This window comes from Rattus norvegicus, chromosome 2 (assembly GCF_036323735.1).
Source record: "Rattus norvegicus strain BN/NHsdMcwi chromosome 2, GRCr8, whole genome shotgun sequence".
Lineage (NCBI taxonomy): Eukaryota > Metazoa > Chordata > Mammalia > Rodentia > Muridae > Rattus > Rattus norvegicus.
In genome coordinates this window covers 127,153,947-127,298,125 of record NC_086020.1, presented here as the reverse complement: position 1 = coordinate 127,298,125, position 144,179 = coordinate 127,153,947, and the positions used below count along the sequence as shown (strand labels likewise).

Here is a 144,179-nt window from a genome sequence, read left to right as displayed (position 1 = left end):
TGCTTTTTAAAGCCTTAAAATTGGATTAAAAAATACAGAGACAGATGAGACTAGTATTGGGCTCCATGTCTCTCCAACCTTTTACATTTACAAAGCTGAGGTTAGTCCCACAGAGAAAAAAAACTTTAGGATAGTGTTCAGAGAGCTAAAATGTCATAAAAGGTAGTTCCACATACATAGAAGAAATGATGAACAACACGAATGCTGTTAGATATAAAGACCAATGGAACTGCAACAGGTAGATTGCATTGGGGACACAAAGAGTCATTTCTCTCTAAACCATTGAGTGGTCTATGAAGCAGGTAGAATTGAAAAATCTATCACAAACTGTATTAAAATTGTCTATTGGGAAGAACATCAGAGATGAGACTAGAGTTGAAAAGTGAATGGTTAAAGGAATTTGTTTAGTATTGACTTTTAATATGAAATGACACAGATAATGATTATTTTCCTCTGAACTTAAACCCAGAATTTCCCAATTGACTTAACCAAACTTTCACGTATAAACTGGTTTATGAACACGAGTGATCACCTGCAGGATTAGCTGGTCATAATGCTAATGTCTGGCTGTATTTCAATGCCTGGAGTATATTTGTTTTATTCATTCATCCAGTTATATATCCAGTTCTTATTGGTTTCTTCTGATTAAACAGAATAGTACTCACACAGAAGACAGAGTTAAGAGTATAGTCAAGATCCCTACTTTTACCCAAGCCTACAGTCTGCCATAGAATGACAGGAAATAAGACAATGTTCTATTACTTATGAAATAGATGCACAGAGACTTCGATAGCACTGAGCCATGTCAGCAAGCAACAGTTTACCTTCGATGCAATAAAGACCTTATTGGAGGGTCAGAGCCCTGAACATGAACTAATAGCAATGAGGTGAGTATAGAGAGTCATTCTCTACATCTAAGAAAAAGAACAACAGAAGACATAGATGTTTAAGCATAATGGAGACGAAGAACATCCAATGCAAAACAAATACATTGAAAAAGGTCTAGAGAGGGCTGGAGAGATGGCTCAGTGGTTAAAGAGCACCGACTGCTCTTCCCGAGGTCCTGAGTTCAAATCCCAGCAACCACATGGTGGCTCACAACCATCTGTAATGAGATCTGATGCCCTCTTCTCGTGTGTCTGAAGACAGCTACAGTGTACTCATATATAATAAATAAATAAAATATTAAAAAAAAAGAAAAAGGTCTAGAGAGAGATGGAGCCAGGAGGTAAGGTGTGGAAGGTATGGGGTCCTGAAGAGCAACATTAGGTAATTAGCAAATGCAGACAGCTTTCTGTTTTTATGGGCCTCTGAAACTACTCTTCTCCCTCAATACTTCGAACTTTATTGCCCACTCTAATGAGTCTTAAACACCCATTCATCAGTTTTCACATACCTGATTTTAATATTACCGTCCTTGAGGTTTGACTTTCAATCCCCTGAAAATCTAATATCAGGTCCCCACTACTCTTTCTCAGGTAATCTTTCGAAACAGCACAGCATGTTGTATATAGCTTGCTGTCTTTGCCGTCCTCTTCCTTTTCAAACTTCAACCCAATGGAGTCAGACATGAGATTCTTTGGTTAACTTCCATATTCTAAGTGCCTGACACATATCCAAAGACTCCTACAAACAAGGATAAGAGCATTTGTTGAAAGTAACTGTAAAAGGGAAAAAGCATTCAAGGTTTTCCCTAACTTTCTGATTTGAGTACTAGGAAAGATGTAATTACCTGTGATAAAGCAGGTTTTACAATAAATATGATGCACTGATATTCATATTGAATTTGGAGGAGCTAAAAAAGAAACAAATAGAATTTCACTATATCATTTCTGGTATATTTAGAAATATGGTCCCAACATCAGAATACCATTGGTTTGGAAAACTGACAGCATGAGAAGAACAGGAGAACCTAATCTGAAGGATGCATGAGAAGAGAATTTGGTGAAATTTGCCAGGTATTAGTCAAAAGTGAAAAAGGAAACTTGAAAAATGTGGGAAGATGGTACCTTAGTGATAAATGTTATGACATTGAAACAAAGGCTGCAGAATCCCTCGTATTTGACTATGACACTGTCTTGTGGTGTTGGGGACAGCTAAGAAGCAGAGGCAAAGTGCATAAGCAGGGCAAAGTGCATGATTGACAACTGCCATTAATATCGATTCTCTGGCATTTGGAAGATTTCAAGAGTGAAGGAAGTCTGGTGGCTCATGAATCAGAACTTTGTGAGGGAATATCTCTCTCTCTCTCTCTCTCTCTCTCTCTCTCTCTCTGTCTCTCTCTCTCTCTGGCTAGAGACAATAAAGTACAAGTGTATTCGTGAATTCTGTTCAGAATAGTGTTTAAAAGAAGAAAATGGTGAGAGCTCACAATTCCCCATGCTCACAAATAGTCACTACTTAATGTCTTTTAATTTTTCTATAAAATAAGTTGGTATAAGTATTTGTTAAAACGTTTACTTCTTATAGAAGTCCTTCCTGTCTCCATGCTGGTCACCCTGCATCTCAGACCTCAGCCTCTCTTTAATCTCTAAGTTGTCTATAGATCTGCTTATGTTGCTCTTTTACTTCAGACCTCACCTCCCACATGCACTTAGTGTTTATCATCCTTTTATCTAAACTTATATTGCCCTTACTGAATTGTATCATTAGCTACCCTTATTTTGAGGGATAGTACCTTATTAAATTACCATTTTGGTGTCTCATGGAGTACATAAGACATTGATGCTCGATAGACATTTCTTGACTTTATTAAGCAATAGTAAGTAAATGCTTTAAAAAAAACAGGTTCAACCCAGTAAACATGATTGTTGGGGGGAGGGTGGTAATGGGGGGAGGATGGGGAGGGGAAGACCATATAGAAGGGGAGGAGGAGGGGTTAGGGGGATGTTGGCCTGGAAACTGGGAAGGGGAATAACAATCGAAATGTAAATAAGAAATACTCAATTTAATAAAGATAAAAAAGAAAAAAAACAAAAAAAGGTTCAGAAAACATGTTTTTGTTTGTTTGTTTGTAGGGTTTATAGATTTGTTTGTTACTACTGTCACTTACTTCCGACTGCTGAAATGACAAGTACATATCACCATGCCAGGATTATGATGTTTAGGGATTGATCCAAGGCTTTCATGCAGCAAAACAAAATACTCTACCACCTCATCTACATTCCAAGCTAGATACTTTTAACTTGGTGAATAGGTAAATAAGGCCATATTCTTAACTTTTGTAAAATATTTTTACTAAATTTTCTAGATTTTAAATGACATATTAGATAAACAGACATAAAGTTTGCCTTTATCACATAGAAAATGCTTGAAGAGTTATCCAGATGCACCTTAATAGATTAGGAAGATAGTGTCTATTTATGCTGTGAAATATCTAGGTCAAGCAAGCTTGCTAAGGTCTAAGATTGTCTATGAGATCCAGTGGTAACACCGACATCTAGTGGCTATTATTCAATTTTGGTTAGCTACCTTGATCTTTCAGAGGATAAACTTATTTTTAAAATTTTCAAATGCTATATAACTACTAGTTTACACATCACAGACACTGACAGTAAATTTTAAAAAAAATTGAATGAAGTAAAAGCTAAGTAGTCTGTAAAACATGAATCTAGAATGTGAAGTGGTCCATGGCTGATAAAGCATGGCATTCTCTGGAGTCTGTTCTTTTTGTTTGTTTGTTTGTTTGTTTGTTTGTTTGTTTTTCTTTCTTTCTTTCTTTCTTTCTTTATTTCTTTTTTATTGTAGAATGCTCAGTCTATGAGGACCTCAAAAGTGAGCAAAATAAGGCTTTAAAGGTAAAGTAAACATTCTCCATTTTTATTTCCCTGCACATTCTTTCAAATTCCTGTATTTAATCCAACCACATTTTCCAGGAGCTGACAGAACATTATAAACTTTTTTCTTTAATGTCTCTATCTCCCTCTGAAGTATAGGTTTCACATTGGCAGGAATTTTATATAGTATGTATGGTTCTAAAGTTAAAAAAAGGAAAAATGAATTGTATATTGGAAACCATGAAATATTTGTGATAGAATAAAATGGATGTTGAATTGCTAAGTTAGACAAATTAGAACAAAAGGACTTAACCTATATGTGGGTATAAGGACAAATATTTAGAATGTAGTTATAATTATGCTGGTTTAGTAAAGTAGTGTCTGGAGGTTCTGCTCCAATATCCATAACAGCAGAAGCCTTGGGTAATTGGCTAGGTTTCGAGAATGAAACATGGCTTACCTGTTGTTCAATGGGCCCTAAGAAAAAGCTATATTTTCTATGTATATGTGTCACTAGTGTACCCATAGTATCAAAGCATACTGGTTATTGTTTTGGTTCATGAGCATCATAGCTGGGTATGACTATTGATTGTTTCTTTTCTTTGGAAGCTTGCATGGTATCTTTTGGTGCCATAAAAAATAGTCCTCAGGGAGAAAGTATTCATGTCAGTTCCAACTCAAAGGTTCTCTGGGACCTGCAAAAATATCTGACTGAGGTTTGTCATTCAGATATTTATGAAACTCCAAGTTCAGGGAGTAAGATGGTGAGCAAGGGAGAGAGTCACTTGATCACTTGATTCTGATCTCTGATTTCTACATGTACACACACACACACACACACACGCGCGCGCGCGCGCGCGCGTGCGCACATGCCTTCATGTAAATTCATACACATGAAAATGTCACACATACACTAACACTTTTCCCCATCCAAAGTACAGATTAATAGAAATGAGTTATTAGAAGGATGGATCCACACGAATATGCAGCTTTGTCATTTGCTATGATTATTGAGCTATAAACCAAGATTGAAAGCTTTAGCATCATCAGCATCAGTGATGTAAGTCCTAGACTGAATCTAAAGTCCCAAGAATGAGAAGTACTAAGTTGATACCCTAAGACAAAACAAAATGTATGCCTCAGTTCAAGAGCAAAAGATTCCATGTTTTGCCAACTTGAGGTGTTGGTTTGGCTTTTGGTGAGTTGGGTGATGTCAACCTCCACAAGTGACAGCAATTATCTTCCCACTTACTAAATCATATGTCAGTATTTTCTGGAGACACTTTCATGAACATACCCAAAATTGCATTTGCAATCAATCAGATATTTATTAACCCAATCAAGATGACACCAAATATTGGTGACTGGATCCCAATTTGTAGTCATTTTTTATTCTATCCACTATTGAGTTTTACCAGTCATCTGCTGAAAACTGGATTTTTGGTCTTTAATATTCAGTCGTCTTTAGACTAATGTCATGCCATTACCACTAATAACTGTCAATAATTTAGTGGCATGAAGATTATTAACTATTACTGGTTGCTTACTTAATGGTCCAAAGCATTATTCAGGAAGGATATAAATATCCAATTTAACCTTCTCTTATAAATTCCCCAAGATTGACAGAAGTGATAAGTGGTAGTGTTATTTAAGTTTAATTTAATCCCTTGCAGGAAATCCAGTGTTCTCTTTTACAACAGACTTCCAGCTCTGTTCATCCTCTCAACAGCAAAGAACTTTAGACAATTTCAAAGGAAGCTTTTATAGCTGTCATTTTATAATCCTGAAAAGAATATAGGGCCTGAATTACAATTCACATCTAACAGATGAGAATACAGGTCAAAGAGGCTACATAAATTGGGCAGGCAAAATAACCAGTCAGTAAACGACCTGGGGTTCAACCTAGGTGTTCTGAAATCTAATCTAGCAATCTTGTCTGCTCCATGAGGACACACTGCCACATACTTAGCTATAGTGAGAGTACTAGGAAGGAGTTGAATTGATTTTGGTTAGTTTTTAGCAAAGAACTGTGAGTTAATATGGGACTGATTATGATTATAAGCCCTGAAAACAAAGCAGACATGTCTCACAATTTTCTGCATTCTTTTGTTTTTGTAATTACTTTAAAATAATTTTCATTTTAAAGAAGAGTGTTAAATATATAGTACTTATAACAGTAAGGGAAAGTCTGTGACTAGCTCAGCATGTGAAAAGATGACAGGCAATTTAGTTTTGCTGTGCAGACTCTAGTTCTATCTTGTAATGGATAGTACGACCTTAGTTTTATGCTGGATTTCTCTGTGTTTCTAAGGATTTAACAAAGTGTGAATGACCTGTTCTCCCCATGAAAGATGACAAGCATGCTGTGATGACAATACCATGCAATCAGTTTTCAGAAAGGATTTTCTCTATTCCCCATGCAGCTACTAAAATAAGAATGGCTTAAAACAGAAAGGGCTTGGCTAAGGTAAAATGGGACTGCGATGTTAGAGGTCATGATCTACCATTAAATACTTTTGCAATCATCATCCCTAAAATTTTACAAAGAACTTTTGCTGCTTTAAATGAAATGAAATGATTTGTCTTTCTTTTGTATCATGACCATGGTTTCTCTGATGAAAGAGCAATTATTTTGCCTTCTGATTCAATTCAACTTTATTTCTCTGCATGAGAAGTCCTATCTTTTATTTCCAATGCAATTTAAACTTCCATTTGATAATCCTTGAGGTCAAAAGGAAAAAGTATGAGATGCAAATCATTTGAATGTAATCTATCATACGCCATTCAAAGGAGTATTTCTCATTTTCTATCCATATCGCTTCACTCAGTATCAAGCATATAATTTGTTACCTGTATTTTCATTAAAGTATATTCTAAGCATTACATAGTATGTTAATTTTACATATGAGTATTACTGTGAGTGAATTTAAATAATGGGTTAAATCAGAGTTATTTCCAGGGCACACTCTATATAACATATCTTTTATACTCTAAAGACAGTGGACAGGAGGGAATAATATTTTGGAAGGCTATAATAATTACTTTTAGATGATGTACACTGGCATACTAATAGCTCCATTTATTCTAAAGGTAGGTATTTCTTCTTTATTATTTTCCTTATTTTTGGAAACACTTCAAACGCCTGTATACTCCTCCATGCTCTTTCAAACACATAGTTTATTTTTCATTAATTGTTTTCACATGCACGTGTGTGTGTGTGTGTGTCTGTGTGTGTGTAATGTACATATTCCTAAATATAACCATATAACCATGTAGTCTATATAATGTTACTCATATATATGAGAGCATTTTTATGTACTCACACTCACATGCAAACACATGCATATATGTATACACACACATACACATACATACATATATGTGTGTATAAATAGCTGACTATTTGCTTTTGTATAACCAAATTGTGTGACCTTCCCTTGTAACCATTTCTTAGTTATATATTTCCTTTTGTAGAATTGAGGAGTTCTGGTCTTTACTCTATCCATCTAGGCATGTCTGTTGTTATTGTATTGTTCAGCTCATGTTAGTGAGATTTAATAGATGCTACTAAGACAGTCTTAAGGGACACAGTCTCACAACAAACACCCTGATCCTCTAGCTCTTGCAATCTTTCTACCTTCTGTCCTACATTATTCCCTGAACTTCAGGTGCAGTTTTAAAGATGTATCTATTGGGACTGGACTCCCAAACTCTGTATTTTGATTGGTTACAGTTTTCTCTAATAGTCTCTTTTATTTATGAAAAGACATTTCTGTGATGAAAGGCAAGATTTTGAGTAAATATGCATATATAGTTTAATTAAATTTTTCTTATTTGTCTAGGAGTGCTCCCTCAAAGAGTCAACAAACATTAAAAAAACAAGCCTGATACCAGGTTTGAGATGAGATGCTCTCTTTTAAATTGTTGGTTAGATTTTCAACAAGATTCGTAAGACACTGAACCTCGTACTATTGCCTTGATTGTTCCCAAGAGGTATAAGTAAGTTGCTGAAGACCCTGTTTCCCCCACACTGGTATTACAGCTGTGCATCACTACATCTAATGATAAGTCTATACATTATATCCTGCACCTAGATTTTTTTTTAGAAGAAACCTTGCTAATACAAGCTCAAATACTACTTATTTTCTGACTGTATCTTGTTTTATTCACCTTGTTGCTTTTACAGAAACAGTTCTATCACCTATTACCATCTCTCCTCCTTTCATACTAATTTTATTTAAAGGGAACATTATTCATCTCTTATGATTTGATACACATTTGAGGATATTCACTTTTCTTACTCTGCTTATGTTTTTGTTGTTTTTGTTATTGTTGATGATGATGATGATGCTGTTTTGGGTGGTTGTTAGGGGGTTGTTTTGTTTTGTTTTCAGATTACGCCTGTTGGCCTCAGCCTTTTGCAATTATGTTGCTTCATAGAAATATAAATGTTGCCTCCTGAGGTACTCTACCTTTACACATTCATACCTGATTCTCTGTCATGGAGAGATGTTTCTCTCAGCTGTCTTGACTTTAGCATTATGCTTGTCTTCTACACTTGGCACATATGCAACACACCTTGAACATTGGTTCTTTTCACAAGGATGCAGCAGAAAAAGGAAAATCACTTTACATTTTCTCCACTTTTTTCCAAGTGACATGGAGTTCTAGATGAGAGTGACTAGGCTTGAGAATGAGGATGTAAATAAACCTACAATGGAGACATAGATATAAGAATAATCACAAGGGTACTTCTGGTAAGCCTGTTCAAGTTACATTGGATAAGAGAGTGGTAACTATTGACCTTGCTAAGGTCACCACCATTAATCACAATCTATCCCACAAATGAAAAGTAATAGCAATAACATTGAATATGAGTACTTAGTGATGTTTTTCTTTCTAGATTTTAGTTTAGATTGAGTGTGTGTGCTCATGCTGTGTGTGTTTGTGTGTGTGTGTGTGTGTGTGTGTGTGTGTGTTGTGCATGTTTTTGATGATGATTTGGTCAAAAAAGTGTCAGATCTCTAGAGTTTTGAACTGAAAAACTTGGGTGTTGGGAATTGAACTCCAGGCCTCTGAAAAAACAGAACAACTGCTAGATCAAGGCTTCATAGCCGTCCCCCCTTCCTCCAGTGTCTTCTTATCCTCGTGAAGAATTTTTTTAAAAAGGTACCCACTTAAAGTTCTTGCTAAATTTAGTGATAAATTAACAGAATTAAATGACTTTTTTAAATCATTATGCTTACTATGCAAAAGGAACTTCAAAACGTGATTTTTCTGGATTTCTGTCATCCACACACACTCCTACAGCTCTTTCTAATGTAAGTATTAATTCTGAAGATCCCTGTTGATACAGAACTAGCTATGTCAATGACCTTCAGCTTTGACCAAGAGCTGAGGTAGCCCTTTGCTTTGTACAGTAGTAGGAAGGTGTCTGGGGTGTGATACGTGGAGGGTGGATGTAACTCCACCTGCCCTTGAGGACAAGGAACAATTAGAAAAGCCATCAAGTTGCCCCTCGGTGGCATGGCCATGCCAACTCTAAATCACAGAAGAAGAGAAACAGATCAATCCTTGGGGCCCCAGGTACATTTTGTATAAAAGAGTATAGGGTTTTTTCCCCAAAATATAACCATTGATGTATTAAAAGCTCAGTGAGTATAGTCACTTTTTATCTTTCCCTTTAAATCTGAATGATTGTACTGGGCTTTTAAGGTCTGTGCCAACTAACTAGGGCATTTTAGTAATCTATTTTTAATATGTACCAACTTCTGTTCTTTTAGTTCTGCCTTAAGACATACTTTTATCTTTACTGGTATGCAGAGATCATCAAAAAATATAAGTTCTCTATTACATGACAACTCATAATGAGTCTTAATGAAGCCAGAGAACAGCTGTTTAAAACTCCCGTTGAATAGCTTCCTAAGCAACATTCACTTATGATAGCCTTTCTGCAGCAACATTGCCTGAGTCTCAGAACTCACCATACATATAATGAGAAGGGTGAGCATGAAATTTTCCTCCAGTTCCATTAGTTGCTTTCTTTTAATCAGAATGCTAACACACCATTATGAATTAGTGCATCCTAGACTGTCAGCTCAATGACTTTCACCTTTTTAATTATATTTCTTCCTAGAGCAGAAAAGAGAGTAAATGTTATGATGCAAATTTTTAGAAGACTTCATGTCCTGAAAGAAAATGAAGAAGGGAGTAGAGAACACAGGAAAAAAAAAACCTTATTTTTAATTATATTGGAAACATGTTATAGCAGTGAAATGTGGGGAATTAAGCTAAGCCCAGAAGATTTCAAGGAAGATCCACAATCTTAAATTGAAAAGAATTTTAGCTTCACTATGCAGGCTAATATGTGTGAAGAACAACTAAAACACACTCCAATGTGAACTTAATCACATCTTTATTCATTTGCACTTTCAAATACACTTGTCTAACTTGCTTAATTTTTCACTATACATGTCAAGAGTTTAAAAAGAAAATGTAATAGTTGTAATAGTTTCACAATCTCATTAATCCACATGGTCCTTATTACTTCAGAAAGCCAGGAACTCAGTAGATTGGAATTTTCTTTTTATTTCCCACTCTCATTCACTTTCTATTAGTTACATCTCTAGCTGAATCTTGTAGGTAGAATGTAAATTATCCATTTGGTGTTAAAGTTAGAAAAAAGTTTTCACCTAGGGTAGAGCCTTACCTGGAGTAAGTACTGGGGGGCTTTAAATTACTGAAAAGTATCTTTATCCACAATCTTTAAAAATTAAAGTCCTTCACATAGTTCTTATGTTATCCATATGGTTGCTTACATCATTATGTGGAGCTTAATTAGTCAAGCAGAGAAGACACCAGTGGATTTCCATGGACTGCAATCACTGTAACACTGTGTGCTGGTTAGAGATTTATGAGGCTGCCTTGTGAGAATTTACTGTTCATTCACAGCAATGACATTATATTTCTTTCATGTTTACTATTTCATTTTACTATTTTTATTTCTAAAATGTTCCCTGGCAACATATTCCAACATAAAGACCTACTCATTTTTTTAAAAGAGGGTATTTTGTTTTTGAGCATAAGAAATGGTGTGTTTTCTTCTTCTCTTCTTCTCTTTTGAACAGTCCTGTAAATATAATTAGAACAAGGAATTCCCGAGGCTCAAGTTTGCTCGCGGGGTGCTGCCCATGAGCTCTCTGCAGCGGCAGCAACCAGGAAGATCTGCGCCGCCGTTTCCGGGAGCTTCAGTGCACCAGGGTTCCAGATGGCATTTGGTGTTTTCCTCTGGCGTCCAAGATGTGTGTGCAGAGTGCAGTCTCTTCTGGTTTCACAGGCATGTCTGCTTCTCTGAAGGTTTAGCTCTCCCTCCCCAAGGAATAGATATCCAATATCTAACTTTGTGGAATGAGATGCCATCAAGTCAGATCTATAAATGTAAATTAAGGGCTAGCTGAATAGTATTGGTGAAAGAGAACAGTGGAAGCCAGAACTCAGTGCAAGAAGAGCACATGCCAGGGCTACAGGCTTCAGGGGAAAGCAACAAAATCCAATTCTGCAAAACAGAAACAGAACTTCTGAAGGAAAGGAAAAATCTCTCTCTGGCAGAAATGGCACATGTCTGGTAGCAAGACATTTTCTCAAGCAAATGTAACATTGCCTGCAGAAGTGGGAATATAAAATTAAGGAAGCTATCTCCTCCTCCTCCTCCTCCTCCTCCTCCTCCTCCTCCTCCTCCTCCTCCTCCTGCTGCTGCTGCTGCTGCTGCTGCTTCTGCTGCTGCTGCTCGTCTTGTTCCTTCTTCTCCCCTTCCTGTGCCTCCTCCTCCTCTTTTCTAAAATTACAGATACACACACACACACACACACATACACACCACATGCATACTCATTTGAAGCAAGCAGACTAGATCTCAAGTGATCTGTAGGAAAAAGATTGGTTGAGGCCAGAGGTTCTTTGCAATACTAAGCTCTGTAAGCACAGGCTACAAAACCCACTAGCACATTATTTCAGTTCACAGGGAGAGCTGGTGATAGAATAAGTCCTGACAAAATTTCCTGCAAAGAACTGGAAAGTGCTACAAAACACCAAGCTGACTCCTAACAGTGGGATCAGGTAGGTTTCTCTCTTACTTGTTTTTTGGATTCTTTTATTCTTATTGGGTTGCCTTGACAAGTCTCAATATGAATCCTTTTGCCTTTGCTTATTGTAGTTTGTTTTGTTATGTTTAGTTGTTGTGTCTTGGAGTCCAGCTCTTTTTTGAAAGCAAAAGGAGGGAGTTGCTTCTGCTGAAACAAAAATGTGGGGAAGGGCCAGGAGGAGTGTAGGAGGGAAACTGGAAATGGGATGTATTGTGAGAAAAGAAGCTATTTCCAATATAAAATAAAAACTGAAGCAAATGTTTTAAGCTTTGTAAGTCTCATGGTGACTCTGTAACTGCTGTCTTCATCTCATTTTTGATCATTTTAAAATGTAAAACAAATTCATATGTTGTAAAGAGGCCTTAAGCTATGTTAGAAATACAGGCTGATATGTCAGTCTAAGTTAGCATATGTATTCATTCATATTCATTCACTTGTATATCTACCTATTTATCTATGTACACATTTTACTTCTTTGTTTATTTATTTATTTATTTATTTATTTCACCAGGAAAAGATAGCATGGAACTGTAAATAACTAGATAAGGAAGAATTCGTTGCATTTGAAGATGAGCAATGTGTGCTGGAGGCATGAATTGGTGTTTAAGAGCACTCCCTACTCTTGCAGAGGACTCAGCAACCACTATCCACACTGGGCAGTTCACAAGAATACAAAAGATCCCTGGCTTTTACAGACACCCATATATACATGCACACACACACACATACACACACACACACACACACACACACACACACAGTCAAAATTTCTTTTAAAAAATTAACTATAAGAGGATATATAATAAATGCTCCTATATACTTATACCACCAACCAAAAACCAAAAATAAAAAAAGGAGTTAAAGAAACAAATTTTATCTAAAGTGGAAAACACATGTTACAAATAAATAGTACAGCTTAATTTGTTGAAAAATGTTTTTATTCAGATAAAATTTAGGGAGAAAGTTTAGAATCTAAGTGAAGTACCCATTGGCATAAAACAAGATCAAAGCAGAAACATAAAAGCATACTCTCTCAGGTCCTTCCCCTTTCTGTACTCCATTACCATTCCCTAGAGTGATCCTGTACATTGCAAGTGCTAACAAACATTACTTCTTGAACTAGTAAATGATGTGTCAGTGGTGAAGAGTGGTTAAGAATCTCACTGCTCTTCTAGAATGCCTGGTTTAGTTCCTAGCACCCACATGGTGGCCCAAAACTATTTGTACCTCTAGTTCTACAATATCTGAAACACTTGTATGATGGACACAAGCTCGTGTAGACATGGTACTCAAACATACACTCAGTAACTCACACATATCATAAAATAATTAATTGGTTTTATTTTTTAAAATATACTAGCAAGCAGAATTTAGAACAGAAAAGAAAAATTAAACTTATCACAAGATTGAAGGCTACTTTGGAGACAGCAGACAGTTGTGAAATCTATATAAAAGGAAGCAAAATGGAAAATGAGTAATTAAATTAAAAATTAATTTAGATAATGAACATTTAAAATTTAGAAAAATAAAATATATGTCAAATTTGTATAGCTGAAATATCTAACAAATGTAATAAGTGATATTGAAGACCACATTTATAGAAAACATTCAGAAACATGTCTGGAAGCAAGTAAGATTTTAAACTTACAATCTCAAAAATTCATACTGCTTTTTTATAAAGCAAGGAATTGTTAAAAATCAAAGCAAAGGCACACAGATTTGTTAGACATCAAAAATAATGAAATAATCTTTGTGCATCAAAATGAAATATCAATTTGTTATGGGCAAATGGAATGCCCTGAGACTCCTCTATTACAATGTTCAATAATAAAATCCTGTGTAGCAATTAGATCTTCAAAAAGTTTGACAGAGCATGTTCTGAAAATTGAACTACCCCCATGCTGTTGTTCAAGTGTAAAGGTAACATGTGGAACTAAAACTGTCCGTTGCTTTACACATTGGTGAAATCAAATGCCTGACTAAAAATAACGAAAGGGAGGAGAGGTTTATTTGGCCTCATATTGGAAGGTGGCAGGGTACATAATGAGGAAAGAGGGCTCATGATGGCAGGAGTTAAGTCAGAGACTTGTTGCCTCTCCACAAACAAGGAAGGAAATGGAAGAAAGGAAACAGGACTGATGCATGACCCTCTAATGGTTGGTCCACAGACACTCATTTCTTCTAGCTAAACCTCACCTTCTAAAAGGTTGAAAACTATTAAAATGGCACCACTATTTGGGGACCAAGTGCTTAATCACAGAGTTTGTAAGGGACATTTTACATCAGAACCCAAAAACTGAATGTGAACAGTTTCACATATTTTTAAACATTTTTATTGGTCCTTTTATTTATTCACACTTCAAATGTTATCCCACTTCAAGTTTCCACTCTGAATACCCACTATTCTGCTCCTTTCTCGCTGCTCCTATGAGGGTGGTCCCCCACTCACCACCCACTCCCACCTCACCACCCTAGCATGCTCCTATGCTGGTGCATTAAGTCTTCACCGGACCAAGAACCTCCCCTCCTGTTGATATCAGCACTTTTTGAAGGAGGCATTAAGAACCAACTTCAGCTAACTGAGGGGTTAGGGGACAAGCAGTGGCAGGGATGTCTTTTTAAGAGTAAACTTATTTAAATGTAAATATAAAACTAGAAATTGTACAGATTATTATTATAAAAATAATGTAAATGCAATCAATCCTATCATGGAAACATTCTAAATACCAAAATCTGAAAGAAAAAGAGAAAAGTTAAGAAGCACCTAATATAAATGAAATTTCTAATATCATAGCTTGAAGTACAAAAGCCACGAAGCACATGTACAAGGATATTCATTGGTGCATTATTTTAATGCAGATTATTACCAAGAACAATAAGAAATCCATAAACAATTTAAATATACCAACACAAGAGAATACTATATGCATTTAATCACACACATTATAAGCTGATGAGGAACAGCTTCTAAATATATGTTAGGCTAAACAGAAGTAAGATCAAGACCAGTCTTTACAAATCATCATCATAGCTAGGAAGACAGACAGATGATAGAAAATAGATAATAGCTCTATATTATAAACATATAATAGCTATGCTATATATATATATCAAAGATGATTTATGATTGGTAAATAGATGTAGGTAGATAGATGATCAATACATAATACATAAATAGATGGATAGATAATACATGACTCATAGAGAATAGATAGGCAGAAAATATGATTGATAGACAGATGATAGATAATACATGATTGATAGATGATTGATAAATAGAAGATAGATGATAGATAGGTGACAGATACAATAAATGATAGGTAGATGATAGGTAAATAGAAAAACAGATAAACAGATGATACAAAGATAATTTGATAGATAATAGATATATAATAGAAACAGCTTCAGAATTTTATATGTGAAGTTAAGACAATGGCATATAATTCTACAACATAAATTGTCTTTGTAAAGTACATACATCTGGATTATGGAAATATGATAAATACACATGTTCTGTATATGCCTCTTTGTGCTTTGTGAAATTTGCTCATTGTGCATGAAATGTCTAGGCAAAAAAATGAATGAAATAAATTTGTTAGTCAAGGTTCTCCATAGACCCATGAGCAGGGAAGGCCTCAGTATGCAGAAAGACACTGCCGGCGAGTTTGTGGACCTATATGTGCCACAGAAATGCATCATGAGCAACCCCATCATTGCTGCCAAGGACCACGGGTCCATCCCAATGAATGTGGCCAAGGTTGACAGGAGCATAGGCCAGTTTAATGGCCAGTATAAAACCTACAGCATCTGCGGGGCCATTCACAGGATGGGCGAGTCAGATGATACTATTCTCTGATTGGTTGAGGCTGATGGAATTGTCTCAAAGAACTTTTGAGCAGAAGAAATCAGGAATAATTTGTCATAAATAAAAATGATAATAAGTAAAAAGAAATGTTAGCCAAACATGGCAGACACTTCATGCTATTATTTCATCTATTTTATTAGATGAACGAACTCAAAGGAAATATATACAGTGGTTATGAATGAAAAGAAAAGATTCAAGGGGACTCCAGAATTGGTGAAATGACATGATGAAAATAAAGAAGTGTGAGCCAATATGGGTGCCTATGTCAGGTAAATATGATTAATATCAAGTAAAAATGTGAGAGAAAAATTCATCAAAAGCCAAAATAAGTTTAAAAATAGAAAAGCAATTAAAGAATTCTAAATATGGGTAAATACATGAATATTCAGTTTGACCCTTTATTGGGTCTCTAAACACAAGGCACAGGTAAGGAGCTGAACAGATTGAGACAAACCAAATATGTGGTAAGTTCCCTTGGTAGTTAACATGAGTCCCCTCTCTTACTCTTTCATATTTTATCCTAAAAATGTATTAAGGAAACCATAAAAGGCAATTTGATTTCAAAAAGTCAAGGTCAAAATCAAGTTTATTTCAATATGTTGACTGTGCTTTTCTATTTACACAGGAACCATAATTATGGAGTACAGGAGTCTGCCTGCCCTACAAGATTTTTATGAATGAAAATTTGATCAAAATTTTATTTATCTTTCTTTTAACTATTAATCATTACATTCTTTTACATCTCAAATAATATCCCACTCCCATGGTACCACTCCAACAACCACCCATTCCACATCTGCCCTTCACCCTCCCCTTTGCATGTACGAGTATGCTACCCCACCCATCAACTCTCTCCTGCTACACCACTCCAGCATACCACTATACTAGGGCATCAAATCTCTGCCATCCCCCACCCCAGGAACAAAGGTCTTCCTTCCCATTGCTTCAGGCAAGACGACCCTCTGCTACATGTATATATGGAGCTTTGGATCCCTCCAAATACAATCCTTGGTTGGTAGTCTAGACTCTGGGAGAACTGGATGATCATGCCAACCCATGTTGTTCTTCCAATGGGGTTACAGTCCCCCTCCGCTTCTCCAGTTTTTCTGCCAGCTCCCCAGCCCAGTTCCCTGAGCTCAGAATTATGGTTGTCCACAAGCATCGACATCTACACTGGTCAGTTGCTGGCTAGACCTCCTCAGGAACCACAGGAAGCTCCACACTAGGTTCCTGTCAGCAAGGGCCTCTTGACCACAGCAACAGTGTTGGGTTTTGTGTCTACAGATAAGATAGATCCATAGGTGGGGGGCTCTGTTCCACTTTTTGTCCACTTTTTGGACAGAAACAATTTGAGATGGGTGGGTGGCCCCATCCCTCCACCAAGGGCTGTGCCTATCTACTGGAGGTAGTCTCAGCAAGTTCTATATCTAATTTCTCTGCACATTTCAGCTGAAGTCATCTTCATTGGGTCCTTGGATACTTACATTTCTCTGGTGTCTGGGAACCTCAAGTGACTATCCCCATTTCCTTCTACCTCCATTCCCCACAATCTTCCTGATACCCCCTCAATGCAAGACTAAAGCATCCACATCCTGGTCCTCTTTCTATGCTCCATATGGGCATTGTGAGCACTTTGGTTAATGATGACTTATTAGTGAATACATACAATGTGTGTTCTTTTGTGTCTGGGTTACCTCACTCAAGGTGATATATTTTTTTTAACTTGAGTATTTCTTATTTACATTTCGAATGTTGTTCCCTTTCCCGGTTTCCGGGCAAAAATCCCCCTAATCCCCCCTCCCCTTCTTTATGGGTGTTCCCCTCCCCAACCTCCCCCCATTGCCGCCCTCCCCCCAACGATCACGTTCACTGGGGGTTAAGTCTTAGCAGGACCAAGGGCTTCCCCTTCCACTGGTGATCTTACTAGGATATTCATTGCTACCTATGAGGTCAGAGACCAGGGTCAGTCCATGTATAGTCTTTGGGTAGTGGCTTAGTCCCTGGAAACTCTAGTTGCTTGGCATTGTTGTTCATAAGGGGTCACGAGCCCCTTCAAGCTCATCCAATTCTTTCTCTGATTCCTTCAACGGGGGTCCTATTCTCAGTTCAGTGGTTTACTGCTGGCATTCGCCTCTGTATTTGCTGTATTCTGGCTGTGTCTCTCAGGAGAGATTTACAACTGGCTCCTGTATGCCTGCACGTCTTTGCTTCATCCATCTTGTCTAATTGGGTGGCTGTATATGTATGGGCCACATGTGGAGCAGGCTCTCAATGGGTGTTCCTTCTGTCTCTGTTTTAATCTTTGCCTCTCTATTCCCTACAAAGGATATTCTTGTTCGCCTTTTAAAGAAGGAGTGAAGCATTCACGTTTTGATCATCCGTCTTGAGTTTCATGTGTTCTGTGCATCTAGTGTAATTCAAGCATACCATGTGTGTTTTTCTGTGATTGGGTTAACTCACTCAGGATGATATTTTCCAGTTCCAACCATTTGTCTATGAATTTCATAAAGTCATTGTTTTTATATCTGAGTAATATTCCATTGTGTAGATGTACCACATTCTCTGTATCCATTCCTCTGTTGAAGGGCATCTGGGTTCATTCCAGGTCCTGGCTATTATAAATAAGGCTGCTATGAACATAGTGGAGCACGTGTCTTTTTTATATGTTGGGGCATCTTTCGGGTATATGCCCCAGAGAGGTATAGCTGGATCCTCAGGTAGTTCAATGTCCAATTTTCTGAGGAACCTCCAGACTGATTTCTAGAATAGTTTTACCAGTCTGCAATCCCACCAAAATGGAGGAGTGTTCCTCTTTCTCCACATCCTCCCCAGCATTTGTTGTCACCTGAGTTTTTGATCTTAGCCATTCTCACTGGTGTGAGGTGAAATCTCAGGGTTGTTTTGATTTGCATTTCCCCTATGATTAAAGATGTTGAACATTTCTTTAGGTGTTTCTCAGCCATTCGGCATTCCTTAGCTGTGAATTCTTTGTTTAGTTCTGAACCCCATTTTTTACTAGGGTTATTTGTTTCCCTGCGGTCTAACTTCTTGAGTTCTTTGTATATTTTGGATATAAGGCCTCTATCTGTTGTAGGATTGGTAAAGATCTTTTCCCAATCTGTTGGTTGCCGTTTTGTCCTAACCACAGTGTCCTTTGCCTTAGAGAAGCTTTGCAGTTTTATGAGATCCCATTTGTCGACTCTTGATCTTAGAGCATAAGCCATTGGTGTTTTGTTCAGGAAATTTTTTCCAGTGCCCATGTGTTCCAGATGCTGCCCTAGTTTTCTTTCTATTAGTTTAAGTGTATCTGGTTTGATGTGGAGGTCCTTAATCCACTTGGACTTAAGCTTTCTACAGGGTGATAAGCATGGATCGATTTGCATTCTTCTACATGTTGACCTCCAGTTGAACCAGCACCATTTGCTGAAAATGCTATCTTTTTTCCATTGGATGGTTTTGGCTCCGTTGTCAAAAATCAAGTGCCCATAGGTGTGTGGGTTCATTTCTGGGTCTTCAATTCTGTTCCATTGGTCTATCTGTCTATCTCTGTACCAATACCATGCAGTTTTTATAACTATTGCTCTGTAATATTGCTTGAGTTCATGGATAGTGATTCCCCCCGAAGTCCTTTTATTGTTGAGGATAGTTTTAGCTATCCTGGGTCTTTTGTTATTCCAGATGAATTTGCAAATTGTTCTGTCTAACTCTTTGAAGAATTGGATTGGTATTTTGATGGGGATTGCATTGAATCTGTAGATTGCTTTTGGTAAAATGGCCATTTTTACTATATTAATCCTGCCAATCCATGAGCATGGGAGATCTTTCCATCTTCTGAGGTCTTCTTCAATTTCTTTCTTCAGAGTCTTGAAGTTCTTATTGTACAGATCTTTTACTTGCTTGGTTAAAGTCACCCCGAGGTACTTTATATTGTTTGGGTCTATTATGAAGGGTGTCGTTTCCCTAGTTTCTTTTTTTTTTTTTATTAACTTGAGTATTTCTTATATACATTTCAAGTGTTATTCCCTTTCCTGGTTTCCGGGCAAAAATCCCCCTCCCCCCACCCCCTCCCCTTCCTTATGGGTATTCCCCTCCCAACCCTCCCCCCATTGCTGCCCTCCCCCCAACAGTCTAGTTCACTGGGGGTTCAGTCTTAGCAGGACCCAGGGCTTCCCCTTCCACTGGTGCTCTTACTAAGATGTTCATTGTTGCCTATGTGGTCAGAGTCCAGTGTCAGTCCGTGTATAGTCTTTAGGTAGTGGCTTAGTCCCTGGAAGCTCTCGTTGCTTGGCATTGTTGTACATATGGGGTCTCAAGCCCCTTCAAGCTCTTCCAGTTCTTTCTGTGATTCCTTCAATGGGGGTTCTATTCTCAGTTCAGTGGTTTGCTGCTGGAATTCGCCTCTGTATTTGCTGTATTCTGGCTGTGTCTCTCAGGAGCGATCTACATCCGGCACCTGTCGGTCTGCACTTCTTTGCTTCATCAATCTTGTCTAATTGGGTGGCTGTATATGTATGGGCCACATGTGGGGCAGGCTCTGAATGGGTGTTACTTCAGTTTCTGTATTGATCTTTGCCTCTCTCTTCCCTGCTAAGGGTATTCTTGGTGCCCTTTTAAAGAAGGCATGAAACATTCACATTTTGATCATACGTCTAGAGTTTCATTTGTTCTAGGCATCTAGGATAATTCAAGCATTTGGGCTAATAGCCACTTATCAATGAGTGCATACCATGTATGTCTTTCTGTGATTGGGTTAGCTCACTCAGAATGATATTTTCCAGTTCCAACCATTTGCCTGCGAATTTCATAAACTCGTTGTTTTTGATAGCTGAGTAATATTCCATTGTGTAGATGTACCACATTTTCTGTATCCATTCCTCTGTTGAAGGGCATCTGGGTTCTTTCCAGCTTCTGGCTATTATAAATAAGGCTGCGATTAACATAGTAGAGCACGTGTCTTCTTTATATTTTGGGGCATCTTTTGGGTATATGCCCAAGAGAGGTATAGCTGGATCCTCAGGCAGTTCAATGTCCAATTTTCTGAGGAACCTCCAGACTGATTTCCAGAATGGTTGTACCAGTCTGCAATCCCACCAACAATGGAAGAGTGTTCCTCTTTCTCTGCATCCTCGCCAGCATCTGCTGTCACCTGAGTTTTTGATCTTAGCCATTCTCACTGGTGTGAGGTGAAATCTCAGGGTTGTTTTGATTTGCATTTCCCTTATGACTAAATATGTTGAACATTTCTTTAGGTGTTTCTCAGCCATTCGGCATTCCTCAGCTGTGAATTGTTTGTTTAGCTCTGAACCCCATTTTTTAATAGGGTTATTTGTCTCCCTGCGGTCTAACTTCTTGAGTTCTTTGTATATTTTGGATATAAGGCCTCTATCTGTTGTAGGATTGGTAAAGATCTTTTCCCAATCTGTTGGTTGTCGTTTTGTCCTAACCACAGTGTCCTCTGCCTTACAGAAGCTTTGCAGTTTTATGAGATCCCATTTGTTCATTCATGGTCTTAGAGCATAAGCCATTGGTGTTTTGTTCAGGAAATTTTTTCCAGTGCCCATGTGTTCCAGATGCTTCCCTAGTTTTTCTTCTATTAGTTTGAGTGTGTCTGGTTTGATGTGGAGGTCCTTGATCCACTTGGACTTAAGCTTTGTACAGGGTGATAAGCATAGATCGATCTGCATTCTTCTACATATTGACCTCCAGGTGAACCAGCACCATTTGATGAAAATGCTATCTTTTTTCCATTGGATGGTTTTGGCTCCTTTGTCAAAAATCAAGTGACCATAGGTGTGTGGGTTCATTTCTGGGTCTTCAATTCTATTCCATTGGTCTATCTGTCTGTCTCTGTACCAATACCATGCAGTTTTTTATCACTATTGCTCTGTAATGCTGCTTGAGTTCAGGGATAGTGATTCCCCCTGAAGTCCTTTTATTGTTGAGGATAGTTTTAGCTATCCTTGTTTTTTTGTTATTCCAGATGAATTTGCAAATTTTTCTGTCTAACTCTTTGAAGAATTGGATTGATATTTTGATGGGGATTGCATTGAATCTGTAGATCGCTTTTGGTAAAATGGCCATTTTTACTATATTGATCCTGCCAATCCATGAGCATGGGAGATCTTTCCATCTTCTAAGGTCTTCTTCAATTTCTTTCTTCAGTGTCTTGAAGTTCTCATTGTACAGATCTTTTACTTGCTTGGTTAAAGTCACCCCGAGATACTTTATATTATTTGGGTCTATTATGAAGGGTGTCGTTTCCCTAATTTCTTTCACGGCTTGTTTCTCTTTTGTGTAGAGGAAGGCTACTGATTTATTTGAGTTAATTTTATACCCAGCCATTTTGCTGAAGTTGTTTATCAGCTTTAGTAGTTCTCTGGTGGAACTTTTGGGATCACTTAAATATACTATCATATCATCTGCAAATAGTGATATTTTGACTTCTTCTTTTCCGATCTGTATCCCCTTGACCTCCTTTTGTTCTCTGATTGGTCTGGCTAGAACTTCAAGAACTATATTGAATAAATAGGGAGAGAGTGGGCAGCCTTGTCTAGTCCCTGATTTTAGTGGGATTGCTTCAAGTTTCTCTCCATTTAATTTAATGTTAGCAACTGGTTTGCTGTATATGGCTTTTACTATGTTTAAGTATGGGACTTGAATTCCTATTCTTTCCAGGACTTTTATCAAGAAGGGGTGTTGAATTTTGTCAAATGCTTTCTCAGCATCTAATGAAATGATCATGTGGTTTTGTTCTTTCAGTTTGTTTATATAATGGATCACGTTGATGGTTTTCTGTATATTAAACCATCCCTGCATGCCTGGGATGAAGCCTACTTGATTATGGTGGATGAGTGTTTTGATGTGTTCTTGAATTCGGTTTGCCAGAATTTTATTGAGTATTTTTGCGTCGATATTCATAAGGGAAATTGGTCTGAAGTTCTCTTTCTTTGTTGGGTCTTTGTATGGTTTAGGTGTAAGAGTAATTGTGGCTTCATAGAAGGAATTCGGTGGTGCTCCATCTGTTCCAATTTTGTGGAATAGTTTGGATAGTAGTGGTTTGAGGTCTTCTATGAAGGTCTGATAGAATTCCGCACTAAACCTGTCTGGACCTGGGCTCTTTTTGGTTGGGAGACCTTTAATGACTGCTTCTATTTCCTTAGTAGTTATGGGGTTGTTTAACTGGTTTATCTGATCCTGATTTAACTTCGGTACCTGGTATCTGTCTAGGAAATTGTCCATTTCCTGAAGATTTTCAAGTTTTGTTGAATATAGGCTTTTATAGTAAGATCTGATGATTTTTTGAATTTCCCTTGAATCTGTAGTTATGTCTCCCTTTTCATTTCTGATTTTGTTGATTTGGATACACTCTCAGTGTCCTCTCGTTAGTCTGGCTAAGGGTTTATCTATCTTGTTGATTTTCTCAAAGAACCAACTTTTGGTTCTGTTGATTCTTTCGATGGTCCTTTTTGTTTCTACTTGGTTGATTTCAGCTCTGAGTTTGATTATTTCCTGCCTTCTACTCCTCCTGGGTGTATTTGCTTCTTTTTGTTCTAGAGCTTTTAGGTGTGCTGTCAAGCTGCTGACATATGCTCTTTCCTGTTTCTTTCTGCAGGCACTCAGCGCTATGAGTTTTCCTCTTAGCACAGCTTTCATTGTGTCCCATAAGTTTGGGTATGTTGTATCTTCATTTTCATTAAATTCTAAAAAGTTTTTAATTTCTTTCTTTATTTCTTCCTTGACCAGGTTATCATTGAATAGAGCATTTTTCAATTTCCACGTATATGTGGGCATTCTTCCCTTATTGTTATTGAAGACCAGTTTTAGGCCGTGGTGGTCCGATAGCACGCATGGGATTATTTCTATCTTTCTGTACCTGTTGAGGCCCGTTTTTTGACCAATTATATGGTCAGTTTTGGAGAAAGTACCATGAGGAGCTGAGAAGAAGGTATATCCGTTTGCTTTAGGATAGAATGTTCTATAAATATCCGTTAAGTCCATTTGGCTCATGACTTCTCTTAGTCTGTCGACATCACTGTTTAATTTCTGTTTCCATGATCTGTCCATTGATGAGAGTGGTGTATTGAAATCTCCCACTATTATTGTGTGAGGTGCAATGTGTGCTTTGAGCTTTAGTAAGGTTTCTTTTACGTATGTAGGTGCCCTTGTATTTGGGGCATAGATATTTAGGATTGAGAGTTCATCTTGGTGGATTTTTCCTTTGATGAATATGAAGTGTCCTTCCTTATCTTTTTGATGAATTTTAGTTGAAAATTGATGTTATTTGATATTAGAATGGCTACTCCAGCTTGCTTCTTCTGACCATTAGCTTGGAAAGTTGTTTTCCAGCCTTTTACTCTGAGGTAGTGTCTGTCTTTGTCTCTTAGGTGTGTTTCCTGTAGGCAGCAGAATGCAGGGTCCTCATTGCATATCTTGTTTGTTAATCTATGTCTTTTTATTGGGGAGTTGAGACCATTGATGTTGAGAGATATTAAGGAATAGTGATTATTGCTTCCTGTTATATTCATATTTGGATGTGAAATTATGTTTTTGTGCTTTTCTTCTCTTTGTTTTGTTGTCAAGATGATTAGTTTCTTGCTTTTTTTAGGGTGAAACTTGCTCCTTATGTTGGGCTTTACCATTTATTATCCTTCGTAGTGCTGGATTTGTAGAAAGATATTGTGTAAATTTGGTTTTGTCATGGAATATCTTGGTTTCTCCATCTATGTTAATTGAGAGTTTTGCAGGATACAGTAACCTGGGCTGGCATTTGTGTTCTCTTAGGGTCTGTATGACATCTGTCCAGGATCTTCTCGCTTTCATAGTTTCTGGCGAAAAGTCTGGTGTGATTCTGATAGGTCTGCCTTTATATGTTAGTTGACCTTTTTCCCTTACTGCTTTTAATATTCTTTCTTCATTTTGTGCATTTGGTGTTTTGACTATTATGTGGTGGGAGGTGTTTCTTTTCTGGTCCAATCTATTTGGAGTTCTGTAGGCTTCTTGTATGCCTATGGGTATCTCTTTCTTTAGGTTAAGGAAGTTTTCTTCTATGATTTTGTTGAAGATATTTTCTGGTCCTTTGAGCTGGAAGTCTTCACTCTCTTCTATACCTATTATCCTTACGTTTGATCTTCTCATTGAGTCCTGGATTTCCTGTACATTTTGGACCAGTAGCTTTTTCCACTTTACATTATCTTTGACAGTTGAGTCGATGATTTCTATGGAATCTTCTGCTCCTGAGATTCTCTCTTCTATCTCTTGTATTCTGTTGGTGATGCTTGTATCTACGGCTCCTTGTTGTCTCTTCCTTTAGTTTTCTATATCCAGGGTTGTTTCCATGTGTTCTTTCTTGATTCCTTCTATTTCCATTTTTAATTCCTTCAATTGTTTGATTGTGCTTTCCTGGAATTCTTTCAGGGATTTTTGTGATTCCTCTCTATAGGCTTCTACTTGTTTATTTATGTTTTCATGGAATTCTTTCAGGGATTTTTGTGATTCCTCTCTGTAGGCTTCTATTTGTTTATTTATGTTTTCCTGTGTTTCTCTAAGGGAGTTCTTCATGCCTTTCTTGAAGTCCTCCAGCATCATGAACAGATATGATTTTGAAACTAGATCTTGCTTTTCTGGTGTGTTTGGATATTCCATGTTTGCTTTGGTGGGAGAATTGGGCTCCGATGATGCCATGTAGTCTTGGTTTCTGTTGCTTGGGTTCCTGCACTTGCCTCTTGCCATCAGATTATCTCTAGTGTTACTTTGTTTACTTTGTTCTGCTATTTCTGACAGTGGCTAGACTGTCCTATAAGCCTGTGTGTCAGGAGTGCTGTAGATCTGTTTTCTTGTTTTCTTTCAGCCATTTATGGGGACAGAGTGTTCTGCTTTCAGGCGTGTAGTTTTTCCTATCTACAGGTCTTCAGCTGTTCCTGTGGGCCTGTGTCTTGAGTTCACCAAGCAGGTCACTTGGAGCTTGAAGGTTTGTCTTACCTGTGGTCTCGAGGCTCAGGTTTGCTCATGGGGTGTTGCTTATGAGCTCTCTGCGGCGGCAGCAAGCAGGAACATCTGTGCCACCCTTCCGGGAGCCTCTGTGCACCAGGGTTCTAGATGGTGTTTGGTGTTTTCCTCTGGAGTCAGAGATGTGGGCAGAGTGTAGTCTCCTCTGGTTTTCCAAGCGTGTCTGCCTCTCTGAAGGTTTAGCTCTCCCTCCCACGGGATTTGGGTGCAGAGAACTGTTTACCAGGTCGGTTCCTTCAGGTTCCGGCGGTGTCTCAGACGCAGCAGATTTCCTGCTCCTGTGCCCTTATCCAAGGGAACCCAAAGGCCGTATACCATTTCCTCTTGGGCCAGGGATGTGGGCAGGGGTGGGCAGTGTTGGTGGTCTCCTCTGCTCTGCTGTGTCAGGAGTGCCTACCTGTCTTGGCGGTGAGCTCTCTCTCCCATGTGATCTGGGAGCAGTGAGCTGGAGGCAGGGAGCGCGAGATTGGGACTCCTGCTAAAAACCGGAAGTGTCCGGTCCCAGAGGAACCTTGCCTCTGTGTATCTGGAGGCCACCAGTCAGGTCGCCTGCAACAGAAAAGTTGGTCCTACCTGTGGTCCCAAGGCTCAATTCTGCTCGTTGGATGTTGCTTATGAGCTCTCTGCTGGGGCAACAAGCAGGAAGATCTGCACCGCCTTTCCGGGAGCCTCCTTGCACCAGGGTTCTAGATGGTGTTTGGTGTTTTCCTCTGGAGTCAGAGATGTGGGCAGAGTGTAGTCTCCTCTGGTTTCCCAGGCGTGTCTGCCTCTCTGAAGGTTTAGCTCTCCCTCCCACAGGATTTGGGTGCAGAGAACTGTTTATCAGGTTGGTCCCTTCAGGTTCTGGCGGTGTCTCAAACACAGGGGATTTCCTGTTCCTGTGCCCTTATCCAAGGGAACCCAGAGGCCGTATACAATTTCCTCTTGGGCCAGGGATGTGGGCAGGGGTGGGCAGTGTCAGTAGTCTCCTCCGCTCTGCAGTATCAGGAGTGCCCACCTGTCTTGGTGGTGAGCTCTCTCTCCCATGGGGTCTGGGAGCCAAGGTGATATTTTCTAGTTTCATCCATTTGCCTATGAATTTCATGAAGTCATTGCTTTTAATAGCTGAGTAGTACTCCATCGCGCAGATGTACCAAATTTTCTGTATCCATTCTTCTGTTGAGGGGCATCTAGGATCTTTCCAGTTTCTGGATATTATTAATAAGATTTCTATGAACATAGTGGAGCATGTGTTCTTTTTTATTAATTTTTTTATTAACTTGAGTATTTCTTATTTACATTTCGAGTGTTATTCCCTTTCCTGGTTTCCAGGCCAACATCTTCCTAACCCCTCCCCCTCCCCTTCTTTATGGGTGTTCCCCTCCCCATCCTTCCCCCATTACCGCCCTCCCCCCAACAATCACGTTCATTGGGGGTTCAGTTTTAGCAGGACCAAGTGCTTCCCCTTCCACTGGTGATCTTACTAGGATATTCATTGCTACCTATGAGGTCAGAGTCCAGGGTCAGTCCATGTATAGTCTTTAGGTAGTGGCTTAGTCCCTGGAAGCTCTGGTTGCTTGGCATTGTTGTTCATATGGGGTCTCGAGCTAGTGCATCTTTTGGGTGTATGCCCAGGAATGTTATAGCTGGGTCCACAGGTAGAACAATTTCCAATTTTCTGAGCAATCACCAACTGATTTCCAAAAGTGGTTTTACTAGCTTGCAGTCCCATCAACAATGGAGGAGTGTTCCTCTTTCTCCACATCCTTGTCAGCATCTATTATCACCTGAGTTTTTATCTTAGTCATTCTGACTGGTGTGATATGGAATTTCAGGGTTCTTTTGATTTACATTTCCCTGATAAATAAGGATGTTGAACATTTCTTTAGGTGCTTCGCAGCCATTTGATAGTCCTCACTTTAGAATTCTTTGTTTAGCTCTGTACCAATTTTAATAGGGCTATTTGATTCTCTAGAGTCTAACTTCTTGAGTTCTGATGGTTCTATATATGGGAATCTGTCAACATAATCTACTATATAGACAAACTCAAAGAAAAAAATTATATGATCATCTCATTACAAGAGATTTGCATTTGACAAAATTCAATACCCCTTCACTTTTTAATGGGGTTATTTGGTTCTCTGGAGTCTACTTTCTTGAGTTCTTTATATATTTTGGACATTAACCCTCTTTCAGGTGTAGGGTTGGTAAATATCTTTTCCCAATCTGTGGACTGACATTTTGTCCTATTGACAATGTTCTCAGCTTTACAGAAGCTTTTCAATTTTATGATGTCCCATTGTTAATTGTAGCTCAGAAAGCATAAACCATTGGTGTTCTGCTCAGGAAGTATTCCCCTGTGCCTATGTGTTCGAGGATCTTCTTCAATTTCTCTTTTGTTAGATGAAGCTTATATGATTTTACGTGGAGGTTCTTGATCCACTTGGACCTGAGCTTTGTATAAGAAGATAAGAATGGATAAAGTACCATCCTTCTACATGCTGACCACCAGTTGAACCAGCAACATTTGTTGAAAATGCTGTTCTTTTTTGATTCAATGATTTTAGCTTCTTGTCAAAGATCAAATGACCATACATGTGTGGGCTCATTTATTGTTGAGAATAGTTTTTGCTATGGTAGGCTGTTTTGTTAATTGAAATGAATTTGAAAATTGTTCTAACTCTATGAGGAATTGAGCTGGAATTTTGATTGTGATTGCATAGGATCTGTAGATTGCTTTCAGCAAGATAACCATTTTTATTACTTTAATCCTACCAATCCATGAACATAGGAGATCTTTCCATCTCCTGAGTTCTTCAATTTATTGAAGTTCTTGTCATACAGATCTTTCACTTGCTTGGATAGAATCATACCATGATAATTTATATTATTTGTGACAATTATGAAGGGTTCTCCAATTTCTTTCTCAGCCTTTTTATCCTTTGAGTAGAGGAAGGCTACTGATTTGTTTGAGTTAATTTTATATACAGCCACCTTGTTGAAGTTGTTTATCAGCTATGGGATCTCTCTGGTAGAATTTTATGGGTCGCTTAGGTATACTATCATATCATCTGCAAATTGTGATACCTTGACTTCCTCCCCCCCACCAATTTGTATCCTTTTGACCTCTTGTTGTCTAATTGCTCTAGCTAGAACTTTAAGTACTATATTTAATAGGTAGTGAGAGTGTGCATCCTTGGCTTGTCTCTAATTTTAATGGGAATGCTTTGAATTTCTCTCCATTTAGTTTGATATTAACTTTTTCTTTGCTGTATATTGATTTTATTTAAGTATGCAACTTTAATTCCTTATCTCTCAAATACTTTTAACAAGATTGGGTGTTGTATTGTGTCAAAGACTTTTTCAGCATCTAATGAGATGATCATGTGGGTTTTTTTTCTTTGAATTTGTTTACATCAATGGATTACATTGATGGATTTCTATATATTGAATCATTCCTGCATTCCTTGGATAGTGATCATTTGGATGTGTTCTTGGATTTGGTTTTTGAGAATTGAGTATTTTGGTATTGATATACATAAGGGAAATTGGTCTGTAGTTCTCTTTCTTTGTTGTGTCTTTTTGCAGTTTAGATATCAGTGTAATTTTGGCTTCATAGAAAAAATTGGGTAGTGTTCATTCTGTTTCTATTTCATGGAATAATTTGAGGAGTATTGGTATTTGATCTTCTTTGAAAGTCTGATAGAATTCTGCTCTAAAACCCTCTGGCCCTGGGCTTTTTTTTTTTTTTTTTTTTTTTTTTTTGATTGTGAAAGTTCTAATGACTGCATCTATTTCTTTAGGGGTTGTGTGGCTGTTTTGATAGTTTATGTGATCCTGATTTAACTTTGGCACCTGGTATCTGTCTAGAAAAATCATCCATTTCATTTCCAGTTGAGCATATACTTTTATAGTAGGAGCTGAACATTTTTTTTTTAGTTTCCTCAGTTTCTGTTGTTATATATACCCCATTTCATTCCTTGTTTTGTTAATTTGGATACTGTTTCTCTGCCCTCTGGCTAGTCTGGCTAAGGGTTTATCTATCTTGTTAATTTTCTCAAAGAACCAGATTCTAGTTTTGTTTACTCTTTGTGTAGGTGTTTTTGTTTCTACTTTGTTGATTTAAGCCTTGAATCTGATTATTTCCTGACATCTACTCCCCTGTGTGTGTTTGCTTTATTTTGTTCTAGAGCTTTCAGATGAGCCATTGAGCTGCTAGTGTATGATTTCTCCAATTTCTATATGGAAGCACTCAGAACTGTAAGTTTTCCTCTCAGCATTGCTTTCTTTGTGTCCCATTAGTTTGGATATGTTGTGCCTTCATTTTCATTGAATACTAAAAAGTCTTTAGTTTCTTTATTTCTTTCCTGACCAAGTTATCATTGAATAAATAGATATTCAGCTTCCACATGTTTCTGGACTTTCTGTTGTTTTGTTGCTATTGACAAATAGTCTTAGTCCATAGTGGTCTGAGAGGATGCATGGGATCAATTCAATGTTTTTGTACCTGATAGGGTCTGTTTTGTATTAGAGTACATGGTCAGTTTTTGAGAAGGTACCATGAGGTGCTGAGCAGAACATGTATTCTGTTGTTTTGGGGTGAAATGTTCTGTAGATAGATAGCTGTTAAATCCATTTGGTTCATAAGTTATTTTAGTTTCACTTTGTCTCTGTTTAGTTTCTGTTTCCATGATCTGCCCATTGGTGAGAGTGGGTTGTTGAAATTTTGTGAGGTTCAATATGTGCTTTGAGTTTTAGTAACATTTCTTTTACAAATATGTATGTCCTTTCATTTGGGACATAGATGTTCAGAATTGAGAGTTCATCTTGGTGTTTTCCTTTGTCCCCGATCTTTTGGATAACTTTTGGTCGAAAGTCTATTTTGTAGGATATTAGAATGGCTACTCTAGCTGGTTTATTGGGACCATTTGCTTGGAAAAATTTTCCCATCCTTTTACATTGAGATAATGTCTGTGTTTGACTCTAAGGTGTGTTTCCTGTATGCAGCAAAGTGCTGGATTCTATTTATGTATCCAGTCTCTTTGCCTATGTCTTTTTATTGGGGAATTAAGTTCATTGATGTTGAGAGATATTAAGAAATAGTAATTGTTGTTTCCTGTTATTTTTGTTCTTAGGTCTGGAATTGTTTGTGTGTTTCTCTTATTTTAAGTTTGTGGTAAAAAAATAATTTCTTGTGTTTCCATGGGTGTAGTTTCCCTCCTGTGTTGGACTTTTCCTTCTATTATCCTCTGTAGTGCTGGATTTATGGAAAGATATTGTTTAAATTTGGTTTTATTTTGGAATATCTTGGTTTCTCCATCTATGGTAATTGCAAATTTTGTTGGCCATAGTAACCTGGGCTGAGTTTCTTTAATGTCTCTATTTTCATTTTTAGGTCCTAGATGGTTTTGTTCAATTCCTTTACCTGTTTGATTGTGTTCTCCTGTATTTGTTTAAGGGATTTATACATTCCCTCTTTAAGGCTTCTTCTTGTTTACTTGTATTTTCCTGTATTTCTTTAAGGGAATTGTTTATGTCCTTCTTTAGATGTGAATCTTGTTTCATAGGTGTTGGGGTATCCAGGACTTGCTGTGGTGGGAGATTTAGGTTCTGATGTTACCGAATCAAATTGGTTTCTGTTGCTTATGTTCTTACACTTGCCTCTTGCCATCTGGTTATCTCTGGTGCTATATTGCCTCCCTGTCTCTGACTGGAACCTGTCCGTCCTGTGAGTCTTAGATCCTATGATCCTGTGATCCTGTGATTCTAGATGTGTCAGAATACATGGAGAGTCAAGTTGCAACTGGGATGTTGGCTGTATGGGTTCAGGTCCAGTGCTGGATCTGTTCTCTTAACAGGTGAAAACTGGAAGACACATGGGATGTATCTGACTGAGTGGGTATCTGAGTCTCAGGGATCCCAGTATGTTGGGTATTGAGGCAGGGTTTAGGGTTTCACCTGTGAAAGTGGATGTGTCAGAATACTTGGGGAGTTGACCTGCACCTGTGTGAAATCGGGTCCAAAATTTTATTTCAATCAATAAATACATTTTTCTTAAGATTTCAGTGTCAAATAGTTAAATGGCAACCTCCATCATCTAGAAAGAAACAATAAATGAAATTAAATGCTAAGAACTCTTCTCTTAGTAATTGAGATTTAATTCAGATTTGTTAAAAATTGCTACAGATTTGTGGGGCCATTGACCATCCACAGAGCCACAGGTTTTTACTAACTGACTAACTCTTGGAGATGCTGAGAATTGAAATCAGGTTTTGTATATATTAAACAAGTGATCTACCAGCACTATAGCTCTATGATTTCAAGACAGCTAATAGACTCGTGGATTTAGGAAGTATTAGAAATAACTGAAGTCCCCCTGCACAAAAAAGCATTGTTTAAAGTAATTGATCATTGAATAGTTACATAAAACTAAATATAAAAAGTATGGCATCGTAAAATAACTACCTCTATTCATAGAGACATGAAAAAACTTATTCTAGTAAAGAACGGCCTTGGTTTGAGTTGGTCTTCATTCTTCAGCTTAAACTAAGCTTTTGTTCACATTTTTTCTATGCTGCCTTGATCTACATTACTGTGTCATTTTCTTGTACTGAAAACGTATTGCTTTAAAAAAAATCCCCTTTAAAAAGATAATTGCTTATATCTCACTTTAGATTCTGGGGCTTTTGTCAATTGTATCTTCAAGGAGATTTTGGTTTCTTTCTTTCTTCTCTCAAATGTAGCTGCTTCTGTGACCTATGCTGGCTTCTCTTCAGCATTGTGACCTGTGTCCTTCCAAGTCTTTATAGAATATCCTGTATTACCATCCTTCATCATTTAACAAAATGCATGTTATTTATTTTTCCTCACACAGGGAGATAGGGATTTTAATTCTGGGTCCAAACTTGAAACATTTTCCTCTCAGGGAGGAATCATGAATTTCATTGATAAACAAACTATAATGAATTTATAAATGGCCAATGTTGCCATATTGCTTCAGTAATTAAATTTCTCTGTTCTTAAATCTTTTAGTTTAATATCTCCACATTTCCTAGCTGTCCATTTTATCCTATATATTAGTCAATCCTGTTCAAGACTCTAACATATTTTTGCTATGAAATGTTTAATCTAAAACTAGCATTTGTATAAAATATTCATTAGATTGACTATATGATGGTAAAATATTTAGGAAGCGTAACCAGGAAACTCATTTCAATTTTTTATCATCAATAACTTGCTACCATTACAATTTTACTTAAGTGTGGAAAAATGGAAATTTGGGATGTGGATAGAAAACTCTCCATTAAGTGCCGTTATTAAGCTGCCACACTTCAACCTCCACTTCAGAAAACACATCACGGAAATTACTCTTTCCATCTTCCCATCTTCCATCTTCTAGCTACAGGGCATTTTTTAAATGGTGGTGAACTTTTTAAAAGAAGGAAACATGTTCAGGCCTGGATGCAATTTAAAATATCCTCTCATATTTAAAATGAGTAAATTACTTCTGGGATAAAAACATAGAATGATTCCTGAATAACAAGTTCAGTCTCATTGTAACTTCTTAATATAAATCACACATTTTAATGGGTTAGCTTATATTTCCATGTTTTCTTTCATTCATTTTTGGTTGTTTTACAAAGCATCTGGAAAACATTTAGCGGCAATTCGTTTATTTTAGTATAATATATGGAAATGATTATTTTTGCTAATTTGAGATTTAGGGTGTAGATATACAAAATAATACATATATACTTGTAATATATAATGTAATATTGCATGTAAGATACTATGTAACATGTATAAAATATCTAATATAAATTTAATATATAAATATATAATATAAAATGTATAAAATTTAAAATAATGTGAATTAATGCACAGAATAATAGCAATTAGTACAGAAAAATGCAAAAATAACTTTTTAGCTCTGTAAAGAAAATATATCTTACATAACTTCTGCTACAAAAACACATTCTCTTCCAAATACCTCTTACTTACTTATTTATTTATTTATTTAGACATTCATTCACTTATCTATTGTCTGAGTGTGCTGCTTGCATGCACATTATATGTTTGCAGTGATGGTAAGGGAGAGGGAAGGTGGCATAGGGTCCCTCTGAACTGCAGTTACAGACAATTGTGAGCCAACATGTGGGTTCTGGGAACACTGGATCTCTGCAAAATCATCAAGCACTCTTAACTGCTTCATAAAATCTATCCATTCTTGGTAGAATCATTTATATTCATGTTATGCTATAAACAGCATCTCATGCACAGTAGGTAGAATGTTTTTAATTGAATTAAATATAAATTACTAGAGTCTTAGAGTAGTCATTAAGGCAATGTGGGGACAATCAACACTTTCCCTGTTCCAAAACCAGCTGTGTATCCTATTGAGAGCAGAGAACAGAAAGATAATGATAAATATAAAATCATTGATATAAATGATCTAGATGGCCCAGTGACAACATATGTATTGTAAGAACACATTAATAAGAATCAGCTTAAAATTAGAAAGTTCCATATGTAGCAGATGAGCAGTTTGGTCTTCATGTGGGTCTCCCAGCAATTGGAGCTGTGGCTATTCCTGAGCCTGTAGCCTCCCTAACTATGAATCAGTGCCTTGTCTGGCCTCAGTGGGAGAGGATGTGCCTAGTCTGCAGTGACTTTCTATGCTGTGGCTAGAGAGGAAGGGATGGGGTGACACCTAAAGAAAGGATTTCCCTTCTCTTTTGAGAAAAGAAAGATAGAATGTGGAAGTGGACTTGTATGATGTACTTGCACAAGAGGAAAACTGATATCAGCTTGTAAAGTGAACAAAAAATAAATAAATTTTATAAAGAGAAAAAATCAGGAAATCAGGTTCAAAATAAGAACATTTCAAAATTACTGATTATTTGCTTTTATTTTACATGATCAAAATATATTGTGTGAAGGATGTTTTATATTTGGGCTCATAATGTCAGATATCTCAGCTCATGATGTCAAATGTCTTAACCCATGATTTCATGGAAGCATGGAAGAGAAATTTACATCATAAAGAGCCAAAAAGGAGAGGAGTGCAGAATGAGATTGGGTCAATGCACACCTCCAAGCACACCTTCATGTTTTGCTGCTCTCAAGATTTTATCTCTACTCACCACATCCTAACAATGTAATAAGGCATTGAATGCATCATTATTTCATTAAGTCAGAGCTTTCATGATCTAATTGACCCTGAAAATGACCTCTCAGACACAGCCATGAGTGGGCTCTACTGATCCATATAATATCTCTTAATCCAATTAAGATGATAGCCAAGGTAAACGTAATAAAATGGGATAGTAGCATTATAATGACTGTTTGCTATGCACACTGACAGATGATTACAGATAGTTCATGAGGCAAGGTGAAGATAATTTCTATTACAAAATAACTGTTCATAGGTTGAAGGGAAAAAAAAACAAAAGTCAAAGTAATGCTACTAAGGAAACCAAGAATTCAGTACCTGGGCATTTCTGCAATTTCATCACAGGCAATACAAAATAGACATGTATGAGACACCAACTTATATCCCAGACTTTTTATAAAAAGGACCTACATGGGAGAAATGGTGCTTTAAGGTATAGATTTAACAAAAACATTAGGAATATTCCTAATGTAGATGTCAGTCATATTGAGGATCAGTGGGAAAATTAGACTGAACAAGGAACTACTCCTTCTCATATGCCATAATCATCAAATCAATAGAGACATTGCTATCAGGAAAGCCTTAAAAGGTATTTGGAACTCATTTCTCTGCCTGTTTCCTGCATTCTCTTCCTAGTGCTTTTTGTGCTCCCCAATATAAGCTTTTCTTCCAAGCCATCATGATCATGGGAGAACCAAAGAACTAAGTCCAGTTTTAATCTGGGTTGCCTTTATGTCACTTTGTAGTATGAAAGTCACCTCTTTAGTTACCATCCATGTGGAAAGGAAGATCCTAGGCCACAGGGACTCCCCACTTTTCTCATTATACAAATTTGACTATACAAAATTTGATGATGTGAAAATTACAGGAATCATCCAAGAAACATGATTAGTATAATCTGTCTAGGTGACCTGGGTGAATATGACCCCTTTTTCTAAATAGAATTGCACTTGTCCATTTTAGTTATGGTATCCTGTCTAATAATTCCAGTAGACAATATGAGACATGAACAATTCCTATTCCCCCACCCCCATCTGAGGGTTGAAGCACCTGCCATGCCTTTCATAGTCAAGAATATTTGTCCTTTTAGAAGATCTAAAAATATACTTCTTATGTGATAAAAAAAGCCATGATTACATCTCTCCAAATTGGCTTATTGCAAAAATGAACATCTTTCTACATTAGCCATGAGTTATATAACCCATTTGTCAAAGACTAAGAAATAGCTGCTACCTTCCTGGTATTGAGTTCATTTCTGTGTCACCTCTCTTGCTGAAGTGATCAAATTCCTCAAAAAAATTTACTTCAGAGAAGAAGAATTTGATTTGGGCTTAAAGTGGGGGGAAGGCTATAATGGTAACAGAGGTATGAAACAACTGGTCACATTTTAGCTGTATTAATTTAGTATATATTTAGTCAGGAAGCAGAGAACAGAAAGAAAGCCTATGAAATGAAAAGGGTGATCCCTAACAGGCTTTCTTCCAGTGAGTCCCAACACCATCAACTGAAGATCACATGCTCAAATATATGAATCTATGCGGGAAATGTCACAGCCAAAACAATGACAATGAGTGGAGAAATGTAATCACATTATAACCATGTGTGTGTGTGTGTGTGTGTGTGTGTGTGTGTGTGTGTGTGTGTGTGTGTGTGTGTCTGTGTGTGTGTCTGTGTGTGTGTCTGTGTGTATATGGAGAAATAAAAAATGTAAGCAAATTATGATCTTGTGTGTGTGTGTGAATGTATGCATGCTGTTTTACCACAACACATATGACTACTTGATATTATTTGATTCAGTGGTAGATGTTAGTATTACAGCAATACAGATAGAATGCATTTGGTATTTTTATTTTTATATAATTTCCTCTTATCTCTCTAGTTGTTTTTATCTTTATTCACTGAGCATCTCCTAGGTTCTAAATTTTGATGGAAAAAATTGAAGTAATTTAAAGTCCTTACTCTGCTTTGGGCCCAGAAATGTCTAATGGTGCTTTTAACTATGCCTACAAGATAAATCATACTCTATGAATGTTCTTTGAATAAGTTCATAAGTAGCCACAATGAGAGCAGCTCACTATCTTTGACTCTGAGGACATCCACTGAAACAACAACCTTATCCCAGAGCACTTGCTATCTCTCCTATCCCTTGTCTCCAGGTGAGTTATCTGCACTTTCTGCTTCCTGGACTAAAGAAGCCAGTCCACTACTGAGCCACTAGAAAAGGCATTTACTCCAAGTCTATTGTCCCATACCCTGTAGCACTTTCCCAGAAGCATGTACTATGGGTTTTCTGGACTGTGGAGATCACTAAGTCATTCTCAGACAACTTTTCCATGGTGCCTCTGCCTTTCACATGTGAATATAATGGAAGATTCATTGTCAAATATACCTCTAAAGCTTTGTGTGGCTTTCTCTGTCCTTCTTGAGTTTGCTGGAAATAATTGGAGTGCAGAAACACACAAGCCCCTACAGAATTCTCAGCAGTAATTGACATTCTTGGGTTTTATCTTATCATCATGGAGATAAAAATGTAAACTGAATGATCACACAAAGTATTCTAGTCTACTTCCCTTTTGCTCCAGTTGTTGTTTTTGTTTATATATCTATCAATGCTTATGTAAATGCATATTCCTCAAATTTTGTTTTCGTTATAATTACATCATCACCTTTCCCTTCCCTTCTTCCATTCCTTCCCATGAATACTCTTGCCTCCTCCCTGGAAATCACGTTCTCTTTTTCTTTCCTTTTCTCTTCTTATATTTGTTTACAGTTCAGTCATTACTCCCCTCCCTGTCTTCCCTTGCACAGTTCCTCATCCCATCCCTACTTCCCTTTGTCCACTTTCTTAAATAATGCATGGACTTCTAACTGAAAGAGATCCACTCACCCTAAGGGAACCTCATGCCTCAGAAAATTGTGCTGTTGTTCTTACTGTTTGAGTGTCTCAGTGTAAGAGTTGGATTTATTAAAACTTAAAAGATAAGTAAGGTGAGATGGCAAAAGAAAGACATCTTAGTTCCTAATTTTTCTTACTGTACTTTCTTTCCATAGCACCTTCCTTGAAGGCGGAAATGCTTACAGGATGGAACATAGTGACTGCAGGAAAGCACAGAAGCCATCTATATACCCTACATTGTTCACAATCTATTTCCCTACATAAAGAGGTCTGTGTTAGATATTATAGTTCCCATGGGAGTTTGCATGGTTAGCTTTTATATTAACAGTCTTTAATTTGCAATTAAACAGTGTTGTGGCTATAGGTAATAATTACATACTATTTAATTTTAAAAGCTGGGAAAATGATTTTGAATACTTCTATCATAAGGAAGCAATAAATGCTTAGATATATGAACATGTTTAACCTATTTTAAAAATTATACAAGGATATCAAATATTAGTTACCATGCTAATAACACATTTTAATATTTTGTATTATTTTTAAATATTTATTCAAAAAATTTAAAGTACCTAATAAATAATATAAATAAGATAAGCATTGGAAAGTACTGAGGGAAGGTTAAAATTATAAAATCTTTGACTGCTGTGACTGGACTATGCTACGGGATCCAGAATGGGGTTTCATCTGCCAGAGTGGAGAAGGAGACAAAGCAGGAGTTTCATGGCAGTTCTGAGGAAAGCTACAGAGTACCTGTCTGGGGTGAGGTTATGGGCCACAATACAGCCTGAGATGGTTATTCTTGGTTGTCAACTTGACTATATGTGGAACTATGTAAAAGTCAAGTGCCTAGGTACACCTATGAAAGACTTTCTTCTTAATTTATTGATTTGAAGTAGCAAGACACACTTCTAATCCAGATCGTTGTGGTGGGAAGATTCTTTTTAAAACTGAGCCATGCCTTCTGCTTTGCATGCTTGCTCTCATCCTCACTGGCAAATGCATCTCTTCACTGGCATTAGAGTACTTCTTTGGGATTCCAATATATACTTAAGAGCAGCTCAAACATCCTTATGGAAGTCTACTTAATTTTTGATATTTCTGTTGGTAGACATTGTTGGTCTAGATGGAGCACAGCCTGTAAGCCTTTCAAATAAACCACCAGATAGATTTGTAGTTAGATAGGTAGATAGGTAGGTAGGAAGGTAGATAGATAGATAGATAGATAGATAGATAGATAGATAGATAGATAGATAGATAGATAGATGATAGATGATTGATAGATGAATATATCTACTATACAATCTGTTCCTCTAAAGAACCCTGACTGATACTCCACAGAAAGGCAACACCCAAGTCCTTTCTCATTTCTGGGCATATAAAAAGATGCCTGTAGGTGGTTATGCTGATGACACAATTCCTGTCTTAATGCCTTTCTCCTGCTTACTCAATATATCCAATAAGAAACATCACTTCACATTTCCCAACACCAAACACTTAGTATATACTCTAAAAAGAGATTACTATAATGTCATTGTATGTATTTATAATAAACCTACAGAAACATAATAACATAACAATTTTACAATAATAAAAATAAATTTATTTGATAAAATTTTATATTTTAATTAAGTCTGGTTTTTGAGGCTATACTAGTATTTGCATTCTACTCTAACTTTGCATTAAATTTTTACAGCAATTCTCATCAAAAGGCATATATTAAGAATGAGCTGATTCTACATTTAAAATATTGTTAATGCTCCACTATGTTCATAGCAGCCTTATTTATAATAGCCAGAAGCTGGAAAGAACCCATAAACCCTTCAACAGAGGAATGGATGCAGAAATGTGGTACATCTACACAATGGAATATTACTCAGATATCAAAAACAATGACTTTATGAAATTCATAGGCAAATGGATGTAACTGGAAAATATCATCCTGAGTGAGCTAACCCAATCACAGAAAAACACACATGGTATGCACTCATTGATAAGTGGATATTAGCCCAAATGCTTGAATTACCCTAGAAGCACAGTACACATGAAACTCAAGAAGGATGACCAAAGTGTGAATGCTTCACTCCTTCTTTAAAAGGGGAACAAGAATACCCTTGGGCAGGGAATAGGGAGGCAAAGTGTAGAACAGAGGCAGAAGGAACACCCACTCAGAACCTGCCCCACTTGTGGCCCATACATACACAGACAAACTAGATAAGATGGATGAAGCAAAGAAGTGCAGGCCAACAGGAATTGAACGTAGATCTCTCCTGAGAGACACAGCCAAAATACAGCAAATACAGAGGCGAATGCCATCATTAAACCACTGAACTGAGAATGGGACCCCCGTTGAAGGAAACTTAGAAAGAACTAAAAGAGCTTGAAGGGGTTTGAGACCCCATATGAACAACAATGCCAAACAACCAGAGCTTCCAGGGACTAAATCACTACCTAAAGATTATACATGGACTGACCCTGGTCTCCAACCTCATCGGTAGCAATGAATAGCCTAGTAAGAGCACCAGTGGAAGGGGAAGCCCTTGGTCCTGCCAAGACTGAACCCCAGTGAACGTGATTGTTGGGTGGAGGGCGGTAATGGGGGGAGGATGGGGAGGGGAACACCCATATCCAAGGGGAGGGGGAGTGGTTAGGGGGATGTTGGCCCAGAAACCGGGAAAGGGAATAACAATCGAAATGTAAATAAGAAATACCCAAGTTGCACTGGAGAAAATTTCCTGAACTAAACACCAATGGCTTATGCTCTAAGATCAAGAATCAACAAATGGGATCTCATAAAACTGCAAAGCTTCTGTAAGGCAAAGGACACTGTGGTTAGGACAAAACGACAACCAACAGATTGGGAAAAGATCTTTACCAACCCTACAACAGATAGAGGCCTTATATCCAAAATATACAAAGAACTCAAGAAGTTAGACCGCAGGGAGACAAATAACCCTATTAAAAAATGGGGTTCAGAGCTAAACAAAGAATTCACAGCTGAGAAACACCTAAAGAAATGTTCAACATCTTTAGTCATAAGGGAAATGCAAATCAAAACAACCCTGAGATTTCACCTCACACCAGTGAGAATGGCTAAGATCAAAAACTCCAGCAACAGCAGATGCTGGTGAGGATATGGAGAAAGAGGAACATTCCTCCATTGTTCATTTCCTGCAGTCACCTCCTTTAACTGTTTCTAAAATGGGCATTATAAATTTAACCCAAATCACTGAGGAGGACCCTGGCCAAAGCCACACTGGTGCATTCATGTCAGTTAAACTAGGCCAGTCGTGGAGTAAACTACATACTCTGGACCAGAGGACTATCTACTGACCTCATGATGACCCATGATGACTGGCAAAGTTCCAAACAATTTAACACCTAGGCTCTAAGGACTTTTTTGTGTGTTTGTTTATTTGCTTTAATTTTGGTTGTTTTGGATATTTTATGTATTTACATCTCAAATGCTATCCCCTTTTCCCACTCTCAAATAGCCCCTCCTCCTCCCATTGCTTCTATGATGATGATCCAACTCTCACTCACTCCCACATCAATGCTCTGGCATTCCCCTACATTGTGGAAACAAGCCTTCACAGGACCAAGAGATTTTCATCATATTGATGCCAGACAATGCCATTCTTTGCTACATATGCTGCTGGAGCCATGGGTCCCTCCATGTGTACTCATTGGTTGGAGGTTTAGACACTGGGAGCTCCGGGGGGAGTGGTCTGGTTGGTGGGTATTATCGTTCTTCCTATGGGGATGCAAACCATTTCAACTCCTTCAGTCCTTTCTCTAACTCCTCCATTGGGACCCCCATGTTCATTCCAATGGTTAGCTACAAGCATTCTCATCTGTGTCAGTAAAGCTCTGGCAGAACCTCTCAGGAGCCATCAATATTTGACTCCTGTCAGCAAGTACTTCTTGGCATCAGCAATAGTGACTGCATTTGGTAGCTGCATATGTGATGGGTCCCCATGGGGCAGTCCATGAATGACCTTTTCTACAGTCCCTGCTCTACTCTTTGTCTCTGTATTTCCTCACATAAGTATTTTGTTTTCCCTTCTAAGAAGTACCAAAACATCCACATATTGGTCTTTCTTGAGGTTCATATGATCTGTGAATTGTTTCTGGGTATTCTGAGATTTAGGGTTAATATCCACTTGTCAGTGCGTACATACCAAGTGTGTTCTTTTGTGACTGGGTTACCTCACTCAGTATGACATTTTCTGGTTCCATCCATTAGACTAAGAATTCCATGTCGTCATGGATTTTAATTTCTGAGTAGTATTCCACAGGGTAAAAGTATCATATCTTCTGTATCCATTCTTCTGTTGAAGGACATCTGGGTTCTTTCCAAACCCTTGCTATTATAATAAGGCTGCTATGAACATAGTGGAGCATGTGTCTATGCTGTATGTTGGAACAACTTCTGGGTGTAAATCCAAGAGTGGTACAACTGGGTCCTCAGGTAGTACTATGTCCAATTTTCTGAGGAACTGGAAGACTGATTTACTTAGGGGTTGTACCAGTTTGCAATCCTACCAACAATGGAGCAGTGTTTCTATTTTTTCACATCCTCGCGAGCATCTGTTGTCACCTGAGTTTTTGATCTAACCTATTCTGACTGGTGTGAAGTAGAATCTCAGGATTGTTTCGACTTGCATTTCCTTGATGACTAAGGATGTTGAACATTTCTTTAGGTGATCTCAGCCATTTGGTATTCCTCAGTTGAAAATTTCTTATTTAGCTCTGTACACCATTTTTAATAGGGCTATTTGGTTCTCTAGAGTCTAAATTCTTGAGTTCTTTGTATATTTGATATTAGCCATCTATCAGATTTAGGATTTGTAAAACTTATTCCCCAATCTGTTCATTGCAATTTTGTTCTATTGACAGTGTCCTTCACCTTACAGAAGATTTGCAATTTTATGAGTTCCCACTTATCAATTATCTTAGAGCCTAAGACATTGGTGTTCTGTTAAGGAAATTTTCCTCTGTGCCTATATGTTCGAGGCTCTTCCCCACTTTTTCTTCCAGTCGATTCAGATTATCTGGTTTTATGTGTGAGTCTTTGATCTACTTGGACTTGAGCTTTGTACAAGGAGATGAGAATGAGTCAATGCCCATTCTTCTGCATGCTGACATCCAGTTGAACCAGCAACATTTATTGAAAATGCTGTCCTTTTCCCCATTGAATAGTTTTAGCTCCTTTGTCAAAAATCAAGTGACCACAGGAGTATGTGTTCATTTTTTGAGTCTTCAATTCTATTTCATTGATCTACCTGCCTGTCTCTGTACCAATACCATGTAGTTTTATCACTATTGCTCTGTAATACTGATTGAGGTCAGGATGGTGACTCCTCTAGAAATTCTTTTATTGTTGAGAATAGTTTTGGCTATCCTGAGTATTTTGTTATTCCAAATGAATTTGTAAATTGCTCTTTCTAGCTCTGTGAAGAATTGAGTTGGAATTTTCATGGAGATTGCATTGAATCTGTAGATTACTTTTGGCAGAATGGCCATTTTCCAATATTAATCCTGCCATCCATGAGCATGGGAGATCTTTCCATCTTCTGAGATCTTTGATTTCTTTCTTCTCAGACTTGAAGTTCTTGTCATAAAGATTGGTTAGAGTCAAACCAAAGTAATTTATATTATTTGTGGCTACTGTGAAGGGTGTCTTTTCCCTAATTTTCAACCTGCTTATCCTTTAAGTAAAGGAATGGTACTGATTTGTTTGAGTTATTTTTATATCCAGCAAGTTTGTTGAAGTTGTTTACCAGGTTTAGGAGTTCTCTGGTGGAAATTTTGGGGTCACTTAAGTATACTATTATATCATATGCAAATAGTGATATTTTGACTTCTTCCTTTTCAATTTGTACCCGTTTGATCTCTTTTTGTTGTCTAATTGTTCTGGCTAGGACTTCAAGTACTATATTGAATAGGTAGGGAGAAAGTGGCTAGCCTTGTCTAGTCCCTGATTTTAGTGGGAATGCTTCAAGTTTCTCTCCATTTACCTTGATGTTGGCTATTGGTTTGCTGCATATTGCTTTTACTATGTTTAGGTATGGGCCTTGAATTCCTGATCTTTTCAAGGTTTTTATCATGAAGGGGTGTGGAATTTTGTCAAATGCTTTCTCAGCATCTAATGAGATAATCATGTGTTTTTTTTCCTCTGAGTTTGTTTACATAATGGATTATGTTGATGGATTTCCTTATATTGAACTGTCTTTGCATCCCTTGAATGAAGCCTATTTAATCATGATGAATGATCATTTGATGTGTTCTTGGATTCGGTTTACAAGAATTTTATTGAGTACTTTTGTGATGATATTCCTGAGGGAATATGGTCTGAAGTTCTCTTTCTTTGTAGGGTCTTTGTATAGTTTAGGTATAAGCATAATTGTGGATTCAAATGATGAATTGGGTAGTGTTCCAGTTTTGTTGAGTATAGATTTTTGTCTTAGTATCTGATAATTTTTTTTAATTTTCTCAGTTTCTGTTGTTATTTCTCCCTTTTCATTTCTGATTCTGTTAATTTGGATACTGTCTTTCTGCCCTCTGGTTAGTCTGGCTAAGGGTTGATCTATTGTGTTGATTTTTCAAGGAACCAGCTCCTGGTTTTGTTGATTCTTTGTATAGTTCTCTTCTTTCCTACTTTGTTGATTTCAGGTCTGAGTTTGATTATTTCCTGCCATTTACACCTCGTGGGTGAATTTGCTGCTTTTTGTTCTAGAGCTTTCAGGTATGCTTTCTCCATAGTTTTTTGTTTGTTTGTTGCTTGGTTGGTTTTTGTTTGTTTGTTTGTTTGTTTGTTTGTTTTTTGGAGGCACTCAGAGCTACTAGTTTTCTTCTTAGCACTGCTTTCATTACATCCCACAAGATTGGGCATGTTGTGCCTTCATTTTCATTAAAATTTAAAAAGTCTTTAATTTCTTTCTTTATTTCAGCCTTGACAAAGTTATCATTGAGTAGAGCATTGTTCAGCTTCCATGTGTATTTGAGCTTTCGGTTGTTTTTTTGTTTTGTTTGGTTTGTTATTGACAGCCAGCTTTAGTCCATGGTGATCTGATAGGGTGCATGGTATTAATTCAATCCTCCTATATAGATATACATATATTGTGGCCTGTTTTATGACCAATTATAGGGTTAATTTTTGAGAAGGTACCATGAGGTGCTGAGAAGAAGTTATATTCTTTTGTTTTAGGGTGAAATTGTCTATAGATATCTGTTATATTCATTTGATTTATAACTTTTGTTAGTTTCATTGTGTCTCTCTTTAGTTTCTGTTTACATGATCTGCCCATTGATGAGTGTATAATGTTGAAGTCTCCCATTATTATTGTGTGAGGTGCAATGTTTTTTGAGCTTTAGTAACGTTTCTCTTATGAATGTGGATGCCATTGTATTTGGAGGATAGATGTTCAGAATTCTGAGTTCATCTTCTTAGATTTTTCCTTTGATAAGTATGAAGTGTCCTTCCTTATCTTTTTGGATAACTTTTGGTTGAAAGTCAATTTTATTTGCTATTAGCATGGCTACTCCAGCTTGTTTCTTGGGACCATTTGCTTGGAAAATATTTTTCCAGTCTTTTACTGTGAGGTAGTGTCTGTCTTTGTCATTGACGTGTTTTTCCTTTATGCAGCAAAATGCTTGATCCTGTTTATGCATCCAGTCTGTTAGTCTATATATTTTTATTAGGAAATTTATTCCATTAATTTTAAGGGATATTACTAAATAGTGATTGCTATTTCCTGTTATGTTTGTTGCTAGAGTTGGAAGTATGTTTGTGCTATCTTCTTTTGGGTTTGTTGCAGGAGGATTACATTCTTGCTTTTTCTAATGTGTAGTTTCCCTCCTTGTGTTGGAGTTTTCCATTTGTTATTCTTTGTAGGGCTGGATTTGTGGAAAGATATTGTATAAATTTAGTTTTTTCATGGAGTATCTTGGTTTCTCCATCTATGGTAATTGAGAGCTTTACTCAATATAGTAGCCTGGGCTGGCAATTGTGTTCTGTTAGGGTCTATATGACATCTGTCCATGATCTTCTAGCTTTCATAGTTTCTGTTGAGAAGTCTGGTGTAATTCTGATAGGTCTGCCTTTGTGACCTTTTCCCCTTATTACTTTTAAAATTCTTTGTTTTCTGTGTTTGGTATTTTGACTTATATGTGACAGGAGGAATTTCTTTCTGGTCCAATTTGTTCGGTATTCTGTAGGCTTCTTGTATGTTCATGGACATCTTTCTTTATGATAAGGAAGTTTTCTTCTATAATGTTGTTGAAGATATTTTCTGGCCCTTTAAGTTGGGAATCATCTATACCTATTATTCTTAGCTTTGGTCTTCTCATTGTGTCCTGGATTTCCTCAATTATTTGGGTTAGGAGCTTTTTGCATTTTGCATTTTCTTTGACTATTTTCTCAATGTTTTCTATGGAATCTTCTGCCCCTGAAATTCTCTCTTCAATCTCTTGTATTCTGTTGGTGATGCCTGAGTCTATGACTCCTAATTTCTTTCCCAGTTTTTCTATCTCCAGGTTGTCTCCCTTTGTGATTTTTTTATTGTTTCTATTTTCATTTTTAGATCCTGGATGGTTTTGTAGAATTCCTTATCTGTTTGGTTGTATTTTCCTTAACTCTTTAAGGGATTTTGTGTTTCCTCTTTAAGGGCTTCTACTTGTTTACCTGTGTTGTCCTGTATTTCTTTAAGGGAGTTACTTATGTCCTCCTTAAAGTCCTCTATTGTCATCATGAGATGTGATTTTAAGTCCAAATCTTCCTTTTCTGGTGTGTTGGGATATCCAGTATTTGCTATAATGGAGAACTGGGTACTGATGTTGCCATGTTGCCAAGTATTCATAGTTTCTATTGCTTAGGTCTTGCACATACCTCTCTCCATCTGGTTATCCCTGATGTTTGTTGGTTTTGCTGTCTCTAACTAGAGCTTGTCCCTTCTGTGGGTCTGTGAGCCTGTGATCTTAGGAGTGAGAACGCTCCTGGCAGACCAGCTCTCTCCAGGCAGGTTTTGGACTGTGGGACTGCCCCAGTTCTAGGTGCAGATAACCCAGATTTTCTGTGGTTCCTGTGCCCTGTGTGCTCTGGGCAGGTCTCTCTTCAGACAGTCAATTGAGAGAAAGTAGGGTCCCATGTTTGGGCTTAGTAGTGAAAATGCTCCTGCAGACCAGCTCTCTGCAGGCATGTTTTGAGTCCGAAGGGCTGTAGAACAACCCCAGATCTGGGTGCAGATGGAGATGGGAAGCTATAAAGACTTTGTTAGAAGAGGTTTTGTTCACATATTCTTTCCCCAGAACGTCTATAGTCCTATGACTTTATGTCTTCTATGCTGCTAAATAAAACTATTGAATGCAATCTGCTAAGCAATCAAAACAAATTTTCTTTTCTTTTATTGAAAGAGAGAAAAGTACAGAGAAAGAATATAAGGTTGAGTAGCTAATGGGATGGATGAATTGGGAGGAGTTGGGGAAGACAGAAAAACTTATCAAAATATACTATATAAAAACATTTTAAAGAAAAAAATTAATTCTCAGATTTTTATTTATAATGTAATAGTTCCATTTGCTTTTGGCAAGGACTTTAAACAATTGCTTCAGATAACTCAGTTAAAAAAAAAAAACAAGAACTCATTTGTGCCTGTGAGTTACACACATCAAATCACAAATAAGAGTTCTGATAATCAACCAGTTATTGAGGAGAAGTCAAAATCCAGTCTACTTGGCATACAGAAAAGTTGCTATATCGTAATTCACTTGCCTATTCCAAATAATTCTATAGCAATTGTAGAAAAATGTCTATTTTTTGAATGCTAGCATGTATTGGGGGAAATCCAGAATGACTAAGTCTTTGGGCATGTATTTTAGCTATTACAGTTGTTTGCAGTATGTATGTGCTACATCTATATTTGAAATCTCTGCAGTTGCGTTCACCATCTGCCCAAAGATGGGTGAAAATTCCTATTTTTTTTGTTCATTGCTTATGAAACTGCACATAGCAATTTGCCAAACCTGTATCATTTTCTTCTGTCACCCCTTTCAAGTGTCTAAGCAATATTGTAGAGATGTTAGACAGAAAACTTTAAGGTTCCTAAAGCCACAAGCTTACATTGATCCTGAATGTATAGGATATCTCCCTTTAATTTGACTACCAAATTGTCACTAACTAGTATTATTAACTCCTATCTGGTTATCCAGAAAACTGACTTCTATATATAAGAATCCCCTAGAATACAGTGGAGAAAAAATAAAAAACAGCATCACAGGTTTCCAAGACACAAGCACATCTCTTTGGGGTAAACAAAGTTTTCTTGTTAAACTCCCTTGTTTTGCTCCTCTAGTACACTGACTTAAGTAAGGATATTATTTTAAAGGGAAACAATGAAACAACTAAAAGAGAATACAAGATTAGAAAGGAATGTAGATAACCCATAATCAGCTCTCAAATATGGAGACAATAGGCTGAGGACCACAATTGTGATGATAATCCAGTCTATCTCCATGGAAGAGAGGCACAGCACTCTTTCTTAGTCTTCACTAAATCTCATATTCAGTGGTCCTTTACATGAAAATTATTTCTATTTAAAACTATTTCCATATCAGGCATTGAGATGGCTTGGTGGACAAAAACTCATGCCACCATGCCTGCGTACAATTTCTGAGCCCCACGTGATATAAAAGAAGAAAACTTAGTTCTGTTAGCTGTCCACCAACCTCCACAAGACCCTGGAACACCACACACACACACACACACACACACACACACACACACACCAATAAACATAACTTCAAAAATTAAATATAACATCAAAATCACTTAAGATTTATAAAATTGGTAATTTGCAGATTATGATAGAAGATATTATAGATAGATGACAAGATACTTGATAGATGACAAGGATTTTAAGTCCCTAAGGTAACTCAGGACTTGTTACAGGTGTTATAAAAAGGTCACACTAAGGAAATTTACAGCTAATTCTATATAATTTACACTTAATTCTACAATTTCATGCATAATCATATAGATATATCACAGCATTAGATTCTTAATTTTAAGCTATATAGTTTGAATTTGAGTTTAAATTGCTACTATAAATGATTAGTATTTAAACAATCACCAGACATTTCCCATGTGCAACTAAGTTTCATTCACAGAGAGGGGTCTCAGTCAAATGAGTACAATTAAAATTTTAAAAGATCAAATTTTGTATCACCCTTACTTGTGCCTCTGTGATATTGCTTGTGGATGAATGACCTGACACAGCTCAGCAACATCCCAGCTCTATCTGAATCTTCGTATTAGATATCATTCAGGGTGTGATCCCTTGAACTAGCCAGGGATCCATTCTTCTATTTATTAATGCCCCTTTATAAAACTATTTTCATATTCAGTTTAATTTTACCCATAAACATTGGCTAAGCCTGTCTTTGAGGAGCAATGGCAAACCCTGTAACTGAAGATGTATACAGTATACTTCAACTTAATTTTATAGGCAGACAAGACCCTTCATAACTGAGTAAGTATTATAATCAGACAGTTAAAGCTTCCACCTAACCTGCAGTCAGAGATATAATTATACCCTGCAGTCACCAGAAACTGAGCCACAGGCATATATTTTCCTTCTTAGCCAATTTTGTAATAGTAGAAGGGTTGGTTTGACAATGAGTTTTCATTTTAAAGGTCAAGAAATGTTTGCCCTTTTAAAATATACATTTTATTTATAACTGGGTTTTCTTTATGAATCTTGTCTGCGAGTTTATTGAAGATTTGACCATTAGAGAGTTAGAATAAGTTAAATGCAAACAAAATTTGCATCAAGCAGGAATAATAAACAGTTTGATTTCATCATATAGAGTCTACATGGGACTTGATAGATGACAAGGATTTTAAATCCCTAAGGTAACTCAGGACTTGTTACAGGTGTTGAAATCACTTAGCATCTGATGCGAGGTGCTTAACACAACACCTCCACTGAAAATGATTCTGAATTCTCTGGAGAGTCAAGTGCTGTAGACTACAGACACAAGGAAAAGATAGTTTATTGCACAGAGCAGGCACTGCTCACTTAGTGGGGTCAAGCAGATTGTTATGAGATGAAAGAATGGCAACATTTAGGAGGGCTTGAGCATAGGAGTTGCATCTGAACCTAAGGGTAGAACTTATGTGAATCTCAGTAAAATAGACCTCAGACAAGTTTGTATGGTGATTCATTAACATTTTTCTGCCTGAAAGTTTCTAATTAGCATCACTGACTGTTTGGCATCACATGGTATTGACAGAATTACAGTTACCATTTTAGGCAAGACATTGTACTATCAGTACAAGAACTAAGTTGAAAGCAGGGAAAGCCTCCAGATCTGTGATGGTTGTCATAAAGCCCATGCTCTTCAGGGGATGCTCTCTTTTAAGCTGTATGCCAACTATACATCAGAGGCAAATCCCATCTCATCACTTGCTGCCCAGAACCTGTCAAGACTCTGCCATATCTTGGATAAAATTCCAATCCTCTGGACAGGGCTTAATGGACCAGTGATGAAATAGCAGCTGCCTCCCTCTCCACCCTATTTTCTTACCTCACCCAGCTTAGGAGAGAAATAAAATCTCAGCCTCTCTCTGTCTCTCTGTCTCTCTGCCTCTCTGCCTCTCTGCCCCCCCCCCCCCTCTCTCTCTCTCTCTCTCTCTCTCTCTCTCTCTCTCTCTCTCTCTCTCTCTCTTCCTCTCTTTCCTCTCTTTCTCTGTGTGTGCCCTGGAATCAGACTGAGTAGAGATCTGATCCACCACAGCTTTCAACACATGGAACTTTTAAATATTTAAATAAACACTTTGGGGTTCAGCTGTTCCTCCTGTTAAGTGAGATTTCAGGTGACTTATATAGAAACTAGATGTGATAACACATGTAAAGTTCTTAAAACATCAACTGATAACAACCAGAAAGTCAACAAAAAACAAAACCTGGCATTTATAGATGCTGGCTACTATTGCTTTGCTGCTTTGTTAGTCTACTGGATAATCAGGAGGATTGGTTGAATGGGCAAGTCTAGTGCTTTGTTAGAGATGTCTGAAGATCTATGGAGACTGACAAACTTGAATTTGAATGTAGTTTTTGTCTGTGTGATTATCATGTGTGCAGAGCGGAAAAATAAATGTTTAACATTTAACATTGCTTTGAGAATAGTTTGGTTGTCTACATTTTGTGAAACTCCAAACATAACAAGGAAAGGAAGATAGTCTAACATCCAAATCTTAATGGAGTCCTGTATCTTCATATGAGAATATATGGTGGCACAGATTGCAGAAGTCTCATGAAATTGTTTCAATTGAACATAGCTTAGAATATGGGTCAGCAAGTTACAACCATTGTTCCTGTGTGGATTGTTAGACCACTTTATTTCCACTGACTGACCTCACAGTCTCAATGGCTGAAGTTTTTTGCCTGAACGCATCTGCTATGCATTTACTACAGGTCAACTCTCCCTCTCAGATCACTCAATCTGTAAAGACATAAGTATTAACACAGTGCTGGTGCACAGCATTGCTGGATCTGAAGGGTTCTTGGAGCATGTATTTATTTTTCAAGATTTCCAGAAGGGCTTTGGAACTTTGAAGCCCTCCAGCCTACCAGCTCCTCTCTTCTCAGCACACTCTTGGACATCCCAAAGTCTCCTGACTTCCCTTTCTTCCTTGTTTCTCCCTTCTGACTAATATCTCACCATGATGAGAATTTGGCACTGGCTTCCTACTTTCTTTTTATAGTCTTTCCCTAGATGGTTCCAGAAGATCCCATGATTTTAAGCTCCATGTACATGCTCATGACTTCCAAACCTGCAATTTGGTTACTGGCTGGAGATACCTCAGATTCCCCATTTGCAAAGAGAACTCTTGATTACACTCCCTAGAAACATGCCCCCATTCTTGTGTGAATCCCACAAGAATGTTTGCGTGTTTATGCAAAGGGGAAAATGCTTTTTTTAGTTATTCTTTCTAGAGGCCCATAAGTGGTTCTTTTAAATTCCCTACATCTTACTGCCATGGCTTCAGATGCTTCACCTGCAGCTTCACGTCTAGAGCATCTGTCCGATCTGACTTTTTTCCCTGTCTTTATTTCTCTAATCACAATCACATCTGACTAAGACAAAATCAGGCCTTACTAGAACCAATTTGATGGCCTTTTTCAACAGCTTACCTGTGAGCTGCTTTTATCTACTGTTCTCTAGACAAGGGGTGATCTCCTAAAAAGGAGACTGAATCACGTCCTTATCAAGATTTAAATGTTTCAAGCCCTTCTTAGCTTGCCTAGGAAATAAACTTTAAAAACTCTGCTATGTACTAAAGTGGCTACAATGGTCAAACTCATCAAAGCTCTGCACACTTAACTGATCGAATTTCTTCTTGCTCAGTACATTAGCTTCATCTAGATTTCTAATGTTAAGTCATTCTCTCCTTTGCTTGGGGCATTCACATTTACTGACAATCTTCTTTCCCTTGTTGGCATGAATTGTTTTTCATCACCCTAGATTTTAATATAATGGTACAAATTGTTACAGTCTTGTGCCAAAATGGAGACATGATATTACAGACCAATGATACAATCTCCTGCCAACAAGATATCTCTCCCATCATGAGGAAGAGTCCTTTTCCTCCCTTTATGTATTGGCTGATTTTATGTCAACTTGATCATATAATCATCAGAGAAGAAGGAGCCTTAACTCAGAGAATGCCTCCATAAGACCCTACTATAAGGCATTTTCTCAACCACTGCAAGTAGTTCCAACCCTGAGCTGGTGGTCTTGAGTTCTATAGAAATCAGGTTGAGCAAACCAATCAGCAGCAGCCCCTCTAAAGCTTCTGCGTCAGCTCCTGCCTTCAGGATCCTTCCCAACTGACTCCCTGGTCTGATTTTCTTCAAAAATAACAACATAAAAGTATAAGCTGAATAAACACTGTCAACCACAACTTGATTTTGATCATGGTGCTTCATTGCACTAATAAAAATACTAAGATACTTTGCTTCTGGGTAGGCTTGTTTCCTCAGTGCAAATAATAATGCTATGCAAGTTGTACCATTTCTGAAGCTGAACCATAGGAAGATATTGACTTCTGCCTATTTCTCTGGGATCACTCACTCTTGGAGCTCAGCCACCATACTGAAAGAAACTCAGATAGTTCACAAGGAAGCCCACCTGGTGAAGAACCAGTACCCATTTCCTAGCTACTGACAACTTAACCCAAGTATACATAACCCAAGAATAACATGTCCTGCTGTGAATGAACAAACATGTAAGGGATTCTCTAACCCTATGATCACTCTAAACAACAAACTGAGGCACAAAAGCAACATCTTGTCACCTTATGCCAAAATTGAAGAATTGAGAACAAAATAAATAACTGAGGTTACTTGAAGGTAAATGCTGTGTCTGTGGCTGCAGACATCTGAAGCATCTTCCTAGGGAAACTCGCCAATGGTATGAACACTCCTCTTCATATAAATCTCTTTCACTAATGTCTGCTCATTTTATAGCATTTGTCACAATTTGTATATATAAGTTGCTCCATTTCCACTTATTACATGATTTATAAATTTCATGTGGATACATAGTGTGTCTATTTTCACCATTCCACAGTTCACTTTAGTAGAATATGCTTACCACATTCAGCTCATCCAGAGAAATATTTGCAAAGAAACAAGTTGACACAGCCTCATTTCCTTTTAACATGAAGATTTTAGTAAATTTATTTGCTTTCACATTCCACTTATAGACAGAAACATAGTTTGTTTGAATAGAACAACTCTGTCTTGCAGGTCATTAAAATATCTGTATTTCATATGACTGCTTTATGCTCACCTGGAATTTTCTTGATGATGCTTTCTGTATATTAATGAAGTAATGATATAATGTTATTTTTATTTCTAGTTTTTCTCATCTGACTATCCATCACTTCTAAATACCCATAAAAAAGCTACAATTTTCCTTGAAGGCATTCAAATACTGAAGAAAAATTGTAGCAATATTTCAAACTAAGCTTTTCAAAATGGTATTTCATTCAAATTTAATAAGACAACTATTATTTTACTATCTAAAAATAAAATCTAATCATGACTTCTAAGATATAATAAAGCATTACATTTATTTAGCTTGGATGAGTTAACACAAAAGAAATAAATGACATATTTGTTTTCCTTCAGTAACTTCTAAATAATTTGTAATGCTTAAGTTAATGACATATTTAAAAATGAACAGTCTACAATTTTTAACTTTTATTGAAAAATAGTCTTGTTTCTACTTTAAATATTCTCTTTATTTTGACTTATGTTAAGATTGTAAAAATCTTTAAAAAAATCAGGGCTACAGTTTCTCTCTCTCTCTCTCTCTCTCTCTCTCTCTCTCTCTCCCTCCCTCTCTCTCTCTCTCCCTCTCTTTCTCGATATTAAAATAAATAGATTTATTTTAGTTTGGTAGGCTGGTGAGTTGGAATTTCATGTTTCTAAAGACAAGTAATTAGAAGAAATTTTGGAAAAAAGGGATAGGTCAGTTTGATTCTACACTCAGCTCCCTGTGCTCATTAATCATACCATATAAAAGCTGTTCGCATACTCAAGAAATACTTCTTCAGATACACATATAAACTTGTTAATATATATAAACATGTAAACACATGAACTTGTATTCTAAATTGTAGATCAGTGGGAGAAGGCAAATAAACCATTCAAGGTATTTGATACTTCATAGGAATCATTTGACACAGAAACTGTGTCTAGTAAACTTTTGAAATGGTATGACTCAAAGCTACACAAAGAAAGTCTTTTTATATTCACACAACTTTCCTTCCTTCCTTCTGACATACATACATACACACACACACACACACACACACACACACACACACATATATATATATATATATATATACATACATATACATCATCTGACTATCCATCACTTCTAAATACCCATAAAAAAGCTACAATTTTCCTTGAAGGCATTCAAATACTGAAGAAAAATTGTATATATATATATATATATATATATATATATATATATAGAGAGAGAGAGAGAGAGAGAGAGAGAGAAAGAAAGAGAGTTTTTTTTTACCATTGTGTCTTCTTAAAGCTAACATTGGAATTTTCAATCATGTGCATGTACTTGGTTGGATTTTTATGGATTTATTGCTTTATTAAATTCATTAAACATTTGCTTAATTTATACTTTATATTTGCACATGAAAATTACAGTAATAGCTTTTGAGAAGTGTGTGTGTGTGTGTGTGTGTGTGTGTGTGTGTGTGTGTGTGTGTGTGTGTGTTTTTCCTTAAGCCTCGGGGTGAGACACAGGACTTAAAGGATATTAAATAAGGGTCAGTCAAAATGGTGGCTGCTCTCAGAGTGTGGCTTTAAGAAAAAGATGCTAAAATTTACTTACTAACAAGGTCAAAAAAAATCAAGGATAGAATGAGGCATCAATGACCAAACAATTTATCACCTATACTTAGACACTTTTGAAAGTGAAAGAGGATTGTTAGCAATTATGTCAAGACAACAGAGATAAAATGGGAAGGTCTCACACAAGACAAGATATAATGTCACCCCAGGATCATTTCACCCCAAGGAGATGGAAAGTCAAGATCAGGGTGAAAATAAGTTATGAGGGGTAATGTCTATTTTTCAAATGCCATCAGGTAACAGAGACCTAAGTGGTGTCTCTGGTGATAAATGTGACAGGGGTTATCATTCTGTGGTTACATTCCTAAATATAGTACAGAATTCCAGGTATACTTAAATTTTACAAAAACAACAATTTCTCAGTATAAGTGTACCTCAAGCAATATTTGATGAATAGTTTATATTTTTAAAAATAGTCATTTATCTGAAATTCAAATCATTTATCTGAAATTAATGGAATCCTATATTTTGTTTGTTAAACTTGACAGCCCTTTCCAAGGCAGGAGATTTTTGTTCCTATGTAGTTCTCTGTACTCAGGGATGTTCAAATAGTGCCTGTAGACCTGAACTCAGAATTCCTTGTAAGAATGGCATTTTCTTAATACTGAAGACATAAAGGGAGGCATGTGAGTGATTTAGCACAAGCTTGGAGGCTACTGCAAAATGTAGCTGAATAGTAAGTGGTTTGGAAACAATTAAGTGGCCCTTTCTGTGATAATATCAGATTGCAGATGATGGTTATAGATTATTGCTCTGGAAGCATATGGAAAACATGAAAGAAAACCTCTAGGGAAGGTCACAGAAAGAGTTCCAGGGGGCCAAGTGTGTCAGGATTGAGTCCTCAAGTTCATGCAAGCAGTGAGAGTCCATAAAACACATCCTAGTATGGAAACCAGGACACGTAACACCTGATTCTGTAGAACAGACAAGAAGGTTGAAGATCTAGGAGGAAACTTCAAGTTAGGAATCCTAAAGAGGAGAGTGTATTAAAGGCAAGGATTTACTAAAACTGAAATAAAAATAAATAATAGATAGATACATACATAAATAGATGGATGGATGGAGAGACAGGCAGTGGATGTGTGGATGAATGGGTGGATGGATGAGTGGGTGGATGAATGGATAGAGGGACAGATGGACAGACAGACAGATGGAGAGATGTCAGACAGATTACTAGCTAAGTGGTGACTTCCCTGATTTCGAGGCATTCTCACTGTGTAACTTTAGACAGACTCCTTGCTTTGTCTGTCTCAACTCCATTCTACATATGAAGGGCATAATAGCAGAAGAATTTTAACAGTATTAAGGAATGACATGACATAACTTGTTCAAAGATTTTAGCACAATAACAGGTACACAGAAAGCTTGCAATAAATTGCTAACTTAATTTAGGAAAAATAAAAAAATGAAATGAAAGAAAATCTCTTATTCCTGTGGTTTTCTTGAATGATTCACATCATTTAAGATGTGAAATTTTTTCAATGATTTTATTTTATTACAATTTGAGATCTAATTGATGTACTTACAAAAGCTTCTACCAGGCTGTAATATACAACCCCTGATATTCTGTAGAAAGAATAAGCTATTTTCACATTAGTCACTTCTATAGCTGGAGCTGAGCTCTTCTCTGGCCTCTCCTGAGTTTCCCAACTCACATCCAAGCTAACAGGAAAATCAACTGTCCCATCAATGACTCCTCTGAAAGGCTTTGTGGAAAGCTGAAGCAAAATGCCATAAACCTGGGCTTTAAATCTCCCTGGCTTTCCACAAAGGGTGGGAAGAACAATTTAACAGACCAGGAAAATTAATACTTCATAAGGCCAACTGACCTAACCATAGGAGACAGGCAACAAATACAATTTTCAGGCCTCCTATTTCACAACGGACTTCTGTAATGACACCAGGACTGTGTCACTGAGATATCATGCCAGATATACTCCTGTGATTTTTATTTTAAATTGATGTCTTAAATTCACATATTGCAACCCCATAGAAAGAACAACAATATCAACAAACCAGACCCTCCAGACCCCCCCCCACCAGGGACTAAACCACCAACCCACAAATGCACATGGAGGGACTCATGGCTCCAGTTATATATGTAACTGAGAATGGCCTTCTCTGACATCAATGGGAAAGGAGGCCCTTGTTCCTGTGGAGGCTTGATGCACCCAGCATAGGGAAAAACTAGGGCTCTGAGGCCCGAGTAAGTGGGTGGGTAGGGAAACACTATCATAGAAGAAAGAGGGAGGGGGTGGGATAGGGCATTTGCAGAGTGGAAACTGGGAAGGTGGCAACATTTGAAACATAAACAAATAAAATAACCAATAAAAAATTCACATACAAAGTAAACAGATTCATTATGGCATTTTCAGACAAAAGTTGTTTCCCCTCTTCACAGCCCTCGCTTCATTCATTCCTCCCCAAACCCAATAACTCCCATTCTACTCCCAGGGTATGCAGTCCATTGCCTTCTCTTCCTTCTGTTCAATGCTGGGGATCTTCCGTTCTTTGGAGCATCTCTCCACTCTGGCAACTGTCTTGTTTTGCAAAGCGTTTTGATCACATAGAATGCTATGCACCAATTCTCAGGTTATGTATATGCTATTGGAGGTATTTTCAGAAAGTTGTTGCCTATGTTGACCCTTTCAAGTATTTTCACTGTTTCCCTATAGATGTTTCAGATAATAAATGAAATGGGATTCATTGATATAGGGATCCAATTTTGTACTTTTACATGTAAATACCAAGTTTTCATGGCACCATCTGTGGAACAGTCTGTAAATTTTCTTTTTTTTTTTTTTTATTAACTTGAGTATTTCTTATATACATTTCGAGTGTTATTCCCTTTCCCGGTTTTCCGGGCATACATCCCATCCCCCATCCCCTTCTTTATGAGTGTTCCCCTCCCCATCCTCCCCCCCCTTGTCACCCTCCCCCCAACAATCTAGTTCACTGGGGGTTCAGTCTTAGCAGGACCCAGGGCTTCCCCTTCCACTGGTGCTCTTACTAGGATATTCATTGCTACCTATGAGGTCAGAGTCCAGGGTCAGTCCATGTATAGTCTTTAGGTAGTGGCTTAGTCCTTGGAAGCTCTGGTTGCTTGGCATTGTTGTACATATGGGGTCTCGAGCCCCTTCAAGCTCTTCCAGTTCTTTCTCTGATTCCTTCAAGGGGCTCCTGTTCTCAATTCAGTGGTTTGCTGCTGGCATACGCCTCTGTGTTTGCAGTATTCTGGCTGTGTCTCTCGGGAGAGATCTACATCCGGCTCCTGTCGGCCTGCACTTCTTTGCTTCATCCATCTTGTCCAATTGGATGGCTGTATATGCATGGGCCACATGTGGGGCAGGCTCTGAATGGGCGTTCCTTCTGTGTCTGTTTTAATCTTTGCCTCTCTCTTCCCTGCCAAGGGTATTCTTGTTCCCCTTTTAAAGGAGTGAAGCATTCACATTTTGATCATCCGTCTTGAGTTTCATTTGTTCTAGGCATCTGGGGTAATTCAAGCATTTGGGCTAATAGCCACTTATCAATGAGTGCATACCATGTGTGTTTTTCTGTGATTGGGTTACCTCACTCAGGATGATATTTTCCAGTTCCGACCATTTGCCTACGAATTTCATAAAGTCATTGTTTTTGATAGCTGAGTAATATTCCATTGTGTAGATGTACCACATTTTCTGTATCCATTCCTCTGTTGAAGGGCATCTGGGTCCTTTCCAGCTTCTGGCTATTATAAATAAGGCTGCGACGAACATAGTGGAGCACGTGACTTTTTTATATGTTGGGGCATCTTTTGGGTATATGCCCAAGAAAGGTATAGCTGGATCCTCAGGCAGTTCAATGTCCAATTTTCTGAGGAACCTCCAGACTGATTTCCAGAATGATTGTACCAGTCTGCAATCCCACCAACAATGGAGGAGTGTTCCTCTTTCTCTGCATCCTCACCAGCATCTGCTGTCACCTGAGTTTTTGATCTTAGCCACTCTCACTGGTGTGAGGTGAAATCTCAGGGTTGTTTTGATTTGCATTTCTTTTAAATATGTAGGTGCCCTTGTATTTGGGACATAGATATTTAGGATTGAGAGTTCATCTTGGTGGATTTTTCCTTTGATGAATATGAAGTGTCCTTCCTTATCTTTTTTGATGACTTTTAGTTGAAAATTGATTTTATTTGATATTAGAATGGCTACTCCAGCTTGCTTCTTCCGACCATTTGCTTGGAAAGTTGTTTTCCAGCCTTTCACTCTGAGGTAGTGTCTGTCTTTGTCTCTGCGGTGTGTTTCCTGTAGGCAGCAGAATGCAGGGTCCTCGTTGCGTATCCAGTTTGTTAATCTATGTCTTTTTATTGGGGAGTTGAGGCCATTGATGTTGAGAGATATTAAGGAATAGTGATTATTGCTTCCTGTTATATTCATATTTGGATGTGAGGTTGTGTTTGTGCGCTTTTCTTCTCTTTGTTTTGTTGCCAAGATGATTAGTTTCTTGCTTTTTCTAGGGTGTAGCTTGTCTCCTCATGTTGGGCTTTACCATTTATTATCCTTTGTAGGGCTGGATTTGTAGAAAGATATTGTGTAAATTTGGTCTTGTCATGGAATATCTGGGTTTCTCAATCTGTGTTAATTGAGAGTTTTGCAGAATACAGTAACCTGGGCTGGCATTTGAGTTCTCTTAGAGTCTGTATGACGTCTGTCCAGGATCTTCTGGCTTTCATAGTCTCTGGTGAGAAGTCTGGTGTGATTCTGATAGGTCTGCCTTTATATGTTAGTTGACTTTTTCCCTTACTGCTTTTAATATTCTTTCTTTATTTTGTGTATTTGGTGTTTTGACTATTATGTGATGGGAAGAGTTTCTTTTCTGGTCCAATCTATTTGGAGTCCTGTAGGCTTCTTGTATGCCTATGGGTATCTCTTTTTTTAGGTTAGGGAAGTTTTCTTCTATGATTTTGTTGGAGATATTTACTGGTCCTTTGAGCTGGGAGTCTTCACTCTCTTTTATACCTATTATCCTTAGGTTTGATCTTCTCATTGAGTCCTGGATTTCCTGTATGTTTTGGACCAGTAGCTTTTTCTGCTTTACATTATCTTTGACAGTTGAGTCAATGATTTCTATGGAATCTTCTGCTCCTGAGATTCTCTCTTCCATCTCTTGTATTCTGTTGGTGAAGCTCGTATCCACAGCTCCTTGTCTCTTCTTTTGGTTTTCTATATCCAGGGTTGTTTCCATGTGTTCTTTCTTGATTGCTTCTATTTCCATTTTTAATTCCTTCAACTGTTTGATTGTGTTTTCCTGGAATTCTTTCAGGGATTTTTGTGACTCCTCTCTATGGGCTTCTACTTGTTTATTTATGATTTCCTGGAATTCTTTCAGGGATTTTTGCGATTCCTCTCTGTAGGCTTCTACTTGTTTTCTAAGGGAGTTCTTCACGTCTTTCTTAAAGTCCTCCAGCATCATGATCAAATATGATTTTGAAACTAGATCTTGCTTTTCTGGTGTGTTTGGATATTCCGTGTTTGCTTTGGTGGGAGAATTGGGCTCCGATGATGCCATGTAGTCATGGTTTCTGTTGCTTGGGTTCCTGTGCTTGCTTCTCGCAATCAGATTATCTCTAGTGTTACTTTGTTCTGCTATTTCTGACAGTGGCTAGACTGTCCTATAAGCCTGTGTGTCAGGAGTGCTGTAGACCTGTTTTCCTGTTTTCTTTCAGCCAGTTATGGGGACAGAGTGTTCTGCTTTCAGGCGTGTAGTTTTTCCTATCTACAGGCTTCAGCTGTTCCTTTGGGCCTGTGTCTGGTGTTCACCAGGCAGGTCACTTGCAGCAGAAAAGTTGGTCTTACCTGTGGTCCTGAGGCTCAAGTTTGTCGTGGGCTGCTGCCTACGAGCTCTCCCTGGCGGCAGCAACCAGGAAGATCTGCGCCGCCGTTTCCGGGAGCCTCCGTGCACCAGGGTTCCAGATGGCGTTTGGTGTTTTCCTCTGGTGTCAGAGATGTGTGCAGAGTGCAGTCTCTTCTGGTTTCCCAGGCATGTCTGCCTCTCTGTAGGTTTAGCTCTCCCTCCCATGGGATTTGGGTGCAGAGAACTGTTTATCCGGTCTGTCCCTTCAGGTTCCGGTGGTGTCTGTAAATTTTCTTATGTATAAGACCTTTTTCAAGAACTTGCATAGGCATGGCTGTGTAAGATTATTTCCAGGCTCTCTATTCTGTCCACTGGTTGAAATGTGTTGCTTTGTGTTGGTATTATTCTAGGTGCATTACTTTGGCTCTGCAGTATGATTTGAGATCAGACTTTCATTATTCTATCATTCAGAAGTGGTTATTCTGGGTCTTTTGCATTTCTTTACAAATTTTAGATAGATTTTTCTAGTTTTGTGAGGAATGTAACAGAAATTTTGATGGCAAGTTCATTGTATCTGTAGGACATTCTCAGTAATGTTGCAGTTTTCTCAATATTAACCTTGCTGGCCCTAAGAATGAGAGTTCTTTCAAATGCTAGTGCCTTCTTCAATGTAGTTCTACAGTGTAGTCATTACAGAAGTCTTTCATCTTTGTGGTTAGCTATATTCCTAGGTATATGAGTACAAACATCATATATAAACTATACATAGAAAGATATATAGAGATAGGTAGATAGATAGATAGATAGATAGATAGATACATACATACATACATACATACATACATACATACATACCTAGAGAAATATAGTGCATGGGCAGAAGTCAGAGCAACTTGCAGGATTTCATTCTCTTCTTACCCCATTTGGTCCTGGCAATCAGTCAGATTATGAGGTGTAGCAGTAGCAGTATCTTTACCCACAGAGTCATGTCACCAGCTTTGTATAATCTTTAACCTATTGTAAAAGGGATTTTTCCAAATTTCTCTCTTGGAAAATTTAATAGTGTAAAGCTACTAAGTTTTATAGATTAATTTTGCACCCTGCTACTTTATTAGAAATGTTTATCAGCTCAAAAATTTTTCTGGACGACTCTTTAGGCTCTTTTCAACATTTGATCATGGTGTCCCCATATATAAAGCATTTGAACACTTTCATGGCTATCTGTATCCCTTTTGGTTTTTTATTTTTTATAATTGTTCTAGAGAAAATTTACATAATTATGTTAAATAAGGATTGAAAGAATCATGTCATGTTCTAGATTTTAGAGGAAATATTTTTATATTTTCCCCATAGAATTTGCTATAAGTTTCTCATAATTGCTTTTTATTGTGTTGAGATATAATCATCCTATTACTATTTTTGTTACATTAATCATTAAGTGGCTATGAACTATGCCAGATGCTTTTGTTGACTCTATTAAGATAATCTTGTAATTTCTGTCCTTAAACCAATTGTGATGATCAAAATGGAAAAGAATCAGGATATATAAGAATATTCCAAAAGGAAAGTCTTAGCATATTCCAAATAATATAATTCAGAAAAGATTTATAAAACTGTTGTTTACAAAAGGGTAGGCATGGTATATAAAGAGTGTGGTACCAACAAGACACAGGAGACAAGAAGACAAAAATCAAGTGAGAAAGCTTATGGAAGCTACACTCTGCAAACATCATGTATAGGTAGTAAAACTGGACACCAAGAATGAAGATGCAAGAGAATAAACGCATAACCTCATTCCCTCCCTTTCCATCTCTATCCCCTTATCTCCTGCAGGAATGCTCTTTGGCTTAGTGAAACTAAAGCAAAATTCAGAGAAAGCCATGCTTTACTCTGTATAGGTCAGCCTTCCAAGACTATTATGCAACTGTGGAATGCTGAAAGTAAATTTGTAATTGAATGGTGGACATCTAATACAGACTACATGCAACAGTGAGTCCAACATAGACTTTCATGGAAACAAAGAAATGGAAAAAACAAAAACCACAATTATGTAAAATAAAATTCAAAGAGGCATATTCTTAAAACTATATTGCCAGGTTTAAAATGCCAATCTAAAGGGCTATATATTATAAATAGGCATTGAGAAAAAAATTCTATCAGTTTGGTAATCATGATGACTTATAGAAGAGGTAGGCTTGAACAATGATGTGTGAGGTTGGTGGAGGTACAGTAAAAACTGTTCTGTATGATGATGGTCTGTATAATAATAGTGGATACATGCTACTGTACATTTGTCAGTACCCACAAAAATTTATTGGACAAAGAGTGAACCCCAATGTAAACAACTTGAGAAAGTATCATTTCTGATATTTTGATAGAAAGACTTTGAAAAAATTCATTCTTTCACAGGTACATGGAAATAACCTCACTATAGGGCCAGAGCTAACTTCCATAGCTCTGGCAAAAGCATAGAGTCTATAAGCCAAAAGTCAAAGAAATTTTCATACCATTCACTATCTCATTAGTAAAGTTGTTCCATATAAGAGTTTGGATTAGCTAATTCCAAAACCATTCTGTTGGAATCAGACAATTAAGTAATTATCGTCAAGGGTCAGAGTTCAGTTTCTTGCTATTGGACTAGAAATTACTTTCAGCAGAGAAAGAGAGACTAAGTTAGAAATGAAGACTTTTTGCTTGATATATTATACTTACACAATGGAATACTACTCAGCTATTAAAAACAATGCCTGGGGCTGAAGAGAGGGCTCAGTGGTTAAGAGCACTGACTTCTCTTCCAGAGGTCCCGAATTCAAATCCCAACTACCACATGATGACTTACAACTATCTGTAATGAGATCTGATGCCCACTTCTGATGTGTCTGAAGACATCTATAGTGTACTTGAAATAAATAAATAAATAATCAATCTTTAAAAAACATTACTTCATGAAATTCTTAGACAAATGGAGGGAACTAGAAAATATCATTCTGAGTGAGGTAACCCAATCACAAAAGAAAACATATGGTATGCACTAACTGATAAGTGGATATTAGCCCCAAAACTCAGATTACCCAACATGATATACAGATCACATGAAGCTCATGAATAATGAAAACCAAAGTGTCCCCCCTTCAATCCTTCTTAGAATGGGGAACAGAATACTCATAGGAGCCTAATATAGCTGTATCCTGAGAGACTCTGCCGGAGCCTGACAAATACAGAGGCAGATGCTCACAGCCAACCATTAGATTGAGAATGAGGTCCCCAATGGAGGAGTTAAAGGACTGAAGTAGATGAAGGGGTTTGCAACCCCATAGGAAGAACAACATTATCAACATACCAGGTACCCCAGAGCTTCCAGGGACTAAATCACCAACCAAAGAGTAAGAATAGAGTGACCCATGACTCCAACCACATATGTAGCAGAGGATGGCCTTGTTGGGCATCAACAGGAGAAGAAGAAAGATCAATGTGTGTGTGCTTCAGTCCTTCTTTGAAGGCGGAATAAAATATTCACAGGAGGAAATACAGAGACAAAATGTGGAGCAGAGACTGAAGGAAAGGCCACCCAGAGACTGTCACACCTGGGGATCCATCCCATAGATAGACACCAAACCCAGACACTATTATATATGCTAAGAAGTGCTTGCTGATAGGAGCCTGATATAGCTGATATGTCTGGCTTTGCCAGAGCATGACAAATAAAAATGTGGATGTTTGCAACCAAACATCATATTGAACATGGGTTTCCCAATGGAGAAGTTAGAGAAAGGACTGAAGGAGCTGAAGGGGTTTGCAATCTCATAGGAAGAACAACAATATCAACCAACCAGACCCTGCCCCCAGAGTTCCCAGGGACTAAGGCACCAACCAAAGAGTACTCATGGAGGTACCCATGACTCCAGGTGCATATGTTGCAGAGGATGAGCTTGTCTGGCATCAATGGGAGGAGAGGCCCTAGGTCCTGTGAGGGCTCAATGCCCCAGCATAGTGAAATGCTAGAGTGGTAAGGTGGGAGTGAGTGAGAACTGGGGGAGCACCCTCATAGAAGCAGAGGAAGAGGACATGGGATAGTGGGTATGTGGAGGGGAAACTAGGAAAGGAGATAACATTTGAAATGTAAATAAATAAAATATCCAATAAAAAGACAAAACAAAAAAACATATAACAGTATCCCAAGCATCCTTACTCAGAGTATTTTACCATACTTCCAGGTAATATGGCTCAGTCACAGTTTTGTTAAAAACTATCACATCCTCTCGATTCTCAATGACTTTGAGATTCTTGTTTTATTTCTCCTAAATGTGAGATAAAATTCTGAAGGTCTTCCTCTAGTTCTATTGTATATCACCTCTCATTGACGTATTAGTGTCAGACAAGCCCTCTGGGATATCTAGAATCCTCTTTATATAGTTTTGTTACAGTTTGGTGGCAATGATTGCAAGAATTATAGAAAAGTTCAGAAAGTACGCAAAGTTCAGATATAAGGTCTGAAATATGCAAAATGCAGACATGCCTGTGTTCTTTAGCTTGACAAATACGCACACATATTTAAAAGACTTATTGAAGGTGATGCTGTGCAATTAAACAAAGATATACAGCACAATGCCCCTAGTCCTGTGAGAAGGGTGATGAAGACTAAGTCATGATCACATACCACAACGTCAAAGACATATAGAAACCTTTGCAAAGTATGAAGAAAAAAATCTATAAAAGTTGAAAAACTAGGAGCCAGTGAAATGGCTCAGCAGATTAGAGCATTTGAGCCATCTGATGGCCTGGGTTTTAGTCACAGGGCCCATATAGTAGAAAAAACAGAACCAATTCTCACACATTCTCTTCTGGCCTTCACATGCAGGCATAGCACGCATGGTGGCACAAGCATGTACACGCACACACACACGCAACCACACACACACAAAAAATCAATCAGTAAATGTAATGAAAATTAGCTTAAAACCAAGTAATAAATAGCCTGAATAATAAAGATAAAATGGGGGAGAATAAACTTTTCCATGGAATGAGGTAACAAAAAACTAAGACAATAAATATGTTCAATTTGGATGAGTGTGTAGGTGTGTGCAGAAATATGTGCACCTGTATATAGGTACTGGAAATTAGTCACAGCTTTCATGATTTTCTTGGAAGACTTGCACTGACTGAACTATATCCCCAGGTCCATTAATTTTAACACTGCAAAATATATGTACATATGTACATATGTATTGTGAGCAAGTTTTGTTTTATCCATCTGTTCAAAAACAATAAATTATTTTAAAAATAAAAGTTATATATATTAAAATACTCAAGAATGAGAAATGTTGTATGTGTCTGGTTTATCTCTAAAATGGGGTGGCCAAATATCTTAGGGTTTTATAGCTGTGAAGAGATACTATTGCCAAGGTAACTCTTTTAAAGGAAAATATTTAATAGGGGCAGGCTTACAGCTTGAGAATTTTAATCAACTGTCAAAACATTAATCATTGTGGAAAACATGGAAGCATACTGACAGACATGACGGAGAAGGAACTGAGAGTTCAACATTTTGATCCATAGGCAGCAAAAGGAGTTTGTGTGGCACAATGAGCACAGCTTAAGCATAGGCCACCTCAAATCCCATTCCTCCAACAAGGCCATACCTACTCCAATGAAGCCATTCCTCCTAATAGTGCCAATCCCTATGAGTCAAGCCTTCAAACATGTGATTCTATGGAAACCCTACCTACCCAAACAATTGTGCAAAGTGAGCAAAATGTTTAAAATTGTGACCAAGAAAAAAAAAAGAAACTAGAAATGTGCTCAGAAGTTAATGATCTTGGTGAACCACAATAAATAATTTATCATTAGGTCAATGAGTAGACAATTTCAAGTAGTGAAGTAGCAGAGACTGATTAACCACCTATAAACAGAAATAACTACTAAGTTCTGAGAGTGACTAAAAAATGGAAACAGAATCACTCTTGCATTATGTTGGTTTCTGGGAATACAAAGATAAATAAGGTATTATACAAGTAATAAAGGAAAACTTAGCACTAAGAGAACCAACAACTGCTATAATTCTTCTGTTTGCCTTACCAATACAGAAATCTCAATATAAGCCATGCTTATATTAAGACAATTGCTCATACTTCTATACATTGTTATCTAATATTATTTTATCTAATGTATAAAAGCGAAAAGTTTGGTTGGTAAGTTGGTCAAAAATATAACTCAAAAACTAGAGAGATAAGTTGGTAATTGAGGGTTTTTTCCCAGGGGACAGAAAGTCAGTTCTCAGCACATGCATAGTGACTCACAATTATAAGTAAATGCAATTCTAAAGGATTCAAACTCTATTCTGACCTCCATTTGTACTGAGTGTACATGTGTTACACATATATACATTCAGAAATAACATTTGCACAGATGAAATATAATAAATAGATCTATTAACAAAAATGTACTTAGGGCCAGACATCTACCCGCATCCCCAGCAGATTCCATCCCCTTAGGTACAGGACACACCAGTCAGAAGAACAGAGACCCACTACTACAACAAAGGCTAAGCAAGATGCCAGAAGTCAAGCACCCAACCTGGTCAGAGACACCTTAGTGGTTAAGAGGTCAAACAGATCACTAAAAATCAAGGCACAAAGACCTGATGAACGAAGAGGAAACAGAAACCAAGAAATGAAACACCCATCCAAGAGATACAAACAGAAATAAACACCTCAATCATCTCCAACCCAGATGCCTAGATACAAGTGTAAAAACACTATCACCAACAGACAGTGTAGTATGTTACTACCATATCACAATTACCTTATGGCAGCAAGACCTAAATATGCCAATAGAGCTAAACCACAAGGAAATGACCTTAAAACTAACTTAATCAATATTGTGGGGTCCTTAAAAAAGAAATGAAAAAAACCATTAAAGAAATCAAGGAAAAGACAAACAAATAGTTGTATGAAATCAATAAATCCTTTAAAGAATACCAAGAAAGGCAATAAAAAAGCAAACAGGTGAAGGAAATTACTCAAGACAGGAAATGGAAATAGGAGCAATGAAGAAAAAAATCTGAGTGAATAATAGAAATGGAAAATCTAGACAAGTGAAGAGGAACTATGTAATGCAGGATATGGAAGGAAGAATCTCAGGAGTAGATGACAAGAAATAATCAAAGTCATGGCTGGAAACAATAAAATAGAAATAAAGAGAACAATTAAGAGGATCAATTAAACAAAAAGTTGGTTCTTTGAGAAAGTGAGCAAGATAGACAAATCTTATCCAAACTAACTAAAAGGCAGAGAGAGAGAGTATCCAAATTAAGAAAATCAGAAATGAAATAGGGAATATAATAATAGGCACTGGGGAAATTCAGAGAATCATTAGTGCTTACTTTAAAAACATGTATACCATCTCATTAGATGCTAAAAAGTCCTTTGACAGAATAAAACACCTTTCAGTTTCAAAGTCTTGGAAAAATCAGGAATTCAAGGCACATACCTAAACATAATAAAAGCAATGCACAGTAAACCAACAGGCAACATCAAATTAAATGGAGAGAATCTTGAAGCAATATCACTAATATCAGGGACAAGACAAGGCTGCTCATTCTGTCCCTCTTGATACAATATAGTGCTCAAAGTTCTAGTTAGAGAAATAGGACAAATAGTAGGTCAAAGGGATATGAATCAGAAAGGAAGAAGTCAAAGTATCACTATTTGCAGATGATATGATAGTAAATATAAGCAACCCAGAAATTATACCAAAGAATTCCTACATCTGATAAACAACTTCAGCAAAGTGCCTAGATATAAAATTAATTTAGACAAATCAGTAGCCTTTCTTTACACAAAGGATAAATGGGCTGAGAAAGAAATTAAAGAAACAACATCATTTCACAATAGTAAAAAATAATATAAAGTTTATTGGTGTAACTCTAACCAAGCAGTTGAAAGACGTGTATGAAAGAATCTTTGAATAAATACAAGAAGACCTCAGAAGATGGAAATATCCACATGTTCATGGATCTGTAGAATTAGCAGTAAAAACGGCCATCTTAACAAAAGCAATCCACAGATTTAATGTAATCCCCATCAAAATTCCAACTCAATTCTTCACAAAGCTAGAAAGAACAATTCTTGACTTCATCTAGAATAATAAAAATCCACCATAGCGAAAATCATTCTAAAGAATAAAAGAACTTCTTGGGGAATCACCATCCCTGCCCTCAAGCTGTACCACAGAGCAATAATGATTAAAAAACCTCGTGGTATTGGTGCAGAGATAGATAGATAGGTAGATCAATTTAATAGAAATGAAGACCTAGAAATGAACCCATACTCATGTGGTCACATGATCTTTTACAAAGAACCCAAAACCATCAAGTAGGAAAAAGATAGCATTTTCAACAAATGGTACTGGCAGTTGGCATGTAGAAGAATGCAAATTGATCCATTCTATTGCCTTGTACAAAGCTCAAGTCCAAATGGATCAAGGACCTCCATGTAAAACATAATATGCTGAATTTAATAGCAGTGAACGTAGGAAAAAAACCTTAAACACATTGGCACAGGGGAACTTTTCCTGAACAGAACATCAATGGCTCAGGCTGTAAGATCAACAATTGAAAAACTGGACCTCATCATGCTGAAAAGCTTCTGTAAGGCAAAGAACATTGTCAATAGGAGAAAATGGCAATCTACAGTTTAGGAAGATATCGTTACCAATCCTATATCCAATAGAGGGCTAATATCCAAAAAAAATAAAAAATAAAGAACTCAAGAATTTAGACTCCAGAAAGCAAAATAATCCAATTTAAATATGGGGTACAGAGCTAAACAAAGAATTCTCAACTGAGAAATCTCGAATGGCTAAGAAGCACCTAATGAAAATTTTAACTTCTTTAATCATCAGAGAAATGAAAATCAAAATGACTCTGAGATTCACACCAGTCAGAATGGCTAAGATCAAAAACTCAGGCTACAGCAGATGCTGGAAAAGGAACACTCCTCCATTGATGGTGGGATTTCAAGCTGTACAACCACTTTGGGAATCAATCTGGCAGTTCCTCCAAGAATTGGAAATAGCTCTACCTAAAGATCCAGCTATACCACTCCTGGGCATATACTGAAAAGATTCTTAATTTATAATAAGAACACATGCTTCACTATGTTCATAACAGCCATATTTATAATAACCAGAGGCTGAAGCAATCCTGATGCTCCTGAACAGAAGGATGGATACAGCAAATATGGTGCATTTAAATAATGGAATACTACTCAGCTATTAAAAAGGACAACTTCATGAATTTTGTAGGCAAATTGATGGAGCTAGAAAATGTCATCCTGAGTGAAGTAACCTAAAGCCAAAAGGACATTCATGTATATACTCACTGATAAGTGGATATTTGCCCAAAAGCTCAGAATACCCACAATACAACTCACAGACTATAAGAAGCTTAATAAAAGGAAGGCCAAAGTGTGGATGCTTCAAACCCACTTAGAAGGTGGAACAAAATAATCACAAGATGAAGAGGAAGAAAGAGACCTGTGGGGGAAAAAGGAGAGGCAGGACAAAGTGAGAAGGGGTGAACCAGGTAATGGGAAGAGATAAAAGGGAAGTCCTGATGGCCAAGAGAACAAATAGAACTTAGTAGCAGTGGGAGATGCAGAACTTGGGTAACTACTAGAAAGTCCAGATGCCAGGGGTTGGTGTGGGAAGCACACTCTTAGAGGCAAAGTGGAGGGAGATCGGGTGTGGGGTTCATGGGGGGGAGACAAGGAAGTGGCATAACATTTAAAATATGAACAAATAAATTTATTAATAAATAAAGGTACACTACAAAATTGAAAAATCTAAAAGAAATGAATAGTTTCTCAATAGACACCACTTAACCAAAGTTAGATTAAGATCAAGTAAACAATTTAAACAAGCCTACAACCACGAAGTAAATAGAAGCAATTATTAAAAGTCCTCCAACTGCACCCCCAAAAAAGGGCAAGATGGTTTCAGCACTTAATTTTACAAGAATTTCAAAGAAAAGCTAACACCAATATTCCTCAATTATTCCACAAAGTGCAAACAGAAGTAATATTCCTAAATTCATTTCATGAGACCAGAGTCTCCCTGACAACTAAGCCACACAAAGACTCAAAAGGAAAGAGAACTTCAGATCATTTTCTCTATAAAATATTCTCAAACCACATCCAAGAACACATCAAAATTCCCTGACCATGAATACTAGGCTTGAGCCTAGAGATGCGGAGATAGTTCAACATAGAAGAATCTGTTATTTGTAATCAAACATATAAAAAACTAGGAACAAAACCCACACATGATTATCTCATAGGATGCCCAAAAAAGCTTTTAACAAAATCCAACACTCTGTCATGCTGTCTCAAAGAGTTTATGGATACAAGGCATATACCTAAATATCTGAAAGGCAATATGCAGCAAGTCAATAGCAAACATCAAATTAGATGAAGAGAAACTTAAAGCAATTCAACTTAAACCAAGAACAAGACAAACTGTCCACTCCATTTATTCAACATAGTACTTGAAATATTTGCTGGACCAATAAGACAACTAAAGATCAAAAGGATGCAAATTGGAAAAGAGGAAGTCAGTTATCATTTTTTTGCATATGAAATGACAGTATATATAAGTGATCCAAAATTCTATCAGGAAACTTCTACAGCTGATAAACACCAGTGTAGCTGGATACAACTTTAACTCAAAAAATATTCAGCAGCCCTCCTATATACAAATGGTAAATGTTTTAAGAAAGAATTCAGGAAAATTATACTTTTGACAATAGCCACAAGTAATATAAAATACTGTGTTATAACTCTAACTAAGCAGTTGAAAGGCTTGTATAAAATACCTTCAAATATGACATAATTTCAAGTCTTTGAAGAAGAAAATTAAAGAAGATATCAAATGATAGAATGATCTCTCATGCTCATGGATCATCAGGATTAAGATACTAAAAAAATGGCTGTTGTACCTAAAGCAATCTATAGGTTCAATGCAATTCCCATAAAAACTTCAATAAAATTCTTTACTGACCTTGAACCAACAATACTCAACTTCGCATGGAAAAAATATGGCAGAATATCTTTTTTAAAATCCTGTACAATAAAATACTTCTCAATGTATCACTATACCTAATTTCAGATTGTACCACAGAGAAATAGTAATAAAAATGCATGGTAATAACATAAAAAAAAACAACAGGTTCATCAGTGAAATGGTGTCTCAGGAGTAATCCACATACCTATAGACACTTGATTTTTTACAAAGTAGCCAAAATTAGACAATGGAAAAAAGAAAAGCATCATCAACAATAGTGTTGGTCTAGTGACATATCTGCATTTAGATGAATGCAAATAGGGATTCCATTTGTGCCCAGAGTTGACTCTGTGCCACAGCTCTCCATACCCAAATTCTGCCTGGAGAGAACTGGTCTAAAAAGAGTGCTGACATACCTGAGAGCACAGGTGAACCACCAATTCTGTGCAATTACCTGGCCCACAAGGGACCTACCCAGAGCCCTCAGGACAAAAGAACCAAGGGTCAGTCTGGGACAAACTCTTCTCAGGTTTCAAATGCACCCAGAGCTGACTCTGTGACACAGCTCTCCATACCCAAATCTCACCTGGAGAGTATGGTCTCCCAGGAATACTGACACACAGGGTATAGGAGGGAAAAGACAAAAGTCAGAGACAGCAAGACCAGCTAAATCAGAGATATCCAGATGGCAAGAAGCAAGTTCAAGAACATAACCAACAGAAACCAAGACTGGCATCATCAGAACCCAGTTCTACCACCAGAGGAAGCCCAGGACACCCCAAAAACCAGAGAAGAAAGATTTTGAGACTAACCAGAGGACACAGAGAGTGTATCCAAATTAACAAAATCAGAAATGAAAAGGGAGACATAACAACAGAGTCAGAGGAAATTCAAAAAATCATCAGATCCTATGAAAAAAAGCCTATATTCAAAAAAACTTGAAAATCTGGAGGAAATGGACAATTTCCTAGATAGTTACAAGGTACAAAAATTAAATCAGGAACAAATAAACCATTTAAACAACCCCATAACTCCTAAAGAAATAGAAGCAGTCATTAAAAGTCTTCCAACCAAAAAGAGCCCAGGTCCAGATGGGTTCAGTGCAGAATTCTATCAGACCTTCATAGATGACCAATACTATCCAAACTATTCCACAAGACTGAAACAGATAAAGCACTACCCAATTCTTTCTATGATGCCACAATTCCTCTTATACCTAAACCACACAAAGACCCAAAAAAGAAAGAGAACTTCAAACCAATTTCCCTTATGAATATCGACACAAAAATACTCAATAAAATTCTTGCAAACCAAATCCAAGAGCACATCAAAACAATGATCCATCATGATCAAGTAGGCTTCATTCCAGGGATGCAGGGATGGATTAATATATGGAAAACCATCAACGTAATCCACTATATAAACAAACTGAAAGATAAAAACCACATGATCTGGGGTTAGGGCTTTAGCTCAGTGGTAGAGCACTTGCCTAGCAAGCGCAAGGCCCTGGGTTCGGTTCCCAGCTACGGAAAAAAAAAAAAAAAAAAGAACCACATGATCATTTCATTAGATGCTGAGGAAGCATTTGAGAAAATCCAACACCCCTTCATGATAAAAGTCCTGGAAAGAAAAGAAATTCAAGGTCCATACCTAAACATAAGGAAAGCCATATACAGCAAACCAGTAGCTAATATTAAAATAAATGGAGAGAAACTTGAAGCAATCACACTAAAATCAGGGACTAGACAAGGCTGCCCACTCTCTCCTACTTATTCAATATAGTTCTTGAAGTCCTAGCCAGAGCAATCAGACAACAAAAGGAAATCAAAGGGATACAGATAGAAAAAGAAGAAGTTAAAATATCACTATTTGCAGATGATAAGATTGTATGTTTAAGTGATCCCAAAAGTTCCACCAGAGAACTACTAAACCTGATAAACAGTTAACTCAAATCAGTAGCCTTCCTCTACACAAAAGAGAAACAAGCCGAGAAAGAAATTAGGGAAACAACACCCTTCATAATAGTTCCAAATAATATGAAATACTTCCGTGTGACTTTAACCAAGCAAGTGAGATCTGTATGAAAAGAACTTCAAGCCTCTGGAGAAAGAAACTGAAGATTTCAAAAGATGGAAAGATCTCCCATGCTCTTGGATTGGCAGGATTAATATAGTAAAAATGGCAATTTTACCAAAAACACTCTACAAATTCAATGCAATCCCCATCAAAATTCCAACTGAATTCTTCAGACAGTTAGACAGAACAATTTGCAAATTCATCTGGAATAACAAAAAACACAGGATAGCTAAAAGTATCCTCAACAATGAAAGGACTTCTGGGAGAATCACTATCCCTGAACTCAAACAGTATTACAGAGCAATAGTGATAAAAACTGCATGGTACTGGTACAGAGACAGACAGATAGACCAGTGGAAAAGAATTGAAGACCCAGAAATGAACCCACACACCTATGGTCACTTGATTTTTGACAACGGAGCCAAAACCATCCAGTGGAAAAAAGATAGCATTTTCAGCAAATGGTGCTGTTTCAACTGGAGGTCAGCATGTAGAAGAATAGAGATTGATCCATTCTTATCACCCTGTACAAAGCTTAAGTCCAAGTGAATCAAGGACTTCCACATCAAACCAGATACACTCAAACTAATAGAAGAAAAGGTGAGGAAGAATCTCAAACACTTGGGCACTGGAGAAAATTTCCTGAACAAAACACCAATGGCTTATGCTCTAAGATCAAGAATCGACAAATGGGATCTCATGAAACTGCAAAGCTTCTGTAAGGCAAAGAACACTGTTGTTAGGACAAAACGACAACCAACAGATTGGGAAAAGATCTTTACCAATCCTACAACTTATAGAGGACTTATATCAGAAATATACAAAGAACTCAAGAAGTTAGACCGCAGGGAGACAAATACCCCTATTAAAAAATGGGGTTCAAATCTAAACAAAGAATTCACAGCTGAGGAATGCCAAATAGTTGAGAAACACCTAAAGAAATGTTCAACATCTTTAGTCATAAGGGAAATGCAAATCAAAACAACCCTGAGATTCCACCTCACACCAGTCAGAATGGCTATGAAAAATAACTCCGGCAAACCAGTTGCTGGCGAGGATGTGGAGAAAGAGGAACATTCCTCCATTGTTGGTGGGATTGCAGACTGGTACAACCATTCTGGAAATCAGTCTGGAGGTTCCTCAGAAAATTGGACATTGAACTACCTGAGGATCCAGCTATACCTCTCTGGGGCATATACCCAAAAGATGCCCCAACGTATAATAAAACACATGTTCCACTATGTTCATAGCAGCCTTATTTATAATAGCCAGAAACTGGAAAGAACCTAGATGCCCTTCAACAGAGGAATAGATACAGAAAATGTGGTACATCTACACAATAGAATACTACTCAACTATCAAAAATAATGGCTTTATGAAATTTGTAGGCCAATGGATGGAAGTGGAAAATATCATCCTGAGTGAGGTACCCGAATCACAGAAAAACACACATGGTTTGATAAGTGAATATTAGCCCAAATGCTCCAATTACCCTAAATGCACAGAACACATGAAACTCAAGAAGGATGACCAAAAGGCGAATGCTTCATTCCTTCTTTAAAAGGGGAACAAGAATACCCTTAGAAGGGAATAGGGAGGCAAAGTTTAGAACAGAGGCTGAAGGAACACCCATTCAGAGCCAGCCCCACATGTGGCCCATACATATACAGCCACCAAACTAGATAAGATGGGTGACGCAAAGAAGTGGAGGCCGACAGGAACCAGATGTAGATCTCTCCTGAGAGACACAGCCAGAATACAGCAAATACATAGGCGAATGCCAGCAGCAAACCACTGAACTGAGAACAGGATCCCAGTTGAAGGATTCAGAGAAAGGACTGAAAGAGCTTGAAGGAGCTTGAGACCCCATATGAACAACGACAACTAAACAGAGCTTCCAGGGTCTACCCAAAGAATATATAAGGACTGACCCTGGGTTCCAACTGCATAGGTAGCAATGAATAGCCTAGTAAGAGCACCAGTGGAAGCCTTTGGTCTTGCCAAGGCTGAACCCCAGTGAACGTGATTGTTGGGGGGAGGGTGGTAATGGGGGTAGGATGGGGAGGGGAACACCCATATAGAAGGGGAGGGAAAGGTGTTAAGGGGATGTTGGCCTGGGACAGGGAATAACAATTGAAATGAAATACCCAATTTAATAAAGATGAAGGAGAAATATTAAAAAAAATAAGAATTGACAAATGGGACCTCATAAAACTGCAAAACTTTTGTAAAGCAAAAGACACTGTCATTAGTATAAAACAACAACCAACAACAGATTGGAAAAAGATCTTTACCAATCCTACATCTTATAGAGGGGTAATATCTAAAATATACAATGAACTCAAGAAGTTAGTCTCCAGAGAGCCAAATCACCCTTTTAAAAAATGGGGTACAGAGCTAAACAAAACATTCTCAGCTAAGGAATATCAAATGGCCAAAAAGCACCTAAAGAAATGTTCAACATCCTTAGTCATCAGGAAAATGAAAATCAAAACAACCCTGAGGTTCCACCTCGCACCAGTCAGAATGGCTAAGGTAAAAAATTCAAGTGACAGCAGATGCTGGCCAGTATGTGGATAAAGAGGAACACTCCTCCATTGTTGGAGGGATTGCAAACTGGTACAACCACTCTGGAAATCAGTCTGGAGGTTCCTCAGAAAATTGGACATTACACAACCTGAGGACCCAACTATACCTCTCTTTGTCATATACCCTAAAGATGCTTCAACAGACAACAAAGATACATGCTCCACTATGTTCATAGCAGCCTTATTTATAATAGCCAGAAGCTGGAAAGAACCCCGATGCTCTTCAGCAGAGGAGTGAATATAGAAGATTTGGTACATCTATACAATGGAGTACTACTCAGCTATCAAAAACAATTACTTCATGAAATTCATAAGCAAATGGAATGAACTAGAAAATATCATCCTGAGCGAGGTTACTCAATCCCAGAAAAACACACATGGTATGCACTCATTGATAAGTAGATATTAGCCTAAAGTTCAAATTACCCAAGATGCAATCTACAGTCCACAGGAAGCTAAAGAAGAAAGATAACCAAAATGCAGATGCTCCCACTCCTTCTTAAAAGGGGAAAAATATTCATAGTAGGCGATATGGAAGCAGAGTTTAGAACAGCAACCCAAGGAAGGGACATTCAGAGCCTGTCCCACATGTGGCCCATATATATACAGCCACAAAAACTAGAGAAGAATGATAAAGGTAAAAAATGCATGCAGAAAGGGACTGGATATAGATCTCTCCTGAGAGACACATCCAGAGCATGTCCAATACAGAGGTCAATTCTAGTAGCAAGTCACTGAACTGAGAACATGACCCCCTTTGGGGGAATTAGAGGAAATATTGAAAGAGTTGAAGGAGCTTGCAACCCCATAAAAACAACAATGCCAACCAACCAGAGCTTCCAGGTACTAAACCACTACCAAAAGACTATACATGAACTGACCCAGGGCTCCAACTGCATATGTAGCAGAGAATAGCATTGTTGGGGCACCCATGGAAGAGAAAGCCCTTGGTCTTGCCAAGGTTGGACCCACAGTGCAGGGGAATATGGGGGAAGGCAATAAGGGGGACGTATAGTGGAAATACCCGTATGAGAGAGGGGGAAGAGAGGGAATGTGGGCTTATGGACAGGAAACCAGGAAGGGGAATAACCTTTGAAATGTAAGTAAAGAAATATATAATAAAAAATTAAAAAGTAATAAAAAATGTAAAAACAAAAAGAAAAAAATCCCACCTCATGATGATGATAGAGGACTTTAAGAAGGACACATATAACTTCCTTAAAGAAAAACAGGAGAACACAGGTAAATAGATAGAAGCACTTAAAGAGGAAACACAAAAGTCCCTTAAAGAGTTTCAGGAAAACACAATGAAGCAGGTGAAGGAATTAAACAAAACCATCCAGAATTTAAAATTGAAAATAGAAACAATAAAGAAATCACAAAGGGAGACAACCCTGGTGATGGAAAAACCTAGAAAAGAGATCAGGATTCATAGTCTAAGCATCACCAACAGAATATAAGAGATAGAAGAGAGAATCTCAGGGGCAAAAAGATACCATAGAAAATATTGACACAAGAGTCAAAAGAAAATGTACAAAGCTCCTAAACCAAAATATCCAGGAAATTCAAGACACAATGAGAAGACCAAACCTAAGGATAATAGGTATAGAAGAAAGTGATGATTCCCAAGATAAATGACCAGTAAATATCTTCAACAAAATTATAGAACACAACTTTCATAAAATAAAAAGAAATGCCCATTAACATACAAGAAGCCTACAGAACCCAAAATAGATTGAACCAAAAAAGAAATTTCTCCTACCACATACTAGTCAAAACACCAAATACAAAAAAAAAAAGAAAAGAAAAGAAAGGAAGGAAGGAAGGAAGGAAGGAAGGAAGGAAGGAAGAAAGAAAGAAAGAAAGAAAGAAAGAAAGAAAGAAAGAAAGAAAGAAAGAAAGAATATTAAAAGCAGTAAGGGCAAAATATCAAGTAACATATAAAGGCATACATCTCAGAATTATACTGAACTTATCAACAGAGACTATGAAAGCTAGAAGATCCTGGACAGATGGCATACAAACCCTAAGAGAACAAAAACGCCAGCCCAGGCTACTATACATAGAATTACTCTTAATTACCATAGATGGAGAAACCAAAATATTCCATGAAAAACCAAATTTACACAATATATTCCCACAAATCCACTCCTACAAAGAATAATAGTGGAAAACCCCAACACATAGAGGGAAACTACACACTAGAAAGAAGCAAGAAAGTAATCTTCTTTCAACGAACCCAAAAGATGATAGCCACACAAACATGATGCCACCTCTAACAACAAAAATAACAGGAAACAGCAACCAATATTCCTTAATATATCTTAACATCAATGGACTCAATTCTAAAATAAAAAGACATACACTAACAGACTGGATATATGAAGAGGCTCGAGCTTTGGCGGCATACAGGAACACAACTCAGTGACAAGACAGACACTACCTCAGAATAAAAGGCTAGAAAACAACTTTCCAAGAAAAAGGTCCCAAGAAACAAGCTGGAGCAGTCATTCTCATATTAAATAAAATTTACTTTCAACCAAAAGTTATCCAAAAAGATAAGGAAGGACACTTGATATTCATCAAAGGAAAAAAATCCACCAAGGTGAACTCTCAATCCTGAATATTTATGCTCCAAATGCAAGGGCACCTACATTCATAAAAGAAACCTTACTAAAGCTCAATACATACATTGCACCTCACATAATAATAGTAGGATATTTCAATACTGCACTCTCATCAATGGACAGATCATGAAACAGAAACTAAACAGAGACACAGAGAAACTAACAGAAGTTACAAACCAAATGGATCTAACAGATATGTATAAAACATTTCATCCTAAAACATTTCTTCTAAGAACCTCATGGTACTATCTCCAAAATTATACATATAATTGGTTACAAAACAGGCTTCAACCGATACAAGGAGACTGAAATAATCCCATGCATCCTATCAGATCTCCACGTTCTAAGGCTGGTCTTCAATAACAACAAAAACAACAGGAAACACATAAGCATGGAAGCTGAACAATGCTCTACTCAATGATAACTTGGTCAAGAAAGAAATAAGGAAAAAATTAAAGACTTTTTAAAATTTAATGAAAATGAGGGTACAACATACCCAAACTTATGGGACACAATGAAAGCAGTGCTGAGAGGAAAACTCATAGTTCTGAATGCCTCAAAAAAAATAGAGAGACAGTATTCATTACCAGCTTGACAGTACACCTGACAGCTCTAGAACAAAAAGAAGCAAATTCACCCAAGAGACAGCAGGACATAATCAAACACCAGGCTAAAATCAACCAAGTAGAAACAAAAAGGACTATACAAAGAATCAACAAAACCTGGAACTGGTTCTTTGAGAAAATAAACAATATAGATAAAAACTTAGCCAGACTGCCCAGAGGGCAGAGAGATCATATCCAAATTAACAAATTAGAAATGAAAGGGAGACATAACAACAGAATCTGAGGAAATCAAAAAAGTCATCAGATCCTACTACAAAAGTTCATACTCAACAAAATTGGAAATCTGGATGAAATGGATAAATTTCTAGACAGATAGCAGGTATCAATTTTAAATCAGGATAAGATAAACCATGTAAACCCTCCCACAACCTCTAAATATAGAGAAGCAGTCATTAAAAGTCTCCCAACCAAAAAAGTCCAGGATCAGATTTTTTAGTGCAGAATTCTATCAGTTCATAGAAGACCTAATATCTCCAAACTATTCCACAAAATAGAAACAGAAGAAACACTACCCAACTTGTTCTATAAAGCCACAATTACCCTTATACGTAAACCACAAAGACCCAATAAAGAAAGAGAAATTCAGACCTATTTCCCTTATGAATTTTTTTTCCATTGGATATTTTTTATTTACATTTCAAATGTTATCTCCTTTCCTGGTTTTCCATACATAAACACCTATCCCATCTCCCCTCTCCTGCTTTTATGAGGGTGTTCCCCAACGTGCTTACCACTTCCAGCCTCCCTACCCTGAGATTCTCCCACACTGGGGCATCAAACCTATGTAGGACCAAGGGCTTCTCCTCCCATTGGTGCCCTACAAGGGCATCCTCTGCTACACATGCAGCTGGAACCATGGGTTTGTCCATGTGTACTCTTTGGATGGTTGTTTAGTCCCTGGGAGCTCTGGTTGGTTGGCACTGCTGTTTTTATGGAGTTGCAAACTCCTTCAGCTTCTTCAATTTTTTTCTCTAACTCCTCCAAAGGGGATTCCATCTCAGTTCAATGGTTGGCTGTAAGCATCTGCCTCTGTATTTTTCATGCTCTGGCAGAGCTTCTCTGGAGACAGCTATATCAGGCTTCTGTCAGCATGCCCTTCTTGGCTTCTTTGGTGGCTGTATGTATATGGGCTGCATCCCCAGGTGGGGTAGTCTCTGGATGGCTTTCCTTCAATCTCTGCTCCACACTTTGTCTCTGTATTTCCTCCTATGAATATTTTTGTTCGCCCTCCTAAGAATGACTGAAGCATCTGTGCTTCAGAGGTCCTTCTTGAGCTTCATATGATCTGTGGATTGTATCTTGAGTATTCGAGCTTTGGGGCTAATATCCACCTATCAGCAAGTGCATACCGTGTGTGTGTGTGTGTGTGTGTGTGTGTGTGTGTGTGTGTGTGTGTGTGTGTAATTGGGTTATACCACTAAGCATGATATATTCTAGTTACATCTATTTGCATATGAATTTCATGAAGTTGTTTTTAATAGCTGAGTAGTACTTCATTGTATAAATGTACTACATCTTCTGTATCTATTCCTCTTTTGAGGGATATTGGGTTCTTTCCAGCTTCTGGCTATTATAAATAATGCTGGTATGTTCAAAGCAAAGCATGTGTTCTTGTTATACATTGGAGCATCTTTTGGGTATGTGCCCAGGAGTGTTATAGCTGGGTCCTCAGATAGTACTATGTTCAATTTTCTGAGGGACCTCCAGACTGATTTCCAGAGTAGTCGTACCAGCTTGCAATACCACCAACAATGGAGGAGTGTTCCTCTTTCTCCACATCTTTGCCAGCAAAGTTTTTTATCTTAGCCATTCTGGCTGGTGTGAGGTGGAATCTCAGTATTGTTTTTATTTGCATTAATGCCAAAATAAAATTCTCGCAAGCCAAATCCAAGAACAAATCAAAACTATTATCAATCGTGACCAGGTAGGCTTCATCCTATGGCTGCATCATTGTTCAATATATGGAAATCCATCAAAGTAATCCACCACATAAGCAAACTCAAAGAAAAAACACCACATGATCATTTCAGTAGATGCTGAAAAAGCATTTAACAAAATTCAATGCCCCTAGATGCTCCCAGATGTAATAAGGACACATGCTCCACTATGTTCATAGCAACTATATTTATAATAGTCAGAAACTAAAAAGAATGCAGATGTCCCTCAATAGAGGAATGGATACAGAAACTGTGATACATTTACACAGTGGGATACTACTTCTCAGATATAAAAAATAATGATTTCATGAAATTTGTAGGCAAATAGATGGATCTAGAAAATATCATCCCGAGTGAGGCATCTCAGTCAAAAAGAACACACATGGTTTGCACTCACTGATAAGTGGATATTAGGCAAAACCTTCAGAAAACCCATGAATACTAGTGGACCACATGAAGTTCAAGTGGAAAGAAGACCAAAAAGTGGATACTTCATTCCTACTTAGAAGGTGAAACAAGGGGTTGGGGATTTAGCTCAGTGGTAGAGTGCTTGCCTAGCAAGTGCAATGCCCTGGGTTCAGTCCCCAGCTCCAAAAAGAAAAAAAAAGAAAAGAAAAAAAAAGAAGGTGAAACAAAATAATCAAGGGATGTAGAGGATGGGAGGGACTTGGAAGGAAGAGAAGGGGGATGGAGGAGGGGCAGAATCAGTTATGGGAAGAGATCTAGGAGATGAACAGAGGGTCAGGAAATTGAACAGAGGTGTGGAGCAATGGGGGATAGGGTACTGGTGGTAACAACCAAAAAGTCCCAGACACTAGGAAAGCTAGAGCCTCCCAGAACCTCCTATGGGGATGACATTGACTGGAATGTCCCACAAAGGGGAGGGAGAATCTGTGGAGATCTTATCCAGAGGTAACACATGGCCCCTGATTGAGGGATGGGACTACCCACCCATCTCCAAATTTTTTTACCCAGAATTCCTACTATCTCAAGTAAATAAAGGCACAGAGAGTAAGCAGAGACTAAAGGAAATGCCAACCAGACTGCTCCACCAGGGCATCCATCCCACATGCAGACACCAAACTCAGACACTATTACTGAGGCCAAGAAATTCTTGTTCACAGGAACCTGATACAGCTGTCTTCTGAGAGGCTCTGCCACATCCTGACCAATACAAATGCGGATGCTCGAAGTCAACCTTTGGACTAATCACAGGGACCCCAATGGAGGAGTTATGGAAAGTCCTGAAGGAGCTGAAGGGGCCTTCTCTGGTATCAGTGGGAGGGGAGGCCCTTGATCCTGTGAAGGCTTGTTGTCCCATTATAGGAGAATGCTAGGGCAGTGAGGGAGGAGTGGTTAGGTGGGTGAGGGAGCACCCTCATAGAATCAGGGTAAAGGGGCATGGAATAGAAGGTTTGCAGAAGGGAAACCAGGAAAGAAAATAACATTTGAAATGTAAATAAATAAAATAATTAATGGAAGTAAAAATAAACAAAAGAATGCAAATAGATTCATAACTATCGCCCTGTACAAAACTCAGGTCTAAATGGATCAAAGATCTTAACATAATTTAGATACACTAAATCTGATAGACTAGAAAGTGAGGAATAACCTTGAACTCTCTAGCGCATGAGACAACTTTCTGAACAGAATAACAATTGAACAGTCACTGAAGTCAACTATTTCTAATTGGTACCTCATGAAATCAAAATGACTCTGAAATTCCATCCTACACCAATTAGAATAGATAAGATCAAAACTCTAGTGACAGGGCATTCTGAAGAGGATGTTGAGCAAAGGGAGTCCTCCTCCATTGTTAGTGGGAGTGCAAACTTGCACAACTACTTGGCAAATGAATTTGATATTTTCTCAGAAAATTTACTTACCTGAAGACCCAGCTATACCACTCCTGGGCATATAACCAAAAGAAACCCCACTATACCATAAGGACATATGCTCAACTAGGCTTACAACAGCATTATTCTTAATTGCCAGACACTGAAAACAACCTAGATATCCACCAACCTAAAGTGGATTAAAAAAGTAGTACATTTGCACAAGGGAGTATCACTCAGTTATTACAAACAATGACTTCATGAATTTTTCCAGTATATATATGGAACTAAAATAGATCATACTGCTTGAGGAAACCCAGACCCAGAAAAACAAACATAGTATGTACTTATTTATAATTAGATATTAGCCACAAAGTAAAGAATAGCAATTCTACATTCTACAAAACCAGAGAAGCTTAGTAACAAAAAGGGTGCAAACACCTCACTGAGAATGGGAAACAGAATAGATATTGTGGATGGATGAGGAGAGAGGACTGGTAAGCATTTGCAGGCAGGAATGAGAATGGGAAGGATCAGGTATGAGGAGGATGGATGGAGAAAGTAAAGGGAGAGATAACTAGAATTAAGTGGCATCTCTGGGATGAGATAGAACCCTAAGTCTATGGAAACTTACAGGAATCTATGAGGGTGACGCTAGCTAAGACTCCTAACAATAGGGAATATGGAACCTGAACTGGCCATCTCCTGTAACCAGATGAGACTTCCAGTCGAGGGATTGGGACATTAACCCAGTCATAAAACCTTCAACCTAAAATTTCCCCTGCCTACAAGATGTGCTTGGGTAATGGGACTGCATAAATTGTGGCAATGGCCAACAAATAACTGGTCCAGCTTAAGATTCATGCAATGAGAAAAAGCCTACACCAATACTGCCCAGAGGGCCAGGAACCAGAGATTAAAAAACCCAGAAACCCATAATAAAGCCAAACATGAATAGAAAAAAGTCAATAAAATGAAACCTAATGATATTCTACTATACTCATAGATTAGCATCTATCCCAATTGTCATCAGAGAGGTTTCATCCAGCAACTAATTAAAACAGTTGCAGAGACCCATAGCAAAACATTAGGCAGAGCTTGGTGGAATCTTGTGGAAGAGGTGGAGGAAGGAATATAAGAGCCAGAGGCACCAAGGATATCACAAGAAAACCCACAGAATTAACTAACCTGAGCCCATAGGGACTCACAGTGACTGAACTGCAAACTAGGGTTTGAATGAGACTGACCTAGGTCCCCTGGACGTGTTACAGTTGTGTAGCTTGATCTTCTTGTGGGACTCCTAACAGAGAGTTGAGGCCATCTCTGACTATATTGCCTATCTTTGGGAATCTTTCTCCCTACTGGGTTGCTTTGACTATCCTTAATGGAAGAGATGCCTAGTCTTATTGCAATTTAATGTCATGGGTGGTTGGTATCCATTGATGCTTGCCCTTTTCTAAAGAGAACAGGAGGAGGAGTTGAGCGAGGGGGAAGCTGCTGAGGGACTGGGAAGAGGAAAGAGGGGAAACTGCTGTACTGATGCAAAATAAATGAAATAAAATTTAAAAAATGAAATGAAATGCAGTCCATATTATTCTTAGTGCATTTGAAATGTCTCTGTCATGCAAAGGTTTATAAAATAAGCAAAAGGAAGTGAAGTCAGAGCCTACTAATAGATCTAGACCAGAACTCATGAGTCTGTAGCTGTTACTCTATTTTGGAGAATCTACGCAGCCAGTTCAACATCTACCAACTGTCTCCTGTGGACCTGAGTAGGAAATGCTAAGAGGTCTTTGCCTAACAAGACCACTGGAGTCCAAAGTCATCCATCTCTTCTACTACTACTGAAACTCTAAGAAACTTCCAAGAATTGCTAACAAGCACTGTGTTATTGAGTCTAAAGCAGTAACTTCCCAACTTCCAATCTCACAGTTTTTAAAAACTCTATGCCATTGACTGAGCATTGGCGTCAGCACAGCTGGCAGAGCATCTCAAGACGGTGGATTTGAGATTTGAACCTTGCAAGGTAGGACAGAGAACAAACTACACAATAATATTGAGAGACTGATGATGCCAGTTCACACTGTACTGTATTTCAAGATCTCTTTCTTGTCCATTCCTCCTAAAATTTTAATTATAGGAGTCCCCTTATTGCACTTCATAGGAACATGTGTTCCTGGGGAAAAAATGAATGGGGATCTATATGACCCTTGAGTAGAAACGCAGATCAGAATATTTACTAAAGACAGCCATATGAGGAAAACCACAGGTATTATCACAGCTCTGTAGTAATTGCAGCAACTCTACTGTAAATGACAGTGCTGAGAAAACATACTTCTATCAAAGTGAGTGAATTTGAAGCCATAGCCTATGAACTGGAATTTACTCTCATATTGATTAAGATTAAGGAACAACCTGCCGCACATGTCAGGTGACTTTCTACAGATGTAACTAAGAATCAGCAGTCAGTGATCAATGGTTTGTCTCAACTCTTCCAGATTTGGAAGATTTCAGTTTTGTTGGACTTCATTTGAAATGACATGAGGGAGTCTCAACATCACAAGGTAAAATTCACAAAGGCCAGTGTCAGATCAGCATCCAATTAGCATTAGCTATGGGAGGGTCAGGGGTGACCCAGTCTGACAAAAGGTCAAGCTGACTTAAGTGCTTATCAATAGAAACTACCTGTTAATCCTGTCTTCTTTCCTCCCCCACCCTTTTCATCAGCAGGGCACCAGGGCTTATTGGAAATGCCTGTACTCAGCAATGTTCCTTATTTCACAGTGTTTTGTGTTTTAGAATAGTTGCACAGACTTTAGCAGATGAACATGGCAAATCCAAAAATCTATGTGAAACATTTTAAGGGTCATGCCAGAGATCAAGATTCCAAAGTGGATTTCAGATTTTTAGATTACACATGCTCTCTTTGTAGAGGATATCCTGAAATGAAAGCTCTCTTTTCGTCAAAGAGCCCATTGTTCATTACTGAGGCACATAATGTCACTAAATAAAGTTATAAGCTAATGATTGAAGAAGGTTCATACCTACAAAGATATCAGGAAGTTGTTATATAAATACATGTGTTAGCTTTCTCATCAATCACTGAACTACTAATTATTTCAAAACAAAAACTAATAGTTTTGGATTTTAAAAAACTAGCTCTTTATCTGTACTTAAGCATTTAAATAAAAATGAATATGAAAAATTAAAAATCTGTATCTTTCATTAGCTGTTATTTCTTTTTATACATTAACTAAATAAAATTTGGTCCTGGCAGACTTAGGTAAACTATGGCAAATACATAAAATTCTGAGTTGAGCATATATTAACATCAAACTTCTACATACATACAATCTCAACCAACTAAACATGTCATTTATCCCAATACAAAGACTCACTGGAACCATATCTTCAGAGTTAATTGATATTGATTGCTTAGCTATAAATCTCAAGGACTTGACATGTATTCAGAGATTGATTTTTTTTTCTAACTGCTAAATGAACTCACAAGTCCTTTTTGCAAACCCTAGTTCTCCTTGGCATATATAAAATCAAGTCATCCTTTCCTAGGTTCTTAGAAAATTATTCTCTGGGTAGGTTTTTTGCTTCCCTCCAAGTCTGTAAGCATTTTGATCATATTATTAAATCATCTCTATGTGGTTTTTTATTTTGTATCTTTTTCAACACTTTTGCTTTACTTCTGCAGACACACGTTGATGATGCTTTGCATTATTTCTCACCTGCAGTGTGTCTGTGGTTTGGTGGCAAACTGTATGTGACTAATAGAAATGAAAGAAATTCATCCATTCTTCAATAAGCACTAAATGAGTCTCTCATGGTGTCCTGTGCTTGGGAATGCATACTTGTAGGTACACACAATCTCTGTCTTGAGGATATCACTGCAACGCTGAGTACTTGACAATGAGGCTGACGATGAGATGGTAGGAACATTGCCAAAATAAAAGCTGGACAAACAGTATTAATGGAACACTTCAACTCTTATTTCCACTGCGGATCAAGAGCTTTTCCCTTCACTGTTAAAATAATGCCTCCATTACTTCATCCATAGCTGTTCCAAAGTAGATGTGATTTTGGAGTATGTAAATGCATCTATCTAAATATAGCATTATAAAGAATTTTTTGTGAGTATTCTTAATTGAAATAGAGGAAGAGAACAACCTGACCTTTCTCACAAATCTGAAACATCTGGAAAAATAAAGAACACAGGAAAGGAAAAGGTACAGATACTGTAATTACACTGAAATAAATTGTTTAAACGTGACCTCAAAGCAGTCTTGTTCAAATAATTCAAAATTATCTCCCAAGTAGTATCTGGCTACAAACTTCACAAAGTAAGAATGGGAAAGTCAAACAGCTTTGCATTTTTTAAAAAAATAATACCATGATTGAAGGAGTTTGCACTGAGCAAGGTTCTGGGACTAAACATGTCAGAATTTTGAGCAGAAAGTAAATAAACCCTCAAACTGGTGAGCCCAAAGGAAGTAAAAAATAGAAGTAAATATATTATCTGTGTATAGAAAAGTGTCAAGGGGCTAAGTCCTAATGCAAGTAGATCTATCCTCAGTACATGGAAAAGTCTAGAGTAATCATCCCTCTGTTCCACGGAATTCATGCATTCTCTGTGCATAAAAACATCTTCAGAGTAATGAGTCCCAGTCTAAGACAAGCATGAAGCACAGAGAAACTTGGAGAAAAATGCCTTCTGGGACAAAAGTAGCATAGTCTGCTTCAAGGTTTGTATAAGATTAGTTCAAACAGAATGAGTAGCTATGAAGAGAACTACAATGTAAAGTAACAATAACAATTACATTTATAGACATATTCTTGATATCAGAGTCCACCTGCTCTAGTTGCACACTGTGTTATCTAGACAGATACTTACGCTTTTCTCTGCCTTAATTAACTTACCTTGGAACAGAACAACATATTTGTAATAAGGATTGAAGGCAGCTGTACAAAAAGTACCTAGTCAGGTGCCTGGCACACAGTTCCGGATTCAGTATATTACTGTTACTATACTTGTATCTTAGAAAGTCAATGTGTTGGTACTACAAGTTGGTCATGAACAATTTTATACCATCACATTACTCTGAGAATCTGAAAATGGCAGATAATGTGGTAAATGACTTGTTGAAAGTCAGCCACATACAAAGAAGCATCTAGCACTGGTGTTGGGTATGTAGTTTGCTATTCTCGGGACAGAAGATACAATAAAACACAACAGTAGTAGATAATAGAGAAACAGAATGATGATAGGACAGACAACTCATGGGTGGGTGGACAGATGGATAAGATGATGATGAACAGGCTAGTAACTAATGGTTGAGAGAGATGGTAGATTAAATGGACAATATGTAGATGATTCCTATATAATAGATGATAAATATAAAACAGAAAGGTTGATGGTAGACGGAAAAATAGACATATGATAGAGATGGATGCACAGAAGAACATATAGGTAGATGATGGATGGATGGATAAGTAGATAGATATAATATAATAATGAACAAGTAGGTTGATGTTTGAGAGAGGTTATGTTGGATAGGTTACAAAAGATTATAAATATAGATTATCAATAGAAAATGATAGAAAAGGATAGATTGAAAGATGATAGATAGATAGATAGATGATAGATAGATAGATAGATAGATAGATAGATAGATAGATAGATAGATAGATAGACAGGTCATAGATATGATAGAAATTTTGAGGGTAGGTGATTCATTGGTGTTCAAGATGATAGTTATATAATTATTTGTAGATAGTAGATGAGAGCTAGTTTGATGGATGTATGGATAGAAGTCTGTGACTGAGGGAAAGACAAGATAAGATTATAGAAAGAAGATAAGTATGTGATAAGTAAACGATAAAAATAGATGACAAATCAGTAGATAGAACAAAAATCTAGATGTGGATTTTGCTGGTGGAAAAAAAAAGAAATGTTGTACTGTGGAAACTTACTAAACAAATAAAGATGATTAAAAAGCCACATGGACTATGATCTTAATTAAAAGAAAAAGCAAATCCAGAGATGACTGCTTTTAGAGCTATATAAAGTTATTCATGTCTATAGATTTTTTCTTTTTGCTCATAAAAAGATCTGGCAAGATCCTAGGGTCTTAAATATATTTGAAATGTGCATAGTAGGCAAATATGTATGTTATAGAATTGACATATATACATTACACAATATATAGACAGATTGTAACGAACCCTGAAACTATAGTGAAAACAACTGGAGGCTATGGGTAGATCTCAGTGGGGAAGTACTCACCGTGCACAGACCCCTGAGTCTAACCCTTGACCAGCAAAAAGAGAGAGAAGAGAAAGAGAATAGCACAATCATGTGCCTGAAAGAGAAGGCAAAGAGCCGGAGGTGTCCCTGGACATAGCATGCTCTGTCTTTTCTCAAATCATTAGAGACCCTTAATCTGCACAGCTCCACAGACACAAATCTCTATCTGGAACTCTCTGACCAAGTGTCTACAAAGCAGAAATGTTCCAAACACTTCCAATTATTTAGTTATCTAAATGCCATTAGTCTCTTTCTTCATATGGAGACTTAAGTTGAAAATATAGCCTAATTTCTGCTCCTCTCTTCTTTGCTCTCCACATGCAGTCAGATCATTTGCACGATTATAGATGCAGTTAAGTTGTGTCAGCAATTTCCTTTATGCAGCCTGTTCGCAAATGTTTATAAAACTAGTTTTTGTGAAGGAAAAGTATGTTTTAAGCTGAAACACAGCAAGTGAAAAAAAACCATCACTTGAGAGCAATTTCCTTTATCTACCTTGCAAAAATGTGCTGTGAATATATAAAAAGATACTGGCTAATTTAAGGTATATGACAAGGTGCTATAAAAAATGAGATCAGAGGGACGTGTTAAAAGGGAAAGGACTCCAAGGAAAATTTCTTTGAGATGTGGGATTTAATGATGTGTGAGAGCGTGTGTGTGTGTGTGTGTGTGTGTGTGTGTGTGTGTGTGTGTGTGTGTGTGTGTGTGTGTGTTTGCGTGCATGTGCACAGATACTGAATTTAATGGCATATGCAGATAAAGAGTGAATACTTTTTTATTCCACACAAAGAAAGCTGTGTCATAACTTAAATAAGAAACAACTAATTGAGGCCAGTCTGAAAACTATTGTAAAACTGATAATGTGGCCTAATGTCTATTCACAAGCTTTCATTACAAACAAAGAGAAAAATCCAAATAATATCTCTATACCACATACATTTCCTAGCCTTGCATACATTACCCCTCCACTTACTACTCAGAAATGGATATACACATGCAATTGTATATTACCAATTAGTTTAATGCAAAAGGCTATAAAATTACATCATCAAGGCAATATCATTTGAATCTCTGAGAAGTCTGTAAGTGTAACTATAAGTAGTACACACTATGAATTAAGAATCTGACAAAAACATTTTTTAAAAGTTCATTCTACTGAGGGTTAAACTCAGCTTTGTATATGATAAGCAACTGTTCTATGTCTGAGCTACAATCACAGACTGCTTTAAAACTTTTATTTATTTGTTTTACATGTTTATTTCTTGTAGCACATGCTCAAATGTATAGCTGGGTTTACACGTGCTTGCAGCTCTCTCTCTCTCTCTCTCTCTCTCTCTCTCTCGCTCTCTCTCGCTCTGTCTCTCTCTTTCATATCTGTGTGTCTGAGCCTCTGTGTATCTGTGTCTCTTTGTGTGTGTTAAGGACACAGGTTCACACTGAGTATCATCCCTTAGGAGCACTGCACCTTATGTCTTGAGACTGAGTTTGTCTGGAACCTGAAGCTCACCATATGATTAAGCAGGATGGACAGTGGCTTCTTTTCTCTGTTTTCCCAGTGCTGGAATTACAAGTCTGCACTACCATGCAGTTCTGGTGATTGAACAGAGTCATTAAGTTTATATAGTAAGCATTTTACACCCCAGAGTCATCTCTCCTTCTCTTGATTTTATCTTGAAACAAAGTCTTGTTATGTTACACAAGCTAGCCTTGAACTTGCTTTGTTGTCCATGGTCTCCTGCCTTGAGATCCCTAGAAGCTAGAGTTATAGGCAAACATCTCCAGCCGTGACTCCCTTGAGTCTTTAAGCAGAGACCCATTCACTGTGGTCACTGTGATGTGTGACTGCAGAAGGAAATCTCAAGGCACTGTGTGGACTATGCTCACATGCTGCAGTTGTGCTAACAATGGCATTGAAGCACAGACATCCTGAAAAAAGAGCAAATGCAAGACTTTACACCCTACTCCCACCAGAACTGCCAGAGTTGAGCTTCCAAACCATAGAAGAGACATTGACATTGACATATGTCACTTTAGGTCATAAAATGTGTGGTGATTGGTTACCACAGCAATAAAATACAAGTACAGATACTAATTAAATGAGTTTGGGTTTAAGGTAAAATGTAAGAATATAGTTTAACCTATGAGCTGTGAATGACACTAAATAATAAATGAAACAAGGAAGTAATGTCACCCAGGTGATAGCCTGATGAATAAGACAGACGAAACATCCAGGGATATTCTATGCTAAAATGTGTGAGCCAGAGAAAGAACAGAAACAAATCAGACCGTGCTTTCACAAAACGAGAACTCTTAGAAAACAGAAAGGGAGTCTTACTTGTCTGTATAGATAATCCCTGACAGAAATGAAATACTCAGTTTTTAGTTATAGAAATGTTCACTTTCTATTATATTCCTGATTTCTTTCGCCAAGAGAATAACCTCGGAGTGGAAATCATTTCAAAAGAGCACCATCAAAAAGAATTTGAGTCAGAGATCTAAACAAGCCTGTGGCTCCTAGCCTGGATGATTTCTTGATTTGGGGGCGTGATTCACAGGAAACCTTTAGAAAACTGAAGAGCCAGGCATTGCCGGGCACCAGCTGCTCCTGAGGGTTGTCAGGAAATGGATCTACACATTACAGACCTATGAGGGTAAGGGGAACAGGAGAAACAGTTCTTGGTTACCGCTAAAAATGTTCTTGAGAGCTGAGAAAATGTACCATTTGATTCTAAGAAGGAAGATTGGGCTCAGCAAGAACAGGTTTGATGTATTTGCTTTGTTTCCCTGCTTGGACAGGTCACCATTTTCAAAACTCAAAGAAATCTTTATAATGGAGTACATCAAGCTCTTAGAACATATTTAGCTATGTTTCACACACACACACACACACACACACACACACACACACACACACACACACATTCTTATAGGCAGATGGAGAAATTGAACTAGAGATTGAAGAATTCACCAGGGTTACTGGGAACACATGTAAGGAGCCTGAGGTGGGGACTCCAACTACAACACTCGCACTCTGATTCAGAGATGGAAGGCAGAAATGGAAGTCACACAGAAGCTTGTGTCATTCTAGATAGAGGCCAGGTCTAACTTATGGATCACAGTCACTTGGCAGGTAAATACTTGACCCCAGGTAAAAACGTAAGTTTGCTCAGCCAGGAACTTCTGCCATCTGCTTCGCTGTGCCAACTTGTGAATATTTGACCCGTTTCAATTCTACTTTTCCATTTTTAGCATAGAAATTCTATCATTTCTACCTAATAGTTTCACTTTGCATATTTTAAAAGGTGATTCAAATTTTTGAAAATGTCTTAAGCATCAAATATACACAATCCTCAACCTCATAAGCCAGTACTGAATATATGTTCTTTGACAAAAGCATTTATATTTCCTTAATTTATTCAAAAATTATGAATAGCATAATTGTATGAATTTGTAGGGGAAATATGAATTCCTGGTATTTGCATGTATGGAGTCATGAAGAAATAATTGTATTAATATAACTGATCTTTATCACTTCCTATGTTGAGCACATATAATCACTTCTTCAGTCATTTAGAGAACATACTGCTTTACTGTTAACTGTACATTCATTTTGCTCTGTAGTAAACTGAGGCTTATTCAAGTTTTGACCAAAAATTTGTAGATAACCTCAGATATAGAGGTTTATAAAATTAGTATATAAATCAAACATTATTTGATAATAAATTTATTTTAAAACAATTCTGTAATACACATGTAATCTTGCAATTTCCTATAGATGAAAGCAAATGTGTATGCTAATGAGATAAATGGACTTGATCAACACAATGAAATCAAAAGATAAATGGTTTTGATGCTTAGACAGTAAAAACACCACTAAGAAAGTAGTCAAAATATCACTTTTTGCAGATGATATGATAGTATATTTAAGTGATCCCAAAAGTTCCACCAGAGAACTACTAAAGCTGATAGACAACTTCAGGAAAGTGGCTGGGTATAAAATTAACTAAAATAAATCAGTAGCCTTCCTCTACACAAAAGAGAAACAAGCCGAGAAAGAAATTAGGGAAACGACACCCTTCATAATAGACCCAAATAATATAAAGTACCTCGGTGTGACGTTAACCAAGGAAGTAAAAGGTTTGTACAATAAGAACTTCAAGACTCTGAAGAAAGAAATTGAAGAAGTCCTCAGAAGATGGAAAGATCTCCCATGCGCATGGATTGGCAGGATTAATATAGTAAAAATGGCAATTTTACCAAAAACACTACAGATTCAATGCAATCCCCATCAAAATTCCAACTGAATTCTTCAGACAGTTAGACAGAACAATTTGCAAATTCATCTGGAATAACAAAAAACCCAGGATAGCTAGAACTATCTTCAACAATGAAAGGACTTCTGGGAGAATCACTATCCCTGAACTCACGCAGTATTACAGAGCAATAGTGATAAAAACTGCATGGTATTGGTACAGAGACAGACAGATAGACCAATGGAACAGAATTGAAGACCCAGAAATGAACCCACACACCTATGGGCACTTGATTTTTGACAAAGGAGCCAAAACCATCAAATGGAAAAAAGATAGCACTTTCAGCAAATGGTGCTGGTTCAACTGGAGGTCAACATGTAGAAGAATGCAGATCGATCCATGCTTATCACCCTGTACAAAGCTTAAGTCCAAGTAGATCAAGGACCTCCACATCAAACCAGATACACTCAAACTAATAGAAGAAACACTAGGGAAGCATCTGGAACACATGGGCACTGGAAAAAATTTCCTGAACAAAACACCAATGGCTTATGCTCTAAGATCAAGAATCGACAAATGGGATCTCATGAAACTGCAAAGCTTCTGTAAGGCAAAGGACACTGTGGTTAGGACAAAACGGCAACCAACAGATTGGGAAAAGATCTTTACCAATCCTACAACAGATAAAGGCCTTATATCCAAAATATACAAAGAACTCAAGAAGTTAGACCGCAGGGAAACAAATAACCCTATTAAAAATGGGGTTCAGAGCTAAACAAAGAATTCACAGCTGAGGAATGCCGAATGGCTGAGAAACACCTAAAGAAATGTTCAACATCTTTAGTCATAAGGGAAATGCAAATCAAAACAACCCTGAGATTTCACCTCACACCAGTGAGAATGGCTAAGATCAAAAACTCAGGTGACAGCAGATGCTGGTGAGGATGCGGAGAAAGAGGAACACTCCTCCATTGTTGGTGGGATTGCAGACTGGTACAACCATTCTGGAAATCAGTCTGGAGGTTCTTCAGAAAATTGGACATTGAACTGCCTGAGAATCCAGCTATACCTCTCTTGGGCATATACCCAAAAGATGCTCCAACATACAAAAAAGTCACGTGCTCCACTATGTTCATCGCAGCCTTATTTATAATAGCCAGAAGCTGGAAAGAACCCAGATGCCCTTCAACAGAGGAATGGATACAGAAAATGTGGTACATCTACACAGTGGAATATTACTCAGCTATCAAAAACAATGACTTTATGAAATTCGTAGGCAAATGGTTGGAACTGGAAAATATCATCCTGAGTGAGGTAACCCAATCACAGAAAAACACACATGGTATGCACTCATTGATAAGTGGCTATTAGCCCAAATGCTTGAATTACCCTAGATGCCTAGAACAAATGAAACTCAAGACGAATGATCAAAATGTGAATACTTCACTCCTTCTTTAAAAGGGGAACAAGAATACCCTTGGCAGGGAAGAGAGAGGCAAAGATTAAAACAGACACAGAAGGAACACCCATTCAGTGCCTGCCCCACATGTGGCCCATGCATATACAGCCATCCAATTAGACAAGATGGATGAAGCAAAGAAGTGCAGGCCGACAGGAGCCGGATGTAGATCGCTCCCGAGAGACACAGCCAGAATACAGCAAACACAGAGGCGAATGCCAGCAGCAAACCACTGAATTGAGAATAGGACCCCCGTTGAAGGAATCAGAGAAAGAACTGGAAGAACTTGAAGGGGCTCGAGACCCCATATGTACAACAATGCCAAGCAACCAGAGCTTCCAGGGACTAAGCCACTACCTAAAGACTATACATGGACTGACCCTGGACTCTGACCTCATAGGTAGCAATGAATATCCTAGTAAGAGCACCAGTGGAAGGGGAAGCCCTGGGTCCTGCTAAGACTGAACCCCCAGTGAACTAGACTGTTTGGGGGAGGGCGGCAATGGGGGGAGGATGGGGAAAAAAAAAGAAGTGAAGTTACCCAATAATGGAAGGACAATGCTTGGTCCAGAAACCATGTACTATCAAATAAAAATTCTAAGGCTAAAAAAAAAAAGTATTGTAAGTCTTTCCATAACTCATTGTGTATCCATGAGAGGACAAAACTTCATTGTGCAGTAAAAGCACTGGAACTCACAACAATAGTGGTCATGAATCTGAAGCAAGGTGTTTAGGCACAGTCTCTGGCACTGAGAGGTCTGAGGGTGCACACAGCATGTGTGCACATAGCTGAGGTTCAGAAGCATAGCCAAGGTAAAGTCACAAAATATGTAACATGAGAGTGCTGCCAGAAACAGGTTAGACTCACTACGTAATTCAATTTGTGCTAATTTCTGGGCTTTCATGTAGTGAAACTGTTGCCACCAAATGTTTCACAATCAGTCACATGTGATGCGCAGTTTAAGAACCTTAAGCGTAGAGCACAGAACACAAGCCTTCCTCCTAATTAGCTTGAACAGGGTACCCAGTAACCAATCATGCCCCGAACACAACCGATTTCCCAGGCATCTGCAAAACAGCATTCTTCTTTCAAATTCAACGAGATCAAGATTTCCAGTTCCCATATATGATTCAAATCAAGGGGTATTTGTCCATTTATTTTTGATCTATTTTGCTTGACATCAAGTTTTCTGGGTCCATTCATATTGTCACAGTGACAAGATTTAACTAGTTGCTTTTCACAATTGAATAGTAATACACTATGTGTCTACACACATATATATATATGTATATACACATATATGTACATAGTGTATGTGCATGCATGCACATATATAATTTCTTTTATATATTAGTCTATTATAGACATTTAGATCAATTCTTTACCCCACATATTTCAACTGGAGCTACAAAAACATAAGTGAAGATGACTGGCATCCTGATTCTAGTTTCTGTGGATATGGATTCAATAGTGCAGTCTCTGGATATTTTTTGTGTGTCTGTTTGTTTTTGAGGAGCCTTCATACTGCTGTCTATAACAGTGCTGCTGATTTATACTCACATCAACAACATCTGAGTTCCCCTTTCTCCACATTATTTTTTGTTTTTGTCTTTTAATAATACCACCATAATTAAGGTTAAAGTGATCAGTCAATCATTATATGTTCTAATGATTAGTTATGCTTAGCATTTTTCATGACTGTAACCTGCTGACAAACATAACTATAGATACTTAGAATGTGAAATATATTTTAGAAAATATACATGAAAACTTCAAGGGTTTATACAACTGTGACTTTACTACATTAGACAGTCGGTTCTGTCTTCTAAGACAGATGAAGTAAGCCTTCTAAGCCTGGCTCTTAGTTGAGGATAAGAAATATTCAGATCATGTCCCTGTTATGCTAACCCGGTCATATCATCCATGAACACTGCATGCAGTGTCAGACACTGGGTATGGATAAGATAAATGAGTCATGCCCAGGTAATGAAAGAAACAAAGAAAAATTGATACTATGAGGAATACAGAAACAGAAAGACAGTCAGTTTGAAGGCAAGAAGTATGATCCAACTTTTTTTAATCTGATGCACATTATGTGGAAGACATTGGCCCGGAGAGTTTTCCAGAGAATGGAAGTCAATAATTAGAAGTACAGAATTGTGAAATTTCAGGTCAATATGCTAATAACCATCTTAATGGTTTAAAAAATTAGCAAATCCTAATGATTTATTTATTCTTATTTTACGTGCATTGCCTGCATATATGTGTGTGATGGTGTCAGATCCCCTGGAATTAGAGTCACAGATAGATGTGAGCTGCCCTGTGATTGCAAGGAATTGAACCCAAGTTCTCTGGAAGAGCAGTCAGTGCTCTTAACTGCTGAGCCATCTCTCCAGCCCCAGCAAATTCTTCTTTTAATTAATCATTTTTATCCATTTATATTTTAAATGATATCCCCCTTCCCAGTTACCTGTCCCACAAAACCCCCATCCCATCCCCCTCTTCCCCTTCCTTTTTGTCTCTATGAAGATACTGCTCCACCCACTCACCTGGTCCTGCCTCACTTTTCTAGCATCCCCCTATGCTGGGGCACTAAGATTCCATATGACCAAGGACCTCCCATCCTGTTGATAAGGCCATCCTCTGCTACATATAAAGCTGGAGCCATGGATCCCTCCATATACACTGTTTGGCTGGTAGTCTAGTCCCTGAGAGCTCTGAGTAGTCCAGTTAGTTAATATTGTTCTTTGTATGGGGTTGCCATCCCCTTCAGCTCCTTTAGTTCTTCCCCTAGCTCTGCTATTGGGGTCCCAGGCTCAGTTTGATGGTTGGCTTTGAGTATGTTTCTGTATTGGTAAGGTGTTGGCAGAACCTCTCAGGGGACATCTATACCAGGCTCCTGTCCGCAAACGCTTCTTGGCATAAACAATAGTGGGAGGGTTTGCAGATGGGATGGATCCCTAGGTGGGACAGTCTTTGAATGGCCTTTCCTTCAGTCTCTGTTCAATTTTTTGTCCCCGTCTTTCCTTTGAACGGGAACATTTCTGGGTTAAAATTTTTGAGATGAGTGGGTTAAGCCTACTGTGTGCCAGTAGGCTACTATAATTCCTGGTATAATAATGTCACTTGGTTATTACACTATTTCCATAAGAAGGCAGCAATATTTTTCCAAAATTTAATATTGCCTGGCCTGAGGCACAAAGAAGCTGTCCTTAATAATGTAGCCAAAGACTCACTAGAGTGGGCAGCCTCAGGAGTTAGCCAAGGCGTTCATCTCCAGAACACCAGGGATGTGCCACCTGACTTGATAACAGCTGCATGCTCTGAAATGAAAGAACATCTTGAGAAAGAAAAAAATGAAGCTCCTTTTCCTACAGAAGTCAAGCGCACAGTGATCCTCTGAACTCTTGTTCTGGTGGGTGAACGAAGTGGCCTCTGATGTTCTTCCTTTTATGTTCTGATTGTACTTCCTGGAGAATTTCTATGAGCCAGGTCTATGAAGAGCAGTTTAGCAAACTAACAGGAATCCATGATGATAAAGCTGCTGCTCTGACAGAGTTCATAGACGGTAGAGCAAAAGTCCTCAGCCGAAGAATTCATTATGATCAGTGCACCCATGAAGAACTGCATCATGGTATAAGAATATATTATGGACATTCTGTAAGTGGAATAAGTCCATATTCCCAATGACAATGCATTTAACCCTTATTCTACCACCCAATTAAATGGTTCTTGTGACCTGTTTTGTATACTCAGTTTGATAAATAGTATCAAAAGGACTCCACTTTAGTTTCTGGTTTTCTTTACTGATAATTTCTCTATTTTTATTTTTATTTATTTGTTTTACATCTCAAATAATATCCCACTTCCCGGTTACCCCTCCACAAGCCCCCCATCCCACAATCTCCCTCTCCTTCCTCCAAGTTACCTCTGCCCCACCCACCATCCCTCTCCCACCCCACCCCTCCAGCATCCCCCTACACTGGGGCATCAAACTTCAACAGAACCAAGGGTTTCCATTCCCATTGATGTCCTGCTACCTATCTATCTGGAGTCATAGATCCTTCCCTGTACACTCCTTGGTTGGTGGACTAGTCACTGGGAGCACTGGGTGGTCAAGCCAGCAGATGTTGTTTTTCCTATGAGGTTGCAATCCCACTCAGCTCCTCTAGTCCTTCCACCAGCTCCCCCACCAGGGTCCCTGAGCTCAATCTGATGCTTGGTCCCAGCATCCACACCTGTATTGTTCAGTTGCTGGTTGAATCTCCCAAGGAGCAGTCCTATCAGGTTCCTGTCAGCAAGTACCTCTTAGCAAACACAACAATGTCGGGTTTGATGTCTGCAGACAGGATGGATTCCCAGGTGGGACAGTATCTAGATGACCCTTGCTTCAATCTCTCTATTTTTGTCTCTGTTCTACCTTTGGGCAGGAACATTTCTGGGTTAAAAACTTTGAGATGCCTGTGTGGTACCAGCGCCCCACTGGGAGCCCTGCCTATCTAGTGGATGAACCTGTGGTCTCAACAGGTTCTATCTCCCCTTCTCTGCTAAAATCATCCTCACTGGGTCCTGGGATTCTTTCATTTGCCTGGCGTTTGGGAGCTCCCAGTGGCTATCCCCAGTTCCTCATCCCTCTCTGCTACATAGTTTAATTCGATTTCCTGACCTTCTGTACCTCTCTCCTGTCCCTTCCAGTACCTAATACTGCCCCTTAATTTTCTCTCTTTTCTCTTTCCCTCTAAGGCCTCCCCTCTCTCCAACTCCCACGATCATCCTGTTCCTCCCACTCAATGCAGGACTGAAGCAGTCAAACCCTGGTCTTCCTTTCTCCTAAGCTCCATATGGTCTGTGGGTTATATATATCATGGTCATTGTAAGTTTTGGGGCTAATATCAACTTATCAGTGAGTACATACCATGTGTGTTCTTTTGTGTCTGAGTTAAAAATCACTTATCCACATTCCTTTTTATTAATTCTATTTTATTAGTTAAAATCATTACAAAAAGCAGAGACTTTTATATGTAATAAGACACTCCATTACCTAATTACAAGGTGGATCTAAAGTAATTTTATCTTGAAACAATTTGCTATTTCATCAATATCAAAAATATTTTAATTATCACTAATTATTTTCAATAACGCTAGGAGTGAATAAGTAATAAGAAAACAAAAATAATTATAGAATCTCCTAAAAGGATGGGTTCAATTGTGAAATAAATCATTATTGCACCATATTTCTATTTTCATTCTGATTGTATCATCATAATTGATTATAATGATATAATCAAATGATTATATCATTAACTCAAAATATATGTCAAAGGAGATCTATAGATAGCCTTTTCTGACTACTTTCAACTTCTACTGAACAGAGTTAGGAATGCAGAAATAATAGTTACCTCCCCTACTGTCAAAAAGAAGGAAATTGACAAGAGGCGAGTGACTTGCCATTATTAGATGAATCTGAAGATGAATGCAAAGTGACAAACAGTGACATTCTAGACTGACATGATGATGCTGGAAGTGATGAAAGGAGTACAGGCTTGACCATGAGTATTGTCATGACAATATCCCAAGTAAGTCTTCTCAAACTCAAGATTGATGGGTGAAAAATAGTTTTAAGGATAGCTGGGAAACAAGCATAGTATATATCCAGTCAGTCATTTCATGGACAAGAAGTCATTGTGCTGAATAAGAACTTTAACTGTCCTTGTCTAATAAAGGATGACAAAGAAGTATTGTGTTATCTTTCATCAACTTAAATTCATAGAAATATAAATACTAAAGACCTACAACTGATGAAAAGAGAAAGGTGATATCTTTCTATTAATGGATTGTTACAAATAATTTATAAATAGAAAATAAAATGCTTTATAGTTATAGAAAAATGTGTACACCTTCAACAAAATTAAACTATCAAAACTGCTATAAAGTTCATAAAGCCCTGTACTTTGGAGATAGATTGCAAAAAGAATAGCTATTATATAAACTATGGTCTCAAATGTAATATGCTTATAATATGATTAATTTCAGAAATTAGAAAACTATTCTTGCTAAAGTTATGGTCAGTGTCTTCTTACTGGGCATCTACTTTTAAAAGCCAAAAAGTATAGAAATGAAAATTGAGGATTACTGTGTCTAGTTACTATAAACTAAGTGATAGTTGAATTGTCAATCATAAGAAATATCTACATCTCCCCTACCCCAAGGTTCAGGAAACATCTCAGAAGAAGAGATAGAAAGCCCATTAGACCCAGAGAAAGAGGGGAGTAGCGTTTAATGTCCTCGAGGCAAGAGATAGTATGGCACTCAAACACAAAATGGCTGAAATCTCTATAAGATCTGCATGAGATTGTGCCCACCAGCATCTAGTTTAAGGAGTGTGGGGGACTTCATGAGACCTCCCAACTCCCTGGTGATTATATGCAGTTCATGGTTGCTAGGGGAAAAGAGAAGAATTTTTTTTAGAGAAACAACCACTGGAAAGATACCCATGCTTCTATAAATGATCCCCTCACCCATGTTCCTGATAGCAACCATAATATAACCCACTGGGACATAAAAATATAGACATGAGACTAGAAAGGAACCTGGCTAAGATGTGTAAGGAAATCAGCAGAAATGGAAGGAGGACAAGAGAGTGTGGAGAGGATATGATCAAAGCATTTTGTATGTTTGTTTGTAAATGCCATTGGGCGACCCTGTACACAAACATATACCCTGTGTACAAAGCATATATGCTGATAAAACCTAGAAAAAATGAGAGTTGTCTTCTCTAATCTATTCCTGTGTTCACATTTGTTACATGAACCATCAACATCAAAGCCCTTTGGCTCACGGACCCAGACTCTAACACAGCAACACCTATAGTTTGCCTGTAGAGAGAGAAGCAGATGCATTGCCTGAGGTTAGAACAGCATGTATGTTGTTTTTCAGAAGTGTCCCCTCTCTCCAAAGTCAGAGTGTGAGCTTCTGAGGTTTAGGATCCTTTTCAATCTCTGGCACAAGAGGTCATTACTTTCCACTTCTGTAACAGTTCATGGAAATGCATCATTGCTTTCTCTTCATAGTTTCCAGGCGGGAATTACTAGGGAATCCAATAGAAGGTACCCATCAGAACATGTCAGCAGTCAAAATCCCCACTGAGTAAATTACATTTAAATTCAGAACTGTTCAACACATAGCCGTAACTTTTTTGTGTTATAAAGCCTTTTATATCAGTGCCTCTGTCTCTCTCTCTCTCTCTTCTCTCTCTCTCTCTCTGTGTGTGCACGCATGCATGTGTGTGTATGTGCCTCTCTGTGTGAGTGCCTCTGAATCAAAAAAATCTTAAAAATATGTCCATTGCATAGGAATTAAAATAAACCCTAATCCAGAAGAATTCATCTTAACTCAGTTTCACAAGGGAACCACACTAGATCATATGCAGGGATCAAATATTTTTAATATACTCAATTTTAATTTGTCAACGTGAACTACATTCAATCCAGTAAGATGATCTTTTAAATAAAAATAACCTATTGGACTAGAGTGGTGATGTCATCAGCAAGGCAAGTATAGGGAGCTGAGTGGTTCCCCAGAACCCACATTAAATGTTTGACGGGTGGCAGTTTGAATCTGGTCCAATGTTGGCTACCTTAGTTAAATAAAGTTATATATAATTAAAGTAAAATATTAGATAATTTATAAGAAGTATTGCAAAGTTTTAAGTAAAATACCTCAAAAATAAATACTGATATAGTAAATAATAAAAGTAGCATTTTTATGACTTGAATAAAACTCAAAACTCTTATCACAAATTTAGAATTAGTCCACATCAAATTCAGAGTGAATGCTTCTTGCTGTCTTCCTTTTACACCTGGAGAGTTATTTAATAATAGAGTTTTATCTTAAAACATTAATTCTGACATTATGCTGGTTCCCTCTTTGGGTTAAGAATGCCTTCTAGGCTATCATTTGCTTCTTCATTGTTCTGTAGGGCTGGAAAACCTAAGATAAAGGCTGACAGTGATCAGACTCAAGCCACTTAAGGGATCAGGTGTCCATTTCATTCTGAACATGCCAATAGCCTGGATTGCTTTGCTCCCAAGTTACATCCCTGTCAAAATATGGATTTATGTTAGCTTTTTTTATGCTCTGCTTCACTGTGACATCTTATATCCACAGTGTGCAAGGTCCTGTAAGGGAAGTGTGGAAGTGCTCACATAGAGGACCACTCAGAAGCCTTGCTAACGGTAACGGGCAGAAGTGGAGACTGTAGTTACCACTGTGAAGTCCAACCGCATGAATGCCTTTCAGTCCTGAGATTTGTTACATGAACATCATTATCAGAAATAACAAATTTAGTTCTTCATTTGCACGGCTTCTTTTTTAATGTATGTGTAAAAACAAATAAATAATAAGACCTTCATTTCTTTTAGTTTAGTAGGAATTCATTTGGGCTTGTTTGCTCACTGGACAGGCAGGAGATGATAATAGTCATTGTATTAAGCAGTATAATATGTTCCATGGGACCACCTTTGTCATCTAATTACCTTTTGTGCTGCCTCATAGGACTTCTGCTAAATCCTACTTCGAAATTCACTGCTGCCTGCTTGAACTAAGATTGCAAGGTTTTTCATTAAAAAACCCATAGGGATGGTCATAAGTCATTTGTTTCTAAGTCAGAAAGCTGCATTCACTCCTACTTGACTTGCAACAGAAGACTTTTGGTCAGAGATATGCATTGATTATTTCCATTGTCTTTGGTTCTTGTGTCAATTAAAAGGTTGCAGAAATGGTGCCAACTGGCAAATAGGGTTGCAAATCCTTCTGTCTTTAGGAATTTGTAGCCAGGAGTAAAAAAGAAAACACAACTTCCCAAAAAACAGACAAGATGATGATGTCCTATCTCAAATGGCAATTAGAGTCTTCATCTTCTTCAAGAGAACATTTGCTCTGCCAACAAACTCTTTTCTTCCCTTATTGCTACTGCAACGGGAATGTGAATGACTCTCCTAGAAAATTAACCCATTTGTTTTAAAAGCATTATATGTAATCAAAAAATAATTATCTCACCAAGTTAGAAAACAAAAAGAATTCATCATGATTTTGGTGTATGATACTCTAATTAAAAAACTTTTTTTGAAGAAAAACAGAATCTCTGTGTTCCTCAAATAAAAATCATGTTTCAAGCTTTGTAGAATGGGCTCTACCATCATCCCAAGCACATTCATGTCTACGCACACACATACACACAAGCAAATGAAAAGACTACCTCAAAATGCCCACAGTTTTCTATGTTTTTCATTAATAAAATAAAAGTAGGAACAAATCTTATTTGAAGTGGAAAATGTCATTCTAACAATGTTAGTGACAAAAAATATGTACTTATTGAATATGAATGCTGTACTGAAAATGGTTCAAAAGCATGAATCAGCATGTGCTAACTCATTCCTCTAGTTTCCAGAACAGTTCTGTAAAAGGAGTACTATTTTTTGCAGGACAGTATGTGCAGAATTATCTTTAAGGATTTCGCCTACTGGCTGGAGAGGTGACTCAGTAAAGAGATCTTTCTGTTCTTGTACAGGATTCAGGTTCAGTTCCTACCACATATCAGACTGCTTAGAGCTGCCCGTGACTCCAGCACTAGGGTATCTGAAACCTTGTGTCCTACAGGCACAAGTACATTCTCTTACATATGTACACTCAGGTATACACACACAAAAATAAAGAAACAGAAACACTTTTAAAGAATATTACACATATTCCCCCAGAGATTTGCCTAACCAAATATAATCAGTAGGCACAGCTTGAGTATTGAATTCACAAAAGGTTTAAGTATATAATCTTTGAATATTCCCTGCATACCTCTTAAAATATATTCTCCATTCTTAATATCTATAGTTGTTATCCAATAGGCTAAAGTATTAAGAACTAATTTTAATGTTAGCCTCTTCATACTACTTATCTTTCATTTGGATGGTAACCAATATACTAAGATGTAAACTTTGCACATAGTGAATCAATGAGCCCTTGTGTCACTGCACGGAGCATCATTATAAGGTGAGTGCCTGCACAGTCTTAACTTCTGTGGTAAGGATGGTGTTTATGAGCTTTGTCTCTCTTCCTTCAACACTGTTGGTCCCCTACCATCCAGTATATTTCTTTGTCCTCTAGCAGTTACACTGTCAACTTACATTTCCTCAACTCTTACTTCCCAAGCTAATAGTGGTTAAGTCCTCAAGGACTATTAGAGACACTATAAATGGTTTATATGGCCAATTACCAAAGACATTGCAGACACATAAAAAGATGTACAAGATAAACACCTACTAACAAAAGCCATATTAACAAAAGACCTTGGAAAGGACAGGTTTGGGTACGACTTTAATATTTTTAAGATGTTGGAAAATCATTAGAAATTGACACTAAAGAAAAGACAGACCATTGTGATTCCCAGGTTTATGTGCAGGCCACAACACAGATGACAGTGGAAGAAAGAGGGTACGGAGGAGAAGTTGTCTATCACTGGGTGGGGTGCAGTAGACAGCTTACAAAACTACAATTATCTGCATGTACATTTCATTTGAACTTCATGCATGCAGCTCAAGAGATGGTAATAAATTTAAGTCATTTATAGTATCACAATTAACTCTTTATATGTCATTTAAATCCTTCCAGCTCTACCTCTGCTCCCAAAGCTAACTTAGAGGGTAGTTTTGAACAAGATCCAAGTAGCTTCTGCATGGTACAAACACCCGGTATGGTGTGGTGCTTCACACCACAGTAGACACTGGCTTGTGGGAACCTACTGAGGCTCAGCACACCTCAACTGAAACAGAGTCAAGCTGTTGAGCCACTCACCTGTGACTACTGAAGACGATGACTCAGGAACTAATTTTTTTCTTCTGTTCCCCTGGGAAGACTCTGAATAAAGCTAACACCAAAGCCCTCTGTGTAAGAGCATGGTTGCTATGAAGAGCTGGAATGTGTGTGTGCACGGTGTATCCGTGGGCTAGCCCTTTCTGAAGTTCACCCTTGCTCCTCTCTTTCTCTCGCTTCTCAGGTTATTTCGGAAATAAAAGACCTAAAGTACCTTCTAGGATCAATTTTATGATTCTGGGGAAGCCAAGTTTAAATAGGTGGTGGCCTAGTTGATTTTTTTTTAACCGAAATATACAACAAGAAATTAATCCAAACATTTTGCTGCAGATATGACACATTATGCAGAAGGATTCACACTATAAAGGCTGAGATTTGATTCATTTCATAATTAATCTTGGTAGCATGAATATGAGAACAAATCTGAAAACTTAATTATATTCCATTACAGAAAAGCTAATTTTATTTTTTCTTTCCATATATATATATATATATATATATATATTTATTTATTTATAATTTAAACCTTGCTGAACTGGTATTATTTTTAATACTGAGAAGGCATGTAATTTGGGCATGTAAATATATCAGTAGTTTCTAAGTGTGTAATACTGTATTTGCTATCCAGCATCATTCAGCTACAAGTATAAAAGTAATGGAAAGGTTTTTAAGCCTATAAAACGTAAAACTCTCTATGGTGTGTAGTAAATTTTGATGCTTTCTGAAGCAATAAGTACATACTGTCTCTCCCTTACACTGATGAATGCATGCAATACACTGAAATTTTATAGGATTATTTTGACTCTTTTCATTTTTTTAAATGAAACAAAAACTAAAGTAAGGTTTGCACACATACACATACACACATACACACATGCACATGCACACACATACATACATACACACACACACACACACACACACACACACGCACACACCGAGAGAGGGGGGGAGAGAGAGGGAGAGGGAGAGAGGGAGACTAAATTAATGTATATTAAAAAAAACTTCAGAAGAAAACAAAAAGAGCATTAACTAATCAAAATTCAGACTAATTATACTATCCTTACTAACTTTGTATGGTATTTTAAAAGATTCTAGTCAAAGATATTATCATAGAAAAATAAAAGGTCAGCTATTCCCTATATTTGTTGAGCTAACTGACCAGTAATCCTGCTTAAAATAGATCTTTTCTTACAAGAGCCTATACACAAAGCCCATGATAGCCTTTGTGTATAATCACAGATTGACTCGTGTAGAGAACAGATCTTTTTAGAACTTCTAGCTTTCTACTTCCATAGTGGTTTAGATGTACAAGCTAAGAAGAAACACTTAAGAATGTGAGTCCTCAGAAGGGAGAATAACACTATCATCAACTTCAATCTCTCAAGCCACAGGGTATGTGATGGTCAGTATTCAGGGTTAACTTGATAGAACCTAGAATCATCCAGGAAACAGGCCTCTGGGAATGCCCTAAGGCCTTATGTTGATTGCTCTAATGGGAGTGGGGAGGCTACCCACTGTGGGTGGTGCTGTCCCTAAGCTGGGATCCTGACTAAGTGAAGGAAGAGAGCTCAGAAGCAGCATGCAGTCAAGGATCACTCTCTGCTTCTGGCTCTGGTGTGCTACATCAAGACCTTGACACATTGACTTCATCACCATGATGGACTGTACCTTGAACTCTGAACCACAGTAAAACCTTTCTCCCTTAAGCTGCTTTTGTCAGATTATTTTATCACAGCAGCAGAAGAAAAGCAACCAATACAATATGAATAACCAGCTTACAGCCATTTTAGAGATAGTTACATACACAGTTATCAGTGATTCCTCTCAGGGGCAATCAGAACTTCACTAAGGTTGTTAACTTAGATCCGCACCTAAGTATAAGCATATGCCAAGACACAAGAGCAGACATCTCGCACATGGACTGCAGTGGCATAGCACTTGCGTAAGGTACCACATATCAATGCTGGACTTGGTTTTGACTCTCAGCACAAATGTTCATCTCAAAGACACTTGCTTAAAGAGTAAAGTGAGTCAAAGCATTAACTTCCAAGTGCTTGGCAATTCTTTTTTTAAGTTTTAAAAAGGATAAGTAAAGATTTGGGAAAAGGAAGGTTCCGCTTGTTTTTCTGTTTAGTTTTCACTGTGTTGTGATGCCTCCTGTCTACGTTTAGTTCAGTTGATAAATACAGAAATGTATGTCTGGCTTGTATTTAATGCTAGTTGTTGAATTGGATTTTTTGAAAGGGAATTTTAGTTCTATAATAAGTAGCTTTGCAAAATCAGCTATTTTATAAAAAATTTTTTTTAAAAACCATGTCAAGCTGGAGGGATGGCTCAGTGGCTAAGAGCACTAGCTGCTCTTCCAGAGGACCCAGGTTCAAACCATTTAGCACCCACAGGGCAGTTCACCACCATCTGTAACTCCAGTTCCACGGGAGTCTTATGGCCTCCATGGGCTCTGTGTACACACAGTACATATACTATATGCAGACAAAACACCTATACACATATAAAACAAATAAAGAACCATGTCTTCTGAGCCTACCTTTATTGAAATAAAATGTACACATTGTCAGATTAGTCCCTTAAACAAAGCTCAGCAATGCTTTTGTCACTAAACATGGTGTAAATTATGCTTTAAGTAAACACTGATTTCTGAATACCTGGAATGCTATTTAAAAAAAAATCTATCCCATGTTTTATCAACAATTTGGGGGAATTAAATTAGCATACAGAATAAAATATCACTGTTATACTTAATCATTCTTTTCAATTTTCAAGATTGTTCTTATTTGACAAAACTGAACATTATGTTTAATTCTTCAAGTGCAACAGTTAAATATACCCCAGTTCTATATGATTATGTTGGATAAATACTTGAGAAGTTTGTCTAAAGCAACATGATTCACATAAAACAAAATAAACTGGTCCTAGTAGTAAGTCAAACGGAATCCTCTTCACTTTAAAACCACATGCAGTATGAAACAAATTTTTAAATACCAATGAAATCAGCAGCAATATTCCCTTTTAAACTCATAAGGTCATCCTATTTGGGGTCATGTTCCATATATTCTGACTTACTGACCCATCACTTATTGAGGTACTGAACAAACAAGGAGACCTAACTCTGTGCTCAATGCCCTATGCTTAACCATCAAACCCATGAACTGCTCAAATGAGCAGCCCCTCATCCCATTCATGCTCCTCCTCTCTGTTTTCATTCCCAACTCTGTTAATTCTCTGCTGCGTTACACACACTGCTAACTCATTACGTCTCTGAGAAGAAAGACAGCTTGTCAACCATCCCTTGTTCCAATTCACCACTTATACCACACCAAATGAGTTCCCCAAATTATGCGATGAAGTTCAAAGTCAAGGTCATCGTGACACAAGCGTCCAGCATCCAACCATTTTTTCTTTACATTTCTGTCAAGCACATAGTTCAGCTAGGACAGATTAATAATAATCTAACAATTATATTCCACACTCACCTCCTATGAGATTTTACTACATATAGCTCATGGAATTATAATTCCTCTCTATAGACTCCATGCTCTTTAGTTTTTAATTCTTTAAGAACTTGTTGGGCTCCACATTAGTGCTTTAAAAATGTATATACAACACAGATGAAGAACTGAAACTCTGAAGATGCAACAGTCTCTTAAAGTCCTACTCACAGAGGTGGTGTGATGTAGATTATGGAAACAATCAGAGTCACAGGTCTCCTGAGTAATGAAGTAAAATCTCCCAGGTAGGAATCTAATCAGAAGTTACTCTTATTCTCTACTAACATCAGGGAGGCTTCAAAAAAAATTCCTCCCACCACAGCTGCAGAAAACATTCTTTTCTGGACGCATTTGCATGTATTTTGAAGAGCACATAATGAACTGTCGCTCCAGCATTGTGAAATTATGTGTGGCAACAAATAGACACAGAAATAGCTACTGCAGGAAAGTCGCTGCATCCTACAGACTAAGCATTAACCAACTGCATGCAAATAAACTAAAAATTATTCTCAATTAGCGAAGAACTCTATTACACAAGGAGATCAGCGCAACATGCAAAAGACTTGATCCATTTTAGCTTTGGATGCAACAAGAAAGTAAAGAATGATGTAGAATCAGGACAAAACATTTATTTGAAGCTTTCATTTACAAGCTAATGATAAAGGGGTGGGAAACCAAATTTAGGAGCTTCCAATCACTCTATTTTAGCATAGACAAGCTGCTGATATTGCCTATCAAATCATAAGTGTGTGTCACAAATACTAAAGCAGTTTAGATCTTATTTGAGCTCACTACTAAGATTACTAAGTAACAGTGGTGGTAAAAGGAGGTTCCTATGGCTCTTTATGAGTTAAAGCCTACCCTGGAGTAAAGTTCATTGACAACATACCTTGAAGAGCACAGGAGAACCCCAATATTTCCATCCCTTTTGTGATTCAGGTTTGAGATGTTATCGATTGCTTGCTTCCAGCACACTCTTGCATAGACACCAACCACATACCAGCATGAGCTGATAGAGTCAAGGGGGCTGCCCTTAACAACCTTCACTGAATTGTTAGACTTGGAACCTCCCAAACTGTGAAATGTGAAGTCCCTTTCTTGTCAGGCATCTGGCTTCAGTGCAATATGCTCCTACATGAAAATGTAATTTCTTAAGCCATATATCAGTGACGCACAAGAGTAATATCCCAAAATTAGGGAGGCAGAGGCAGGAAGATTGCCAGAAGTTGAAAAGAAGACATGGTTACACAGTGGTGAGCAGACTGGCAAGAGATAATAGGACAAAGTGCTGCCTCTAACAACTAAGGCCATATCCATAACAAATAAACAGTTTTCTTATTTAATAATATAATATTGCTTTACTAACTGTTTATGGGATTCTAAGTTGAAAACCACCTCAACTCTGGTTTTGACATGTTGTTTTTTACTCTGCTAAGCACTGGGCCACTACAAAGTGGAGTTGAAAGCACATTGAATATCAGGTTAAATAGATACAAACAGGTTGAAGTGCTGGAGGATCACAAAAGGAGATCCAAGTTCTGATCTTGGGTTGTTAGTTGCAACTTAACTTTACAGACAATCATATCAGGGGGCAGGCACCATTTTGAACTTGGTTTTCTGGAAGGCACATTCTTTCCTGCTTTTGCTTTCAGAAAGGACATGAATTTGGAAAGATAAAATGGCTTTAGATAAAAGAAGACACGAGCCATCATGACTGTCACAACTATGGCATCTTAAATTTGGAGTGTTTCCAATATTTCTGTACAGTTACTGCAGGGCACTCTGGGCCCAAGTACTTAAACACTCCCACAGCCAACAGCTGTCCTCCTGACAACAGCCTGTGTTTTGTTTTGGTAGCAGCTGTGTTGGCTGTCACCACCAGCTCCTTTTACACAATCAGAGTCAGCCAAAATCTTGCTTTTCCCCTGGATTATTAACGTATCACTACAGGAGACACAGGAATCAAAGGAAATGTTTCTCTATTAGCAGTTGAGGGAAGGAAGGAAGAGTAAAAATTTTTAAATGTATATCTTATAATCTGCACTGAGAACATAACACTGATAGCTTCTTGAGAGAAGTCTAGACCCTAATTCTGTTTTTGAGATTTTCGTACATGATTGTAGGTTGAGGTCAGGTAGGAATATTCAAATATAGGTGGTGGAGATAGATTTCTAATATAAACAACCATTATTCTTCCAACCACAGTCAACTTAGGCTCCACAGCCATGGTCTTTACTTAGAATAATAATCCAATCATCTCCACAGCAGTGGTGGCTCTTGGCATCTGTAGACATGCAACATCTCAGAGACTCCCACTAAGAAGAAAAAAGAAGACAGAAGTTGCCTGCCTGTTGTTCTTTCCTCTCATCGTACTCTGTTTATCTCACTGTAGCTGGAGTAGAGAACTCTTCGCAAATGCCATGGGCTGATATTAGGTTACAGAGTCAACTGACTAATGTGAATGGTTGTGCATCCTTCAAGGATTTAAAAATGTGACACCCAAAGTCATGATCTGACACCTAACGCTAACGCACATGGTAAAGAAATAGGAAGTGGCGTTCACAGAACACCTTCAGGATCTGTCTGATTCTGAGTACTCCAAAACTACACAGCAAATACAATTATTTTTTAGCCCCTTTATTACCTTGAAATCTCCCAGATCTAGACTGTTTTGCTTTATTTACCCACAAACTATGAATTCTATCAAAGACAAACTAATTTATAATGTCTATGCTCCCATTAACTGAAACTGATTCTCCTGGTCTCTCATAAAAGCTTAAACACTGGATAATTTCAGCTGATACTGGGTTGAGTATAGCTAAGGGATGATATTGACCTCAGAGACAATGGCCACAGGGTTGTCCTAAAGATAGAGACAGAATGACAATGTGGCCTGGACTGTCTGAACAAAACCAGATCTCTATCAAAGACCTCAATTAAAGTAAATTTAAAAAGACAGCCACTTACTATGCTGTTGGGATTCAGGAATATAACCAATGCTTTTCTACATCTCATAGGAGCAAGTGCCTAAACAGGTGGCATATGAGACATCCTCACTCTGCTACGCTAGGCAAATGCCAGGAGAGATTATTCTGGGAAAATAATCAGGCCAAGAATCCCCCAGGGGGCTCATGGCATTTCTAAATGAAATACCCACCCAGAGCTCAGACGTTAGCAGAAAATAAAAACCAGGTAAATCATACCAGAGGGAACAGTCAGAACAAAACTTAAAGCAAAATATTTTCTAACATCTGCAGTCAAGCGCTCTGCCGGATAGCATGAAATGCGTTCCCTCTAGTAGCAAATGAGAAACTCCGTGAATGTATTTACAATGTTCTGTATATATTCATTGGAACATATGGCTCAATGAATTATTCTACAAGATAAATCTCCACTGAGGCAGCCTGCAACCCACTCAGGCCCTGAACCCTCTGAACATGGCAAAACCTCCTGCCAAGCAGTGTCATTCAGAAGAACAGAGGTGAGGGCGAATGAATTGCATGCAGTATTGGTTACTTGAAAATGCTCCTGAGACCAGTATAAAGCCCGAGGAGAGTTTACCTGTCTGGACTCATCTGAGAATTCTTTGGAGCTGGGGGGATGCTTCACATACATTTACTCTTTTTCTAATCAGTGATTGCGGGGATACCTGGTAGTATTTAGCAAGCAGACTCTGGTTTCCAGACGTATCCCAATCTGTCTCCATCTAGCTGGGCTTGGAGCTGTCTGGACCTCCTCCAACATGCTCTTGGCTCTGTGGCCTGATTATCCCAAGCTGTGTTAATGAACAAGATGTGCTGATTTACATAGGAGATGCAGGCTTTCAGTGAGGAGCTCCTTAGCAGCTGCCTAGCTATACCTGGCTGTGAAGATGATGCCCTCGGCTGAATTCCATCAGAGCAGGGGATTTGCAGACATTGGATGTAAGCTCTGAGAAAGACTATAGTGGCAACCATGAGGGCACAGGGGCCAATGCCAAATGTTAGATAGCAGACGTCTTTATAGTCCTACCATCTGTGAAGATGCTTTATGTGTTCCTCAACACAACAGTGTGAAACAGGTAACATGACGCTGCCTGATGTCCAGTGCAATATGCCTGTCCATGCTGAAGCACCGTACCAGGCCTGCCTTCATGGCTTAAATCATATATCTGTAGAATGGGACAAAATATGAGCCCACATACCATACTCTTAATACACAAAAATCAAAGTGCTACCCATTTCAGTTTTTTTAAAGTCTACTTCTAATTATATTACGTTTCCAGAGAGTTGCTATCCAAATGATGCTGGAATATTGTGTATTTTTATCCCAACAGTTGATACTTTTTTATTGGATATTTTATTTATTTACATTTGAAGTGTAATCCCCTTTCCTGGTTTCCTCTCTGCACATCCCCTATCCCATCCCCCACCCTCTGCTTTTATGAGGGTGCTCCCCCACCCACCCACCCACTCCCACCACACCGCCCTGGCATTCCCCTATACTGGGGCATTGAACCTTCAGAAGACCAAGGGCCTCTCCTCCCACTGGTGCAGTGGTTGATACTTTTAACAAGTACAACATCAAAACCTCTAAATACAAACATATTAAAGTTAGATAATACCTATAGGATTATGTTCTTCCATTAGTAAACTGATACATACATAAAAACATAATTTTGAGAGTTGTATATCCTTAAAAGGGATTTTTTTTCAGCTTATATTGGTGTTATAGTCCAAGGAAACCTGAATTCTGCCTATGCAAAGTTATCAGGTAAATCTGGAAATAGCAGGGTAATCATCCTGATGCTGATCCAAAACTAATATTTTCTCACCTGCTTCTGGCCACTCTGTCCTCTATGATACACCATTAGCTGAGAGATAGTCAGATAACCATCAGTTCACTTAACCAGCCTCTGCTAACTCCTCTAACATGCTGGAGATGCTGACCTTGCAAGGCAGCACACATCTGTATCTTCTGCTACATGTCACAATGTGAATGTGCTGTGCACTCTGGTCATAGGCGTGCAGACACAGCTTCTCACACTTTTGCCCTAGTCCATGTATGAACTGTGAGAAGGGCTGAGGAGAGATCTACTCCATCTGAATGCAGACATGCTTTGATGCCCCAAACCCATTCGCAAAAGTTATCAACTCATACAGGGTAGAAATATAACTAATATGGAGTAACTAGTTTCTAAAACCATCCTGAATGTACAGTGTCTAAGGATGGCTATAGGAAAAAACAAAGAAAACAAAACACAAACAAAAGCATAGCTATAGCTAGACCAACACAACTTGGAATTTCTAAAGATATGACAAAAGGAAGAAGGAGAGCTGAAACCCAAACCAGACAAATCGAGTATCACCAATCTAGTGGGAGAAGAATAGAATTAGGATTCATGGAAAATGCTGTATACTTCAGAATACAGTGCTAAGCTTTCAAAAATAACATCACAGGAAAACTTGCTCAAAGGAGAAATTTTAACACAGACAGTGCAGATTCTTGGTCTGAATTCTGCTGCTTCTTGGAAAAATTTATCAAATTTTCCTGGCTTAAATTTTCTACATTTTTCAAACAAGGATAGCAAAATTGAGCCAACGTGAAGCTTTGAGATTTGGCAAGAATGCTACACACAAAGCACGTAGCTCTGCCCTGGACAGAGGTAAAGAACAAGAAAAATTTGCTTCAGCAAACAGCTTAGGGAAAGGCACAGTCCAGAGTCTGAGCCTGTGACAGAATGGGAAGCAGAGGCAGAGAGAAAGAAGAGCTGCTCAAACTCTATCTTGCTTCCATTTCTTCATTAAGGAAAGTGGTACTCAAGTTGAAAGGATAGACAAGCTGGTACCATAGCTCAAAGCAAACACAGAAACAACAGCAGAATCCCTGCTTATTGAAAATTACCTTTATGTCACCCAGCACAAATGAAATACACTGCAGAATAGATAGAAGGACTCCCATGTTCCATTGTGAAATGGCTAGTGGCAATATCTAGACAAGAAGAGAAGAATCAGAAAAACAAAAATATTTTCTAAAGTGCTCAATTTTGATAAGTAAGAAACTGAAGTCCGGAAGTCACAATATTTTATGCTCTGTCAACCTTTGTTCTGTATCCTACTCATACTTTTGTTAAATTTGCCCTTAGAAATGACCTTCCAAGAAAATTCAACAAGTGAGACTCTACCACAACCAATCATATTGTTACAAGGTGCATGTTATCCTGTGCTGGCAAAGAGAATTAGTATTGGACCCTTCATGAGTATTCAAGTATTCGTGGTCCTAGATGCTAAGTGCCTGTGCCCCTGCCTTCTCAAATTTTATAATCATCTCTTGCATAATTTGAGAATAATTTTTAATGTTTTGTTGTGGTATGCTTTCAGATAAAGCAATAATTTCTAGCACCTACAATGGATCCATGGAGAACAGACTGTGCCAATTGTACATGTTTTATAACAAAATCCACATGTTAGTAAAGATGAATAATCTAAGCACAATGAATTACAGAAATAAATGTAACAGATTTCCCATAATTCATAGGAAATACAACTACTGGGTAAGAGTGGACTTTAAAGGATTTAAGCAAAGCAGTGAAATAATTTGTCATTGACTCTAGGAAGGATACTAGCTGAAGGCGTTCTTTACACTGCCTTGTCCTGACTTTTAATCAGTGATTTAATTAAGTAACAAAAGGCATTTTAGTTAATAGATAGACTATTTTTAAAATAAATAGATGATTCCAACATAAAACAGATCCATTTGTTAACAGCAAATTAAATCATTTATGTAGGTATAGAACAGCAGATCCATCAATGTGTAAGTTGATGGAAATAAATATGACAAATGAATCATTCTAAAATCAACTGAATACTTCAAGAATATGAGAGACCAGCTACAAGACCTTACTTTTTAAAAGGACTATCACAAAATAATCACATTGTCGATGTAGCTGATAAAACAGCCAGTATGTCTTAATAGATAGATAAATAGCATGATAGACAAATATTATTATCAAAAGAGGCTAAGATATATTCCTTCTATAGAATTTACCTCTCCAAATCTAGACTTTTGCAGTTTGTCCTAGAGCTTGCATTTTAAAAAGATATTGTCATGTTCTGCTTGTTCAGAGGACAGCAGCAGAAAGAAGGTATCATCTGCAGAAAGGTAGAGTTAGAGATGGTCAAAGCAAAAGCATAGCAGGAAAATAAAGACCTTGTTTAGGGAGAGTTGGGTGGATCTGTGTGTGAGAGTGCTTGCTGGGGGAGAATGGGGAACTGAGGTCAGATCTCCAAGCAGCTGCTGCACTTACAAAAGAAGAGAGAGGGAGACAGACAGACAGACAGGCAGGCAGGCAGATGGACAGACACAGAGACAGAGAGATAGAGACAGGGAGATGGAGAGACAGACACAGAGACACAGAAACACAGCGACACAGAGAAACACACAGAAAGAGACAGAGACAGAGACAGAGAGGAAGGAGGGGGAGGAAGGGAGGGAGAAAAGAAAAGAAGAAAATAGAAGAGAGAAAGAAAACAAGAAAGGAAAAGAAACCATATATATATATATGTATATATATGTATATGGTTGTGTGTGTGTCTGTGACTGTGTCTGTGTGTGTATATACATCCATAAATATAGCATTACAGTGGGATACAGCAGGCAGCACAGAGATAGGAGGAATTCTAGAGCTTACAGGCTGCCAGTCTAATTCCAAGATCAAGAAGGAACCCTACCTCAAAAGATAAGGAAGGAGCTAACAGAGCAGTGTACCCGGTATCCTCCTCTGGTCTCACATGTTCCTGTGCAAGAGTGTGTGGACACCCACCCACACACACACACACACACACACACACACACACACACACACACACGTTTCAAAATTGTATACACAGAGAGATGAAACTATGTTCAAATCTGCAAAATTTTCTGAGGAAAATGACAGCTGCAAAATGTCTGCAGACACTTGAACTCAGGCTAATTACTGTACCAGGAAGAGAAATTTCAACCAAATACAATCACCAAATAAATTAAATGACCACTGTCCCCCAAGAAGGTAGGTTTCCACTCATTGAGGTATCTGGTCAGTGCTACTGCCCCATTCCAATGCTAAGGGAAGGGATGCTCCTGGGAAATCTCCGTGTCTTTTTTACTCCAAGCCCATCACTCATCAAGCCTTTCACTTTCATGCTAGTTTTGAATGAAGTTGCTTCCGATATTTCTTTGAAACAGGGTTGATCGCTGCCCATAGTAGCCCAAAGTGGAGGCATAGACTTATAATCAAAGGAGACCTTTGTGTGATTATCTATTTGGTTTACTGAATATTAGCTCACCCCATCAGATACCCAGAAGAAAGGAGGTGCTCATCATGCATCAGCTGTGACTGATGGACAAGTCTTTACTCGAGAACAATTGAGGTCCCACCCGTCACACTTATCCATGCTTGTCTTCACAGCTGCACTAGGACCCGCTAGAGGAAGGTTCATTGGTGTCGTGAGCTTCAATCTCAGCTGCTCTCACAGTGATTACACCGTCCCTTGTTCCCTTTAAGCTTCACAGCCCAGAGCATGCCCAGGGCTCACTGCAGGCAGACTCACTCTGATCAATGCAAAGCTAGTATATACCATGCTTTTATAGAACCAAAGGCAGTAAGGGTCCCAGCGTACTCCTGTTGTAGACAGAATTTCAGCTTTATTAGGTAACTGTCAAAATTGCCTTGGTGTCTCTTAAAAACTTTAAATTGGAAGAAAATATAAATGCGGAAAAGCCATGATAAGTTAACTTAGCAATCTGTTGCAATAAACACAGGCACTGTGAACATACATTATGGAAATCAGACGGAGCACCCAGAGAGCAATAACAGGGTAAGCAATGTGAATGCAGTACCACCATAAACCCCTAAGTGTTAGATATCAGAAAGACTTTCTTCCTAAGCAGTCTGGTTGAGTTTCCTGCTCAGCATATTTGAGGACACACCCACCCCCTCCCCCATTTACTACAATGTGATACCACTCATAAAGCACAAGCAATACAGAAATATTAGAAACATAATGTATTCCATCTGACAGAATGCAGGAAAAAGTGTGAGTTATATGTGTGTGGGGGAGTGTGTGTGTGTGTGTGTGTGTGTGTGTGTGTGTGTGTGTGTGTTGCATCTATATGTTCCCGCTATAAACATTATTGTCTTACCATCCCTGTGGTGTTTCCGTGCAAATACAATACATGTGGTCTTTCTGTTCACACACAAGTTCCACTGTGTGTTCATTCCAAGAAAATTTTTATAATCACGAGTTCCAGGATAAAAGAGGCTATGTCTATAATCTGGTTAAGCCTTAGGTCAAGAGAAGGATGGTAGGAAAAGAGAACAGGAAGGGGAAGGGAGGGGAGGGAAGAGGAAGTGAGGGGAGTGGAGGGGAAGGGAGAGGAAGAAACAAAGGGATAGGAGAAGGAAGGAGAAAAGATAGGACATTATCACATTAAAATATGGTAAAAAACATTCCTTGAATAAGAAAATGTGTGGTTCACTACACAGCCTTGATACGTTTCCTTGGCATGATCAGAATACATTGTAAGTGAACTAAAACTCCTTAACATAAGAATCATTCAAATTTCCACTGAAAACCTTATGGGAAATGGTAACAGTGATCATGGAACAGGAAAAACAAGTGGAAAAAAGGAGTGGAGAAGATATCCCAGCAAAACTGTAGAAAATGTGAAGGGAGAAGGGGCAGCTTGTGGTGGTAGTCTGGCCTCAATTGAAAACAGAGATGGTTAATTATAAACTGTCTCTCTGCTGTGTCCTGACAAGATATGAAACCAGAATGACCCTCACCTTCATAACAGTCTATTCACATGAATGTCTTCTGCTAATTTGAAGGTGAAATGATGGTGTAGGTGTTATATTACCCATTTGGATTAAGTCGGAACAGAAATAGAAATGGAAAAGATTATAAATGAAAAAAGGCCAATGGAGAATTTATCAGATCCAATAAATTGGAAATGAGCTGATTAGAAGAAATGGATTCTGTTTGAAAGTCTTTGGAAGTAGTGTTTCAGCAAACCATAGATAGGTGAAAGTGATTAAGCAGTAGAATGACCCTCAGAGACCCAAGAACTTGGGACCACGGGAGCAGCTGAAATGTGGCGTATGAATACACAATGTGACTGTGAAGCACGACTTTTCTACCTTGTGTACTGGAGATGCCTTAGGTCACTCACCTTAGGGCAGGAGAGGTAAGGTCCAGCTGAAAAGAAGAGGATATGGCTCTCCACAGCTCTCTGGACATAACCGATCCTGTTTTGCATGCTTTATAACTTGGGGTTTTACTAATACTTCAGTTTTAACAAGAGATTCTATATTTGTATGTGGGATATATAAATGTTTTCAGAATTTTAGATACATTGCTAACAGCCCTAAACACTAGGTGGATCAAGTGCAAGATTATTTATAGCTTGTGATGTTATGTATGATTTTTCAAAAAATCAGAATGCAGTGGGAGAGGAGAGTGAGAAGAGATGGTGGAGTTAAATTTTCCTTTCCTTATCCCAGCCCTGAAAATTCAGCCTTAGCTTACATTCTACATAACTTTCTATTGAATCCAGGTGAATAAAATCTGTTAAGTTTTCTGATGCTGTTCTAGATAGAGTGTAATATTTCTGATTAAAATGGAAGCTCATTACTTTGTTCCTTTGAAGACATCTTTGTAGACCAATAGTGATTAAGTTTTGGTATCAGAGTCTAGACAAAATGTGTTCAATCTTTTGACTACTCTGGGGCACAGCAGAGGGTGAGTTGTATTAAACACCTTGTCCCTTGTAGTGGGATGTTAACAGGCCAATGTATATCCTTCAAAGCTGATCACTCTATAACCTGTCTTAATGGGTCTGTGAATGGTTGTGCAGAGCAAAACAACTCAACTTCTTTTAACAGATCACAATTTTTGTTTGTTTCTGCTTGACATCAGGTCTTACTGTGTAGCCTAACATGGCCTTGAATTCATGATTCTCCTGCCTCTGTCTCTCAAGTGTGAGAATTATAGGCATGTGTCATAATGGCTAGTTTTCTCCTCTTACTTACTAAGCTACTAAGTAAGCTAAAAGGATTCAGTGTTATAGCAACCAGTGTTCCTTTAATTGCTAAAATGTGTAAGTTCAGTTGTCAATTTTTTTCTCTTCTTTAGTCATTTATAAAAAATGTCAGAAGTATTGTTAGTGACATTAATTATTTTTTAATAGTAATTTAGATTAATGTTGGTATTTATTTATACTATCATGAATATAAAATTCTATTCCAGTCATTACACATAAAGAAGGTAATTAATTTATCAAAAAGCATTTTCTGGTAAGAGATTCTGGGGAGAGACAGTACTGATGAATGAACTCTGGGTCTTATATATCCTAAGTGAGCAGTCTGCCACTGAGCTATGTCTTTGCGTAGTGCTACTATGATGCTATGAGAGTCGAGAATTAGTCTTTCAGCAAAGTTTTCCAGCTTTATTTTCTAGCCAATAATTTACTATTCTACCAAGTATCCTGAAGAAAGTCAAATAGGTAGTCTCTGTGCCTCAACAGTTGTTGAAGAAATTAAGCAACTTGGAAACTGGAGGTAATCCCACCATTCCCATATTCTGCACAAGTGTGGCGACAAGAGGAAACCTCCCATGATGAACATGCCGGATGAGTCACAAGGTCTATGTTGGAATTTTTCAGCCCATTGTCATCCTCAATCACTGAGTACAGCTCTATTGTTCTCAGACTCCCTTTCATTTGTAATAATTCACTCTTTCTTAACAAGTACTACATTCTGCATGCATTTAAATTTTAATTCGTCTGCTTTCCTTAAATTACCTATGAGATGATAGGTGATTTTTTGAATGTTTCCCTGACAAAAAGAATCTGACTAAAGTGGTTGAGACACCCTGAGGGACATAAGATTCAGAAAGCTTTTTCCCCTCTTACAATATTTGGGAGAAAGGAAAGCGGCTAACAATTTTAGAAAGAGTTTAACCAAAGGAATTTGGAACAGTATATTACATATAATCAGAGCCACAAGTGTGAAACGTGGAAAATAATACCTAGAAAGTAGCCTATCTTTAGTAAGATAGTTATTAAAACTCATTATACTGTCAGAAAAGCTTTAGTTCAGTGAGTATTTTTTAACTTTATGTTATTCTTCCCTTGCCTGGTCTCATAAAGGCAGATATGAAATCAATGAAGACGTGAAACTATAAGGCTGGTAAGTATGGCTTCTAACTTTCATTCTTGATGATGCCTCTGAAGTATCAATTAAGCTCTTCTTGCACAGGGAGGTTAAGAATTGCTGCTGGAAATAAAGCGGTATGAACTTTAACATCTCCACTTATTTCCGGTGCATAGCAATCACCAGGTTACTGGGCTTCCCTTTCTTGGTTTAATGGGAAAATGTATGTTATCATTTCTTACTGTTCAGAAACACAAGCAAAAAGACATCTAAATGGCATAGCGTTCATGGTGATGTACAGGTGATTTCAAACCAGGCTCGGTTCAGACTGATTGTCCCATCTCTATACCAGAGGATACAGTTAAACACACTTAGCTTAGAAAGCCTAGCAATGATGCTTCCCTAATAAAAACAATCTCAGTGTCTTCAGCAGGCCCTGATAACAAAACGTGTAATGGCTAAAGAGAAATAGCTCAATGAGTGTCCTCTACTTGATGGTGATTGATCCGGACTCATAATGACATGAAAGCTTTTTTAGAGCCAAGGCAATTTTTGCTCACATCCTTTACCAAGAGGAACTATAATGAATTGTGTTAGTTGCCAGCATTTATTGAAAATTTCATCTTAGACTGTTGGCCAAATGTCATTTTATCAGAATGAAATGCCACTGAAGACCCTCCTGCTAATGCATAGAATTCCTCTCTGTCACTGCCCTGTGGCTGGTTTAGATCTGCCTCTGAATGTTACAGAGAAATAAAGAGAGGTTATAACCTACAATTAAGCATTTTATGTGTATAATCTCATTTCTTCCCTCATGAGAAACTTAATTACTTAAATCTTATTGGACTTTCAATGTATACGCATAAGTCTACTGAGATGATACAAAATTAGTGTTAAAACCTTACAGTGACTCCAACACTTATAAACTCTAAAGACATTTAGATTGCCTACAACCTGAAAATTCTTTCAATCACTTACTTAAATGGTTCTGTTTTTAAAAATAGGAAATGTATATGCTCGGCTTATCCTGAAATGTAAATGAATACTGAAAGTATTTCATATACAGAACCATGTGCTTTTCTCTTTTTCTATGGTTACATTGAATGGATTCTCTGGCCTGCTATACAGATGTGATGTGGTACATTCCACTTTTATACTAGCCCTTGTCATCAGACATAATCACTTCCTTTGACTTGATGAATTTGATAGAATTCCTGCCACACTATATTTGGCTGAGAGATCTGTTTATATGCATCTGATTTGTAGGTTTGCAGCTCAGTAAAAGGATAAATCCATCTGCTGTCTGTCATCCCACCTTTTTTCATGAAAGCCTGTAGAGGGACGTGGAGAACACAGGAGAAAATTCTCTCAGGCAGCCTCATTTTCATTTATTAAACTGAGTTTTCAACAGTTTTGATAAAATATTCTCTCCTCTGAGCTCATAGAAACCATTAATTCTCATTTCTAACACAAGAATATGTAAGCTAACTTGTGTATTCAGATGCGAAGCAGGTTGCTTGCTTTAGTAAAGGGTCAGAGCACGAGAAACATTAAGACTTCAGTACATTACATGTAAAATGACTTGCTCTGCTTATCTGTAGCTCCGTTTTTCAATAAAGCAAAGCAAAAGAAACATAATCTTCATCTAAAGGGACAAAAATGTGTTAGAAGGTTTCGTCTTCAGGTGAAATATCCCAGGCTATCATAATCAGCAAAAAAGCTTGCAAGATTGCATTAGAAGGGACATATTTACCCAAATCAAACTGTCATTTGTTTTTAAATCATCCCATTCTACCTTTACCTAGAACTGATGATTCAGAATAAATTATGTGCTGGCAAAAGCTTAGCTTTCTGTATAGTCTAATCAGTGGCTGTATCTCTTTTATTAGGTTAAGCTAAAAAATCTAAGGGTTTCAGAAATGTATAAAACACCAAATATTTGTGTCCTGTATAGTATGATTGTGATAAGACTAGAATCTACAGTTTTTATCATTGCTATATCCATGCTGGGACATATTGAACAAGAAAGTTGTTGGAATGCTCTACCTTTCACATTGTGTAACCACTATTTGATTGTTTTTCCTTTGGGAGACAGGATCACTCTGTAGCTCAGGATGGCCACAAACTCACATTAGTCCTCCTACCTCAGTCTCCATGCTTGGATTACACACTGAGCCACCATGCCCAGCTTAGGAATGCTTAAGACAACCAGGTATTAGATGGAGTTTAGACTAAAGGTCCTTGTTATCTTCCAAATGTGCCTCGTCACAGACTTCATGTGTTGGAAACACATGATATATGATGATATGGTAAGAGCTGAGGCTTTTATGAAGAAGTTAATCCTGAGGGCAGATGGGCTAGTGCTCTATTAGAAATGGTTCTTGGTAAAAGGATGAGTTTGCCCCCTTACCTCTCACACGTTTGCTGTTCCCCTTCTTCCTCTGCAGTGCCTGAGGCAGCAAGGAAATCCTCACTGGATGCTGGTGCTTTAATCTCAACTTCCCAACCTATGAACTATGAAAAGTATATCTCTTCTTCATGAATTACTCAGTCTCACGTATTCTGAGCAACACAGTTGGATTGTCCCTAAAGTCACTTCTGTTATCTTACCATTTTCTAGCTAGGAAGACACTGGTCAAACTGATTTCATTTCAGATAAACTTAGCCAACAGAATTATCCTTTAAGAAGTATTATTTAAAAGAGCTCAGAACATTTCCAATAGTTTACTAATCTGGTCATATTTTCAGCCTCTGGTCAAGAATAATTTAAGTGCCTAAGAAGTAATGCATTTCCTAGTAGATTCCCAGAGTCACAGTGGAAAGATTATCAAATGCTCAGCCTTTCTCAGAAGTAGGAAGAACATGGACTTCCTAGGGTAAGTGCTTCAGCTTTCTGGTCAAGATAGACTAAGGAGTCATGGAGATTTTGGAGGGAGACAGTGGCTTGCTCTCAGTGATGCTTCTCACATGGACTTCAAATGCATTTTGAATACCTTAACAGAGAGGAGTTAAGACTATTCTGATGGTTCATTTAAATTGGTGTATTTCTACCCTTTTATTTTACATCATATCATGAGAAATTGTATAATTTTGCTATGCTGTAAACATTCACATTAGAGAGGTAAAACTGCTACTGTTGCACCAGTAATCTTATTAAGATATAAGGTCAGGTTACTTTAATGCACAGCCACACCAACCATGTAATAATATGTTACTTGGCTTTAAGGAACTTTTATAAGATATTCAAACTCAGACCCAGGGCCTGAATATTAGGCAAGTGTCTTACCACTGATCTAATCCTTAAGAAGAATATTTCATCAACTACCCCTAGGCTTGTGGAAAACAAGAGGAGGTGAGGTACTTAATTCTTGGTTTGGGTCTGATGTTAACAATAATCCAGCTCTTTAAAAAGCCTTATTATCAGGTGACAGCAAATGCTGGCGAGGATGCGGAGAAAGAGGAACACTCCTCCATTGTTGGTGGGATTGCAGACTGGTACAACCATTCTGGAAATCAGTCTGGAGGTTCCTCAGAAAGTTGGACATTGAACTGCCTGAGGATCCAGCTATACCTCTCTTGGGCATATACCCAAAAGATGCCGCAACATATAAAAAAGACACGTGCTCCACTATGTTCATTGCAGCCTTATTTATAATAGCCAGAAGCTGGAAAGAACCCAGATGCCCTTCAACAGAGGAATGGATACAGAAAATGTGGTACATCTACACAATGGAATATTACTCAGCTATCAAAAACAACGGCTTTATGAAATTCATAGGCAAATGGTCGGAACTGGAAAATATCATCCTGAGTGAGCTAACCCAATCACAGAAAAACACACATGGTATGCACTCATTGATAAGTGGCTATTAGCCCAAATGCTTGAATTATCCTAGATGCCTAGAACAAATGAAACTCAAAATGGATGATCAAAATGGGAATGCTTCACTCCTTCTTTAAAAGGGGAACAAGAATACCCTTGGCAGGGAATAGAGAGGCAAAGATTAAAATAGACACAGAAGGAACACCCATTCAGAGCCTGCCCCATATGTGGCCCATGCATATACAGCCATCCAATTAGACAAGATGGATGAAGCAAAGAAGTGCAGGCCGACAGGAACCGGATGTAGATCTCTCCCGAGAGACACAGCCAGAGTACAGCAAACACAGAGGCGTATGCCAGCAGCAAACCACTGATTTGAGAATAGGACCCTCGTTGAAGGAATCAGAGAAAGAACTGGAAGAGCTTGAAGGGGCTCGAGACCCCATATGTACAACAATGCCAAGCAATCAGAGCTTCCAGGGACTAAGCCACTACCTAAAGACTATACATGGACTGACCCTGGACTCTGACCTCATAGGTAGCAATGAATATCCTAGTAAGAGCACCAGTGGAAGGGGAAGCCCTGGGTCCTGCTAAGACTGAACCCCCAGTGAACTAGATTGTTGGGGGGAGGGCGACAAGGGAGGGAGGATGGGGAGGGGAACACCCATAAAGAAGAGAAGGGGGGATGGGGATGTTTGCCCGGAAAACCGGGAAAGGGAATAACACTCGAAATGTATATAAGAAATACTCAAGTTAATAAAAAAAAAAAGATTAAAAAAAAAGCCTTATTATCAGAAGGCTCAAGAATACAGAAGATAACAGAGTATCTTGATTTTCAATTATAAGTTTATTTAAGAAATAAGCTCTTCCAATGCTGCCTAAAAAATAAAAAATAAAAATTATAGTCATGGATCCTACCAGTTAATTGATTAATAAATACCCTTATTTGTTGTCCTTTTATTTGCTAATTTAAGTGTGTTTACAGTTACTTGATTATAATATGGAATTTAGGGATTATTCACACAAATATGAATATTAGATCAGCATCCAGATCCATGGATAGGTGTGGCTTAAACTATACAAGCCAAGCCTTAACGTGTAACATTTGAAAATAAAACCTCAACACATTCCTTTCAGGGCTTCCACGCAACATCAGCAACCCCCCTCTATGGCATCCCTGAGTGCTGAGAGTAGAGATTTACAGTTGGATCTTATAGCTGTGAGCATGATTCAGAAAATAAATGCCTCTCTGCTGTGAATAAGGTATTTACTCACACTATGGCTTGAGGGAATTGCTACTTGAAGATCTCTACAGGATATTTCTGCCCAAAAAAGGACAGAATACACTAAGAATAACCAGGTCTTCACCAAAGTGTGATTCGGTCCCTGCAAATAGTAAACTCCAAGATTTAATATTGTGTAAAACATTATCTTCAAGCTATCAAACAACTCTTATTATATGGATTCCCTGAAGGATGAAACGCCATGAAAGAAATGCCACCCAACATACATTCACACATATGCATAAAGGCAGTGCCTGTCCTGAAAAGCTAGTCCACAGAACCCAAGGTACGCATACAAGAATATGAATATTTTTGTAGAGCCTCATTGTAAGTTAAAAGCATCACCCTAGAGCTGCATAGCATCCCTGTATAATTTGGGCAAATGTTTCTCTGCCTGTGGATGTGTATTTTTAATAGCAACAGTGCGGCCTACTTGTCTATTCTGAAAGTTCATTACCATTCTTTCCCTTCCCTATTTAGAGTATCGTTATTTCTCATACTTTTAATTTTGGTATTTCTTAGCACCTATAAAGGGTAGCAGGTGGTCTCTTTTGGAGCTGAATTCTACTGTTCACATGCCAAGTAAATTCAAAGATCTGTCTTCCCTGCTCTGCAGCCTCTTTCGAAAGGAAGCTGCTCTCGGTGGTGGGGGTTTGTTTGATGTCTCTTTCTGTTTGCTCCTGAAATAAGGATCTTACAGACGAGAGGACTCCATGATAGCCAGCTCACGCTGCAGAGTCCTGCACCTCTCAGGGACCTTTATTAAGTTCAAGAGTCTAAACCTAAAGTCCAGCACATGACTGAGGTTATCTGCTTACGTTTTCAACACGATCTTATACATTAAGACTAGAGAGCGGAGTGGTATCAATGTGCAGCTGTGTCCACGACTGTGCTTGGCCTATTCTTGTTCTGTCCCTTACAGGGTAGGGGAAATCGCCACTGCAAGCATCCATATTTCTGTATCCTTGAAGCAGTAAACTTCTGAATTATTTTTTTGTTTAAATAGTGGGTATATTATCCTAATGGGATCTGTGATGTAAGACACACATTACAACTTAATTCTCTAATTCAAACTTGACTCATCATTTCCATGTCTGCTAAGGTTTAAATTCTCTCTCATACTGAAACAACTAAGCGTTACAAAGCTTCATGCCTTATTTTATGCATTATGTTATTCTGTATAAAAATAGTCAATCTTTTCTCATTCACTATTACCCCCAGATCATTTTTAAATAATTATGATATATGAAAATAACTTTAAATAATTATGCTAGCACCTCTTGCCCTGGGAAAATGCATAGGTCACAGTGGTAGCAAGGCTGCTGCCAATCTATGATCAATGTTATGCCAAGCAGTAAAAGTCTGCATCCCCATCAGGCCTTGGTAGTGTATTGCCTTATTTGGGCAGGTTAAGGAAAGTGTTATTGCCCTCAGTTGGAGGCAGCCTTGATCTTAGCAAGCTCAGGATTGACTGTATATCCCATTCCAGCTCACGAGTGGCCATGTACTAGGCATGACTGCATTAATTCTATGGACTGGCCAATGAGGGAAACGCACAAATAAATACTGTAATTTAAGTACATTCACCTTTACAGATAGCTCAAGTCAACTGAGAAGACATAAAACTGACTAGATTGGCTACTTTGGAAATTCTTCCCATGAATTGAGTGACAGAGTAGATGAAGCTTTACAAATCTCTACCAAGGTACACATGAATGTGCTCTGTGTGTGTGTGTGTGTGTGTGTGTGTGTGTGTGTGTGTGTGTGTGTGTGTGTGTGTGTGTTTGTAATAAGGGATGAAGTATGCAGACAGATGATACAGACATATCTAGATATAAATGACAGATAACATGAAGAATTCTGATATAGATGTAGATCAGAGAGATAGATTATATCTACAGATAGAGATGACAGATGTAGGTGTGGGGGTCAGATATATAGACATAGGATAGTTATGATGGGAAGGTTCTATGAATCTCAGTCATGGAAAAACCAAGGGTAGAATATTACTGAGTAAAGACCTGTTCATGTGTGTCTCTGTATATACTTCAATCACAGGAAAGACCACAGATCTATAATATAGGCACGTGCATACTGTACTGCATACTGATACACATACCTGCATAAAAACTTGACTAGAAAACCATCAGAAGGTATAGTTATGGTTCATTTCACACAGCATTCTTTTTTATATAAAAGACTCCATTTTATGGCGATTACACTGAAAAAAATTCCTTTCTTGGTTCTCAGAAATTGGAGAACCAATTAACGACAGAGGCATTTGTCATGTTGGTAGGATAATAGAATTTCAGTGTGAGTCGGTCATGTGGAGTGGCATGTGGTAAAGACTTAGCTCTTTACAATCAATAGCTTTTATATTCCATGAAATATTTCTAAATAAAAAGAAATATTACGTGGAATATAAAAGCTATTAATTACAAGCAGAAAATACACTTACCAATTACTGCTTTAAAAATAAGAATATAAAGGCTTTCCAGCTGAAGTGATTACAGTTGGCAGTGTAGAGTAAACCACAGCACTGGTGTTCAAAGCAAATCAGAGAGGTTCCAGAGTTTTCTTAAACAAATGTCTGCATGTTTACTTTTTCTTTCAGGTTAAAAATCCACAGTAAAGTTTCAGTAAAAAATGAACAGGGAAATGCGAGGCAGCGATGCCTGCAGAGTGACTGGCAGTCTACAGAGCCTGCTCTGTAATCAGGAAGGCAGTTTAGTGGCTTTTTAACAGCTTCAGTTGCACGTTTTCAGAGTTTGAATTCTTCAACCCATGGATCCTGCCCACAGTTCATAAGAATGCCAAGGATGCAGGAAAGCTGCTCTTGTAAACAGCTACTAAATGCTGCAGTTGATCTCAGCCACCCTTCAGTTTAACACATAAAAGAGCGCACACATGCATATGTTCTTGTAAATCCTTTATTTACACACCTTCAGTCACCCACCATTTTTGTGCTCTGTAATCAGCCCACAATGAAGAACCTCACCCCTTCCTGCCCTTCTCTTTGGGAGAGAAAAAAGGCCCCCTTGCAGCCTCCTTGCCCACCTCAATGATTGCCTTTCCAAGCTTCAAACAATCCATTTCTCTCTGTTGGCAATCCATTTAAATGCTGTATACTTTTGGCAATGCCATTAACAACTCCCCAGAGAGCAAACCATGTGGAAGAGGAGGGCAATGCTGCCCTGAGAAACATGAGAATAAATACTCTAAAGTCACTATTCGCCCACCTGGGGCTAACACATGACTAATTTCTAACTAACAAACATCCTTTTCCCACGCCACCGGGTGTCACATGGCCTTTCAGCCCTGAGCATTCTCTCTCTGCTCATTTTCTCTCTGGCACAAACTAATTGCTACACGCTGCAGCCAGGCTCTGGGGACTCAAAGGGCAGGAAGCTATGGCAACCTAACAGATAAGACTAAATACATATTTTTAAATACCTTACATGAAAGTCCTAGCATCATCCAAAGGACACATTTGGAGTAGTAGCATGTGACTCTACCACAAACTTTCGTGCCTACATCATGGAAACTAAGCATTAATACACGGGAGTTGTCTTCACTTGACATCTGGCTTTCTGACAGGCTATGAGTTTTATCAAGCTTGAAGCAGAAAAAGTTATAAATATCAGTAGTCTGACAAAGCAGCCCTCCAGTGTTTGCAAGTTCCAATCACTTTAGACAACATATCGCGTAAGTAAAACTTGGATTTAACATTCCTCATCCGATTATTATCAAGGTATTTCTCCTTTCTCAGAAAACTCTCTGCTCTCAAACTAATTTTCATGAGACCAGAGGAATACTGTAGAAATTGTTGTTCCACCCAGACCCATTTTGCAAAAATACTTCAGATCATTAAAGGTTTACAACTGCTTTATAAAGAAAGAGAATGGATGGAGGTACACTGCTGGATTCCAGCTAAAAAGATAGTACAGGACCTGAAAAAGATTTATCCTGGCAAGGAAAAACCTAATGCACCACAGAGGCTAAGCAATATTCATTTTTATGGCGTAGTATACAAAATATATAAACCACTTTGTTTGAGATAGAGATTGACCAAAGGAAATATTATCCTCATGGCTTTTCTCTACACAAGTAGTAATTTTACAGTGAAATAAGCAAGTCCATATACCAGTAGGAATCTCAAACTCTCAAACTATCTATCTGAAAATAACCATCTAAAATCTAACAGTGAAGGCATAGGAAATTCATATAAATAAACAGGACTGGCTTTGTAAGATTGATCTCTTTTTCCTCTCTCTCTCTCTCTCTCTCTCTCTCTCTCTCTCTCTCTCTCTCTCTCTCTCTCTTTCTCTCTCTCTCCCCCTCTCTCCCCATTGCAGTTTCATTGAGAAACAATGGCCAAAACATAGTGAGTCAATTTTAAACATGTTTCTAGTGAGTCTCCTGAAGCAGCCATTTTCATAACTCTCTGAAAAGATTGAGGTTTTCAAATACTCTTATCAACTTTTAAGACTGCAGACATTCAGCATACTGACTGGCTTTGGGGCACTATTCTGAATTTAACTGATTTGAAGAAGGCTCATCAACTGCAGGCTGAGAGAGGCTGTTTCCAGAGCTGTGATTGCGTTGCCAGCAATGATTTCTACCCGTTACCTACCATGCACCGCTTATTAAATACAAAACCCATTGCCCTGAAGAATCTGCTCCCAATCTTTGCAACAGTGGCATCTGCGAAGGGGCGCTCCAGCCACTTGAAACTCATTAAAACATACTTGAGATTGACAGTGAGGAGAGAACATCTGTCAGACTTGGCCAAGATTTCAATCAAGTGTGATGTTGCAGCGTTACATTGACTTAATAAATGAGCTGGCTGCTGTCAGCGTAAGGAAAGTTTGGTTGTAATTACTATCCTGTTCTTTTTTCCTTTTTTCCCGCAATGTTCTTTCACATAAATAACCATATTCTACGTGAAATGTATGAAAATCAACAGGATGAAAAGGGCAATAAGAAGCCTGCAGCTCTTACCTATAATATCAACACTTGGGTGGCTAATGCAAGAAGATTGCTGTGAGTCCCGGCCCAACCTGGGCTTTATAGTGAGCATGGACTATAGTGTGAGTCTATGCCAAATAGACACAATCAAAATTAATGAACATAAAGCTCATTTTTAGGTATCTAAGTTTTTATGAAATTATCGGTTCTGTAAAGTTTGAAGGGTTATGCCTGGAGTGATCAAGCGAAATGACACTAATCTGCATTGATCCTCCCCAGGAAGTGTCTCAGAGCATTCATCCAAAAGAAAGGGATTTCTCCCTCCATCCACCCACTGAATGGCTACGACTAGTGAATGAAATGCAAAAATATTTCACAATACCTAGAAGCTGCTAATCCTTACTCAGTGACTCCTTACCTGGCCACTTGCTCACAAGTCATGCCACAGCAATCTATTTGCCAATGACTGAGGGGACTCAAAGAGGTGCACCAGCCTGTCCTACTGATGTGATTTCAGATCCAGTGAGTGAGAAACCAGACTGAGAGTTCAGAGCATTTCCACCAGATTCCATCTGCTACATTGGCCTTTTAGAAATGTTTGCTGAGGAATCAGATTAAATGCAAGACATTGGTTCTTATCCCCAATATTTCAAGAGGATGAAAAAGAGCTAATATTGTCCAAAGATGGGGGAACACCAGCCTTCTATTCCATATAATCTTAGCAAAATTAGAGAAGAAAAATTAGGTGGGGGGAGCATCAACCAATGAACACAAAGCTGGTTATAAAGTAGATCAAATTTTAAGGTCTTCAGCGCCTACACTGAAATGCCTAATGACTAGGCCTGGTGAATCTGAGGTCACTGACTTGTGGTGCTGAGTCTGTGGATCCTTGGGAAAGCAGAAACTGATCCCTACCACCGGCATATGGTGCTTATCATTAGGGTAGAGTTCCTCTAGGTCACAGAATCTTTTGGAAGTGAGGAAGAATTAAAGTTGGCTTTGAGGGAAGAGAGGGTGCATTTTCATAAGTTAAACTTAAATCTTCCATAGGCAGAGAACCAGCAGTTGTGCCCACAACAAATTTCTTTTCTTTCAACCTTAATACTTACTCCACTCACCTAATATCTCCTTTCTGCTTATAACTAACAACTAACACTTCTCTGGATTACCTGTAAGACACAGAGCCCATGTCTCATTAATGGTAAGCCTCCATTTCTCTTTCTTGTGTTCATTTACCACTTAAGAACTCTGAAACTCACAGCCTTTCGGTCCATTCTAGTAGTCAGCCTACACACTTACTAGACCAAGCTTGTCTGATAAATAAGATATTTTTCCAAGACCGTCCCTGCAGAAGGTCAAAGTAGTTGCAAAATTTGAATCACCATGGTAGAAATGAGCTGCAGAGCTAAGATTATAATAGTGTCAGTGAAACTGGGTCAGCCACATATCAACGTGTGAATCCCTCCTCTGATTCCTGGAGCAATTTTATTTTTGTGCTCTCATATGGCATGCCCTACCTTGCCTCTGAATTTTCTACATGCAGCTCATATCTACCCTCTACTAAGGTCTTAAAATCCTCCAACACACAATGGTGGACACAGTGGGCAGACATTAATGTTACCTGTTTAAAGGAGCTCTAAAAACATCCAAGTTAAAAACATCATGATTAAAAAATGGTTTTCTAAGTTTTTGGTTATTGTATGAAACTTCCTTAGAAAGTTTGACCCCCACTTCCCTCCTGTTGCCTCACCAGTGAATGCCACCAGGGTGCATGTTCAATTCACCACACACACACACACACACACACACACACACACACACACACACACACTCATATCCAAAGACACAATCTGTGTCTTTTATAGCCCAGGTTTCCATGCACACTGTTTCCCTGAGAGTTGCTGCTCCCTGTTGCCTTTTTTTTCTCCAGGTAACCCTTTAATACCTGTTCCTAATGCAAGATTCAAGTTAATCAGCCTTCCTTTGGAAGGCTTTCACTGAGACCTAAAAATCACTGAACTGTGATAGAGCAATGCACCTGTATGCAGAGGCATTCATACATGAGACTTCACACATATACCATGATCCTGCAGAGATGTGGAACTATGTCTATGAGCCTAAATACAGAGATATAAACTGTACTCAAGATCCTGCACAGTCTTGGATCTATATGTGTGAGCATGCCTGCAGCACACAAAGCTATGTGCATACCTAGAAAATGATGGCTCATTTGTTAAGGTCACTGTTGGGAAGGCAGGTATGGGTAGCTTATCAGATACAGGAGATGAGGTGAGCAGGAGAGCTGGATTTACAATTATAAATAGCCTAGACACTAAGCAAATGGATTTGAACTTAATCCTTTAGGTTAGAAAGAGTCATTGCCAGTCTCCAAGCACAGAGACACATAACCCAATTTGTGACTCAGAGAAGCAGGTCCAGTGACAAGATAATGAATGAACGAGAGAAGACAAAGACTAGGGGCAAGAAGAGCAGTTGGGATGTCAGGCCCACGATCTGAGTAACCAGTTTCAATAATGTAAGAACTGCGTATCTGTAAAGTTCAATATAAATGTTCATTTAAAGCTATTATCTCAATGTGATTGAATTCAATAACCTTTAAGGCAGCAGGTATTAGAGTAGTTTTTTTTTTTTTTTGTTACTTAGCACCGAGCAATCCGGGTGAAATTAATGTATAATTTCAGCATAATGGCCAAATCCACTAATGAGCTGATTGAGGGCTTTGTGTTCCTTGCCTTTAGAATATGGATTACAGCTACAAGTGATGAAAAAAGACCAAAGGCTTGTTGAACCTGCTGGGAGGCAGAGGGATTGTAATTCACCAAATGAAAGCATTGGGGGCTTTAGTGGAATTAAAAAAAAAACTAAGTACTTAAAAAGCCATAGTTGTAGTCAAAATTGGTATCTAATTAAATTCTATACGTGGCAGTTTAATGTTGTCATTGAGATGAAATTCATGGTCAAAGATAAAATATGGTACAATAGAAAGAAACACACGGTACAATGTTTCTTTTTGAATTTGTTACAGTATTTATAATTTGTATTTAAATTAAACGCGTTTTCAAATACCAAAGAAATCTGATATGATTGTTATGTGGCAAGTTTTGTGGAGATGGATTTGATTTTTTTTCTTATTCACTATCTTTGTGAACATATGGTCAGGATGTTACAAAGGACAAACTCAAGTGAAGGAAAAAGACCAACTTACAAGGGCAGTCCAGTGAAAGCAACTGCCCAGCACCCCCACAAGTAGGAGCTATTTTTCTGCTTGGGAAGACTATGATTCTCTCTCTCTCTCTCTCTCTCTCTCTCTCTCTCTCTCTCTCTCTCTCTCTCTCTCTTTCTCCTCCTCTCTTCTCTCTCTTTTTTCATTGAACAGATGCTAATGGGCATCTAGTACACTCTTCCAACAAACAAAAGAACAGAAGTCACTGTGCTCATGTAATAGGAAAGGCCAAAAAACAGCTGTATGGCTCATTTTAAAAACAGAATTTTTAGACAATGTTTAAATAAATGTTACTGAGTTCCTCTCATTGGGGATCTATTTGAGTGTGCAACTTGGGAATCTTTTATTTTTCATCTTCATCACTTGAAACACTTTCCACTTGAAAACTTTGGAAGGGATAGATCCAGCAAGGACCCCCTAAATCATAAACAAGCCCCCCCAACAATAGTACTATATGAAAAAACATTTAACCCAGGAATCATTACTTTCTGGTGGAAGAGGTTGATTCCATGTGTCTGAAAACTTTGTTGATAATGTGAGTTATCATTGCTAACTAATTGCACAGGTCGAAAATGACCAAAGGACCTTGAAATTTGCTAAGTGAATCAATCCATGAAACTGTTCCTCTTGATGCTCTTCATCATCATGGCCTATTAAAACTGTACTACAGTAAAATCTATCCTTCATATCCTCTGTGACATCCAGTTTATCACTACCATCAAGATCAAGAGGTGACATTTCAGAAGGAATGCCAACTGCCAATGTAGCCAATTTGTTAGTTACAGTTGAAGCCAATAAAATGACTCATTAGTAAATGTAAAATTGGCTAACATCTTTGCCTGATTTCTGTGAGGCAGCAAGACTCTCAAGGGTAGGGATGTGGTAGTGAAAATACAACAGAGTTGCTGGTTTGAGATGGTGATAAGAAACATGGAAATATAAAAGCTCATTCGGTATGACATCTGAAGCTGGGAACAATTCCTCCTTTGTGGGATGAGAGTAGACTGAGGATAAATAATTAACTGAAAGAAGGGTGTCCCAAGCAATAGGACAAGTGGAAAGATTCTAAGTCAAAATCATGGATGGTGTACTCTATGAACAGTAACTGGATTAAGAGAAACAGAAGGATTCAAAGATGCAAGGCTGTTAATGAGAGTACACAAGAAGTGAGAGACATGTGGGGATGGATAGGATAGATAGATAGATAGATAGATAGATAGATAGATAGATAGATAGATAGATAGATAGATAGAGATAGATACATGATAAGTGATAGATAGATAGATAGATAGATAGATAGATAGATAGATAGATAGATAGATGAAGATAGATACATGATAGATGATAGATAGATAGATAGATAGATAGATAGATAGATAGATAGATAGATAGATAGATGAAGATAGATACATGATAGATGATAGATAGATAGATGAAGATAGATACATGATAGATGATAGATAGATGAAGATAGATACATGATAGATGATAGATGATAGATGATAGATAGATAGATAGATAGATAGATAGATAGATAGATAGATAGATGAAGATAGATACATGATAGATGATAGATGATAGATAGATAGATAGATAGATAGATAGATAGATAGATGCCTGAATGCATACATATACATACATGATATATAACTACACAGATATTCTTATAGACTTATGACTATACTCCATTGTCTCCATCACAAAAAAAAAATAAGAATGTTGTGAACAGGAAACTGCCATGAACTGATCCATCACTTACCCCTTATCTCCACACACATCTAGGGTCATCTATGGAGGAATACAATGAGTTTTAATCATGGACAACCATTGCCTCAGAAGACAGGAATCCACAAAATAGTGAATAAAAGAACTAAGTGACAATAAAGAGAGGAGGAAATTCATAAGTGCTATATTTTCCAACCCACTCTGAAGAGCCATATGGAAAGTAATCAGACCTGGTACTGAAGGACTCAGATTCTCAGAGTGAGGTCATTCTGAAACTCCCACTGAAGTCTGCTTCTTCAGCCCATGAGTAGTCTATTGATAGATCAACCTGTGAGTCTACCTACTAAGTCAGATAGCACATCCATTCTTCTACCCTCACAGGTATGAGATGAATTTTTTGTTCAACTCTGAAAAGCAAAACGTGTGAAAATATTTCCTAAGCTCCATGGTAGGCCCCATGACTCCAGCCACATATGTAGAAGAGGATGGCATTGTCCAGCATCAATGGGAGGAAAGGCCCTTGGTCTTGTGAAAACCAATGTAGGGTACTGCCAGGGTGTTGAGGTTGGAGTGGGTGGCTGGGAATGAACACATCCTCATAGAAGCAGAGGGAGGGGTATGAGAGAAGGGGGAGAGGGGATAACATTTGAAATGTAAGTGGATAAAATATCCAAGAAAAATAAATTTTAAAACAAAAAGTAACCATAGTTGGGGGAATTCAGGTTTACATCTGTTCCAACTAATGAATCCAGATGCTTTGGGAAACTATTATCTACAAAGAGAGAAAAACCTCTCAACTGGGGTACATGAAAAGTAAAGCCACTTGGTGTAAGTTTAACTGAACAAAGGGATCAAAAGGAAACGTCTTGTTTCTGCTTGAAATAAAGCAAGCCATCAGGAATGGATTCACTTATTATAAACCAAGCTTACTAGATAAAGATTATAAAGAGAAATATTTGAATATGAAGAGTAGAACTTGTGGGATTTTACAGAGGAAAATAACCTGGTTACCTCAGTGAATGCAGTTTGCACAAGGCATTAAAACAACTTTGTCAGCAAAATGATTTGCCTCTTTCTGAAGAAGCAATGCATAAAGGGACAGAGGACTCTCACTGAGGTAAATTCTCACCTGACTCTAGGATCTCAGCAGACAGAATATAGTGAAAATCAAATGTATTTAGAGGCAAAAAAATGTATATGGATCACCTGGGATGTTTCTGGTTGTGGTGTCAGATGCCCTGAATGTAGCAGATATCCTGGGATGACTCAGGATGTGGGATCAAATGCTCTGAGTGCAGAGGTTCTTCTGCTTTGCTTCAGGAGAGGGGAACATGATCTGGTATTGGGTGGAGGAAAAGAACTGAAGCCTTGAGGGCCAGCGGAAAGAATGGAAACAGGCAACCTCCAGAGGAAGGAGGTTGGGAGGACCCGCCAGAATGTACCAGAGACCTGGGAAGTAAGAGAATCTCAGAACTCAAAATGGGGGACTCTAGATGAAATGCCCTCCAGTGGGGAGAGGAAATTGTTGAGCCCACCTCCAGCAGAAAGGCAGGGCATCAAGTGAGGGATGAGGTTGATATCCCACAGTCAAAACTCTGACTCATAATTCTTCCTGTCTTAAAGAAATGCAGGGATGGAAATGGTGAAGAGTCTGAGGATAAGAAGGTCCAGAGACAGGCCCAAAGTGGGATCCAGTTCAAGGGGACGCCCCAAGACCTGACACCATTACTGAGGCTATGGGGAATTCACAGAAAAGGACCTATCACTACTGCTAAAAGACCCAACAAGCAGCTGAAAGAGTCAGATGCAGATATGTACACCCAACCAATGAACAGAAGCTGCTGACCCCTGTGGTTGAATTAGGGAAAATCTAGAGGAAGCTGAGGAGAACCAACAGTCTCAATTACCCTGGACCCCCAAGATCTCTCAGACACTGGATCACCAACCAGGGAGCATACACCAGCTGATATGAGAGCCCCCAACACATACACAGCAGAGGACTCCTGGGTCTGGGTTCAGTCAGAGAAGATGCACCTAACCCTCAAGGGACTGGAGGCCCCTGGAAGTTTAGAGGTCTGGTGGGGTGGGTCAGGTGGGTGAGGTGGGTGGGGTTGGAACTTCCTTGTAGAGATGGTGGGGGGTGAGGGAGCAGAGAGGAGGTACCGGATGTGGAACAATTGGAGTGTAGACCAGGAAGGTAATAAAATCTGTAGTGTAAAAATAAATGAATAATAAGAATAAATATATATGGAATTATTTTCTAAAGTGTGACAGGCTTGTACAACACAAATTCATTGGAAAAATCTGAAATGCTCTAAGAACTCTGCGAAGGGCCAGTGGTCCCACCAGAGAATCACAATGTCATCGGGAGAAAAGAATCCTGGGGGTTTCAGTCATTGAGTTACTCAAGGCAACTAAGAGGCAGTTCTCAGCCTTGAGTGTGCTTCCCGCTCCGGCATATCCATCTGAAGAGACTGTCAAAGGTCTCCTGGTCTTCTAGTCCTTGTATAACAGGGACAAGGACTCTGCAGGGGCCTGCTGGGACATTCTTATTCCCACTGCATTTGAGGCTGAATGTATTTCTTTACCAGGCTTTTAAGACCCAGTCAAGAGCCTTGCTTCCTCCTTCCACAATGCATCCTCCAGTTATTTGGGAAGAAAAGAGGGTGGGGGGATTGATGCTCCAAAACAAGGTACTCTGTTTTTAAAAATGAAAGAAATCAGATTTTGATTACTTACACTTTGTAAAACAAATAAACAAACAAACAAACAATTAAGCAACTAGCACCCAAATAAAAATCGGACATTGGTAAATAAATCTTTCTCCCTGGGCTACGATTATCAAGAAAGTCAGCGAACCCTGCCATTAATCTTGGCTCATACTCTGCATCATCCCAGTACTGTGCCAGCTCCCTTCTCTGAACACATCTCATTGCTAATGCTCCTGGCTTCCAATAACACTGATATTCAAATTTCCCCCTTTCAGATGGAATCTAAAGATATTTTTTCCCAGCATCCTGATTTGTCACTTTCAGGAAGTCACCCATCTTCTGTACCCTTTCCCACCATATGTAAAACAAAAGTCATAAATTTGGGCAAAGTCAACATGCTCTGACAAGGACCTATGGCAAAACCCCAGCGGAACCTGTGTCACATAAATGATTATGCAAATCCTTGGAAATAGAAGTTTATATAAACAAATATGTAGAGTGGAGATTTAGATTTATTGACTTTCCTTTCATTACTCATTTATGGAGCATGCAAAATTAGATAAGTTTGATGAATTTAGTGTTCCTGTTCCCTAAACATATGCTACAATATTGGATGATTTGGTGGTAAAATACTATTTATGTATTTTTTAATGTATTTTTTAAAGGTACCAGTGTTGAATCAGGATTTTTTCCCCCTACAGCTACAAGAGCTAGCTTCACTAGAAATTAAATATTTGTTTCAAAATTACCTGACCTGCCTGGTATATAAAAGTCATGATTTTGAAAACCTTATGTTAACAGTGCATATGGAGTGAGTACAGATATAATTATAAGAGTAATTTTAATTCTAGTGTCCTCACTGGGATACAGTGTCAGTGAGTAATCCACTTCAAAATCAAAGAGCAGCACAAATCCCTTTTACCAACTCACGTCCCATTTTCAGAGTATTTATTTAATGTCATTGTTCAGTGAGGGACCTGGAGACATTTTGCTGTAGGTAGAAAGGAAATGCAAATCTGTTAGTTATTTGCTAAGGTTCCTAAGGACACTAAAAACACACGGGCACTTGCAACTGTGAATTTCCCAGTAAATATAAAATCTTTGTCTTCGGGAGTATTTGCTTAACTGAACAAAGTTTGCACAGCCTGAAGAGGATTAGCATCAACAATAACACAAAATTAAACCTTTGACATTCCTCTAGTTCATTTCTGTGCATATCCACTCTTTCCCCTATCAATTTCCCCAATTCTATCATTAAAAAAAAAGTAAAAGACAAAGAAAGAATGTCATATAGGAAGCATTGGAACCTTTAGCCATTTGTCATTATGATTGTAGTTTTTCCTTTACTGCATCCAAATATTCAGAAATATTGTATATTAAAAACACAATGATTAAGGGCAAAAACACCTTAGCATTTGAGATTTGCATTTTGTAAGCCAAAGCTCTAAACTGCAAATGTGATGTGGTAGATGCTGTGCAGGTGACATGGACCATGAAAAAAGTCACTGAGTACACTGTGTGGGAAGTCCAAGATGAATCCATAGAGGACATAAGAGCTGAGCCCCTCCCTGTTAAAGCATCAGTGGGCATTCAGGGATCTACAGGAAGAAAACCAGTGCAGAAGCACGTATGCAAAAGCTGGAAGCTGAGTGGTGGAAGGAAGCACGTCTGCAGATGTTCCCTGATGTAACAGGTACAATGCCAAGGCTCCCTGACATAGGCACAGAATATTACACTTGAGCATTTCCCTACTGATAGCACAGTTAGTATATATTCAATTTTACCCAACTGTGAAAAACCTCTGAGTTTTATCCTGGGATGAACTCCTTCAGCTTGCATTTTACAGGACATCCCTTGTGAGATTCCAAGATTAGACTACGAAAAATTTAATTATTGAAGTAAATGGCATAGTTATTTTCAGTATCTTACTACGCTTGCCATATTTATTCCTAGAGAGATGCCAATCTGCCAGCAGCCTGTGAGAGAACCAGCCTCACCATTCCCCTTGCCAAAACTAAGTATAATGATTAGAAAAAGAAGTATTTGCTAGCCATGTGAGTGGAGTGGAAAATGAGACGAGGTCTTACAACTTCATTGGATATCAAGGCCAAGAGTCTGAACTTGATTCTGAAGTTGATGAGAAACTCTTCAATGGTGTTTGATCAGAAGAACAAATATCTAGGGCATCCTTTTGAAAAGATTAATGCTGGCTGAAAGGAGTAAGCTGTGCTGAGTTTAGCAGGACTGGGAAGGAACAGCACTTGGAGGCCAGGAGGTAGTTGCAGTCACCTGGGACAGCACTGTTCAACAGAGCTCTCCACGATGCCAGTGACCACCTTCTGTGTCTGCTCCACATGTCACCATAAGGACTCACTATCAATGACAAAAAAATGGATCATCTAGCAAGTCAAAAACAGAACTGGAGTCCTCTACATTTACTGAATTTAGATCTAAATAGCCACATGTAGCCATTGACTGTGGCATCCAAGAATGCAGAGCCAGGAGAAGAACAATAGGTATTCAAAATGGAAGACATTTACAAAAATAGAAAGAAGAGAGCAGAGGCAGATGTGGAGAACAGATTCTGTCATTAGCTAGATGTACAAGATGAAGGAGGATATTTGTGGAGATTGAGAGCCAGAAGGACGTCAATGGTGAACATTTCAGAGTCTGAAGAAAATGATTCAGTGGAAGCGAAAAGGAAGGGCTCGCTCTCTCCCTCCCCCCCCCCCTCTCTCTCTCTCTCTCTCTCTCTCTCTCTCACCTCATTACTTTTTCCTGTCTTTCCTCTCTGACCTCCATTAATAAGCACATCCTAAACCAATCAATGGACATTGGAAAATGACAAAAATATTTAAAATTATGAAATCATCATGGATTCATGCTTTTCTCAACTGTATTGACCTCTAGAAATGTGACAATCTATTAGGTTTACACCTACGTATCAAAGCTATAATCACAAGGCTGCCACCATTAGAAACTAATGGAAAAAAAATGTCTGTCCACAAAGTAGAAAAGTAAGTAAATTCCAGAAGAAGGGTAAACTGTCTCCACAAAAGAAAGACAAGTTTGTGATTGTGAGAGGATATGAGTCAAGTAGCAAAAACTATATGGTAAAAATGTAAGTGTAATGGAAAGGAACAAAATTTAATGAAGGTTGTAGTCTCAGCCAAACAAGCAAATGTTGTCTAAATAAAAGTAAACAACAGCATTAATTAAATTCACATGGATAGAACAACTGTGTGGATCCAGAAAAGGGATTTGTCTTTCATTTTAGTCTGCATGACTAAAATCATTTCAATCTTGGGATCTCAGTCCAAATCTAACAATCTAGAGAAGCCTGATTCCATATGTCTCTTTTCTGTGAATATCTACAACTTAATTCTGTTACTTTCATCTATAATTCTTACATTTTCTGTCAATATGACTGTCTCCATGAATACCGAAATCTACTAGTCCTTTTTTTTTTATTTCATTTATTTACATTTCCACTGTTATCCTCTTTCCCAGTTTCCCCTGGGCAAACACCCTATCCCATTTCCCCCTCCCCCTGCTTCTATGGGGATGCCCCCCCCACACACACACACACTCCCACCTCACTGACCTGGCAGTGGTTGAGAGCACTGACTGCTCCTCCAGAGGTCCTGAGTTCAATTCCCAGCAATCACATGGTGGCTCACAGCCATCTGCAATGCACACTCCTATGCCCTCTTCTGGTGTGTCAGGAGACAGTGTCAGTGTACTCACATACATGAAATCTAGTCTTTAGAGTCACTTTTTCTTATTCGTATCTGGGATAGTTTCTGCTCTAAGAGGTGCTCAGTAATTTTGGATGCATAGATCTATACTCAGTGTCTGTTACTCACTGGACTGAAGGTCCAGAAAACTGGGAAAATATTCCACCAAGATCAAAACAAACCTGTTAATGACAGCCAGGTAAATTCTCACATTAATTAAACAAGAGGAGGCCTTGCAGGTCCAAGGTG

The 144,179-nt window shown here is 38.0% G+C and overlaps 1 protein-coding gene across 1 annotated transcript; it reads left to right on the top strand.

Moving 5' to 3' along the window:
- Nucleotides 1–15,556: 15,556 nt before the first annotated feature.
- Nucleotides 15,557–15,812, top strand: LOC120100578 (40S ribosomal protein S21-like). Its single transcript, XM_063282765.1, has one exon. The coding sequence runs from the start codon at nucleotides 15,558–15,560 to the stop codon at nucleotides 15,771–15,773; it is 216 nt and encodes a 71-aa protein (XP_063138835.1). The 5' UTR covers nucleotide 15,557; the 3' UTR covers nucleotides 15,774–15,812.
- The last annotated feature ends 128,367 nt before the right edge of the window (nucleotides 15,813–144,179 follow it).

Coding starts and splice junctions, on each gene's coding strand:
- LOC120100578 (XM_063282765.1), top strand. CDS start 15,558: ATGCAGAAAGACACTGCCGGCGAGTTTGTGGACCTATATGTGCCACAG.